The sequence below is a fragment of the Rhopilema esculentum genome, chromosome 18 (assembly GCF_057945365.1).
Source record: "Rhopilema esculentum isolate cy_ngs chromosome 18, ASM5794536v1, whole genome shotgun sequence".
Classification (NCBI taxonomy): domain Eukaryota; kingdom Metazoa; phylum Cnidaria; class Scyphozoa; order Rhizostomeae; family Rhizostomatidae; genus Rhopilema; species Rhopilema esculentum.
In genome coordinates, this window is record NC_142832.1 from 1 (window position 1) to 101,230 (window position 101,230).

The window sequence follows — 101,230 nt, forward strand, 5'->3', positions numbered from 1 at the left end:
GCCTGGTTTGGTAAGAGGGGATTAAGGGCGTTGGTGGCGGTTGTGGGATTTGGGTACTGGTGAAGTGGCTGCTGGTGCTGGGACTGATAGCTTGATGTGACGAATCATCTTGTCTAGAACAGGTTTGGCCATTATTTTGATTTTCATTCGTGGCTTCACTTCTTAAGCGTTGCTTTAGGGCATCGATAAAATCTTGAGGGGAGGACGAGGCTATGAGGACAAATTGTTATGTAAAGAATTTGATTAGCACAAGGCGCACTCTAAATAGCTAGTAACAATCTTTTCTGTTAAATAAAAGCAATGTAACCATGAAAAACGGATAAAGTACCTAATTGCATGGCTAAATGACTTTTAGCTGTTTGCTAAGCATTTAACAAATCACATATTACATGGAAATAATTAATGAGATTAAAATTAATGTTTATTTTGGTTTGATATTAAAAAAATCAAATTAAAGTAAGGAAGCTAAACTATAGATACCCTAAAGGGTTCTGCATACCTAATACCGTAGCTCCTAGGAGCCTGAAGGACAGGTCCAGAAAACTAAACTAAAAACACTTTAGAAAAAACAAATAGCTCCTGAAAACCAGGAAAATCCCGGCATCAACTGAAGCAATCGAAGGCTATCAACGCTTGGAAACTATGGCTCTGACACATACTTTAAAGATGACGACTCTTGGCACCCAACTAAGGCTTCAGAATATAAGGCTAATGGCTCCATGTTACTACACTGAGGTCTATATCTGCTACTGAATCCCTGAAGCCACTGGCACTCTCTGTAGACGAGCCAAAGATTAAGATGCTTTAGCTAGCCAAGCTAAATAACCACGTGGTTAAGATCGAAAAGTCTGCCAAGATACACTTAATAGACGGTACGAAGGAAATAAAACTCGAAAAAATACCAAAATGACACAGCGAAGTTTTTCGTGAACCTGACAAAGAACCGAACCCGATTCTACCGTCCTCAAGCTTTCTTTGAGAAAAGGTATAAAAACACCAACGAAAACAATTCTGACAGAACAATTCTGAATGAGCCAGCATCAGAAAACATTTATTGAACTCATTACGCTTGTACTCTTTATTCAATAGCTTAGGTCTTTTATCAAATTACACTCATATCAAATTCGTTCTAAGAATTAAAATTTATGTTCTTAGCGCCACTGTTAGCTCCTTACTTGACTTGGATAAGTAGTTATATCAAAGGAATGATTCAGTCTGCAATATGTGGCTGCTTTTCACGTTTCTTCATAGGTGAGGGTTATGCTTTAAACGAATTGCTTTATGTCACAATTATTTAAGGATGCCGCTAAGAATAAATAACTTACATTTTACGGCTAAATTATGAAAGTGGATGCGTGATTAAAGCGAAGCAAAAGGATGAGTTGGTGTCTCCAGAATGGCGCAGAAAAAGACGGCAGTGTGCGTGCATAATGGTGCATAAATGACTAATACGAACAGTGGCGTTGGTGACAACGGACTACTTTGACGTTTGTATACAATACCTTCCGCTTGCTCTTCGTCTAATTGTTTTTGAAGCATTTGAAACACTCGAGAAGGCACTTTGCTTTCAGAATTCAACCCTGAGTTTTCCTGGGAGACTCGGTCCTTCAAACTACTGATAACAGATTTTGAGCCTGGCGACACTAACAGAATAAGATAATTAGTAAGTTAGGTTGTCACATTTTAGAACACTTTGAATACAATGTAGAGGTGGAGGTAAATTTGAGCTTTGGAATGACGTTGCAACTAATGCAAAAACTGCATCAAAGCACGCCGCAGATAGGAGCTCTTAGAATGACTTTTACTTTAGAAGAAGTAGCAATAATGACTTAAATTAGAACAGGTTTAAGAAGTTGTTATACAATCACTGGGTGAACCATTTGATGGAATAAATTATTTGCTTCAATTTGTCAGAGTCGATGTAACATTTTTGGAAGTTTGCCAGGGTCTACAAAAACTTAATAAACTAAATAGACCTTAATTAAATAACTGAACAACTATTGGTGAAGTAAATAACTAAACTTTCCCCATCTATAGTTAGTGCATTTCTGTGTACAATTTACGGGTTTCAAATATATGAATGATTATATTGTCGTTTTGTAATACCTTCCTCGTGAATATCACGGCCACTGTAGACCATACGGAATGCACCAGGATCTGAGCCTTCTGCTTAGGAAGTAAAATTTGGGCTTGTTATATTAGATATAGTATATATATACAACAATGAAACTGCTGACCTTTTGGGAGCTACAACAAGGGCTGGAGACGGAATTTCGGCTTCTGATAGTCTTGGCCATGCGAAAATAAACCTAATGAACTGAGACTTAGTGACAAAGTTTCTAAACCCCTAAAGCAAAAACAATTTTTTGTTAAGCTAGACCTGTCTAACGCTTTAAACAATAAGACTGAAGGTTATGGTAAAAACACAAAATAATAACCAAACTAGACTACAGCTGAGGAATCTGAACTAATCTGATGAAAGACTTCAACAAAACGACATTTGTGCTTTTGGTGGCACATTGCAGAAAAATGTTTTTGAATCGAGCTATCTTACCTCTGTTGTAGTTTTCCATGCTAATTCTGAAAGATCCCACAAAGGGTTTTTCTAACGATGAAGTTAACAGATCACGTTTTCACAGAAATGTTTGCAGGACACAATAGCTGACCAGACCAACATGATATGGGTTGATGATTTCTCATCCATTATAGCTGCAGGCTTAACTACTCATAGCATTGTTGGTCAATACTGATTAAATGGCTTCACCAATGAGTCACTCACAAATACCCTAAGCGTGTCTAGGAGCCACACAATAACGAAAAAACATCCACAATACAAATCGAAGAGTCGGCCATCAAACATTCCTCGCATTAATTCTTTATCTGGCTTCAATAGCTTGGGCAAAGTAAAATCTTTGGGCCGAAATGTCGTTCGCATTCGTACCTTGGTTGTAAATTTGGAGGCTACAATCTTCCTTCACAGAACAAGGCCAAGCACTAAAGATTGCTTTGCCGACATTAGAAAGTCCTGACAAGAAGGAAGGCTTGCACCGAAAACCTCTCAAAATGATCCAAACCATAATTTGAAATTTCAGCAGAGTAAGCGGCATCATAAACAGATTCATCAGGACGATAATTTGATTGCTAAATTTTATTAGCCGCATCAAGCACAAGGATCTGTGCATACTTCACAAAAAATGAAATTTATACCAAAATAAAAAAAATAACTAAATTGTTATGCGAGTTATATGAGAGGTTAGGAGACTATTTTTATTCTGGACTGCTTATCAATTTAACATGCAAGCAAAAATTAAGGTGAAAGGATGCTCCAAACCTTCGGTTTGCGAGTGTGAGGTTGGGGATGGCGATTTGCTAATGGAGGTTGCGTTGATCATTTTGAGAATATCAGAATCTTCAGCAACAGTACTCTCCGCCTTTTTGCGCTGCTCCAGCTCCTCTTTCCTAAAATCAAGTGAAGTGTTTTGTGCATTAGATTTATATCAAGCTACAAGACAAGAAAATAATTAAGTGAACCATCTGTAGCCACATTTGACTGAAAAAGACCCAATTCAAGAAGGCTCTTGAAACTGGCTTATGGAGTTCATTTTCGTGTACCAACAAACTATTGCACCCTTGAAATCATTATTTCTATCTCACAGGGCTATACAGATGTATCCTAGTTCTCCATATATTATGAAGGATACTTGGAGATTTTCCTTTGCTTGCAAAATGATGCACCTCCTGGCAGGGTATTTGGCATGACAAAGAAAGTGGCAGAGAGCAAAGTGTGCTAAGTGGATTATAGCTCCTAGGTATTTGGCCATCATTTCTTTACTAAATGAGACGGCTAAAAAAGCAACATGAACCTGCACAAGACATGAACCACATTGGTGAACTTGCAGTAAAAAGATCAAGTTTATCACTTATCTAATTACAAGTCGATAGGTTTTAGTGTCAAATTCCACGTGACTCACGTGTCATTGCTAAGACTCTAGCAAGGGTAGCAAACACACCCAATTTTTATTACTATACAGTCGCTCGGGTCCATTTGGATTGATTTGCCAACACTTAAATTAATATTTACTAAATAATGGAAAAGGCTATATGCTTCTCTATTCGACTGATACTTTTTAGAGAAACAGTGCAGTGTTCTATTTATCTTGCAATAAGTGAATCTGCGGCAAAAGCTCCGCAAAGAAATCCCATGCACAACTATTCCCAACGTTGGCTGACAGGTTGATCTTAACTGTGAAGTGAAAATGACGATGAGCTGAAACTTGCTTACTTACAAGGTTTTAAAGGCGTTTAAAATTTTATTAATTCTGGAAGTTGCTTTCTCAACAGCTTGTAACTTTGACTTGTAACACGCAGACTCTAGAGAGAACGTCCCAATGCTTGAATTCATAAAAGTACATTTTCCGACGATTATACTAGTTGGAATGTCAGAAATCCAATGTGGAATGTCGGACGAAAATGCAATGTTTACACTTTTCTGTGCCATCTTCAAAATACAGTAACATATTCTTGGCCTTTAGCCTCCTTACAAATTGGATTTTAGTCTTAAATATTACTTAACCAATGCTGCAAATGAGGACATTGCCAGAAAAGGTGGATGCTTTCGTGATAGGTAGTATCTTGATGGCGTCACAACATGAAAACGAATTAACTTTGCTAGGTTTTAGATGTAGGATACATATGCAATTTATTCTTGCCTAAGTGAAACATTTGGTTATAATTATAGCAAAATCTTCAACCACATTTATCTATAAACAAAAGGACATGGATATAATCTATGAACATTTTATCCGAGTAACAAGATGGAAATAGAATTTGAAGTTGACAGCACTTCTATTTGACTCTACTTCTTAAAAACTTCTATAATCTGGACTATTGCAGTTGTACCATAAAACAAATACATCTTATTATTAATTTTAAGTTGACTATATGGATAGGTTTCCGGATAGTTTGACAAAAGTAACTTATTTCAATTGACCTTTCAAATCTATATGGCATAAGGGTGGTTTTTCATAAGGTTTCAACATTGACGTTAGGAGGCTTGAAGATTAGAAGGTGTTATGAAAGACTGTTTGGCATAAAGGTAAGCTTGAAAGAGGATAGGTCAAAGAGGATCATTCTTAACTAGTCTTTGTTGTCATTGAAAAATGAAATAATGATTGATTCAATGTTTTTAGCAGCTCTTTTCATTTAATGGGGTATAACCTTTTGTAAGGTGCAACTAACTCAAAATAATTCATTTGCAATTGCAAGCTGAAACATTGTCTGATAGTCCAAAAAATATACATTCAGAATATTGCAAGCTTTTTATGCTGTGACTGTGTTTAAATATTTTATACACTATTTGGGAAAATTTTCAAAACATGTTGTGCAGTTTAACACATGACTTTTTGCTTAAACTTAGAGAATGGACAACTTTTGATGAAATGTTTGAAATCTGCAGTATCCAATCAACAATTAGCATTATTTTCAAGCAAATATGGACCTCTTTATAGAAAGGTTACAGCTATTGATAGAAAGCCCTTCTCATCACTTGGTAAACTGGCTATGGCATATTCGGCTAAAATTGTTCACTTTTGTAATGGCTACAAAACAGAGATCATAGGAGATATATAAAGGCTGAAATTTTGCATGTGATGTCTCTCCTAAGTGGCTCTTTGTGGTAAAAAAATCTATAGGCTACAAATCTTAAATATATCTGATGATTTGATATGGAATGATTCTAAATTAGCTTTCCATTATAAATTCAATTAGCTTCCCTTGACATTTTGTCCATCCTAAATAACTTGCAATGAAGTAAATGCCACATGTGCAAAAAGAAATATAAAGCAAAACAAAGATAAAGATTAAAGACTGATAAAGACCTCCAAACAATAGCACTAAGACCAGTTTATAGAAACTTTGTGGGTACTCATAAGAAGAAGCTTTGCACTGAGAATTGAGTCAACTCAGTGAGAGTACCTGAAACCAGATAAAGTGATATCATAAAAAAGTTATTTTTGATAATTCCGCACAAGAATAGGTTACTTTCATTGCTTACAAAAGCTGTAGTTGAATAGCTTATTGCACATAAGCCCTGCTTCTACTTTATCAGAAATGGTTCAATCAAGTGACGGTAATTGACATAAAACTTCTTTTTAATGCTCATTAACATTACTAAAATAAAATTTTGATGACTTACTTTTTTCTTGCATAAGCCCCTGGATCAAACTTTGGCGCTTGAGCAGGAGGTGCTGGTGAAGACTTTTGGGGTGAAACTCCCTGGGTCACTGTTGGAGAGTTGGTACCAAAGTTGAATGGTTTGGGCTTAGGATTAAAGGTGTGATCAACACTGGCAGAGTGAATAACATTTGTCTCTGTTAAGACCTTTGGGCTTCCAGCTGAACCAAATGACATAGCATTTTGATCACCAACTGAAATTCCCTTGCCTTTCCTAAAAAGGCAAATAATCTGGTAAATATTTACAATCTTGATAAAACAGCTAATGAAACAAACTTTGAAACAATGGGGGATACCTAGGGGTGAGAAGGGGGTGGTTGCCCCCCCCAATACTTTAAAAGTGTTTTGTTCTAAAACAATGAGAAAATGTGATTTCATCTTTGTTAAAACAATAGGCTTACCCCCAACATATTTGACCAAGGGTCTGCCCCTGCTTCTAAATATATGCTTTGTGACATGCATTTTAATTCCGGCATCTACCCCCTTCCCCATTCAAATTGTTTGCATAGATAAACAATTAACTTGTAGAGGGTTGCAAAATCTCAACACTGTCTTGAATTATAGATCCCATATTTTGTTTGTTTGTTGATTTACATTACAAAAACATTTATCAAATACATCTTTTCTAGCTAACTATGAACAAAATATACAAAACAAACTAATCTAAATCAATGAAACTTAAAGAACACTAGGTCAATTTTTTGTTGTGAAAAGAATTTATTGAAATGAGATTTCTTAAAGTGTTTTCCTTAAAAGGTACCATGAAAGGTGCCACATCGCCCATTTCCTCGAAAGAATATGAATTAGGTCCTAAAAAGGCTTTCAAACAATAATGAAATGAAAAATAAATGTGATGAAATCATCCATTGTTTTTGCTCTCGTCTAATCAAAATATTTTGGAACTTAAACAAAGGTAGCATAGGTAAACAAAGGTGAATTGAGAACAGTTTTAAAATAAGCTAACAGTTTAAAGAAAACTAGCAATAGACATTGTTCTTTTCAACCCAAAATTGTTCTTTTCTTTTGAGAACATTACTGAACAAAGTGGTATGTGGTATGGTTCCTTTACAGGTCCATCCAATACTACATACCCTGGGCCAAAAAAAAACTTTTTGGATTAGGAGTGGAGGGGCAAAAAGTGACTATATAGCCAGGTATTATAGAGACAAATCTAGTACTTAAGAAAAAACTGTATGCTAACCATGATATATATGTAGATGAACCTTTATAAAACATTTCCCACTACCTTCCATGTTCAAGTATGTGTTTACAGCAATAAATACTAACATTTAATTCTATGTACAAGTTATGTCTATAATATCTTTAGAGAGAATTGTCAGAAATACAATAAACAAAGAATTATGAATGATATACAATCAAGTTGTTTACATCAATCCAAACTAAATGTTGACAAGCAAATAAGCCTGCCTTTATAAAATCCAATTGTTTTCAAATTTACATCTGGAATAAAACAAACTTATGATACCAAAAAGAACAATCTTACAAAAGAAAGAAAAACAATCACCTTATTTTCATATTAAGTGTTGATCCTGCATTTTTAATATGATTCTGTGCTTCCATGTGAGAAAGAGATTCCATGTTAAAGCCGTTTATTTCACAAATTATGTCACCAACCACCATTTGCTTCAAAGCTGCTTTGCTTCCAGGCGTAACCTGAACAGTAAGAAAATACCATTGCCAATATCAAAAATCTTTCTAAAGTGACAAGTTTTTAAAATCTACGCTTCAAGGTCATGATTAAACTTAAAATAAAATAAACAATGGCATTAAGAGATAAGTATCAATGTAAGTCTAATTTAGGCCGACTTACCCTTGAAACGTTTAAAGGGATACCGAAGTCTTTTCCACCCTGCAGACGAAATCCCCATGGACCTCCTCCATCTAGGACGATTTCAGAAACAATGTCGGCCATTTTCAAGTACACTGCTAGCAAGCTGCTACTTTTTCACAAAGTAATACAAAATTCCAATCGTCTGTTTCCTTGTCTCTTCTCTAATTTGCAGAGAAACGACTTCGCCCACAGGAAGTGAATACATGGGTGTATTCATCAATTGACTATTGTCATTTATTGTTCTCCGTTTGTCCATATTTAGTATTTCTATCAAAACTGGTTTCCCGGCGCATCAATGTGGGCAAATCTTTATCTCGAAAAATATTCCTGTGATCACTCCACAAAAACCGCAGTATGACCTCACCTTTCCCCCGACTTTTGTCACTTGAGTTTGTGGTTTTCAGTTTTCTGAGATTTCTTAAAATGAATACAGGATCGATGCTGCGGGCAAACCCTCAAATCCAGATTGTACTAAATTTACTGCTACATTCCGTGACAAAGCAATTTTTTCATTTTATCTTGAACATAGCCTTTTCGAAGGGACGGGGGAAAAACCTTTGTTTATATAACAATATTATATAACAATAGTCTTATTTTGAACAATTGCAGGTCATTGGGGCTGGAAGGCAACTGTCCCCTATTTCAAAGTGTGTAACTTCATACTTTTTGTTTCGGGGAGGGGACGGCTGCATATTTGCCCTGCAAAAAATAATTTCCATTAACAAAATTTGAAAAGGCCAAGGAGGAAAGTAAAACTACCGTAAATCCTCAAATAAGCCCCCACCTCGAATAAACCCCACCTGATAGATCATCATTGCAAATAACCCCCCCCCCCCAAGGTAACCTGTGTCCCAGACCCCTAACTTCAATGTTTCAAGTTAGGGGTATGGAGCAAAGGCTTATTCAAGAGAAGATTAATTGCAGAATAATGTCTTTTTTAAGAAAGCCCATACAGGACAATAGCTATTCAATTTACTTCATTGAGAAAATTATTTTGTTTTATGTCGACCTTTGAGGAAAATACTAAACTTTGAAGTAAGCCACCCCCCCCCCTCCCCCTCGAAAAAGCCCCACACCCTCGAATAAGCCCCTCCCAATAATTATTTCCGCAAATAGGCCCCCGGGGGCTTGTTCGACAATTTACGGTATATAGAGTTTGCACCTGTTTAATTGTTAAAGAATGAAGCATCATATTGTTATTATCCTAAGACGACACATTTTTGCTTTTGACCACATTTTGATAGTTTGCTTCCGAGCACTGTCAGGTTGTGGTTCTCCTGCGGAAAAAGTGCCATTATACCTTGATAATTAGCTTAGGCCTTAAAGCATAAGCGTATGAGCCTGGGGGCTGGGGGGCGGCAGCCCTCCCCCCTTGAACATTCGTGGATTCTTCAAATAACCCAAACACTGAAAGTTACGAGTCAATATCGTTGCATTATCAAATCGACCAAGAGTGCCTTAAAAATGATAAGATAGTTTTTGAAAATTACAAGAAGCAAAGCGCTTCTGAATCTTATGGTAATAATGCAGCGATGCTTGTCCAGAAGATGTTTCAAGAAGGTTTGCATCAAGTACTGCCATTCCCGTATGAAACAACATCATTGCTAGCAACGATTCCAACTACATCTTGCTCAGCTGAAAGATCATTCAGTGGCCTTCGACGGCTGAAAACATAACTTAGGGCCAAGAACAGCTGGGAAATGTTGCACTACTTAGCATCGAGAGGAAATTTTCAAACGAAGTTTTGAAAAGTGACATGAATGCGATGATTGATACATTTGGACATAGAAAGGGTCGACTCACATTTATTTTGATTGTAGCCGAATTCAAGGGTTAATAATAGTATTTTAAGTGATATTAAGTAAAATATTGGAAAATATTATACATAAGTACCCTTATTTATGAGAAACTTAGATCAAACTTTTAGACATTATAGAAGAATCTCTCAACTGACTATTTTTACTTTAGATATTTCAGTGAAAAAAAATCGTAATGTAAATATTCCTATGTCAAGTTCCTTATCATCAACAGGCTCATAAATATATGCATGCCTCTGTATTCGGGCAAATATCCTACCGCCCCCTTTATAAAAATTCCGCCGTAAGCTTATGCCTTAAAAGACAGCTTATTTTACAACAAACTTCGATGTGCACTTTGGCGTCACACTTAACGCGTGGTTGGTCACGTTAGATGTAAAATTACTATAAACTAACGCTCCTCAAGGTGCGGGTATCGAAGCTTAGCCTCAGTGCCATAAATATCATTATGGGGAAACCATCCTGCTGCAAAATACGATCCTCATCATAAACGGGGTATCGGATCAATAATACAAATCAGTGTCAAAGTGTCTTTATTTTACCCTTGAAAATACCACATGGCAATCGCATCATCCAAAGTCCTTAGAATCACTGGTAGATTATTGTGAAGAACAAAGAATTACAAAGTTAATGGTTGCAAATCCCTATTCTCGACATACAAGGGCACAATATTCCTGGAGGAAAAAGCTCTATTGCTTTGCAAAAAAGCGGGGGGGGGGGCATGGCTCCTCTTCTTCAGAAGCCATAATACTGATCATGCGTCCCCACATGCTCGAATTTCAAAGCTCAACATGTATACAACTCAACATGTATGTCTATACGTATGAAGTCAAAGATGTAAAACAGTATAATATTTCTGTTCTGACAAACGTCCCTTGCCTTTTGGCACACTACATTAATGACAAACTGGATTCCAGACCCCTCCCGGCACAAGGCTGTGTGGCGACGCCCGATTCGCATTATACCATCTTTTCCTAGTTTTTTAGGGGTAGGGGGTTAGATAAGAAGTTCTTTCCAAATTTTATTTATGCTCGAGCACCAAATGCAGCCCTATGAATTCATCGCTGGTATAATATTCTAACCTCTTATCAATCAGACTAGGGTATCTTTATATTTGTACTGAATTAAGGATCTTTCCGGACAGTCACATATTTTCAATAGCCTTACTACAAAAGTATTGTTCAACAACCTTTTCTTTACTGAACCTTTCAGGAAAGTTGATTAATTCATAACAAAATACAATAAAAACCCTTGTAACCATCTGGTCTTGTGTCTATGAGCAGGTATTTCAACTTGTGAGCTCTCTAGCAATGACTACGACCAATGGGATAAATGATAGATTTGCAGCGATTTCTACAGTTTCTTGAAAAAGTGATGTGAAAAATATTAGATTTCATTGAAAACCAATGTTCCCTTGTTCCTTAAAACAAATAACAATTTTCCCAAGTTTCCAATGGAAAAATAAAATTTTCACATGTTCCCGTGCCATATTTTCCAATGTTCCCTTGCTCCCATCCCTGGGGACCCCTTTTTCTGTTTTGATGCTTCCGAGCCAATGCCTCACTTCCAGTAAACTGAAACGAGGCTCATCTGTGTTGTTGTTGTCGTGCATTCAACCGATTTCCTCTCTTTCTCCAAGCACTCTGACAAAATGGTAACTACAATTTGAATCTAACGATATCTTGAAAACGGCAATTAGTTAACTCAATCGGAGCATAAATCTTCTATGAACAACAAATATGCTCAAGTTGTATCACTTCATTTTTCTACTTTGCTTTTCTTACTACGTGTCATTGAAAGTTTTGCACATTCACCTAATATGATAGAATAGGCTGTTGTGTTTGCCGTCTCATACAAACATTTCACCACTTTCTTATATAGCTTAATTTTGGTTATTGTTATAATTAGCTTTGTTTTTGAACTGCTGTATCTCAGTGCCCTCCCTTTAACAATACTGTGTCCGTCAACTAGGACTTGAACAACCGTATAATGTTTAAACTGTTTTCTATGAATACCTAACACGACCTAGACTTTAAAAAAGGGAGATCCTGGCAGGATGATATTGATTGATAATCCCCGTGAAATTTCAAAACTGAAAGGCTAGGTGTTTAATTTAATTTCAGTCTTAACCATTCTAAATGTCTGTGTTGGTATTAGTTTTGACTCGATTCGATCGGCCTACGTTTTTCATCGTCCTATTGAAAAAATTTAATGATGGTTTTATGTGCTACTTACAGGGTGACAGTACAGCCACAATCAGAACACGAAAGTATATGACCAACCGCTTGCTCCAGCGGAAACAAATGGTATGTTGGCTTAATTATACTTTAGTTTCTCCAATGGTGCGATAACTCATGTAAAATGATGTGCCTATGGAAAAAAATGAAAGGCAAACAAAAAATAACATTTAAGCATTTTTTACTATTCAGTATAAATTGGTGGAATTTTTAGCAGTCCGTAAAATTGAGATTTTTCAATTTTTAAGGTTTTTCAATATTTGAAAGTTTTTCAATATTTGAAAGTTTGATAGGTATAGCCTTGTGTAGATTCTTCTAACAAATGTAAAGTCAACTCAGATTAAAGTCACACCAAATATTGTTCAAAAAGCTGTGAAATTAAGCAGACTGTGACTGTAAACAGAGCTAAATTGAATATGGTTTGCATATTTAGGTCTAAATTTTATTTGACTAAAACCAGTAAGTGGAGTGACTATCGGTGGAATTGACTGTACTACACTAATTTTTTTATAAGAAACTGGCTATAAGAAACGAGTACTGGACAGTCAGAAAAAATTAAGAAATTCCAGTACTCAAAGCAAAAATTTAAGAAACTATTAAATTGTGATAGAACTGAGAACAAAGAAATTTTGTAAAATCCAAGAACAAGATTGCCCTGTTGGCCTGACACAAGGGATAAAAATATATTTCCCACATCTAAATACAGCATCAGAATGGAAGCAAATCTCTTGACGTGATAAAAAAGGTCACAAACATTTTATAACATCATTCATGACATCATAATTAAGAAACTCTTAAGAAACAATGAACATTGAAATTTCCAGAACATTAAGAAACTGGAGTACTCAACATCGACCTTTGTTGCTTATAAAAGGAAATGATTGTAATTTTAATAGACTGTTACACAAATTATATATAAAGTTTTTCTGTATTTTCTAGCCCTGTTTCCTTTTTTAGGTTGTTGATGTGCTCCATCCTGGTGCTGCAACTGTAAAAAAAACTGAAATAGCTGACAAGCTAGCTAAAATGTACAAAGCAACTGCAGATCGTGTTATGTGCTTTGGGTTTAAAACAGCATTTGGTGGTGGAAAAACAACTGGATTTGCTCTGATATATGACAGCATGGATGCTCTTAAGAAGTATGAACCAAAATTCAGATTAGTTAGACTTGGTATGGCAGAAAGGAAGGGAGCAACCAGAAAACAAAGAAAGGAAAGAAAGAATAGAATGAAGAAGGTTAGAGGAACAGCAAAGTCCAAAGTTGGAGCAGCAGGGAAGAAGGTATTTTGTGCCATTATTTTTGTCAGTGTTTCAATGAAGCTTAAAGGCAATCAACAGATACGAAAGGGGTTTACACCATCTTTCATTCAAAAAATTTACCCATCGATGAGCATGATTCCAGTCTAATATTGATTGACAGTAAACACTAAACTGTGCAAAAGATACAGGAAAGATTATTTTGAGGCAATAGTTTCTTCTTAGTCTCTTGCTGATGAAGATGAGACTTAATTCTCTCATGAATATACATGATATATATGTATGGCTGATGAATATACAACAGCCTGGATAACTTAATTTGATGTTTTCTAGAATAGAAACTACACTCTTTTCTTTTATAAGAACAAGAGCCTCAAAATTGATCAGAAGTTAAGAACAAATAAAGAACAAGCTGAGGCTGAGCTTCTGCAAAATGCAATTTTCAACAACGTTTTTTCTCATAATCGAAGATTTTTAGCGATGTGTGGGTGCTTTTTCAGTGAATATTTAAATTTGTTAGCAAATTAAGGCTGTACACTGTCTCTCGTCTCACTCACTTTGTTGGAAATGAGACCTTAAACCACCCTAGAGTGAAAAAGCTAGCACTCACACTGCTTACACCCTATTAGATTAAAAACAAATTAAGAACAATCCAGCCTCAGATTATCGAAAAAATTAATAACAGTCAGCCTGAACTTAAATTTACTGGTTCTTATAAAAAAGGAGTGTATCTAGCCTCAAATTCTGTTTGTTTTATTGATAACTTTTGTAGCGACTGTGTTTGAAAGTCGCCCAGTCAATATACAGTTGAGGCCCAGTCAACAATTAAGCAAGGTTTTTGTTTTTCATGCAATTATTTAATGGATTGGCTAAACACTTGATATTATCCAGTCTATTCAGCAATAGTTCATTGAATGCAGGGCAAGTGCGCATATAGTTACATCCTTTGTTTTCACAAAAGTTGTGTTGTTGTTTCCATTGCCAGAACTCTTATGAACTATTTTTTCCATTTCAGTGAGAAGCCAGCAATGATTCTGTACTGTAAAATTGTATGTTAAAATTGGTTGCAATGAAAACCTTTTGTTGCTAAAGGCTAAAATTCTTGTGTATTCTTCTATAGACAAATGAAATAATTGACTTCAAGTGTCAAATTTGAAAATGAAGCTGAATTTAGGATGGCAAAGTATTTGGGATTTAGAACATGGTAACCTTAATAGAATTTTTAAGAAAAATGTGTGTAAAGGCGATTCCAGATTACCTGAAAATTGGCTGTTACTCAGCATTCTTTGACAACTCTTCCTCGCCCTACCACTTTTTTGACATTTTCCTCTACGTTAAAAATTATTTTTTCAAAAATAAATACATTGACGGCCAGTGTCTTGCCACAAACCACTGGGTTGTTTAAAGTTATAAAGGTTTTTGTAAAATCCACCTGATACAGATTATCTGCATTTTCATCGAATTATCATCATCATCCAAGTATGCAATAATTCAAAGATTTGGTACTCTTAGGCATTTCATTTTGTTAAATCCTAACTTCTATGGCCCATAAATGTTAAGAAACAAATCACTGAGCACACTCCAGAATTGTCCATTCTGCCATCGGAAAACATTTTTTAGGTAACCCAAATTTTGCCAAAAGTCTTTAATGACAACATGTTTCAGATAATTGACAGTGCCTGATCACCTTTCCATCTAGAAGTTTTTGAATCGATCTACATACAAACAAAAGAACAGCTTTTGTATAGACAGAATGACTTTGTTTCTTCTAATGAGGCGTATAGTATTCTACTCACCTCATTGGTTTTTTTCTCTTGGAGTCCAGTGGTAATTTACATTTAGGCACACAGTTCTTATTGGACTTCTATACCATTCATTTCATTGCCTTTTTCTGAATTAAGCCTATTTCAATCAACAACTGGGTAAATATTTTCAGTCTTGTCCTTTCAGAACCTTATTCTGACCAGGGAAAGATTTTAGCAACAATGATTGGGGGGAAGTGTTAAATACTAATTGGATTGGTGGTACACCCTTCAGGTCATTGGAAAAGGATGGAACCACCCATTTTCAAAATTCAGTTTTTAACTTCAAGGTAAAGAAGATAAGAAGAAAAATAATGTAAAAGCTTGGTGTTATTTTGTTACTACTGACCAAAAATTTACAGGAGGCCACAAAAATATTGGGGGGGGGGGAGAGGGTTGTTCTATTTTTATGTTTATGTTGAAAGAATAGGCGTTTTCAGAATTCCTATTTTTTGAAGTTATCAGCCTGCCTGAAGTTACTCACCTTAACCTGACTCAAATTTGGCGGTTGCATAAAAGTGAACAATATTTTTGACAGCCATCTAAAATAACTTAATGAACAGATCCAAACATGTTTCAGTTTAACAATAATCTACTTTTATTTGATTCAGTGACAATACTACCCTAGCAAAGTTACAAAGCAAGTTATATTAACACAATATCTGCCAAAATGACTAGATCTTGTAGCATACAAAAATTTTCAATCTAGCTCCTCTCTGTTGAGCCTCGTCCTCTTTATCATAGTGAATAGAAAGGATAGTGAACATACATTAATTAAGACTAACTTAAGTAATATCAAGGATTGCATAAGACGGATCACTTACTGCAAAAAGACCAAAAACACTTGTTGTTAAGAAACAGGGAAGTCGGAGAGGGGGGCACAGGGGTCAACAGCCTCTGTTGCCTTTTGATAGAAGACGAAAGGGGGCTGAAGAAGTGCCCTTTTCATAGAAATGCCATTGACACTGTCCTTTTGAAAGAAATCAAATAGATTCATGAAATCCTGACTGTAGTACCTTATTTATAACAAATTTCTCAAAATTTATAAAGAAAATTTTTATGCAAAAAGTTAGCTAGTCTTTTAGATACCAACAGAAGGTAGAAACAAAATGACAGTTATGAAAGAATTGTTGGTAGCTGGGAATTATTTTTCAAACTTTTCACTAAAGCCTGTCTACCCTTGCCCTGTGGTTGTTCTGACATCCCTGTTAAGGAACCAAGTTTTAATTAAATTCTTGAATTGTGTAGTATTTTGGGCTGTCTTTATTTTGATTCTGGGAGTGAATTCCAGATTTCAGGCCCTTGGCATCTAAATGATCTGATACCTTTGTTTGTAGTACTGGGGTTTGGAAAGTCAAAAGAGCATTTTCTGAATTGAAGGTTGTGACCTGTCGTTTTAGGTTCAAAATGGTCTTTCATGAAAACAGGATTAAGGCTTTTAAGTGTTTAATAAACATCAAGTGCTAAAACTCTATCTGAATGGTGATTGGTAGTTTCTTCTGAGTTAACAAGTAATTCTTTGTATGAAGATGAATAGTCTGAATAGGCTAGTGATTATGCCATCTCATAATTTTCTCTAGCTTATCCTTGTATTATTTATCAAATTAGATTCTAAATCAAAAACCAACTCTGCTACTGCCACTTTGACAGTTACGCTTTGAGAAATAAATGAATAAAACTTAACTGTACACGAGAATAGGACAACTTCTTTGTAAATTGTTTAGGCTATACTTCAGATCAGAAACAACAACTAAAACAAGAATTTTCTGTTGGGCAGAATTAGCTAGAGAATCTATATTGTGCCAAAAGGTTTTGGCAACACATAACACAAGACATTCAACCCAAAATTGGTGGGCAACTTAACAGTGGTCAAACAATCCAACATTAGACAAAATCTCAAAACAAAAGAAACTCTTGGCATCATCAACCAACATTTTTTAATTCTGTCAAATTTCAACAAAAATCTTTATTTTCAATGTTGGGTGACCAAACATGGTGGTCAAATAATCTAACTCTTCACCAAACATGATGATAGGTGAAATGTTGGGACATTTGATCATGGCTTCTGGAGAGTGTCTCATGCAAAGCACAAGTATGTTTCAAAACTTTTGAACTTTCCAAAGCCATTGCTGATACCTGAAGATGGGTTAAAGATTTAGAAAATTACTGAAAATAAATAAGATCCTTGAACCTTTGATATTGAGAACAGAGTGACTTTGAGAAGGTTGTGATATGGGGTCAGGAACAAGGGAACAAATAAAGATACTTCAAATTATCTATCACTTTTATTCATCAATTTCAAAATTTTACAAACGACGTCCGCGTCTTCCACCCTTTCTTCTTGTGCTATCTGATGGAATAGGTGTCACATCCTCTACAATTGAAATCAAACAGGAATAAATATTTTAACAACACACAAGATCTACAGTCAAGGATCCTGACAATCGAGTCTAGGCTTTGGAAGGGAAAAACGTATGGCATAAGGAAGACTTGGTGTTGCATTTGAAAAATTTGCTCAAATGGCACTTAACTTGCCCTAATGGCTTGAGGACTGGTTTTGTGTATTGGGTTGAAGCTATTTGCCACAGCTGAATGACATGCAGAATTATTACAGGGTTTATTAACTTTATCGGTTAAAGCTGAAAATTCAGTAAAAATCATATTGAGCCTGAATCTTGCTTTTACAACTTTGCAGCATCACTAAAAGTGAAGTGGACAAAGTCTGAGAAAATTAATTCAACCAGTAGCAGAAATGTCAACAATTATAATAATTTGTTTCTTTTTTGTATTTTCTACTTAGCAACCCAAGGTAGTTTTAGGACACAAAGAAGATGTGCTTATTGAGCAGCGCCCTGGCCCTCCCTATTAATCTGACCACATCTTATGATTCCTACACCTGCCTAGAACATAGTTCCTGGCTGTGCAGGATCAAGAAATTTCTTGATACAAAGTTTGCTTTCACTTGATTCATGTTTTCACTTCTACGCCTGGAATGAATCTCTAATTCCCCTTTAACGGTGGCACCAAAATCTTTTAAAAATGCAGACCATATACATATATATATATATCTTAAAATGACAGACATATAAACAGCATACCTATTCTGCCAATCTTCATTCCTGACCTTGCAAGAGCTCTCAGTGCAGACTGAGCTCCAGGTCCAGGTGTCTTTGTTCTGCAAAATTCAATAAATCCTGGATCTAATTCAGCTTGACATTCATCCATATTTAATTTACGGAAAACAGATAGTAGCTGACAGATAACACTAATTTTAAACCACAAAAAGTGCGTGGAAGGAGAGGCACCCAATGCTATTGAGATAAGGAATGTGCATCTGGGTGGTGAAGAAATTGAAGTGGTACAGACATTCTGCTACCTTGGTGACACTATTGGAGCCAATGGAGGGGTGTTTTTTAGCCACTGTTACCATTTAGGAAGTAATTTTTAGAATGAAAACATGTTAATGGTCTACTACGCTTGTTCAGTAACAATTTGTGTTGGGATCAAAATAACAAAGTTCTTGTGCGTGTGTTGATAGCACTTAAAAGATAAAAGATATATAATACTTTTGCACCATTAAGTTTAAAAAATTGCACAGAAAACTTGTAGCATCAATAGAACTGATATAACTGCTTTTCCACATGATTTAAAACAGAAGTTATGAATCGCACACCTAGATGAAAAGTTTTGCTCTGAGGTGCACGATTTGCCGTGCACACACTAAAATCTCTACGAAGAGGCCTGATGCAATGGTGTATGGCAGTGAAAATTGGCCAGTTATAGTTGAACACCTATTATGCATGGAGCAAAATGACATGAGAATGATATTGTGGATGTGTAAGGTAAGCCTTAAGGATAGGCTGAGATCCATTCAACTCAGACAAAGATCAAAGCTGGTGAGTATTAGTGAGTTAATGCAGGAAAGGAGGCTTTCTTAGTTTGGTCATGTTGAGAGAAAGGATGATGATAATTGGGTGAAGAAATGCAGAATAATAAAAGAAGGAGATGTGAAAAAATTGGAGGAATTAAAATCAGATCTAAAGCAAAAACATCCAGAGAAAAAAGTGTCACAAAAGACTTGGCAAAAATAGACTGACCTGCAAGTCAATTTTAATGAACTGCCAAAATGTAAAACAGACATAAAAATGAACATGATAATGATGATTAAAGTAATAAATAGACCATTTGAAAAAATAATTTCAAGCTATGGAAAAAGGTTTTAAGGTGAAGTATCCTTATCAACCAGGCTTTCGTCGGAAAGGCATGCGATCGCACGCGCACACCCTGGCGCACGCCTACCGCTTTCAAGGAGTGCAAAACATTGCACGCCTTCTTTTATTATGGGAGCAAAATTCATAATTATTGGTTTTGTGGGTTTTTGAGATGAGATAATATATTTATCTATCCTTGGTACAATTATTTCATGCCACTTCAAAGAGGCTTAACACCTTATCAGGATTGCAGATAAAATAAAAAGATTTGAAATAACAATAGGACTAATCTACAGTGGAATCTCGATATTATGAGACCTGACCTGGTGACAAGTATAATTAATTTTCCGGCATGACAAGAGATATCTGTCCCCTTGAATTCTGCATCTGCACAACTTTTCTCGAAATATAACGAATCCCGTATATAACGAATTCTCGTATATTAATGACCCTAATTGTAGTCCCTTCATCATAATTTTCCTCAATATGACAAACTTTTCCAAAACTTTTCACCGTTATTCTGGTCTACTTATTCCCGGTGTATTTATCACTATACATACATACAAAACATAAATTGGCAAACATGCACTTTTAATGATGCAAAAAAGGTGAAGAGATTTGTGCGAACGTTTGCACCTTTTCAAGGCTTAATGGCATTTCATTGAACAAATTCAAACACAGAAGACTATAACAGACATTTTTGTCCCCAAATTTTTAGAGGAACATTTAGTGTTTTGAACAAGATTTTCATTTTTGATCACTATTTTAGCGAAAGCAGCCGATTATGCAATAAAAATTGGCAGATTTGCCAATGATGCGATAAAAAATAGCAGATTATTTGCGGATTTCACTACCCCCTACGGCCCCCTCTTTAGACATCCTTATGCTTTAAATCTAGATTTAGTGAAATTTGGTTTAATGAAAAATGGGTCATCATTATATTTTATGCATCTGGCCAGTGAGGTTCATAAAATAGCTGTTATGCTTGATAACAGAGGGCCCTCGGGGCACGGATTTACATGCAAAAATGGCCATTACAACCAGATGAACGCCACAGCATCAATGACTCTACAGGCCCGTCGGAACCGGGGGGCTGGGGGGTAGGACCCCCCAATAATTGTCAAATTGTGGTATGTTTCCTTTATAACAGTTTACTGAATGAGAAGGGAAACAATGGGCAGCCCCCTGATATCAATTTCGTTCCCACGGATGAAACCTGCTTACGACATGGCAAACATATTTCTGTACTTGTAGTGCCGTTTTTTGTTGATATATATATTGAATAAGCTCAGTTTGTACTTGTTTAGAAAATTGCTCAGTTGCTATAATGTAGGTAGTCATGGTAAGAATTCAGCCAAGTAAGTTTCATCAAATTATTGCTATCATCATTTTCGTGTTGGCAATTTCTCCGTAGAACTATCATAATTACCAAAAAGTTTTGTGAAGAAATGTCACACGCCTGGATGTTTTCAGGGGTGCGTTGGTTAGCAAGCCTGGTACATATTTTCCCCACAAAAGCCTGTCAACGCTGTCAAGATCTGTAATTTTTAACACAAAATGAAAATAATTATTACGGAAACTTGTATCATAATGTAGTTTTAATTCTGTTATGGATAATGACCTTATGGATAAATTTTAGTTCTGCTGTTTTTTTGCCTTTCCCTAACTGCAATTTATACATGTAACTAGTTGTATACTTTACTTCAGAGTGTCTGTTAGGGTTATTGAAATATTGTCAAATTCTAAAAATGAACATACTATTAGCCTTAAGTTGAACTAATAAGAACCACAACATGTGATACATCAGAAGCAGCTTGCCAATTTCTGCTACAAAAGCTAGACAAACACCCATAAAGGCCAGTATATGTATATACCTGTTACCACCAGTGGCTCTTAATTTGATGTGGAGGGCAGTAATGCCAATTTCTTGACATCTAGCAGCAACATCCTGAGCAGCCAACATTGCAGCATATGGTGATGACTCGTCTCTGTCTGCCTTGACTTTCATGCCACCAGTAACACGGGCAATAGTTTCCCTAACACCAAAAAGCGTGAAACTATCGTCTTTGTGCAGGAATAAGGGCAAATCCTTTAAACATGTATATATACCTTCTTAAAGAAAATATGCGCGAGTGACTGATCCAGCGCTAGACCTGAACTCAAGACAAGTGACCATGTAAGTTGTTGCCCTAAGAACTGAACAGGCTAACATTTCCCCTCAGTAAACTCTCAATTCATGACAGATTTTCACTAGAATCCAATTAATTATTCACTTAATTATATAGTTGATATTTTTATCTAGTCCAGAAACGTCAACATTTCACAATAAATTTAATGAGACAAGAAATAATCTCAAACAACTTGTTTATGCATGCCAAAAAATTCATTTAAAAATACACACCTGCCAGACAAGTCTGTTACATGCACAAATGTGTCATTGAAGGAGGCAAAAATGTGAGCAACTCCAAATATTTGTTCTCCAGCAGCAGCCTAAAAATATAAACAGCTCACCATTGCATCAAGCTTGTTTTTACATGGATTTTAATAAAAAATGAGTTTTATTAAACAAGATGTGGTGATTGTTCATGTTTCACATCATACTATGACTCTCAACCTTTGCTCCCAGATTATTGCCTTAAAGAATGTTTCCAAATCCTTCTAAAAAATGCTTATTATTTACAATTTGACCAAGAGGGTTGCAGCTTCCAAACCCAAAATCTTGATTATTATAATGATGTTTTTAAAAGATTGATCAATGATTCCTTTGCATTTTGTGACGTGAACATTCATTGATGGCTTTGGAATCTATTTGCAAACTAAGTTTGAACCTTATACACTCATTTCTTTTTATAAGAAACATAGGTCGATGTTGAGTACTCCAGTTTCTTAATGTTCTGGAAATTTCAATACTCTTGGTCTCTTAAGAGTTTCTTAATTATGATGTTGTGAATGATGTTATGAAATGTTTGTGACCTTTTTTATCACTTCAAGAGATTCGCTTCCTTTCTGATGCTGTATTTGGATGTGGGAAGTATATTTTTATCCCTTGTGTCTTAAGTTATAGGCCAATAGGGCAATCTTGTTCTTGGATTTTACAAAACTTCATTGTTCTCAGTTTTATCACGATTTAATTGTTTCTTAATTTTTTTGCTTCGAGTTCTGAAGTTTCTTAATTTTTTCTGACTGTCCAGTACTTGTTTCTTATAGCCAGTTTCTTATAAAAAAAATGAGTGTACTTGCAAATTAGGTTTAGATCCTACATATCTGATATTTAAGACAATAACTTATAAATTAAGGTATACACAGATATTTATGCAATACAATGTCTTCAGGTGAAAAAAAATACAAACCAAATTATATATATATGTGTAAATAATAGAGCTAACAAAATGAGATCTTATAAATTTCAAGCGCATAGACTTTAAGATATAATGTCAATATGAATAGCACAACATATTCATACCAGTATTTAGACTTTCTAACAATATATATATTAAAAACAAATCATATACTTTGCATAATAGACTTTGGCGGGGCAAACCGATCATCTCATAGCTTTGATTTTATTACGCTTTAACATTTTTTTACAAATCACATTTGTTTAGTCATTAGGAACAAAATTATCGAGATAGCAATATAGAGATTATCTTAACCGACCGGCCAATTAAACCTTGAAACTGATAAAGATACCAAATGACAAATGCTGGCACATCTACTTGAGATACTGTAATTACTTTGCTTTCTACCATTTACGTAGCATGATTCTATATTCTATTGAAAGTATACTAATATTACAAATAAACTGTAACAGAGAAGGCACTAACCTGGGGTCCAAGGCTTATAACCTGTTCTTCTTTCTCCTTCTTACCCTTGCGAGGAGCCATTCTGAGAAAATATAATGTTATTATAAAATGAAACAAGCTTCTCTACTATTATGAACGAATCTTTAAGGAAATCGTTTGAAGATGGATCTATAATTTGCAGATTTTCCCTCACTTTCTAATAGTTATATTGCGTCCACTGCTGTACCGCTCCAAAAAGGCCTAAGTCAGGGTCCTGGGTCGAGTTATCCTATTTGTTCCTCCGCATGGAACTTTTAGTAAAAGGTGAAAGATTAACTAGGCCAAAGTGAGGTAGTTTTATAAACTATGTTTTAAACTAACTTTAGAAACTATCCTTTTGGGGAGTTTTTATTGAAGCAAAAGTTTCGAAGTTTTGTTTTCAGTTGCAACACAGTAGATAACTAATACTAGTGAAATAATTTTACGCAATTTTGGCTGACCTCTGATATAGATTTTTTTGTTTTTTTCGATTCAAGATTTAGTTTAATTTAGGCCTTTTCCTCTCACTAATGACAAGCACACAAGCTTGTAGAGGTCCACTTTTGTCTCATGTTAGTCTTTTGTTTTAGCCCATATCTAGACGCGTTTTCAAGTGAAGATGCCCTCTACTCGCATATCTAACACCCAAATTGCCACAGCATGTGGAGAGATGTTACTTTTTGTTGTCGTTGGTTATTATGCCTTAAAGTTTATAGTCAATGCTTTGGACCCTACAAACAAGCAAAAGACAGAAGCCAAAAAGTTGGTAAGTGCCAGTTTTCATGATCCCTGTTGAAGCAACTAGCTTTTGCATGATAAGCTTGTGAATGTCAGCCAGCTTTGAAACAGCATTCTATGAACAGGAACAAGTGTTTGTAGCCTTAGTTGAAGAGGCCTGAATGCTGGTATTCCACTAATTGTAACAGGGAATGCTACTTTAGAGTAATTTACAAAGAACGAACACAAACAATGACTCATGTAGCAGTTAATTAATTATGATGTTCTGATTGCCAATTTATATGTTTAATATACAATTTGAGTATATTAGTACATTCTACCAAAGAGCTGTCATTGGTCAGTCTTGTTTTACAAGATGTGGTAACTGATTCTCTTAGCTTTAAATTGTTATGGCAACAGATCAGTGATCAGAATTGTATCTGCCTGAATTTAATATATGTATATATAGAATAATAATGATTATAAATGGCTTTGAAAAAAGCAAACATTTAGTAAACAAAAGCTTTTCGTCTGACACTCTTCAGAGTTTGAAATGTCAGAACATAAATCGAAAACTCTATGCTAAGAAATGTATATACCCAGTTGTTGATCGAAATAGGCCAATCAGAAACACGAGCACAATACTATATAGGTTGACCAATCAGTGCCGCTTGCCTATTAGAATGTTGCCAGTGGAGTCCTAAGGTGAAAACAAATTCCTTTTGTCTACACAGTAGCAGTTTTTTCGTGCTTATGTAGATAGATTCTAAAACTGCTAGGTGGAACGACGATCGGGCTTTACCAATAATCCAAAACATGTCGCCATTATAGTTTTTTGCACTATCTGGGTTTTCTAGTAAATGCTGCCCGATAGCAGAATCGCAGGTTTTAGTTGTAATTTTCGAATTTGCAAGAGGTGGCTGTTCTCTTTGGGGATGGGTTTTGTTTCTAATGGGTTCTGTGCGTAGAGTTTTTGATCTATGTTTTGACGTTTTAAACTCTGAAGAGTGTCTGACAAAAAGCTTTAGTTTACTAAATGTTTGCTTTTTTCAAAGCCATTTACAAGTTTTGTACCACCAAAAGATTGTTTGAATAATGATTATGTTTCAATGTTTTCTAGTGTTCTGTTTGTTTCAACTCGATAATTTGTATGTTTTAGGCTGAAAAACTAATGAAAAGTATTGGTGTTAAAGATATTGAGGTAAGTCCTTCACCTGGATAGTATCAGCATGTAATTATGTAGCAAAAGAAAGAACAATAATATCCAAATATTTGATCCCCAGACAGTGCTTGTGTGTGGCCTTTCTTAGATATTTATAGCACATTCTGGTGTCAAAATCTATGATCCAGGCCTTATATTTGATGTGAGGATTCACTTATAATCATGCAGCACTCATGCATATCCAACCATGAATGTTTGATCGCTTAATATGCAAAACAGTAAATTGGGAGGAATAAATTTTCTCTCAAGAAACACATCAAATTTTCCCATGTCATCTAAACAAGTGAAATAGATGGTACAAAACCAGTATATTGAAGCACCAGAAGCAGAAGTAAGTGGAATTAACTACATCTTGACAGAAAAGTGTAGCTGAATATAACTTCCACTGTGAATGTATGGATATTTTATAGGCACTTAGTATTTGAACTACACTAGTCCCAGGAACATCACAGGTATCGTGCAACAAATTATGATTATCCCACAATAATGCTCTATAAGGCCTTTCTTTATGTACACAAAAAAATTTTAAATGAAGGACATTTATGTTGCGCCTTAAACATTTCTTGTAGTGCATTAAAGATCAGGATAACAATTGTTTTCATTTGATGTAACCTTATACCAAAGTATGTTATAATAGGATTTTGCAGTTTTTATAAAAATCACAGATGCTTTTAGCCCCAATTTACATAAATTCCTCATATAGAGAGGGACTTTATGAATATCCGCTTTGACGTCCACCATCTTAGCGATCATACTTCAGGTTGCATTTACACAGTGCTGGATAACTTTTGATGCTGGATAACTTTTGATCTGAATCAAAAGTTATATCGATGGATTGCATTTACACTGTGCTGTACAACAGTTTATAGCACACAAGGTTTCTTTTAAAGCAATACCTTTCTGATAATAGGAATAACAAACAATAAAAATGCCAATAAAAAGTTGTTCCTATTGTACGCTATCACATGTGGAATTTAATCAAGATGTAGGAAATGCTGCATGCGGCCTACTTTCATGTTACAAAGACTGAGTATGATCAAAATAGAGCTTTTGTTGCAAGCCCTGAAAGTTAGTCAAAGTTTTTCCATGACAACTGACAATTTTATGAATGCTGATCAAATGAAGTTTTATCAGCGTTAATTTCACGAGGGTTGTTGTAGAATTTTGATTTTGCTAGGGATTCTTATCTTAGCTTATTTGTATTATTCTCATTTGGTTGTCAATTGTCATGCTTCAATTTGGTATTTAAGCCCTTATGTGCTTCTTTGATGCCATTGGGAATAATAGAGAAGAAGGAGTTCTGTAGTTTTGGCTTCTGCACGAAAGTGTGGGTCCCTTGACTCAGATGGGTGTATTTAATTGCTTTGGGTCGGGATTATTGTGCTTATTTTGTATGCTGTTTCCACGCTGTTCTCTTCTCCCGTCCCTTCCTCCCCCTTTTGATATCAAGCATAGTGTGTTTCTTCAAATCCCTATTTATTCTTTTCTATTAGGCTAGGGTCTGCTTACATCATGAGATTCATTTCAAAGTTCTTGTTATTTTTCACTAGGCTCTAAATACAGTAATGTTTTCTCTTCCCCTTTTATATCTTAGGTATCTAAGATAGGACTGGTGCATTGGCTCTATGGTGGGGGGGAAATGAATTGTTCTTGTCCAATCCCTGCCCAGAACTTTAACCTGTTTGTACTTGAGTCTATTAAGCTATATCAAAAGTTAGGATTTTGTATGGGTTAGGTGAAGCAACTTGTGCCAATGCACTACCTCCTGTGATGAGGGAATGTGGCCTCAAGACCTGATTTGATGGGGGATATGGCAACATCTTCTGAGGGAGCTTTTTATTCTAATTGATGGAATGCATTTATTTATGATATCTTTTCTCCGAGTAAGAAATTAACTGCAGTTAACACCAGTTAACACCAAAAAGTGTCTGGGCCAATCAGGGTAACATTAAAATTATGCTATTCTACTAACTGAGGTTGCCCAAAATTTAATACAATCAGAAGCCCTTATATGGAATCTACTTAAGACTCAACAATATGCATATACTCTAATTTGTCAGATTATTGAAACAGTTTTGAATTTGCAATCAAATTTTACTTTCATGTCTATAAAGCATTAACAAGTGTATATTTTCTAGCTTAATGATTATGAGATGGTAATTGCTGCCAACCTCATTGATCCCCTGTCAATGTCAGTTGCATGGGACTGCATTGGTGGACTCAGTGATGTTGTTAGGGAAATGAAGGTATGCAGATTTCTCTTATTAGCACTTAAGAATTGCTTTTGTAAGGTTTCATGACTTCATTTGCAAAAAGCAGGAGACAGTGCACGAGGCCATACACTGAATTCTATGATGCTAGTGGTGAAAAACTTACCCAATGATGTTATTAAACAATAGGCAGGAACAACACACAAAAAAGGAAGAACAATCCTATTTAAATAGACCCAATTTGAAAAGCAAGAGTTTAAAAGTTAAGTAGATGGTTAACTGATATAAGCCATATGAATCACTACTCTTGTTGGGCAGTATTCAGTGATTTTCATTCATTTTCAGTCCGAACCCTCTACAAAATTACTTTTTTCAAATTGAAAGTTTCAGCAGTCACAGTCTCAGGTACTTAGGACCACAGTTTTAGAACTACTTACCTCATTAGCTAAAGTCAGCTGACAGTCTAAGTAATTCTAAAAAAACAAATAATTCAAATGAGCTGTGTAGCATGCATCTGTAATCAATTTTTATTGTACTAGATAATACATAAACCATGAAGCAAGTTCTAGTGTTTGAATTCTCATGGGAAAAAAGTTTTTCAATTTTGTAGCTGTATGATGATCAATCCTATCTATTGGTTTTCATAAGTGTTCTGTGCAACTGCATATCATGGACTAGAAATCTTAGCTGACCAATTTAAAAGAAATCATGATGATAAATAATCAGTCACCAGATGCACTTCATTGTCACTATGCTCAATTAGTAATGGAAATATTGTAAAAGGCCTGCTGATGAACTTGGTCCTGTTGTTTTTTCCAGGATAATGTTGTTTTGCCATTCAAGAAAAAAGAAATGTTTTCAAAATCTGTGTTACTAAGTCCACCAAAAGGTAATGTTTTTCAAATAGAAAGTACTATATGAATAGTAACATGTTATATAAATATTAATCAAAATTGATTAGGGAATCCGGTAAAAAAGCAAATTGACAAGCAAATCCTTTTTAAAGTTTATATGCCGATATCATCAAACGTACATGTACAAAATGCATGTAGCTTTACAGACACTGCAAATCAAAATTGGTTTTCTGTTGTGAATTGGCTGTGTGTCATTAAAATTTTCTTCTCTATGAAAAATGGCTAACTGAACTTCTGGTTTTCATTTTTTCAAAAATCCAAATAAACAGGGCTTCTTTTTAAATCCAATAAATAAGCAAATAAATAAAGTTTTCTTTTTTGGAAGAAATTTCCGCTGAATGACATTATTGCATTGAATAGGGCTAAAAAATTGAAAGAATGTACTAATTATGAATTGTTGATTTGCAACTTTGTGTACTTGAAAATCTCAAGGGCATGTTATCTCCTACTATCATAACCTAAGAAAGACAGTATATTTTTAGCATATATTTTATGTTTTGAATATTTGTCTAGGCTCTAAGCCAACAAATAACTGTTGTATCAATCTCTTCTCAATCTCAATCAAAAGTGGACGATTAAGAAAACTTACAACACAATTATTTGTCCCTTTCCCTGTCTGAGCCCAATCTTAGATTATGCATGATTTTCCTCTTTTGGTAAAAGTTCAAACAAATTTATCTGCCAATTATGAATGTTTTCTGCGAACCTAGTGTCTAGGTTCTGAATGTTTTTACAGCTCTGATGTTGAAATCTTTGTAATAGAGTGTTGTAAAAAAGTCGCCAACCTCAGATTTAAATAAGAAATAATGATTTGGGGGTAGAAAGAAAATGGATGTCTATGCTTGGTAAGAGAAAACAAATATGGAATGAAAGAAGCATGCTTTTTCAGCTTGTTTTAAAGGTCTTTTTCAGTGTTCTTAAGACAAAATTGACCATTGTTGAAGCTTATGGTAATCGATAACTGGCTATTGTTGCCACTTCTGGTTAAGACTGTAGGAATAGGAGTGGTTTTGCAACCGCCTAAAGATATATCTTTGTATCAATGAGGCTTTTTTACGATCTCTGCAAATGTAAAAAAACAGTGTTCAGAATTGGTTTGCCTGCGTATTTACTCGGCTTCTTTACTGTTTAGTTGGATTGAAAAGGTTTTGCAATAGCCTGTTTAATTATCCTACCATACGGCGCTGCATTGGGAATTAGGCAATGCTTTCCATGAGATTCATCCTTGTTGCTTGAAAACATAGTCTGCCAAAGCTATGTTGCGTTGGATTCACGGGACAATCCTCGACCAATGACGAGCAGTCTTAATAGCAAAAGTAACATTCAATGTTTAAATTCAAGTTCACGGAAAAATTTAAATGACTGACAATTTTTAACTGTTTGTGTGCCCTTTTCGCGAATTTACTGTTTGTTTTTCTTTTGGATTCGAGGAATTCTTCTGTATGGCCCTCCTGGTTGTGGTAAAACATTGATTGCAAAGGCAACAGCCAAAGAAGCTGGTTTGTGTTTCACTTTATTGCTGGTTTTATTTCCTCAAGCCTGTACGAAGTTTTTCTTTTCCGAAAGAAGAGAACTTGGATCGATGAGAAGGACGGGTTTTTGCTGTAACTGGCCTCAAATCTTCTCATTTTATCTTTAGCAACCTATTTTTCACTTTTTATAACCATCGCAACGTGAAGTAGCAGGGTAAAATGCATGAATGTTTTTGCTTCATTAAAGGAAAGTTGAGACTGTATCTGTTGTGAGATTTATTACTGACACCATGTATCTTTTACAATTTTTTCTCAAATTCAGTTTTGAAGTATTTTTTTGTTATTTCTTCGATTATATGTAGCATCCTTTATCTTGCGCTTCCTTTCTCTTCTTGCACACAATTGACAACCGGTGCACCTAACATTTGATTAGAAAGCTTTTGACTCCTAGTTTTTCATTTCTGAAATTTTTCAAGATTGTAGATTTTTGAACTTGGATATTTCTTCCTTGACTGATAAGTGGTATGGAGAGTCTCAGAAGTTGGCAAACGCTGTTTTCTCTCTCGTAAGTCTGAATTTTGTATCGACCATACCTCTTTCTAACCCTTTTACCGCAGTTTTTTAAAACTCTCCAACGCCGTCTAAGATATAAGTCAAAGAGGCCAAACTTTCCTTTTCGTTATAACTAGTAAGTACAACGGAATATTCACAGTGGTAGATGTATATAAGACAACAACAAATAACGCAATTAACTGATTAGCAGCCTAAAATTTGTGGCTTTGATTGGTCAAAGTTAAAATATCCTAGTTGCCGAATATTTTCTTTTCATAGGCATACAAGATACAGCCGTGCATTATCTTCATTGATGAAATAGGTTTGTGGTTTCTGTTAGCTCTCTGTCTCTAGTTAAATATCTCGTAGTTCAGTCCAGCCCATGAAGTCTTGCAGAACCATCGGGATTAGACGTTTCAAGTAACACCTTATAAAGCGATTTGTTGTAGAACAGGGAAAATCCCAGACAAGTGTTCTCCAAGTGAAATGCCCCTGGATATATCTCTATAAGACCCCCTCTTTTAGCAAGGCATTTTGTCACTCAATTGCCCCTTTCTCAGTGAATACCATTCCAACTCTGAAGTTTCCCCACTTCCTCAATATTTAACGTTTCTCTTTGTCTTAGATTCCTTTCTTCGTTCACGCAGCTCATCTGACCACGAAGCTACTGCGATGATGAAGGCACAGTTCATGAGCTTATGGGACGGTGTGTAATTCTAGTTCTTGTTTCTACTCTTGTCCTGTCCACTTGACAACTCTTCGACAAAGCCCCTGAAACTTGCTTTGTTCCCAACAGCTCGCTAAATGTCACTTTTTGACGATTTCAATATTTGTTGTTTTCTTTTTATTTCGCTAGGATTGTCATCGAATCCCAAAAGTAACATCATCATTATGGGGGCCACCAACAGACCCAATGATGTGGACAGAGCTATTTTAAGAAGGATGCCGTGTCGATTTTACGTGGCAATGCCTGTAAGTTGCCGTTTTTTACACTATTACGATACCCTTTGTTATAAATTTAGATTAAAACTCATTGTCTGTTACCCACATACTGCTCAGAATTCTTGCAATTATTTTTCTAATGTATTTGCATCGGTAAAATTTGCCCTTCTCTTGAATCTTTTGCCATGTAGATGCTTATATACTTCACAATGTTTCCAGCTCAATTAGATGAAAAACCTTGCTAATTATAACATTATAGAGTTGACATGTAAGTGAAGACTGGACTTTTACAAAAGTTCTTTTTTACAAAAATGGCAGATTTTAATGCAAACACAGCTATAAAAGGCATCAAGCAAAAAGTGGTTGGTTAAATAATAAACAAAACAAGTCCAAGGCACGACCATGGCGGCATCCCACAAATATATTCTAACACAACGATGTCTCACTATGTTTTGGGTAAGACTGTTTTCTGTCGGACCATGAATCCTGCGATACCATATGTGGGTAACTTGGACAGGAGTGTGTTGTGATCGACTGTGTGAACTGCCTTTTTAGGTCTAGGAACCCGCTCATGTTTCTATTTTTCTTATCGGTGTTGCTAAACCATACTCTGATACAAGAAAACAGCTAGGGTAAAACCTATTTATAAAACTGGATCGAAAAAGGGTATGTCTTTTTTCAGACCTTTTTCAATACTCACAGGTTTTTCTAAGATATGAGAAAAAATTGTACATGACCAATTAATAGAGTTTATGCCAAAATGGATCCAGATCTTTGCAAAGCACGATATTGATGAGGGATTGCTTTCTTGTTTTCTTGCATAGCCAATATTTTATTACATTACGTCGGCAAAGCAAGCCCCCTGATTCTTCTTCATCTTTGTTAGAACAAAGAACAGCGGCTTGAAATACTCCGAATAATTTTGAATGGTGAGAAGGTGCGTTCTTTTCGTCGGACACATCGTTCCCGATGTTGTCATCTTTACCAACTGTGTCTTTATTGCCGTTATTATTATTGTTATTTTATTATTTTTATGGATTTAATGTGAAATTTATATGAAAATTGCATAGTGGTCTGCCACCGTATCAAATTACAGTGTGTCTTCCTTTGTTCGTTCACACTGTTATCTTGGCAAGCAGTGTTTTAGCTCCGGATCAAAGTGCTTTTCCTTACATTGCCGGATTAAGCTGTATTTTCATGGATATGTTAGGTTTAAACTTAATTGCAGAAAGCTGAAATTGTCTGTTTCAAGTATTTTGTTACAAGAATGTTATGTTGATGGGGTATTTCCTTGGAACTTAAATAGATTGGCAGGGAATTATAAAAATTGTTTTGTTTTTCTAAATTTCAAGGATACAGTTTATTAATGAAGAAGGAAAGCATTAATAAAGCTTTTTGAAAGTCAACTGAGAATATGCACTGATATCTTTCTTGAAATATCATCTACTATCGTAAAATGTCCTATCCTAGCCTTGTTATCGCCAATATTTGCCTTGAACCCAAATTAGCGAATGATAATATAAATTGTTCTTTGAAATAAATTTTCCCAGTACTGTATTGCTAAGCTGCTTCGTCCTAAAAATAGTCTGTTTCCCGTGCGTAGGTTGATGTCAATGTGGACTTTGAAGAGTTAGCAGAGATGACTAAAGGATGCTCTGGCAGTGACATAAACGAATTTTGTAAGTTTAGTACTGCTTATCTGCACCGAGTTTAATAGCGTTTCATCTGCACCGTCCGAATGCTGCTATCTGGCCATAAATACTACTGGAACCTTTCTCGCGTTGCACCTTATCGCCGCAATTAGTTATGACCGGAAAAGCAGGGACATATATTTTGCCTTGCATACTACTCAGTGATAGAGTAGATCCCGATCTTTTTTGTTTAAACAGTATTTTTCTTAAAGCTTTGTTTGTGGTTATCGTTCATTCATATCAGTTTGTTATTGTTTCATTCAGGCTATGTTAACAATTTTCCTTTCGCCATTCAAGGTAAAACACCTTTTTTTGCAGGCAGACTGGCTGCCCTTAATTGTATTCGTAGTGTCACCGAAAATACAAAACAAACTACATGGTATGTTTATGGCATTTTCTGTCCAGTCTTCAAATATCGTAGTCATACGTCTAATGTGATATTTTTGTTTTAAATATATCCTTTCGGTACATCTGATGAAGGATCTTGAGTGAAGATGAAATCTTGAAGATGAAATCTTGAAGATGAAATCTTGAAGATGACGAGGTGGCAAAAGTTGAGACTTCGCCATTTATTGTGCGAATTGTTCATGGAGTGATGTTGCATCAGTGCCTTTAGCCTCTGCTATTCACAAAATTATTTTGTGTCATTACCGGAGGCGGAGCCACAAAAATTTTTCAACTTGTAGATGGGCCACAAAAATAATTCCTTTTGAGAACTTTTCGTACAGGGTCATTTAGCTTTTGAGAAACAGTTTAGCCTGTATTCATGTCATTAGAACCTTAGATACGTCAACGAAACACTCTTAAACACTGCCAAAATCTCAATCCAAATATGAACTTGAATTTTCTAGTTCTTTACTTTCAGACAGTTCAGTCAAATTCTTTTATATTCAAGTCACCCAAACTCTATTCAGTCATTTTCCAAGGTGAATCCATAACAAGACAATGTAGTACCTGATCACATGTAACATATACTATGTGAGGTGAAACGGGGAATTCTCTCGGTTGTTTTTTGGATGTATGATTTAAAGAAAATATATTTATGAAGATAAATGAAGAAGAATTTTTACGATTGGATGCTCTGCTGAAGACTCAAGCAAACAAAGCAAGCGTAAAGAGGTATAAAGCCAGCACACATCATGGGGCTACATTAAACTGTGAGTGATCAGGAAAAATTCTTACCTATCCGCAGTGGATCATTGAAAGATTTGCTTTTTAATCAGGGCTTTCCAAAATATTTTGGAAACTTCAAATATCTCCCGCCGTCTATAGTAGATACTTCATGGCCTTTCTCTTCAACATCATAATTCAGGATACTCATGCTTACTACAGGTGTGATGCAACGGAGGAGCCTTCACTTGGTCCAATATCAATGAGTGACTTCTTGGAAAGTTTCGGAAGAATGCAAAATAGTCACGCTCAGCTTGCAGCGCATGGCTTGTTCGATTAAAGCTATAATTGTTAAATCGTTCAATGTTTTGTAATTTTTGATAGAGTAATTCTGTGTCAGTTTTGAGAGCGATTGTTGTTTAGAATTAGCCACAGTATATGGACGCGTTTGCTTTTCTGGAAAGATTCTAACATATTTCATCTGCCCCTAGAAACTGTTCAATGTGGTTTGATTTGTAAGATTAACCTTCTAGAGTTGTTACTGTTCTTCTCTTTAACTGAAATGTTTTAACTGTCTTCCTTTCAATTCACGTAAACCTAGGTTCAGAGGATGTAAGGCTTGCGCGGCCATTCTCATTTCCACATATATACGCAATTTTCCATCCTATTTTGGAACCGCGACTAGGGGTGAAATTCACGGGGTTGGCTGATTTTCAATTATTGAATAAATGATATTTTTCAAGCTCTTTCAGAGCAGCTGTAAATTGCTGTTGTGGATGGGAATTCACCTCCATGGCTGAGCTTCAGTATAACCTCCATTTTTATTTTGAAATTTTTTGTGCTGTTAAAATAAGCTCCCTCAATCAGTTAACCTGTACATCCCTTAATCATATAGAATACCTTATTCTGGATTCCGCCCTTACTATCTTACATAAATCAGTATGTTACATTAAATGGCTACAAGGTATTAAAAATCTAATATGGCGTGCCACAGGAGTAGGTTCTTGTTCCCATTCTAACAACAAGTTCAAGATTTGTATCTTTTTTCAGATGATGCCAGTATTTACTTTAAAAGTGTTATAAGTCAAGAAAATCACCAGGAAACTTAAATTTGTTAATTCTGGTTGAGTGCAAACATACTTAATAAAAGTAAAACTAATTTCATTACTTTTTTATTGTTTACTTCCTTGCTATGTCAATCTTTCCCGGTGTTGCAGTTGAAGTAGGCAAATATGCATTGTTAGAACTAATTGCGTCGAGCTGTCCAAGAAGCTAGTTAAAACTTGTGCATAGGATAGTATTTATTGCTAGATATAAGGTTATACTTTAGTCAAAAGAGCAGGTAAGATACAACACCATGCTACAGATTATGCTTACATCTATGTTCAGAATTTGTGTCTTGCAATTACTGATAACAATACAATTGAGAAATGCTGACACAAGTATATCTCCAGGGAGTGATCTGGAATCTGGCATTCTTAAGAAAGGTTTGCCCAGCGTACTTTCTTGGTTGTAGAATTTAGGAAAAAGTACATTTGGGTCGCGTTACTTTTCCAGGTGCTTTTTTGGAGTTTGAAATACTACAGAATACGAAAAGATAGAGAAAATATGACTTTGACACAACCAACAAAGATAGAAAACTGCTTAATTAAGCATTCACACGATAAACATGTTAACTTTTCTAATCATAGCTAACAATTCCAGTTCAGGCTGTGTAAGTTTTGAAAGGATAGTGTGTAAAACCTTATGATCGCATTAAGCGTGAAACTCAGGGAAGCAACTTAAAAACGTCCTGATCTATGCACCAAACGCGTACACAGCTCGGCATCGTATACTTTACGGCATGGTACACTTTATGACAGACTGGTAAACAAAACTTTTTATTAATGTTAGAAAACATTTTTGGGTCTATTTCTACTCCTAACATTGGCCCTTAGTTTTTATGATCTCCATTCTAAGGATCAGCATCCTCAGAGAGATCAAAGAAATTAGAGGAGCAATCATTGGGGGCCATAACATCAATTATGTGCTTTGTGCTGATTATACTGCTCTTATCGCTACATCAGAAGATAAGCTCCAATATTTGCTAGATACATTAGTAGAAAGCAGCAAGCAAAATGGTTTATCAATAAATTATAAGAAAACAGAATGTATGGCTAACAGCAAAGGAAAGTAATACCAAAATATTCAGCAAAATAGGAGAAAAGCCAAGTCAGAAAATTCAGCCATCTAGAAAGTATGAGAAGAAGAAGCAGGGGGAGGCAGAGGTTAAGCTATGTTGGTAATCTGAGTAGATAGATTGGGATATCAGAAATTGAAATGATAATAGCAAAAAGGGGTCGCTGTTGGAGGGCATCCAAGATCATTAATGTCCTTGCTGGATATGATACTTTAAGAAGAAGAAGATCCTGAGGACCCTTTTATATTAGTGATGGCAAGTTCAGCAATCACCTTCGTTCTGCAAAACGTCTGAACTGAGTTGGCAATTGCATGTTTCCATTAATTTGCTTTGGCTTTTGGTTACAAACCATTGGAGTAGTAGCCTTTTGTAAAATAGACTATTTTTCTGTATCCCTTCCATGGAGCCCGTGGTTTCATACTCTCTCCAATTTTGAACAAGGCCGTGTTAACAGACAATCTGAAAGTAGAAATCCCATATGATTTCCAATGCTAATCATTGCATGACCTCTATGACATCATGACATCAACTTCTTCAATCGAATCATATTGGTTTGCTGTGTACAAGCACAAAAATACCCACCACTGGAGTACTGTACTTGTTACAGCAAACATGTTTTGGTAGTCTTCATATATTACAAGCAATATAGCGTTAATTATCTTTTTAACCCCCCTCTCAATTAGGCCCCCCTCTCTTATTAGCCCCACATTTTCAGAAATAAAATTTAATTAGCCTCCTCTCTCAATTTAGCCCCCGCCCCTGCAAAAAATTTCACTGCTGCTGAAATAAGTAAACTTGACAAAAAACAGAAATTTTCATTTTATTCATTGGTCGTTCAATGCTTCGCATCAAATCAAAATTCACACCATGTCCCTTCCAGTCACGACAGATCCGAAGACAAAAATTTAATGTGCATTAAGCACGGGCCATGTGAAAACCTTTTATCAAAATTCAGGCCGTTGGTACTCCGAGGGATGATTTTACGGTAGACACATTAACCCACAGAAAAAGATTATATTTGTCACTAATCTATTTATAAAGTGTGGAGCTCAGCATCTCTCAGGTATATTTACACTTTTTAGGACGATTTCGATCACCAGGAAACTCGAGGCTAAAAGCAATTTAGTTTCCTATTTTGAAATAGTCCAAGAAGATATTAAGAAAGAATTGATCGAGGACAAAATGGAAAAAGAAAACTAGTGCATCAGCAGAATGAGCAAGTGAAATTTCCAATGTGCAGATAGAAAAAGAATCCTTGTTCTTGCCTTGTTGATAGCGTAGGATTAATGTATATTGAGTTTGTTTATACAGTTTTTTCATGCATTTAGTATATAGCTGGTCATCATTAAATTTGTATATTAATAAAAATATTGTGCACCTTGCCTCTTGAAATCATGCTGAATGGCAACATTCTTGGTCAATTGGTATATCCGTACTAATGGTATATTGCTAGAAAGCTAATGACAACTTGCGCCTCTCTTCTTCTAAACATTTTTTAACACTTTCAAATTTACAACCTCTTCGGTTAATTATTTTCTCAAATGACTTTAGTTTACTTTTGCCGCTTCTTGCTTTCAAGATGGTATGATAATTGAAATTTGATGATTCCGCTCTTTTTTCCCTTTGGAACCATTGTTTTCTCTTTCTCTGTCTGCATCTCGTGGTTGGCCTTCTGGTTTTGTAGAGCCTGCGTGTTCAAATCGAAGCCTGCCGATTTCTTTTATTCTTCTACTGATTTCTTTAAGGTTTTCTTTCTCTAAAGCCTCAATCTTCCTCTTGTTCAATTTGCCATTCTTCGCCCTAGCTTGTTCTTTGGGACTGTTCGTTTTTAAGTGATTGTCAGCATCGAAGCTTGATAAAACGTTTGTCTTTTTATTACTTTTTCTTTTATTTCTCCTTTTAATTTTAACATTGTTTCCATTGACATTCTCTTTTCCAACTTGCTGTTTGTTTCGTTTCTTCTTTTCGTAGTTTCCAGCAGCTTTGTTTTTCCGTGCGCTTATCTTATCAAGATAGATCAGGTGCTCCGGTCTTTTGATGGAGGGCAGTTTGTCAACCTTTTTTATCTCCAAGCAGCATCTAATGCCATTACCGCCTCCTTCCTCTTTTTGCCTTGTTTTGATAAGCTGATCTATGGCGTCGAGGCCGGGTATGTCTTCTTGGGTTTTCGTAACAATAGCTGGAAGGCGAAAATATTTACGGTCCATTATAACTGCAATTAGAACACTGACTTGCTAAGATGTAAAACTTTAGAAAGACTTTGTGCTACTTTCAAGTGGCATTGCTCAAGTTGAAAGTTAATGAAGGTTTCAATGTCATGGAAACTGAAAGCAATGTTTATGTCAGCATTGTTGCCTTGACTTTACATATATTGACATGAATACCTTCAATCGCTTTAATTTTTCGTTGTTTCAAACATGGTATCAAGTGTAGGCTCTTTTTGTATTTGTTGATATTATATCGTAGTGAATATCTCAGCATGGAAATTGCCAGCATGAAATTGCTAGCATGGAATGCCCCAGCATGGAATGTAACAGCGTGACCTGCTTTTCAATCGATACCCTTCTCCAGTCAATCAAAGTCAGTGTTGTCGGGTCAGGTAGCTATTCCTATTTTTCTTGACAACGTGGCTGCTTGATTTCAATCATTTTTCACAAACAACAAATAATCTGTGAATCTTGCAAATCGGTACTTCTGTTTTAAAAGAAACCGTCTTTAAGAGACCGAACCCTGTGCTGACCAAAAAATTGATACTTATATGTAAACATGATACTTATAACCCTCCTTAATCTTAAGAAACTGCTTGAAAACCTTTCTTTTGAAGAAGGGGTTTAGCACTTCTTTTTGGACGATTAGGGGCCAATCTTTTCGGACAAATAGATACTTCCTGTTGTACTCCACATGGCTTATACTTTAGGTCCTATGTTGTTTGAAACGATTGTATCTTGTTTAAGCATGTTTGTGATTCCTGCAGCGAACAGAAGTCGAATAATTGCTTTTATTTTCATTTACAATCGCCAGATTTTATATTGGATTAAGAAAGCAAAATTTTTATAAGCAAACCAATGCTAAGAACCTCAAACAATAAGCATAGTGCTAAGCATATTTCGAGCCCTAGAGAGAATCTTATCCTGAAAATTGCCCGTGATATGAAAAAAACTTACTTATACAGTTCGATCTTATATAAACAGGGAATTTTCGACAACAATCGAGCAAAGTGCCTAACCTTAGTTTTTTTACTTGATTGGGGTACTTGAAGCCTTGGTGAACATTTTGAGCCTTGGATACATTTTTGTAAAACAATAGAAAGCACGTGATCGATGACGTAATTTTCTCCTTGCATCAAAATTTTTACTTATTACTTCTGTAAAATCTTTCGCACCATCATGTTTGGCATTGTATTAGGGGCAAAAAGTTCTAAAGAATGAACTCTATCAGACTTGCAGATAACGAGATATTGGTATTTAAAGTTTGCATGACATCATCAAAATGGCGGATCTGCAGTTTTCAAGCACGTGAGATTTAAAGGCTGATGGTCGTAATTTAGCTTGCTTGAAATTGAAGTTTTCTTACACATGTGTTATTCAGCAACTCAAGAATGTCATTTGAGCTGATATGTTTCCACGCCTTGGAAAGTAAGTATTGAGCACAAATGCAAGCAAAAGGAAAACGTTCTAAAAACCATTAATCTTCAAAAGTCTGTACTGTTAAGGAGCTTCTGTTATATGTTTGGCAACGTTCTCCAACTTTCGCAATTTTAAGAGCTTTTCTGAAATATGATCAGGTAAGAAATTATGCCAGTGTTAGATAATATACAAGTATGTACGTGAAAGATGTTTTCATTTTAATGTATCTTGTGAAAGCAGCTGCTAGAGTGTGCAATGTTAAGCATCATTTACATGCCGAGCGTGAGTTGATACCTCTTGCACTCAATCATCACAATTACGGACGATGTTGCAATTGTGTGGTAAGGGAAGGGATCACTTAATCCAACTTTCAGAACACCTTTGAAAACTGATGAAAACGAAATCTAGTCTCTCGCGACTGTACGAAATTGTCCATTTTGTCAAAAATATTGCTGTCATCTTGAATGTCATCAACCTAAAGTTCTTTTTTATCATTCAGATTCGTTTCAAGGTCTTCGTCGTTATGGTCTATTAAGCCCCCTTCTCTATTAAGCCCCCTCTCTATTAAGCCCCCCTTTCTTTTAAGTCCTCCCTTATCAAGCAAAAACTCTAAAAAAGCCCCCCCCCTCTCTATCAAGCCCCCCTCTTTAGCCTTTGATGTCAAGCATAGAAAAAATGGGCATTTAGTGGGTCTCTTGATGGGTGTGATGATGATAAGATCGTGTGAATTAAATTGTAGCTATGTGAATAATTTTTTAAATTAGCTTCGATAATGCACAATTCAAATTATATATATTTTTTAGGCCATTTTACTCAACTCAACCTGGCCCTATTCGATGAGACACCGGATAGGATAAGAGTAAAAATCTGAATGACCTTATGCTATCACATCCGCCATAGCTTCAGTCTTTTCTCTTGAACTTCCCGCCAGGGCTTCAAGTAATAATGCGCAAATGCAAAGACCCCGAAGCGTATGCTAGTGCATGGTCTGGAGGACGGGCATGATTCGTCTCCCGTATAATTTCGTGGATTGAAATGTTGAATCGATTATAAATTAAGAATAGTATTAATCATAAAATGAGCCTGTAATAAAAAAGGTTAAGGATCAAGCGAAGCGAGCTGAAAAACTTTTGCGACCATGCCCTTTAGATGAGCTAAAAATACACTTCAGAATATTTTGGCAATCAATTTCGTGTTGGGAATCAAAGCTGCAAAGGAGTGTTTTACTTGAATTTTTGAAAACTAGGGGTGGGACATGAACCCACTTTGCCCCCTGGTTCTAGGTCTTTGAATTGAGATCGGGCCTTTATCTTTCTTGGATGCCATTAGCAGTCCGGGAATTACACATGTACTTGTTTTCTTGGAAGTCATTCAGTTTTCAGACTAAGTACCTTTACCAGTGCTTTTCCAAACGGTTCGATGCTTTGTAAAGATTTTGATGCTGACGATGTATGCTGAATGTAAATTGCTAAATCCATCGGTTTCTGGTAAGTTAATTTTCAAAGTTTCTAAACTCAACTGTGGTAGCTTCTCTTTAATGGAGATAAGACTATATGAACGACTAGGCCTGTTTCTCTCTGGCCTGTTTATCTTCGACTAGGCCTGTTTTATCTTGTGGAACACAAAACAGCAATTTGTCAGCATGAATTTTCCAGAGATCTGTCAGCATGAATTGGTAATTAGATAGCTCTTCAGTTTTCTTGTGTATGGTATCACAGAATAAGAATAATTATTGTTAATATGCAATGGTATGTTCAGCGTCTTTATAATACGTGTGCAAGAGGACGACGTCCGGTCTGCGTGTGTGCACGATCAGACATTCTGGCGTGCTGGTGCTGGGCACTGACCAATTTGCCTTCGTTTGGTTGCAGTTTGAGAACAACATTCAAGACTCGTTTGTAATTCTGTCAATCGTATCTTTTTTTAACTTCTTTTATAAACAAGGGCGGTGCGAAGTTTTTGAATTATTTGACTAACAAACCAACTTTTGAAAAACGCATTGAAAAAGTCTTCTCGATGTGTTATGCTCATGTTTTTTTAGTGTACTTGTGATGCTAGCGGTACATTGGAAGGGCCTGTAAAAGGTTGTCGGATGCCCTAGGTATATCTGAAAGAAGAGGTCCGAAAGATAATTTTTGCGACCACGCCCTTTAGTTTAGCTTAAAATAAATTTCAGAATTTTTCTTTGAGTCTTTTTCTCGCATTTGTTTAAAAAACTACTCTTTGTAAGGCATGCTTTTTTGCTACGTTTGATAAATGGAATCATTACTTTATGAGTCCCCATAGACCTTGGCCTATTACTTTGAGATTAAGTAAGACAAGGGATTTATTGCTCTATTTTTTCTTAAATTTCTTTTCCTTTATTTTTTTATATTTCTCTTAAAAACATTTTTTTTCCAAACCAGATGAGGGGGACTGAAGCCTCCTAGCCCCATAGGCAGGGCATTCCTCTCAACCATCGACCGCATTGCCTAACCTTTGTTTTCTCGGCTGATTATGGAACACTATGGTATAACGAATAGTTTAAGCCCTTACAACATTTTCAAAAATTCATCAAAGTCACGTTACCGATGACGTCAAAAAGGTTATGTTTCCTAGACTCAAAACCATTGTAACTTCTCAAGTATACGTCTGACTTCAATATAAATGCTAGATTCGGGCTCGCCTGAAGAAGAGCTTTCCAATGATATATACATATCAGTATTTTAACGATGTCAGCAATTTTCAGTGATGACGTCATCACTTTCAAAATGGCCGTCGACCAGCGAGCTGACTCTGATTTTCCTAGGCACAATTTGGCATTATCGCGATTTGACATTATGCATGATTTTGCTTGACACTTTCTTATAACGGAGAAGAAGCTCCTTCTTCGCCATCCACAGTTTTTCATTATTATTCTTTTAATTTTATTAATTAAACCTAAAATAATTGTTTCCGAAGACCGGACCTGAAGCCGTCCGTACGAAACTGAGCTTGCACAAAAGTCAAGGGCTTGTATCATTGGCATTGCCAGGAGGCAGGAGGGAATAGTTATTATATAGTTTATTACTTTGTTTAATACCCCTGACAGGGCTAGATAATTTGCCAATCACTCATAAGGTGCCTGTCTATCCAGTATGCAAGGAATATACCTTGATTCTTTCTTAGATATGATCTTGACATATTTAATATTTTTGTTCATGCGGATGAAATGGGGAAGGCAAAGATAAACCAAAATATGTGAACGAATGTTGACTTGTATAGCCAGGTCAAGGTGCTGATGGGTTGCTTTTATCAACTCATGGGTTCACCAACGTCTTTTCCAAAAAACACACACAGTCAATGCCCATAAGTTATGGCAGATTGATGCAAAAAACTGTTGATTCTTGAAAATCGTCAAAAAACTTAAAAGTGTCTTGAAATCGCTAGGCTGGACAATTTGTCTGCTTTGTTGAGCATGGTAGCAGCTTTGCAGAAAAGCAACACTAAGCTACTTTTGCAAGCAGTGCGAAATATGATTCTGCTTACATTTGCATTGAATCACATCAACTATGCCCACTACTGTGCATACCAGCATCTGCTTTTCCATTGCACTTCAATCATTACAGGGTGAGGGTGAGCAAACTACAGCATTCCAAGATTGGAATAAATAAGGATTTGGCGGAAATTTCAAAACAAATTATCTGCAATTCATTGCGATTTACATACAGAGCTGTTTAATAAAGAAGCTAAAGGGACTGCAGGTCCATACAGGTCTGGCTTCAGCAAACGTTAATGCGGTTAACACTTGGATTGCTACGTCCCACATTCATAGCAAGTTTAGAGGGGCTCTGAAGCAATACTTTTTCGTAAGGTCATCATCAATTCACAAGTACAGCATTCCAGGTGGGACAAAGCTCCTTCAGAAGCATAATGATAGCCTTAGAGAACTCTTCAAAGCTATGTAACCAATTGGCTTTCTGCTGCTCCTGCAAAATCGACTTTAACTGGTGAAGAATTAGATTAATAAAATTCTACTGACCTCCCTGCAGCGTCGATCATGGGAGAAGAGAATATGCATCGCTTCACAAATGATCGCCTGATTAATGGCAGCGTTAAATTCTTCACGCCGATCAATAAAAACAAAGCTGAAGACAGATCTGGAAAAGGTCAAGGAACACAAAACCGTGGTCAAGGAACACAAAAACAGGCCTTTAACTAGTCATTTTGAAGGCAGGAAGTCTGCTAGAGGCATTTACTCATCCCCTGACAACCGTTCCTCTTTCAATTACTATCGCTACAGCTGGTTTAACTTTGTGTCAGTCAGACAAAGTAACTTTGCAACGACTCTTGCTCGAAGAGTGGCAATGGATCAAAGACACGCCTCCGAAGTCTGCTGTTTGGATAGTAGACGGAGTGGCAGCAGTTCGCTCCATCAAACCGATGCCAACGTACCAAGCACGGATGCACAGCCTTATCAAATTTGTTGCTTCTGAAGCTGGGTATAAGTTGGTGAGCCTGGGCCAAGGGGTCATTTAGAAGTTTATTACCAAAACATGTTGCAAGGATTTAAATGCCACGATCTCCTGTATCGAAATTAGAAGCAAATTGATTTTATAAGACTGATTTCTGAAAGAAGACACATTGGGCTTTTGCTTTTCTCAATGTAAAACGCAAATGGTTCCCATTTCGGAAGGGATGTTTGCATTAATCTACAGGCTTTACATGCTTTATCTGGGTGTAATTCTAAATCCTATTTCCGCAACGTAGGAAAGGTAAGGTTGCTGAAGACAGTCATCAAGAGCCCGCGATACCTTGAACTGCTTGACAGCCTTGGAGAAGAAAAAGTGGTTAGTGATAGCGATATAGAAGATTTTCAGAAGTTTGTTCAAATGGTAATGTATTCTGGCAAGGTCAAGAGAAGCTATGTGGAAACAAGACTAAAAATGTACAACAAAATGAAACTAACATTAAACTACTTCCTGATTCACATTCCAAGAAGATAGCCTACTGCTGGTTGCGTTGCGTAGAACTATCCGTCAAGACTTTTTTTCTAAAGTTGTGGCTGGAAGGGTATTCTGAAGAGTCTTCCTTGAAATCTTTTTGCTTCACGTGCCCCCTGCTGCCTCTTTCTTTGAAGTCAAGACGGAAAAACAAGAGCCGATTTTCAGAAAGTGTTGGGGCAGATGTCGAAAGTGGCAATGAAAACCTCCCTGCTCTGAAGAAATGCAAGAGATGTACAGAGGTAACGAAATAGGGCCGTAGTGTCGACGAAATCAACGCTAGTAACGAATACAAGGTAACAACAGACCAGGTAGACTCTGACCTAAGTAGCACTGAACATTCTGATGAACTAGAGAATGAACGGGAAGTTTATGACTTTAGTTCGTCGGAGGATTCGGGCGGTAAATGGATATGAGGCGAATATATACCGTAAATCCTCGAATTAGTCCCCTGGGGGCTTATTCATTTCTTATATTTTTGGATGGGGGCTTATTCCAAAGAGGGGGGGGGGGTTATACGAGTGGGAGTTATAAAATTATTGTAGACATTAAGAAGACATTAGTAAACGATCCAGAAATGCGTTTGATTAGATCAGAGCTTTTGTCTTAAAATGTACTGTTCGACGGCCATTTTGAAAGTGATGACGTCATCATTGAAAATTGCTGACATCGTTAAAATACTGATATGTATATATCATTGGAAAGCTCTTCTTCAGGCGAGCCCGAATCTAGCATTTATATTGAAGTCAGACGTATACTTGAGAAGTTACAATGGTTTTGAGTCTAGGAAACATAACCTTTTTGACGTCATCGGTAACGTGACTTTGATGAATTTTTGAAAATGTTGTAAGGGCTTAAATTATTCGTTATACCATAGTGTTCCATAATCAGCCGAGAAAACAAAGGTTAGGCAATGTGGTCGATGGTTGAGAGGAATGCCCTGCCTACAACTTTGGTGCCACCCATGAAATTTTGATTTATGTTTCTCAACACTTCCTCTGACAGTTGGAGCAGAACAACCCTGTGGCTTTCCTTAATAATGACCTTTTGCAGATAATTGATAAAAAAATAATTTGGAGTTTAATCAACGAGGCATTGTCTGCTACATTGTTTTTCATAGTTTGCAAAAAATTGAAAGTTTTTTGAGAACATTGTTAGTGTTCCAAATGTTGGGAAAACCTAGCCTGCATGCAGATTTCACTTTTCATTGCAAAGGACGGTAGTGCCAGGGGGGAATTGCTGTGAGAGTTCAAATTTGCTTTGGAAGTTTGAATTTGCTGGAAGAAATTGAATTTGCAGAGAGAGTTTGAATTTGCTGTGAGAGCTTGAATTTGCTGGAAGAAATTGAATTTGCAGAGAGTGTTTGAATTTGCTGTGAGAGCTTGAATTTATTGTGAGAGTTTGAATTTGCTGTGAGACAGTGGTGGCGCTAGGTTTCCTCCGACAAAGGGGCTAGCACTTCCGACGGAGGGGCTAATTTTTTTAGAGAACGATAGGGCTAGGGGGCGACAAGGAATTGTAAGGGTACTGGAGACCGAAGGCGAGCGTTGCGAGCCGAAAATTCGGGGGGTCCGGGGGTACTCCCCCGGGAAAATTTTGGTGGCTACACCCATTAGATTGGCTAAAAATGCTATCAAAATGGTGTAATCGTGTTTTTTACTACGTTTTTTGACATATTACTAAGGGCACGTTTGCCCCCTCCCTTGCCCCTCCTAGCAAAGGGCAGGAGGGGCGCTTGCCCCCCCGCGCCCCCCTTCTCCGGCGTCCCTGGAAATTTTTTTTGAAAGCTGCCTCTAGATAAGCTTAAAACTACTCTAAATCTTTACAACTCATCAAACGTTGCCAATTCAAGTAGGGCCTATCTTTGGAAAGTATGAATTTAAATAAAAAGCAACCAACTGAACTTAAGGAAAACTGGAACACAACGTAACTTTATAGGAACAGACCTAAGCGGTGGAATACGCACTTCTACATATCGAAAATTCAAGTCCAAGAATCAAAATTGTTTCACAGAGCAATTCTACTCTTCGGGAACTTAGCCTTAAATCTGTCTACTACTGAGTCCAAGTCAAGAGCACTTCCACGGGCACGATGAATACCTAGCATCATCAGACTGTCTAGACGCTCGTCCTTCATAAGTGAGCGCAGATCACTCTTGATGAGGCGCATAGAGCTGAAGCTGCGTTCACATTCGGCTGAAGAGACTGGCAAAGTGCATGCGATGGATACAAGCCGGTGCAGCTCAAAGAAAGCTTCATTTAGCTTTTCCAAGTGTGCCTCTAGTTGCAGAAGTGTGCTTGGGCGGTGTTTTTCTTCTTTTCTTGAGAGCATATATTTAAATGTGGCAATTTCACTGCGTAGTGCACCAATTTCAGACTGAAAAAGCTCAGCAAAATTGACAAGAGTTGTTGGGTCCAAGTAGCTTTTCGACTTGGGGGCCAATGCAGTTATGCCTTTCATGATCTTTATGTTTTTTTCGTCAAACCGCTTGCAAAGTTCTGCAGTTGTTCTGTTTAGTATTTCTTTGACATTTTGTACGTAGCCATCAAACCCGCTTGCTACTTGAGGCTCTGAAGATGCTTCCACAACAAACTCTCGAAGAGAAGCAGGCGTTGCCCTCTTTCTTGGTGGTCTTTTTTCTTCCGGCAATTCCAAGCGATCCGCTGCTTCTTCGGCAGTATCCCAGAACTCTTGAATCTTATCCCTGCTTTGACAGTCATCCAGTTCATCTTTCAATGTTGCAATGAGATCAATGGCTTGACTCAAATCATTGGAGGGTTTCTGCAACATGTCAGACGCAAATTTGGCTTTGTTCAAGACGTGTCGGATGGCAAACAGGTATCTCACAAATTTCCTGTCAATCTGCAGAAGATAACCAGTAGCTTCTGTTCTGCGACCGGGGTTCGTATCTGTGTCAATCACATCCTGCAGGACTTCCACCAAGATATCCAACCGCTCCCAGAAAACATTGAATTGCTTCGCCTGGCAAGACCATCTCGTGTCAGAAACTTTTCCAATTTCCATCACATGAACCTTGTGATCCTCTTGGACCTTTACCCATCGTACATGAACGGTGCTGCTGCTCAGAAAAGAATGCAGGCTTCTGAATAGCGATATCATGTCTGCCACACAACTGATTGATTTCACAACATCGACGATCACAAGGTTCAATCGATGACAAAAGCAATGGACGTAGTAAGCCATTTCAGCACCGGTTTTCAGAGGAAGTTTCCTTTGAACGCCATTCAGGTGACCAGAAACAACAGAAGCTCCATCGTAGCCTTGCCCCACGCATGCTTTCATGTTGGCTTCGATGCGTTGCAATCGTTCAATTATTGTGTCTGAAAGACCATCTGCATCTAAACTTTGCGCCTCAGCAATGCCAATAAATTCCTCATGTATGGCATTCTCGTAGCAGTAACGGACTGCAACAACAAGCTGCTCTTTTTTGCTTCTATCTTTAGACTCATCTGAAAGGACGGTAAAATACTGAGCCTTATTGAGCTCACTTTTTATTTGCTCAAGAACCATGTCTTTCATAATGTCTAAGATGGCATTCTGTACGCTGTGGTGAGTATACTTTGCATTTTTCGGGCCAGTGCGGATTTTGTCAGCAACAACTGGGTCATGCCTTGCAAGAAGACCAAGTATCGCAAGAAAATTACCACAAGAAGGTCCATAGTCTAGAGCTTCTTTATTTATATCGGCAACACGAAATGAACCTCCAGTCTCACGTTGGGCAATCTTCCGCTGAGCAGTGAGAAGCAGGACTTCGCAAATCACTCGCATGTAATGCCTGTTGTCTTTAACCAGTTTCGAATAAGCGGCATCATGAAGTGTGGCAATGGTCTGAAAATTTCCAGACTTAACGTTTTCATAGTGCGCTTTAGCAGCTACACTTTGGGCATGAAGATGGCTGGTTTGATGTTGCAAGAGTTTGTTATCATTCACTTTGGTGCCATAGCATCTTTTCCAATTGCGCAAGCCTTGACTAACAAACGCTGGATCCTTCCGATTCTCTGAAAAATTACGACAGTGGAAACAGAAGATGGCATCCTCCATTTGCGAATACTCAATCCAGGGATACTTTTCATACAGCAAAGGTGTGAATGCGCGATGCTGATTGCCAATCAAATGTGTAGGGAAGGAAATATTACGAGGCTGCACAGGTCCGCCGTCTTTGGTTGAGGATATGTCCTTGGGGCCAGCGACGGATAGTGTAAGTTGCGGTCCTCTCGAATCTCCTTGAAGTGCTAAAACGAAAAAAATTATCCATCACACTTTGCAAACTTTTTTCCTGTTAAGTTCTTGGCAGTGCCCTATTTTATATCTGAGAAGTGCCTCTTTTCATTGTTTTAGACTTTTCTTTGAGCTTTAGTGCGAAAGAGGCTATGGGAGCCAAAGTGGCTGCTTATATGCAAAACTTTTCCGGGCGAGCATGCCCCCGTGCCCTTCTAGCAGGGTTTGCCTTCGTCTTAATTACATACCAAGGTGCCCTTTTTTCACGCGCCCTTCCACTTTTTAGTACCCCCCTACGCCGCTGGTTAATGGAGAGTTACGATTATATCTGATAGCTAGTTAGTATACCTTCGGCTGATAATCCTGCAGGATCAACTTCATCTTCCAACTCGAGTTCCAACTGTTCCAAATTTTCCTCGATATCCTCGTTGCTGTCGCTTTCATTTGCTGCTTCCACAATGTCCGACATCGACTGTTCGGCTTCCGAAATGGTGACGTAGTTGTCAGCATCTACATTCGTGACTTCGGGGTCCAAGCTAGAAGTTGTACCTGGAAGTTTAAACAAATGATTTACTACCCTGTTTTACATGTGTGAAAAAGATTATAATATCTCCTGGGAGATGGACAAAAAGGCATTTTTACTAATCAATCTTTTGTGACTCTTAATATCAAAATCATCCAAAAAATTATTTTTATTTGTAAATAAAACGAAGAAATTTATACGTCTAACAAGGTTTATTCCTCATCCAGTCATAGCCAGGTATATTTGTTTAAATATGTCGCAGTCGCAGTGAAATCCCATATTATATAGGTCCGAAAATAAGAAACTTTTAATTTCTGGAGAGCTAGGTTTCCTATAAAAATACACGTTTTTTTCTTAATAAGGAACTTGTTTATAAAAAAAACTAGAAGGATTTATCGTAAATAGTAATAGATGGTTTCCCTTAAAAATAGTAAAAAATAAGAAATTTGGAAACTATTAGTACTCTGGGCTTGAGTCAAGTTTCTTATAAATAAAAAAACGTGTACGTAGAAGCAAAACACTACAAATATGTATGGTTGGGATGGGGTAAAATGGCTTAGCTACTACGTAAATGAGTTTGATTGTTTTTATGGCTGAAGCCCTTTGCTAAGTGTTTTTCCTCGTATTAAAAGGACTTAAATATTAAAACGTATAACATACCACGTTCGATTTGCTCTTCGTCTTGAATTTTCGAAATTTCAACTTCTTGTTCTTCGGGGTCTTCTGTTGTTCTTTCAGTTTCAAAATCATTAACCTTTCGTTTCTTTGGAAAAGTACCGCCTTTTGATTGAAAAAATGTTTTTATTTTTCTCTGCTGCGAGTCCGTTTCAACTATTGCCGTCGTAGGAGCAGTCCTTCCCATTGCAGCCAAATCTTTGTGCTTGGACTTCGTGTGGCGGGCAGCGTAATCATTGTTAAATACGTCATTACATATACTACATCTAACACTGAAACGGGTAACATTTGTTGCCATATCGCTATCGCACAAAAATATTCCGATGTTGTAGGTTGGTTATAGCAAGCAAGATTTGAACGAACTGCACTATCCATAACATAAGATCAAATTTAACAGCATGCGGAAAACACCTGGTACTGAACATCTAAACAACCAATTCAAACTTCTTATAACAGATTATTATTTACCATGAAATTGATGTGTCGATGAGTTGTTTTGGGATGAGCTTCCTGAATTCTGATAACAGTCCTTTTAGAAATTTCTATTTCCGCCAAAACTTAAAAAATTCGCTCCGACAAAAAAAATTCAAGCATAATTTATCTTCCGACGGAGGGGCTAGCCTCCTCCGACGGGGGGGCTGTAGCCCCCCCTGCCCCCCCTCTGGCGCCACCACTGCTGTGAGAGTTTGCATGTGCTGGGAGAAATTGAATTTGCTTGGAGAAATTGAATTTGCTGGGAGAAATTGAATTTGCAGAGAGAGTTTGAATTTGCTGTGAGAGCTTGAATTTGTTGTGAGAGCTTGAATTTGCTGTAAGAGTTTGAATTTGTTGTGAGAGTTTGAATTTGTTGTGAGAGTTTGAATTTGCTGTGAGAGTTTGAATTTGTTGTGAGAGTTTGAATTTGCTGTGAGAGTTTGCATGTGCTGGGAGAAATTGAATTTCCTGGGAGAAATTGAATTTGCAGAGAGAGTTTGAATTTGCTGAGAGAGCTTGAATTTGCTGTGAGAGCTTGAATTTGTTGTGAGAGTTTGCATATGCTGGGAGAAATTGAATTTCCTGGGAGAAATTGAATTTGAAGAGAGAGTTTGAGTTTGCTGTGAGAGCTTGAATTGTGAGAGTTTGAATTTGCTGGGAGAAATTGAATTTGCTGTGAGAGCTTGAATTTGCAGAAAGAGTTTGAATTTAGCAATGAAAGCAGTGGCGGAAATTCATTTTTTAAGTGGGGGGCATTGCCCACAAAAGCAAGCAAATTTGCTGACAAATTAAATAATTTCTGGACAAAACCAACATTTTGGCAAAGCTTGGGGGCAGTTGCCCCTCCACACCCCCGCAATTTCTGCCACTGTTTGAAAGGTCAAATTTTTGGTGAGAATTTGAAATTTCTGGGAGAGCCTGAATTTCCTGTGAAAGTTTGAATCCACTGTGAGAACTTGAATTTGCATTTAGAGCTATGGGAAAACATATTTTTGACCTTTCTTTATTATTAAATTAGTGGTAGAAACTTAGCAGTTTAATTGCCTCATAACATGCAATGGTTATCCCCAATGCCCTATCAGGATATCAATACTCAAGGTGTTATCAACAATGGTGGTATGGGTCTACTCTTCTGCAAAATCACAAAATTTAATTTCAAGTTGCTAATTTTGTTGCAAATGATGCTAATTTTGTGTTCTAATTTATTGTTTACATGCTGTTAATAAATGCTATAAGAATTTAATCTTATGAAATTTGATGGAGTAATCATATTACCGTAAAAGCTCTATTAAGCCCCCTTCTCTATTAAGCCCCCTCTCTATTAAGCCCCCCTTTCTTTTAAGTCCTCCCTTATCAAGCAAAAACTCTAAAAAAGCCCCCCCCTCTCTATCAAGCCCCCCTCTTTAACCTTTGATGTCAAGCATAGAAAAAATGGGCATTTAGTGGGTCTCTTGATGGGTGTGATGATGATAAGATCGTGTGAATTAAATACGGCCTATGTAAAGACTAACTTGTGCAACTTAGTAGTCAGTCGAAAATTGTTTTGAAGATATCAAAGGGTGATCAATTCATCCTTATGATGATGTTGATGAGATGAAGACCTTATTATTGACTGATTAAACTTTCAAAGTAGTCAGCAAGTTTTTTGAGAACATTTGTGTGACATTTTCATAAAAAAATGGCCTAGGGCATTTTTAAAACTCTGTTTGCTTCAAATTTTTAATAAACCCCTCTCTTTATTAAGCCCCTCTCTCTTTTAAGCTCCCCTCTAGGACTGAAAAAAATAAATAAGCCGCCAGGGGCTTAATAGAACTTTTACGGTATATCAGACCAGTTGACTTTATAAGTTGAAATGTACCTAAAGGTTTTCATGTTCAAGAACTTTTTACTTACCCTATGTCTTTAAGGTATACATTAAAAATCTACTTATTTTCAGATGTCTTGGAAATTATTTGATGTTGAGGTTTCCCCAGAATTCTACCTATGTGTTTGATTAACATCAAGCTTTCGAAAGACATTCTTAAAGTACAAGGCATTCTCAAAGTACATCTTGATTGTACATGCGATTGGATACAAAGAGTATCCAATCGTAGCACAGGGAGAAGTATCAATAATTATAATATCAAGGGATTTGTTTTGCATTGCTCATTTTTTATTCTTTTTTCCAGTCTTCTCAACGCCATCAAGGTCATGAAGATAGAGAGAGAAGCATGGCAACTTCTGCTTTTACCAAATCTAAGGAAAAAATTGGTCGAGGCTGTCCCAAGAAAAGTGTTGACATGCTCAACCTTAAGAGGAGACCTCAGCAAGACAAACGGTTTTCATGTCAAGGTATTGTTTGCAAATTTTCGCAAGAAAAACTCTTTGGCTTTCTGAAGCAGATCGAAAATGGGCTTGAGAAAGAGAACAGTAGAGACAGCAAGCAAGATATATTTTTCCATTTTGATCGCATATCATCAGGTGGCCTGCTATTAAAAAGGAATGATGAAATTATGTATTCTTTGTGCAAGAAAAATAGCGACAAAGGCCCATCAGTTTTCCGAGGGGTTTTATCTAAAGTCGCACGGAGAAGCCCTTCTGAAATAGCTAAATATATACAGAAGGTGAAATCTGTTTTCTCTGACGAGGAAGCTCGATCAAATGCTGAATCAAGACTGACGTTCTTGACCAGCCCAGCAGCCTGGGAATGTGTGGCTGACGAAGCTGGCTTTGACAACGTCTTAGACTTGCTGCAGGTTGTTGTTTTATTGGATAAAAAAGCTCGGGACTTGGGTGCACATTTGAAGAGAGTTATCAATTCCATTGCTCATTCAAGCCTTTTGAATGGAGAAAACAGCCCTTTGAAACCCCTTTTGCTCAGCAGTGTCAGTGAGTGTGACCTTGAAACTTTGCAGAATTTCTTTGTGATTATGATAAAGTATGTGCCAGAAAAAACAAGAGCCGTTGTCCATTTAACTGAGCCATTCTCTAAAATGGCTCAAGGCTCAAGCATCTTGTACAAGCTTCTGCAGACAATCTCTGCACAGGTTGACGCCCCCATAACTGATATGGAATGGAAGGATATTCCACTTTTCCTAACTGACGAAGAACTTGCAGAGAAGAAAGGGAATCATTTCCTTCAGCTACAACCAATGATATGCAAAGGCAAGTACAATAGTGCTGATGAGTACGTAGAAATCCTATTCAGGCTGTTAAGAGAAGACTGTTTTAATTCTCTAAAAGAGGGAATACAGAAATTGCTCGACGGGTCTCTTGACAAAAGAGATATGGACGTTTATCATGGTGTGAGGGTAGTTGGTATTAATGCTAGCAGTCATAGTGGATTTTGTCTGGCTGTAAAACTGGGGTAAGGTCATTTCTTTTCTCAATTTGTGTTCCATCCCTTTCAGAAATCTACTCACGCTTTCCTTTAAGCTGAAATAGACACCTAGTTTAAATGTTTAAACTGACAGTCTTTTTTTCATGGTCTTTCAGTGTTAAGATTGTGAAGAGTGATTATCCCTAAGTTTTTTATATTGGACATCGACTCATAATGTTCTGTTAGGGCAGTAGCAATATCTGTAACTATATAGGCAATGGGCATGTTGAAAACAGGAGAAAAGATCATGTGTTAAACCATGGTATCAAAAATTAAGGAAGGCGCATTGAAGTAGAACAAGATTGTCAGAGGCACTTGACACCGACTCTGCATATCGGTCGCTGATATAAGATTCCGTCTGATCTATGTGTTATGCTTAAAATAAGTCAATTTTTCAGCAGTCACCCTTAAATTGATTTCGCATTTAATCAGGTAAATTGGAGTCATTAATAGCTACAACGTTTTCAACGATTGATTCAAGTTTGGTTTAAACCAAAAATCGAACACAACCAAAAAGACTTTTCAATAGACGAATTCGTTGAAATTGATCGTCGAGAATGATGATGACCATGTATACTGTTAAAATTTTAGGGAATGTTTCAATTTTATGTCTGCATACATTCCTTCAGTGAAGGGAAAACCCAGAAACTTCATTATTATGATTATCAATACGATCATACTCATCACACTAATGAATATTATTCATTCAACAGCCTATTCTCTATCTAAAAACGTATTTTTAGAGTATTTGTTTAGAAATACCTTGCCAAAAGACAAGTTTTTCTGTTTAACGAAGAAAGTTTTATTTCTTTTGAGGATACAAAGGAGGGTGTTGAAAATTGTAGTAATTGACGTAAATTTGTACTCATTATTTCTTTTAAGGAAATTAAGCAAGAAAATTGAATGGAAGAAGTCAAAAAAGCTGATGTATGGCAATCTTCTTTGTCTGTCCATGAACAACCGTTTTGATGACGTAGTATGGACAACTGTTGCTTCCAGGGAGCTTCTAGAATCGCAGCAAATTGTTTCCGTTCAGCTTTGCAGTGAATTGAATTGTTTCACAGATTCTGAAGTTGTCAAGATTTTGTCTTTATTTCAAGGAGAGGGTGTTGCTGTTGAGTCACCCACTTACTACAGGGCCTATGCTCCAGTTCTGAAGGCCCTACAAAAGCTGGAAACGGACCATATTTCCTTCAAAGATGAGCTTGTGTACTTAAAACAACAAGGAAAACCTGATTTTCTTAAAGATTCTGCAAAGTTTGACCCATGTTTGGTATTGTCTGAAATAGGTTATCAAGACGAGGGATTGCCTTTAGCACACCTTACTACGGGTATTCTTCGTGGCAAAACGATTTTTGATGACAGCCAAGAAAAGGCCATTGCCGCGAGTCTGCGTCACAGGATAGGTATTATTCAGGGACCACCTGGAACAGGAAAAACCTTTATTGGCGTCAAATTGACTTTGTTGCTTTCGTCTCTATCTTCAAAGCCTCGTGGCCCAATTTTGATGCTAACATACAAAAATCATGCTTTAGATGAATTTTTAAAAGCATTGATTAAAGAAGGATGCAAGAACGTCGTGAGAGTAGGGGGTGGATCAAAAGACCCTGAGCTCCATGACTATAATTTGGCTTCATTAGAAAAGGAAGAGCGGAAAAATGGTGCAGTAAGTGGGCAAATGATGCAGCTGGAAGACGAACTGCTTGATGCTGAAAAGGAGCTAAGGCGTGCTTTCTTAAAGCTGAAAGAAGCAAAGAAATTTACCGTCGATTCTTTTTTATCCTTTGTAAATGGAGAACAGTTGAAGAGATTTTTGCTCAATTACCCTCGTGCAACTGCTGGTGAGATTTTTGTGCAGCTTCCCGGTGAAGTGAAAGGTTTAACAGGCACACAGCTCAAATCTGCAGTGGAGTCAAGCGAAGATTTCAAGAAAGTTGTTAGAAAGGCTTTAGATGTATGGACCCCACCACAAGAGAGAGTGCTTCAGTTTGCAAGAAGCGTAGAGACTGTTTTGAACTGGATGTCGCATGACTCTGCTCTAGATACTGTTGAAGATTCTGGAGATGATTCTGGAGATGATTCTGAAGATCTGAATGAAAGTGGAGATGAAGAGGATGTCACATGTCTGCTTTCCGAACGACAAATGGACGACGGAGATGTAGCTCAAAAAAGTCAGTATTCGTATTTTGATACAGGTACAAAGGCTATCCAGCTATTTGATGGTGCGTCAGAGATACTAAAAAGCATACCAGAAGAGCTTTCTAACAAGATTGCTGATATGTGGAAAGTGAAGGAAGCAGACAGAATTAAACTCATTCAAATTATGATTGCAAGAAATTTTGAAAAATGTGGCAAAGAATTCAACGAAAAGCTGTTAGCTTATGAACAGAAATTCAAAGAATATAATGAACTGAAGAGCCAATATAGAGCTATGATTTTGGAGAAGAAATCGGTCGTTGCTATGACAATAACTGGTGCCAGTATCAATTCAACCCTTCTTGAGCAATTGAAGCCAAGCATAGTAATTGTTGAAGAAGCTGCAGAACTATTAGAGGCACAGCTCATTGCCGCACTTGGTAGCTGGACAGAGCAACTCATTTTGATTGGCGATCATAAGCAACTTCGACCGTCTGTTGAGACATATTCTTTGGAAAAAGACTATAACATGGGAATCTCTTTAATGGAAAGACTGATAATGAATGAATTCAGTTATGCAACACTCTTAAAGCAGAATCGGATGCGACCAGAATTTGCCGAAATGCTCAAGGATATCTACCCTAACCTTGAAAGCAATATAGATAGAGTTGGAAAGAACGAGCCAACGAAATGTCTTGCAAGCTCCATGTTTTTTTGGCACCACACGGACAAAGAAACTGACGCAAGAAGCTACTTCAATGAAAAAGAGGCTGACAGAGCAGTCAAACTTGCGATGTTTCTAGTACAGCAAGGTGTTTTACCGTCACGAATCACAATATTGTCGGCATATCAAGGGCAAACCAGTGTGATACGAAAGAAGTTGCAAGAACTACGCTCTAAACTGGACCTAGACAGAAATAAAGCCATTATTGCCCATACTATTGATAACTATCAAGGAGATGAAAATGACTTTGTCATTGTCTCGCTCGTTCGCTCAAATGATAAAGCGAGGATTGGTTTCCTAGGATTAATCAACAGGAGATGCGTTGCCCAATCAAGATCTCGCTGTGGTTTGTACTTCATTGGCAATTACAAAATGTTTGTGAAGTCATCCAACTGGTCCTTTTTATTGAAAATAATGCAAGAAAACGAACAAATTGGTTTAGCAGTGACTTTGGTGTGTCCCAAACACTCTCTATCAACAAAGAAAGCATTCACTGCAGATGATATAGATCTTGGCACATTCTGCTCCCTTCCATGCCACTCACCACTTGCCTGTGGACATCTGTGCACCAAATGTTGTCAGCCTCCTCACCAGCATGATACTTGCTTAAAAAACTGTCCACTAACCTGTGAGCGCTGTAATAAAATTTGCAAGCAGCACTGTCGACCGCTACATCACCATGTCAGTTGTGACAGTTTGATTTTGAAGACTCTGCTTTGTGGACATGAGGCGACCATGGCTTGCTCCGATGATGCGTCGATTGCTATTTGCACAATAGAAGTGAAATTCATCATGCGCCCTTGCAACCACAGTCAAGTGAGGATGTGTTTTGAGAAGGAGGAGAATATTAAATGTAGCTTTGCTTGCCCAAAACAAAGGGAATGTGGTCATCAATGTAGGAAAAAGTGTGGTGAGGATTGCAGTCAAGGCGAATGCTTTCAATGCAAACAGATACAGCTGACTAAAGCAAAGGTGGAAGAGGAGCGTCAACAGGCTGTTAGAAAGGAATTGATTGACGAGGAGAAGAAAAAAATAGATGACCTTTTGAAAAATTGGCAAAAGGAGCCTAATCGGACGGAAATAGTACCGTCAGGCGAGACTGCTGCTGAATACTTTATGGTAGAAGACAAAGTAAAAAAGTACATTCAGCCAGGTCATTCTTGGTTTCCAGTCGTAAAGAAAATAGAGAAAGTCAGCAATTACGAGCTCGAGAAACGATGGCGCAAAGCAAAGTGTGACATGCATGACTTCGAGTTTAAAACAGACCTAAAATTCCACGGTACAGATGAAAAAGCAATAGAGGGAATAATAAATCAAGGCTTTCGTCTGCCTCAAAAATGTGGAATGTATGGTAAAGGTATTTACTTTGCAACAGATTCCTCAAAGAGTGCGCAAAAGGTCTACACGAAGGGATCAAACATGCTTCTGCTATGTGATGTTTTGATCGGAAGAACACTAACTGTTGAGACGGCAAGCAGAGGCATGACGCTAAAACAGCTGAATCAACAGAAGTTCGACTCATTATTTGCCAAGCGGGATACCAGAAAACAGGGGGGCGTTCTTTACGACGAATTTGTAGTTTACAAAGCGGAGCAGGCTTTGCCAAAGTACGTTATACATTACGAACAGGAGTCTTTGATGAAGCAGATCAGTCTTCCTACAGCAGCAAGTGGTCAGACATTGATGAAACACCGTTTGAATATTTCGCGATCTGTTGACACAACTGACCCGCTTGAAATTCATTATCGCATTGCAGAGTCGCAGTTCTTCAGATTACTGCAAAGATCAGGATTGAGAAGAAGAATCTCTTCCATAGACTTCTTCACAAATCCAAAACTCGATGACAAGTTTAAAGCCAAACAAAAAGCGCTCAAGAGTAAAAATGATCCGAGTGATTACATCTTTGCATTTCATGGCACCAAAGAAGAAAATGTTGAAAAGATTATGAAAGACAACTTTCGAATGGACTTAATTGCAAAGAATACGGGAAACCCTGGGCAGTATGGTATCGGTATATACTTTTCAGAAGAACCAGATGTATGTTTTCATTATGGTGAAGCGCTGCTACTGTGCAAAGTTCTTCCTGGAAAGTGTTATGATGTAGCCACAGAAGATGTAAAAGGAAAACCGTTGAAGAAGGACTTTGATTCGCATGGAGCCCTTAAATGCCAGGACGGCTATTATAAGATCGTGGTAGTTGCTAATGAAGACCAAATTTTGCCTTGCTATTACATAAACAGTACAAAGGAAAAATGAGAAATCTGATTCAACACAACTAGAAAAACTAGAAACACTGTTATTCAAACCAATGATATAAATTGAACCTTGTCTTCAGTTTTTGACTTAAAATATGCAGAGAGTAATAAGTTTCAGCTTTGTCTAGAATAGCTATTTTTAGCTTTATCTGAAAACTTACATATTTCTTAATTTTTGTGGAATTGTACTTCTGAGCTTTGTAGAATTGTACATCTTTAATTTGGTCAGGCTTTGATACTTTTCAAAGTTGGAGTTAAATTCATCCAACAATTTCTTCGTAGGTTGTTCGACTTAAAAGCAGGGCGAAACAGCTCTTTATCAATTTCATCGTTGAGTTTGGTTAAAGTACGATTTTTTAGATATTAATGTTAACATTTTAGTGAAAGGCTTTTGAATTGTTGCTGTGATAATTGTTTGGATTATAGTTGCGTGTTTATTGTTATTTTTTGGTAGGTTATGCTTAACAGCTCACAAGATGCAGTTGTTACTGTAATTCAATATTAGATGATGGATTGCAAACAATTGTAACTGACTATCCAAAATCCACCCATATCATTCTAAAATTCACTCCTAAGATTTATCCAATGACGCATATTAAAACGTTGTTTGATAAAAAATCAGAAGCTAAAACAATTGCAGCTGATGATAGAATTATCCCCAAATATGGACGTTAAAGGAAATAGAAAAGCTGTCTCTCAGCTTTTGATGCAAGTGCCCACCATCATTATTTGTTTTTTATTTTTTTAGATCATAACGACCTCATATATTAGGCTTCTTTAGATAGGTTCTACATAATGTTAACCTGTTCAGAATGTTGCGTCTTTTTTGCTGAAAACCTGTCAAAAATTACCTAACTTTTGCCTTTATAATCTGAATCACATTTACGGATGCTTTCCATAGGGTATCATTTCTCAGATTTAGGGAAAAGGGGGCTCAGCCACGAGATGCTTGCCAATGCCATTGTTCTACAAATATGATATTATAAGGTATCTTTTAAGTGGTCCTGTTTCGTCGTCTGCAGCTGTATCTATACTTTTCATGGTAATGATTCAGTAATGAGAGTTTGAATGTAGGGATACTTGTGAAAGGGCGATGACAAATTTTCCCTTTTAGATTTGAAAGTAAATTTCTGACATTTATCGAGAAATGTAGATTGTAGATAGTATGTTTGCATTTCTAGAATATTACGCTAAAAATCATACATTTAAGGAACAGAGATGAACATACGATTTATGACCAAGCATGAAAACCACATAAAGAATATTTTTTTCAAAGCAGAATAGAAAACGGATATTCAATAGACGTACTTGACAAGAGACACATATTCCTTGCGGTTGGCTGGTCAATTGAGTTCGTTCGTGCATGCCGTCTTTTATGTAAGCTATATATTAAGTTGTTCATAAGGGCTTTGGGTGATTTCCAAAACAACGCGCTCAGTCCGACTTCAAATGTTGAATTTACATGGGTAAGTAAAAATTATTTGGTTTTATTAGCCGTTATATTTGACATAAACTCGCTTGCACGATAAATTTTAACCTTTGCCCATAATTGTTTGATACCAAAATATCAAATTAGTTGCTTTTGGAAAACAAGATAATTATTATTTTATGTACAGAGTTTGAGAAATCCCCTAAAATGTAAAATATAATGCTTGCTGATATATATTGTTTAGCAACAATATGGATGTGACCTTGATCATAGTACCAGTACCTAGCCAAGATACTTGCGGTGTAAAACCCAAGTCAGAAGGGGGGAATGGACTTGAAGAAATCGAGTGCTGAAATCGCTTTTCGTCCCGGTGCCAAAACACAAGTTCACAGTAAATTATTTGTAAATGTTTTGCAGATTCATGGGCGTCTTGGGTTCTCTTGGTTGCAGTTGCTGTGATTGGGTTGGACGCAGCCATGTTGGTCGGGTTCATGTTTTACACAGTCTTGAGATGGTATCGTTACAAAAAAACAAATAAAATCATCAAGGAAGAAGAATTCATAAACTATGATGACACCGTAGTAATCAAAACTGAAAAAGTTCCCGTCATATTTGAGTGTTCTTCGGAAATTGGTTTGACAGATTTCAAAATACCGAGTTCTGTTGCCACCATGCCGAAACCAACAGACTGCACACCGGAAGATGTTCAGATTTCGATGTACACACCAAGCGAGGATTGTTTGGATGTGGATATAAAGAAAAACGAGGTAAATCAGAAATACACTCATCCTTTTATAAGAAACAAAGGTCGATGTTGAGTACTCCAGTTTCTTAATATTCTGGAAATTTCGATACTCCTTGTTTCTTAAGAGTTTCTTAATTTTGATGTCATGAATGATGTTTCAGGGCCCGCGCCACGAATTTGAAAGTGGGTGGCCAAGGCTAGAGAAAGTGGATGGCCAAGACTTCGTACCCCTTTTACTGCGGCTTTGAAACTACTTGCTTCGCAAAAAAGTGGGGGTTATGGCCATCCCGGCCCCCACTGTGGCCACTTTTTTCACGTCAAGAGATTCACTTTCGTTCTAACAGGCACGTAAATAATAGGGGGGCGTGGGGAGCGTGACGCCCCCCAAAGGTTGGAAAATCCAATTGCAGTTGGAAAACTTAAAAGTTCACTTGGAATTTTTTCTAACTATTATGACCAAATATGTGAAATTTTATAGCTTAGGATTTTGGGATTTTAAATGTAAGAATCTTAGATCTTGTTAAAATTTAAACTCTGGAGCAGGCACATCTTCTAATCGTTTTTAATTGCAAAGATCTGTCTCCACTGGATCTCAAATTGCACCATTGCATCGTTTGTTTCATTTTTGACAGGGGTTAAGTTGAATTAACTTATTTTGAATAGGCAAGGTGAATTTCTGGATAAGAGGTTTAGATTTTACCATCATTATTGATTGAGCCTGAAGTTTTGAAAATCATTCCCTGTATTGATCAGAACAATTGAAAGTGGGACTTTTTAAAGAAACAATGAGTAAAGTGGGACTTTCAAAAATAAAGGACATTGAGACCTTTGAAAATTGCAAAAATTTCCTTCGATCAAGAACAAAAGATGAAATAGTCAATTCCTTGATGCTTCTATACTTTTAAAAAGATATTTTATATAAAACTGATCTGCAGCAAATAGCTTTAAGATGGGCAAAGCAGAAAATGAACAGAATTGCTGTTAATTGACTTGAAAGAATATTACTTTTTATCACTAAACATATCCAAGATCTAGACTGGTATGGCTTTGATGCTGCTTTATATCTTACGAAAAGATTAAATGTTTCTGTTACGTTAATCAAAATTTAGAGATTTCCTTTATCTTCTTTAGTGTTTTATGCTTAAGACTAATTATTATAAGTAAAATGTTGGTAATTATACAGAGCCTAAAAATCTGGAATAAGGTTGTCTCCAAATCAATTTAGTAGGTATAGAAGATTAACAAGTCGAAAGAAAAAATTCATCAGGTAAAGTTGCATATAAGTACCTTGAGGTAAATTTTCAACCTTCCACGACCCCCCAAAATTAGCCACTTTTTTACGTCCCTGCGTTCTAATGCTGTATTTAGATGTGGGAAGTATATTTTTATCCCATATCATGTTCTAGGGCAATCATGTTCTTGGATTTTAAAAAAAGTTCGTTGTTCTCAGTTTTATCACGATTTAATAGTTTCTTAATATTTTTGCTTCGAGTACTGAAGTTTCCTATTTTTTCTGACTGTCCAGTACTCGTTTCTTATAGCCAGTTTCTTATAAAAAATTGATGTAGTGCAGTACGTCGGAGTCACTAAAACAATAGACCTTTTCAACGTTCACCTTTTACGAACTTTCGCCAGCAACTTCTACCATACACCCCATCTTATAATGCTGGGGGAAAGGAAAAATGCCCAGGTCACCTCGTCAGGCAATTTCTTAACGTAGTTTAAGGTAACGTTATAAGAGAAAAGGGGCCATGAAGAAGAAATGATTCGATTTTCAGTCATCAACACAATATATTTTTTAAATGTCAGTTTTTTTCTTGACAAAGTAGTAAACCGTTCGATACACATTTTACATGTTCGCATAAGGCATGATTTTTTATCATGATACCTTATCAATATGTAGTTATATTGTTTAATTAGAAATCATTATAATTCATAGTTGCAAGTGAACAAATTGCTTAAAATTGCAGGAAAAGGCGAAACCGAAACTGTCATTCTCCTTACATTTCGATGCAGATTCTGAAGAATTGACCGTTTCTTTGATTCGTGCAAGATTCATTACTACACAGGGATCCAAATTCGAAGAATCAAACCAACACATCACTATAAGTGTTGTGATCGTGCCGGATGGAACAATTCACCACTCTTCACAAGGCATTGCTCCGAATCCTCTCTTCAAGAACAAATTCATTTTCAGCATCAAAGGAACAGAGCTGCAGCAATCTAAGCTAAAATTCAACGTCTGGATGATTGACAAGTACTCGAGAAAAATGCCTTTCGGTGAAAGTGTCGTTGAATTAGAGAGAATATTCAAAAGTCGACCGATAACAACACACGGTATTGAAGGTGTTTGGTGGGAAATAGAGTCCAAGGACGAGCTTGTAAGCTAGTTACCATTTGTGAATAACGTTGCACTTAATGGCTCATTGAGTCCATAAACCTGAAGGATAACAGGCTCTTCAAAAGTCTTCATTTTCTTCTAACGGTATGACTATAGAACAAATAAATTGAGAGGCTGGAAAAGTCGTACTGGGACGGGTCGAACAGGGCCCATGCCACGAATTTGAAAGTGGGGGTGGGGGTCAAAGGTAGCAAAGGTAGGGGCCAAGGCTTCTTTCCCCTTTTTTGCAGCTTTAAAACTACTTGCTTCGCAAAAAAGTGGGGGGTGGGGAATGGCCCCTCTGATTGCGTGGGCCCTGTGGAAAGTTCTCCAGAAACCAATAAGAGAGGGGGGGGGGGGCAAAATAAGAAGAGGTGGAGAGAGAGAATGTGTGTGTGTGGTTGAAAAAAGGGTTTCTATGCGAGAGAATCAGAAAGCTTTAGAAACCTTTCACGTCATGCGAGTGTGTCTAGAGAGTCATTAGATTACTTTTCCCTTTTTTAAATAGTTTTAAAAATGGTTTTCATTAACCCTGTTCTTGACACTTTCCGTGCGACGTAATATGCAGACTGTAAGTGCTTCAAGAGATTCAAGGCAGAAATTCGTTTAGTTTTTGTTCATAAGTTGTTTCATAGATTCTAGAAACTTTTGTTTATTGCTTTGGCAGTGGTGACCTTCCAGGGGAGATGCGCATGTCATGCTGGTTATAGGCTTCTCGTTTTATGCTGGATTCATGGTTCTTTATGTATGGCTTTGTTACGAAGAAATTGTTTCTTTATTTTGCATTCAAGTTCAGTTGGGTTTGGGAATTTCTTTTTTAACCAACCAATAATAAATAGAAATAACAAATAACTGGTTACACTACTATCAAAGCGACTATACTACACTGGTACGACGATACCATAAGGAGCACAAGGCTGTGTCAACATGCGGCAATGTAAAGGTTAGCAACAAGTAAATATGAAACAGAAAAACCAAACAATTGACGTAGCCACTCTGCAAAGATAACACTAAATTCCATCACTGGCTGCAGCAACTAACTTTGAATAGTATCATCAGGGCCGGTTTCTATAGGGGTGTGACAACCCCTCAAAAAAACATTCTGTTGCAAAAACGAGGAGTTTTTTGCCTTCTATGGGTGCTTAGTTGGCAAATCTTAAACTTGTCGGCAAATAAAGGATGGTTCATCCATTTGTCGCGAAAATGGGACCTGAAAACCCCCTTGGTCACCATAGCTAGAGACGAACCTGAGTTTCATTTTATTCAGAACGCATTATTGCTTATAGGTATCTTAAGGTCGCTTTAAACATTTCTGAATTTATATGATTCGACACGACAAATAAAATAGGGTGATGGCCATATTCCTTGAGATACCCAAAGATCTATCTAATCATTCTAGTCTATATTTATTCTACCTGAAAGCACGCAATAATTGTATTGGATGTCACTTCCTTTTTTGAATCGGGTAAGGGATGGTTGTTTTGGCAATGAGAGTGGAAATGCTTTTTTCGGTTTTTTAGGCGAATGAAACTGCACACGGTGAACTGTTAGTGTCTCTTCAGCATCTTCCTGGTGCAGAGAAAATCAACATTAACGTGATGAAGGGAAGAGATTTAAAGTTTGAAGAATTTGATAAAGGTGAGTTTCTAGTTTCCATAGTCTTCCTGCTATCATTTGAATGGTTTGAGGTAAATTACATCTTTATATTTTCTATAGACTTTTCGACTTCTGTTAACAAATTAGGTTTTATCAAATGCAATAGGTTATAAATAGCAAGAGCAGAGCAAATCGAGCAGATTATTTCAAAACTATAAGGATACCATACCTAGTCTGGTGGATAAGGTTTCTGATCGATATGATCAAGAAACCATCCATCATTTTGATAATTATCATTTTCCCTAGACATATACATCAAAGTCTCGGCATTGACGAATGGAAAGATATGCAAAAACAAAAAAACTTCGTCAGTGAAAAAAACAGCTAACCCAATTTTCAACGAGACGACGTCATTTTCCCTAAGTCCTAAGTCGCCCTTGACGGTAGACAATATGGTTGTCATATTGTCAGTGTATGCATACCGGTCACGCGGTCCGCACAAGCGTCTTCTTGGAAGGCTCTACGTTGGAGAATCGGAAAATGCGAGCAAATTGGGGAAGGATCATTGGCACAAAATGGTGGAAAATCCATCAAAAATGATTGCTGAATGGCAGCATTTGCATTGAATTTCTTCCAGACACAAGACTCTCGTGTGAAACTGCGTCATTTCAAAGTAAATTTTTGATTTCTCTTGTTATATTCGGGTAACGATAAATTTTTAATGAAAAGTCAGAAACCTATTTCTAAAGGTTGAATATAAATGGTGACGTTTGTGCAGAGGACCTGTAAGAAAACTCTTGTATATAAGTGCCAACCTATCACATCATGGTAGTGTCACTGTCCGACCCTGCCCTGCCTTGTCCTTTTTTCTGTCCTGTCCTGTCCTGTCCTTTCCTGTCCTGTCCTGTCCTTTTTTCTGTCCTGTCCTGTCATTTTTTCTGTCCTGTCCTTTTTCCTGTCCTGTCCATTCCTTTTTTTCTGTCCTGTCCTCCTTTTTTTCTGTCTTGTCATGTCTATTTTTCTTTCCTGTCTTGTCTTTTTTCTTTCCTGTCATGTCCTTTTTCTTTCCTGTCATGTCCTTTTTCTTTCCTGTCCTGTCCTGTCCTGTCCTGTCCTGTCCTGTCCTGTCCTGTCCTGTCCTGTCCTGTCCTGACCTGACCTGACCTGACCTGACCTGACCTGACCTGACCTGACTTCCATGAATCGCCCTGACCTGTCCTTCCATGAACTGTCCTTTTATGATCTGTCCATTCATGAGCTGTCCCGTTAAGACCTGTCCTTTAATGAATTTGGCCAGCCGCAAGCTTTAAGCAAAGGCTCGACCTTCATCTGAAGTTAGTCACTTGGGTACACGCAGATCATCTCCCTAGAACCACTATTCTCAATTTCATCGTTATTTACGTTACCAAATACGTATTTGGTACCAGGGCCTCTATGAAAAAGGGGGAAGCAAAACGGAGAAATCGATACGCCTCCACAGTTTTGCCTTTTACTCCCTGCGTCACAGCCTGCGTCAGTAGAGAGAGAGTTTTGAAGATGGCGTGTCATTTTTTCTAGATTTTAAATACTTAATCCGTTCTCATTTTTTGGTACTGTTTTTGATTATGGTTTTTATACCTTTCGATGCAATTGATATTACATTATTTCTACCTTGAATATAAAAACAAGTAGATTTATTTCAAGTAGTATTTCTTGCACTGGAACCTGGCAATAGCATGTACCATAAACGCTAGGAATTTAAAGAGAACGTTCTCCATTAAGCTGATTACCTGTTTGGTATTCGGCAATGGAATTGGGCAAAACTTGTAATGACCGAAACCTTACCCTAAAGCAGATCATCGAAAATAGACAGTCAACAAAAGCAAAAAAAATGAAGACATTAGATGACAATTAATAACAAATAATGAATGAAACTGGTAGCAAATTAACTGTGAAAATTAAAACTGCTCTCAAACTAAAATTACTAAATTCATACAAAAGCCGGTGAAAATGCATCATGCTATTTGTACCTGAGTCCCTCATAAGCACTTAAAACTTTTATCAAAAAATCCAAGGAATGAAGAATATGAATAAAGTTTTTTGTCTAACCCAAAGTTAAACGTGAAAATCTTCATCATATCATCGATCATTATTGAGGTAGCTTGCGTCATCCAAACCCTTAAAAAATGGATGATTCTTATCATGATTGTCTACTGATCTTTTTATCAAAAAGTTTCTAATTATCATTGCCTACTGAAGGCTAGGACGTCTTCTGGGTGAACTGCAAAAACACAAGATGAGCATCGTAATGACGACACCAATAAAGGATCCTCCTTAATTAAAATAGCAGCGTTGCTTCAGTTATATAAAAGTCCTTTGGATACTTAGTCAGAATATCTTCCAAGGAACCGTACAAAGCATTCATGAATTTTAACCACTGGTGAAAAGGCTGTCTTAAATAAGGTAGATCGTAAAGAAAAAGGTAGATCGACAAAATATTATTATGATCTGCGTAAAAAGGTTGGTACTCTATGTATACCGCCATAACATTAAGAGACGCTGCAGATAGAAGCTTCTCAGAAAATCAATCGGTGCCATTGTGCTACGGCAGTTCTGCTATAAGTGATCATCTCTTTCCAGTGCAGGATACCTTCCTCTGTTGTGTTGGGGCCTATTTTTGCTTCACCAAGAACAAATTCTTCATCGGTTAAAGTTCTTGCCTTTATACTTATATTAATTGAAACATTGTTTTTGGTCAAGTGTTTATTTGTCATCGATGGCCCGAAGGCCAACATTTCATTGAATGTAACATTGTCAGATTTTTCCACGCACTTTGTATTTTGCTGGCTGATTAGATTTGCGTTAGCGCAAAGTGAAACAGCTACAAAGAGTTCTGAAAGAGAAACAAAATTGGTCATTTCAGCGGTTTCAAAAAAATGAAAACAGAATGATAGCGAAAACAACGCAAAACAGTAAGCCGTAAACGATAAATAAAATAATAAATAAAAGCAGTAAGCGAAGAAGCGGTAAGCGAAGTAGCGGTAAACGGGGAAGCGGTAAGCGAAGAAGCGGTAAGCAGTTAAGCAATTATCGATCCTAAGGCGGGAAGCAGTAAGCGACAAAGCTGCGTGCCAGGAAGCAGTAAGCAAGTAAACAGTAAGCGATTAAGCAATGAAGCAGTAAGCGGGAAAACTGTAAGCGGTTACAGAAAAAGAGTAAGCGATTACAGGAAAACAGTAAGCGATTAAGCAATGAAGCAGTAAGTAGAAAAATAGTAAGAGTGATAACTAGCCCTAATTACCTGTGACATCATCTTCAGTTGTCAAATCTCTGCATTTCAAAACTGCAACTATAAACTTGTCATCTTCCGCAGTATAGGAAAGCGAAATTAATATTTCTCCATTGTTTCTTGATGGTAGATCCTAAAAGAACATATCCGTGATTTTAAACACTAAACGTCATTTTAACTATGCAATTAAAAGACTGTTTTTATATCATATCTTTTATATTATATGTTTGTGTTGTGTTGTGTTGTGTTGTGTTGTGTTGTGTTGTGTTTTGTTGTGTTGTGTTGTGTTGTGTTGTGTTGTGTTGTGTTGTGTTGTATTGTGTTGTGTTGTGTTGTGTTGATTTTACCAGCTTTTTGCAACGGAAGAGTAGTCTCTATTTGGTTAGCTGTATTCATTCTCAACATAAGGTCCTAGAGCATAAACCAGGGGATTGCAGACGGACGTCGAATGCTGGAGCAATAGGAAAATGGCACTTCTTTACTAAAATAATGCAGTTTAATTTGCCAAGCCGAACGCTCTGATCTTTCATATTAAAATAAATGCTTGTAAACTAAAGATGAAGGTAAAGGTAGAGTTAATTAAGGTAAAAGATTACAAGTGAGAATGCATATACCTTGTCTGGGTTAAGATTAATTTCCCTAGTCAGGGGTCCAGTACCACTAGGCCGTAGCAAGCTATCCACGAAGTTAACTAGAGGAACCCTTATGAAGCCGACCAAAGCTTTAAACATGTTTAGATCTGAGTCCCATATTGTGAAATGCAGCACAGCTACTCCAAGCGAATCTTCCTGCAATCTAAATGAAACTACTTCGTCGAATTCAGGGTTTGGTGTATCATCTGGTGATGACTGTCTCTCGTCTTCTATCGCATCGTTAATTCGCAGTTTTACGACTGGTAATCTCGCTAATTCACCACTTGGTAGTGTAATCTGACGGCCATTGATGAGATGTACATGAAGCAACTCAGTTTCCCTCACGTACTTTAGTGCGAAAGTTAGACGTCCCTGGCCTAACAGTACTGCGCTATCAGGACGTGGCTTTCGCCGGTATTGTTGCTTTTCGATTTCAGAAATGTGAAGGATTGGTAGTTTCGGTGACGTCGACTTGGCTTCGCCTTTTATTGATTTTTTAAATTTACCCAAAAATAGACGACTGCCGCTTGAACGTGTTTGAGCGTCAACCTCGCTACTTCTGCCGACGTCACTGTTATTATGCGTCACTGTCTCGGGGACTCGTCGCAGTCTTCTGAATCTTTCGTAGCAGTTGAAAATGTTGTACAAATAGCATGTGACTAGGGAAATGATCACCAAGCAGACGCTCAGGACAATCAGCAGGACTAAGAGAACGACTCCAAAGGTACCTACAACGAAATATCAAACAATGAGCAATCACAGCAATCAGAATTGATGCCACCAGACACAGAGGAGCTTCGCAGATCTGATCGCTGTTTACGATTCTATGTAATAAAAAATCCAGTATCCATCCTGTTCAATCGCTAATTCTATGTCTTTTATGTCGATGGAGTAGGTGGCGTTTGTGAAGAACTTCTGACCGGTTTTCGCAATCTCCAAGAAAATGAATAAAGAAAATTTGTCTCTCAGCCTTGCTTTCAGCTAATAAAAAAATGTGTTGCAAGTTGAAATGCGAGCCGAAGAGGGGCGAAATATTTGGCAGGGATAATTTGAGGTGGGCTACTAAGAAGACGGATCTGTCGCAGATTGACCGTACAAAATTGGATTCGGGCAAATTAAAGGGCGCGGTTTTAAGGACCCATTCTATTAAATGTTTGTTGGATTCCATTTGAAATAACGACTTTCTCTTTGCAGTTTAAAAAACAAGCATATGAAAATTTTGCAGATGACACGACACTGTTTACAGTTGACAAGCATTTGTTACTAGAATGTTACTAGGATCGAAAAGGTTGATCTGTGTATAGTTTGTTGTAATTCGCTAAAGTCTATCAACATATCAACAGCATAAAACAGAGAATACAAAAAACTTAATCCGAATCGTTTAGAAACAAGTGTACGGATAGAATAAATTTCATTTGCTTGCGCTTGGGAAAAACGCCGAAAAATCAAAGAAAGGAATGAAATGATTGCTCGTTGAGAAAGAAATAGTATGAAGTTGCTTGATTAAAAATAAAACAAAAAATTGAAGCATTAAAACCCGTATAGAGGCCATAGGTAAAGAAGCAAACCAAAAAGTCAACAAACAGAAAGCATAGAATCTAAAGATAAGCGAATGAGGGCAATAATAAAAGGCTGATGAGAATATTTGAAATTTTACGGTTTACCATCTATACATGAGTCTCGATGTTCCTTCATGCTATACAAATATTGAAATGAGTAATATTAATGAAAGGGCATTAGACATATATAAAAGACATCAGGGTTTACAGAAATACGAGAGAAGGACTTTTCTACTAGCATTCATGAAAGAAACTTAAATTCCTTACATTTGAATCTTTAAAAGGAATTTTATAAGGAAAATTAATTTAAACCATGGCTTCATTAAAAGTATTGCTTAGAAAACACCTCTAAATGATCAATGGAGAAACAAAGAAACCTTGAATTTGTCAATATTAAATAGGACAATAAATTGAATACAACAAGATACCAAAGAGGAAAACTTACGAAACTGCGACGACAAGGTTTACTGGACAAAGACTGTATGAACGACAAGTTACCTGACTTGATGACAATGAAAATCATTTCTAAGATTCAATAATAGCACAAAACAACCCAAAAATTGCGACTGCAGGCATAGGGATAACCGAGGACGGGATCCTTCAGTAGTTTCCTTGATTTAGAGTATCATAGTTATAATTAGAATTTTATCGTAATTAAAGCTAGAATTTTTATTGTAATTAATAAAATAGTTGGTCATAATTAGTAAATTACCAGGAAACTTTTAATGAAAATGATAATGACCAGTACCAGAAATTATAATTTTTATTACTATATAATTTACGTTGAAAACCAGCGCTAACCCAACTGATGAATTCTTACGCTACGGTTTACTTTGCTGGGATGTTTACTTTGTTGGGATATCACAATAATCCGGATTGCTACAGCTAAAAGCCAGCAGTTCTCTTAAGCAACCAGCCGCAGCCGACCAACCAGTGTTTCTGATTTCCAGTGAAATCTAATTTATGCACAACCTTCTGTGATGATCAATGATCAGCCTTCTGCGTCTTGCAGAAACGGGGCAGAAACACATCTGTGATGAACAAAGTTTCCTGAACACGTCTGTTTGTCTGGCATGTGTTCGTTTTGTTAATTCGAGAAGACAGAAATTAACGAGAACAAGGTCAATAGAACAACTTTTTGAGAAGTAGCACAACGGTGGTGAATTTTTCGAGTTTACTGTTTGAGTGATTCTCTCTGCCAATTTCTTCTCAAAAATATCATTTCGGCAAGGTATATTTTCAGAGACATTCATGATTCTTGATGTTCATGATTTTTTACTTTTACAGGCGAAATAGGCTCTGACACAAACTAGAAAGTGGGGAGGGGGCAAAGGCGAATTGAAGACTCTCTGCAAAAACTGCAAAAAATTCGAGGGGCTATGACCTCCTGACCCAGTGGTGTGGAGCTAGGGGGCTCAAGGGGCTGCACCGCCTTGTTGATGCTGTAAATGGGCAAATTTCTACTTTTGTTATTGTTTTTCGCAACATTATGTGCAAGAGCCCCCCTTATTATTTTGATAGCACTACATCGTTGGCCCGACCCCGTGGCCCCCATCTTTGGGGGCCGGAGTGGATATGATGCCAACAATAATAAAAACCACACGAATGTTATTACACGATGCACACTTCAACTAGTTAAAAACTTCTGTTATCAATGTGTCTCCTGTGCCCTATGCATCTGCTATTATACTGCAAATTACAAACAAAAATGAATAATAAAAATTGAAGAAAAAACCATAAGCTACAAAATCGAACAATAAACGTCTAAGTTAAGGATAAATATCGAACAAACTTCCTTGAGAATGATCTTTGATTTTCTCTTTGAATTCGCTGTAGCTTTCAATATTTTGAAATTCCAGCGGGGTATACCAACAAACAAACAAAAAACGATCTACAATCTCTTAGCTCTCAATGACAGGCGTAAGCCATTTGTTCCTGACTTCTTCTCAAATTTCAAAAACTTGAATATATTTTGTCATGGTAGAGGCCCAACGAATCAATGTCGCAATATCAAGGTCAGTTGAGGACAACATGCATTTGACATTCTTTGTTACATTGTAATTGTTACTATAAAGGCCCGGTTTCAAAAAAGTTTCACACAGTGTAAATAGAATAGAATAGAAATAGAATAGGTCTTGTTCTATACTTACCTTGATCTTGGAGCCTTGTCATTTTAGCAAACAAGAAACTGGATCAGCAGCGGCGTTTCGATGCTGGTTCCTTGTCTATTTAGGTAAGGGTACTCAATATCTTACCAGAAACCATAGCCAGAAGCCAAACTGTTGTCTGCACAACCTCGATTGTGTCATAACGCGGAAATCATTAGTTCCTCCAAAAGCCTTGCCTTCAACTTCTAGTTAAGTTAATGGGTCCTCACTTGAAATATCAATGTAATCGTCAATACTGCGGCGTAGCTATACTGATGTTATCATCCTGTCTGTTTCTGTTTGTTTTTAAATTATGTTACCCCGTTGTGTGTTCACGGAGGCGTCTTCAATTTCTTTTTGCTCCTCTCACGCGGTAAATTACCATAACAATAAGACGTCAATCTTTTCTTTTTTTCCCACCCACGAAAAGGAAGCTGCCCGTACTCTAACAAAAGCAGATATGACCAAGCCACATATAAAATTATAAGAATTTTGTTTCCGATGAGATTCTTTGAAAAGTAGATGCTAAATCATCGTTGTCATAGAAATAAATTATTCAAGTAATTGTCATCGAAATTGTAGGTGAAATTGTTGCTGAGCGTCGTATCTCATGCGAAACTCTGGGAAACAACTTCCGTTTCTGGATGGAAAACGAGGCTGATTGAATAAGCTCCCAGTTAGCAAATACGGAATGGTTTACAGAAGATCGAGTAAACAAAGGTAATTTCATTACATATTTAGATACTATTTTAGCGATGCATGACCTCTTTATCTTCCAGATGATTTTATTTTGCATTTTTATTTCAAAATTTCAAAGCTTCGCTGCAGTGTTGCGAAAGGTCATGGTACATAGATCATATCAGGGCAGTCGGGGGCCATCCCTGAATTGCGCTGTGTTTGAAGTTTTGACAAACTCAAAACTTTTTCTCAGCAATACAAAATTTTCTTAAATAGCACTAGTAATTACATTGCTATCTTACTAGCTTTGATTAATAAATTGATTATGATAGGACACCTGAGAAAACTAAAAGAGCTTTTGAGTCATGTGCCCTGTGACGTATTTTGATAATTTTTGTAAGATAACAGCTTTGAAATTATGTTGACGGGCGGGAAGTGGCTGACTGAATTAATTCACAGAACTGTTGCCTACTTCTCTTCACTTTCTCAAGCCCACCCCCCCCCCCCTTTGAAATTCCCATAAAATTGCCAAATTGCCCATAAAATTTTAAATTCTTTCTATTTATTGATAGACATTCAGCGTTTTATGCGAATGCTTAAATGTTAGATATTCAGATGCTATCGGCCTTCAAACATTGTTTGCTCTCTACCCAAAGCAGCACCATGGTTGCCTCTGGTCGGAAAATTTTCGAATTTGGATGCTTCCAGATTACTAGAAAACAAACTTTTTGAAGTAATTTGACTAATACAACCTTTTTCATAGATTAAATTCCACAGTTGGAAAGTTAGTGTTGGGGTCGTCAATTTCAGGGTACCAAAAACCTGACATGTTTCAGGCCTCAGGCTGTTTGTATTTTTGTAGGTGAGCTGTGAATTGCTCTCCTCATTTGCTGAGGTGAGCTAAATCAGTAACACATAGAAGGTACTTAATGACAGATGGCTTAAGCCCCTTTAGTATCTGTCAATTGCCTTTAAAAAGTCTTGAAGTCAAGGAGTATGCTCCTTTACTTCTTCCAATAATATTTGCTAAACTGTGACTCAGGCACCCCCTTTGCTTAACCGTGACTCAGGTTTTAAAAACAACGGACTCATTTAGTTTGGTGTAAAGCTTGCACAACAATTAAAATAACAATTCTCTTACCAAACAATCTTTTTGTTGTACAGAATTTGAAAATGGCTTGAAAAACATGTTTTGAAACAAACTTAAGCTTTTCGTCTGACACTCTTCAGAGTACAAAACGTCAGAACAAAGATAGAAAACTCTATGCTAGGAAATATATATACCCAGTTGTAGATCGAAAAAGGCCAATCAGAAAATGAGAGCACATGACTGTTGAGGTTGCCCCGTGCTCCTTTCCTATTGAAAATGTTACCAACGGAGTCCTAAGGTGAAAACAAACTCCTTCTGTCTACACAAAAGCGATTTGTCATGTTTGTCAGGTTTGTCATATAGTAGATAGATTCACAAACTGCTAGATGGAACGATGATCAGGCTTTGCCAATAATCCCAAGCATGTTGCCCTTATAGTTTTTCGCCCAATCTGGGTTTTGCATGCATGTTTTGGTTGTCTTTTTTTATCTGCAAGACTGAGTAATCTGTTCTCTTTGATGGAGAGTTTTGTTTCTAAAGTTTTGTTTGTTCCTGCTGTTTTATTATATCCCCCGATCTACAGTTCCTTCCAATTTCTTTGAATTTCCTACCAAGAATATACCTGTTTTCATAAGATTGAATGGTTCTAAACACTTTTGCTTCACTATCCTTTTCCAAATAGATTGAAGTTTGTGACTAAATATCATAACAAAAACCGGTGACAGGCAGAAATTAACTGCAAAAAAATGCAATGACGGGAGAAATCGTTGTTACCAAAATAAACCAATTAACCTTGTAAGGTTTTCAGGGTTCTCTGAATGCAAAAAGGGCAAACGAATGGAAATTTTAGGGGAGCAATTTTTTCTTCATCCAAGTTATTTATACAAAAGGGATAATGGAGAAGCACATAACAATTATCATGCAAATGATCAAGTGTCAATGCTTCCATGCAAGAAGTTCAACTGTCTTGCATTGAATGACAAAAGACAATTGAATCTAAGAAAAAGCAACAAGAAAAAGAACATTTTAATTTCTGTCTAGTTTTAGAAACAAAACTCATCCCCAAAGAGAACAGCTATGATATTTTCCATATTATGCTTTTCTAAGGCAACACCAAACAACATAGCTCCATGCCAACATCTTCAGGTGGGCACAGTTTTTAAAATGTATGAATGTATAGAAATCTCAAAGTGTTGTCAAATTTAGCGGAAGGACCCAGATTATACTTGACAAACACAGCAACATCCTAAACACTTCTTTATGATAAACTACACTTTAGTGATAAGATAGCAAAAAGACCAAAAAATTCTTTATGAATGTTAAGCGTTTTTTGTTATTTGAGAAAGCAAGCATACATCAAGAAATGTCTGGAAGCATCTGAAAGTTTTTGAATAGATACTTAAGAGAAGTGACTGATATGACATGTTTTGACACTCAAATTTGGCAGTAAAAGCTTACACAGCAATTGGCTATATAAAGAAACCAAAATACAACAAATCTTTAAGACCAGTGCAGTGATAACCAATTTATGTATAGGTAATTGGCAAAAGCATATTGATAATTCAAATTTTGCACAGTGATAAAGCTAAGATTAAGAGACTTTGTATTAATGAATAAAGAATAAAGAATGAACAACTATCAGTGGATGCCTTTATGAAGCTTATTGAAATTCATGACAATATTAAAAAGCAATGATACAATAAAAATGGTTATATTATATGGAATCTCTTGAAAATCATTCAATATCTAAAAGCTAGATTTTGGTTAATTTTTCCATTTCTTCTTTAAAATCTTTAAAACATGTTTAAACCAAAATACATTTTGCCAAAATTCCTTTTTTTATCTTTAATTTTCTTTAAAACATGCAATAAATCTCCAAGAAAGCATATGACCCTCAGCATTGAGCCACCATTGTTCGTTAGAGGTTTTCAAAATCTTTTGGTTTTTTCCACATCAGTTCTTTTATAATATGCATGTTTTTGCATGATAAATTATATTTAGTAAGAGATTTGTATTGTTTTCTTTTGTGAATATCTTACGTTTTCAGTGGTTTATAGATAATGCAAAATTTTTCACTATTTTTTAAATGTTTAGAGCAAACCAACAAAAAATGATGTATAATATGATGTCCTCTAGTTTGAAGGGGTTGAGCATCAAAACGTTTTAAAGGCAATGCCCCGATTTTTAAAATATTCAAAATACGTACAGCGATAAAATCAGTACAATAAACCCTTAAAGATACTGATCCTTGGTTATTTAACCAAAGGTCTGCCTTCTGTTTGCCGATCAAATATATCTCACTTTGTCTAGAGATATACTCAAAAGTTAAGTCCTCCAAATGTAATTAAAGGTGTTTGAGAGAAACGGTGGTTCTTGCATCTCCTTCATTTGTTATATGGTAAAGATGACACACAGTAAAGATGGATCTTGCATTTTAGATTTCACTGAAGCTGGCTTACTGAAACCCACACCTGTGGATCCAAGTGAGTGTTCTTTTGAGTTTTCATAGTAAACAACCTTTTATAGTTGGCTCTATTTTTTGGTCACCTAGATTGGCAACTTTTTAGGACAGAAGGCAAGAGGACACTCTTTGTTCAGCACATAATTATCTACTAGAGAATCATTTCATAAGGCTTTCTGGGTTACTAAAGACCTAGATTATAGAACTCACCCACCCCCCTCCCCCTATCAAACCTTTGATAACTACACATGTTGTAGTATATAAGTCAAGGTTCGAGACACATTTAACAAATTAGCAAGATAATTTGCAGTTTCGATTTACCATGACAGAAAGGCAGCTGCTGTCTTTAAGTTTGATGTGCTCACTCAAAAACAATATAGGGCAGCAGTTCTGACAAGGAGCCAATTGGAGTGCCTGTTTGAATTCAAAGAGCTCGAGCTAGTTGAAATAGTAGATCATTTTCATTGAAACTTGGTTCCAGTCTTGACAAAAATAATCAACTTCGTAAGGAACATGAATAACCATTAAACCATATTTCAGCTGCCGTATTTGTCCCTGAATTATGTGCCAATCAAGTGGCTTGAAAAAATTATCTTTAATTTGGAGAATTTCTACTGTAAAAAGGCTTCTTTTTTTAAAATCTGAAAACCATTCCTCTACCTGAACATTACGAATCACTTTCCGTTTGTTTGCATTTTCAAAGCAGCCTGTGAATTCACGAAAATAATCTTTTTAGTATTTAGTCTATTCTTATTTCGTTTACCACCTTGTGTTTGTTTGATTTTAAAAACAGTCAAGTTCGTTTTTGCGAGACTGTTGTCCCTTCCCGTTGTTGCAGACATACGTATAGAAACTCCAATGGTCTTAATTTATATGTATCATTCTAACCGCCCCATTATTCTACAAAGGTGTGAAACTTTTCATTTAATTGTTCAATTGGTGATTTTATGTGTAGAATGAATTTGATTTGAAATTTTCTGAGAAACTATGTCATCTTATCAGTTCGTGCCAGTGAGCCACTGAATGTCTTGGCGACAGCAGCATGTCGTTCCAGTGGGCCAACCCGTCCCCACTTGAGTACATGTATGGCCCGACCATTATTCTGCCAACAATCCTCTTACTCGACCCAGACCTCGGGTTTGCGCACACTGCCATGATGAAACTCACTTTATCCATGTATTCGTTCGGTATATCGAAAAGAAAAGACTCGTTGAAAACTGGGTTAGCAATGTCTCGTTTCCGAAACGCGGACGTCTTCTTTGTCTTTACTGACTTTCCGCCTGATATCATTGACACTTTCACATATACTCCTAGAAAGATGCACAATGTTAAAAAATTGGCTTTGAACTGTTGCAATAACTTTTTTTCTTTACGTTCTTTGAAGTTGGTAAACGTACGCTACTATCTAAGTTGAAACTAATTAAAACCAACTACATATATTAACAAGAACCGAATTTAACAACAGTAACAGTAATAAATGAATTACTGATAAAATACACCAATGTAAAGTAGGTACCCTGTCATTTTATGTAGCCCACTTGTCCTATAAATGGTTTACAAATGCGGCATGAGCAATTAATGCGTAGCTTCCCATTCAATTAATGCGTAGCATACCAATCAATTCGATTGGAAACCATCGGAATCAGAGCAATATCCGAGGACCTTACTAGTTCCAATAACATTTAACCTTGACCATTGAGAGATGTTGTTATGGCTGTCAGTCTCCGCCTGGGCAAAAACTACTGCAAATCTCATAAGTGAGGCAAATGCTTTTTCACCCTGTTGAAGGTAGTCTCGATTAATTTAGGAACGTGGAGAAGTTGAGAAAAGAAGTGAAAGTATCTTAATTACCAGAGTCCATTTCGTCGTGTACTCGCAAATCCTTGCACTTTAAGATCACCACGGTCAGTCGTCCTGCAGTCGGCAAGTGCATCAGCGAAATCAACATGCTCCCGTTAACATCCCCTGGCTGTTTGATAAAAAATCATTTCATAATCGGGAAGTCAGTAAATCTAGGTCATCAGAGATTTACTACTTTGTTTAATAGATGCTAACAATGCCTTTTAAAGAAGCTCAAGCTATTGGGACCGATCTCCCTCAAGCCATTGTACTCTGGGTAATATTACAAAGCAAGTTCGATGAATATCTTTGATACATTTGAGGCTTAGATACAAGTCAGAGCCTCGTTATAACACAGTTTTGTAATGATTCAAAGCATGAGAAGCAAAATGGTAAATCAAAATATTTATATTTACTATGAAATCATCTTTGGTTATTTCTCTCCATATTTCTTCTGTGCCTTGATCCAAAACGAGATCCTCCTTCGCCTCAATTATCGGAAAGACTATATATCCCATGATACTTTGCCTTGAAAATCTATCATATGTACAAACTGTCATCCTCAATGTTCGATTCAAGATGTCGTCTGGAGGAGCCGTGTAAACGAATTCTTCATTAAATTCTGGGTTGACATCTTTAACAACTCTTGTCTGCTGCTTTCGTTTTTTGTCGGGCATCAGAACAATTTTCGCAAATATCTGGGGGGTTGCATTCCTTTGATGCAGCTGGGCAATGCTGTTTATTTTAACGTGTAGCTTTTCTGCCGTTCTGTCATATTTCAGCTGAAAGCACATTCGTCCGAGGCCCAGGTAGGGCAGTGACCCCATCGATTCGCTTTTTTCTCTTGAATACATTTCAACGTCTAATGTGGCGGGATCAAAAGAGTGTGGATCATAGGAGTGTCTTCGCTGTATCCCAAAAGGAACAGTGGTGTCCACAAACTGTCTTTGTGCTAAAGGGCTCGACGGCAACGATTTCGGCGGGTACTGGGATCGCAAAGGCATTTGTTGAGCATGAAGGCCCGCCTCGTACCGAAACGCAACGGCACTTTTTAACTCTTGCTTTTCTGTTCGATTTGAATGGGCCTTTCTTTTTTTCAGACACCAACGGACCCATATCAGAATGAGAATGATGGTAAACACAAACGAAATGCAGAGAAGGAAGTAGAACAACCATTCCTCTGAAAACAAACAGTTTGTTTTTAATAAAACAAGTGTTATGTTAATAAAAATGGTACATGGTATGCGAATTTGAATCAAGATGTTCTCCATGGAGCAAGAATTGCGAAAGGTAAGACTACAGTAAAATTCCATTTTTCTAGTATCATTATTATCAAGGCTGCTGTTTCCATGCATTGGGGAACGGAACAAGTACTCCCCGACAATATTTTTGTTGGATTCGCCACACATCATATCAGTGCTACTTAGGCAGGATTTTTATCTATAAGGATTGATTTGAAATCAGTAAATGGATTTTCACCGTGAATGGAATGAGTGAATGCTGTTTTTCAATGACACAGCATTTTGTCAGATAAACAATATCTTCTTGACCAGCCACGCCCAAGTTGGACACCGTCTTTTGATACATTGAAGCCTCTATGAATTTATTATTTGTATGGTATATAGTTAACTGTTAACTGTTCGAGTGACATGACCAAGCAGATTTTAAACCCACGGCCAGCGGCCAGCGACACTATGCCTTTGGTTTACCAAATGAACTACCCAGTCAATCCTAGCCCAAACTCGTGTCCCTCAGCCCCCTTTTTATTGGAGCCATAACAACATCCATCTCAATATGCGCTAGATCTGCTATGAGGAAAGACGTCCCACACCAGGGGATGGGCTATCATAGCCACTACATCACGGTTGGGAGGAAATATAAGATCCTTTTGAAAAATCCTGTTCTATTATCCCAAGTCATGTTATGTTTATCATAATCGCCTGATGTATCTTCTTTCTTTCAACATTTGGACATCAATATTGAAACTCGTGGAAGATACTTGCACGTGGCCCTGTTGAATTTTACTTGTTTTGGACGGTGTGTGTTTGCTTTCTTCGCAACCCATCTCTCCAAGGCGGCACTGAAAACTCCTCCATAAGAGAATGCTGCATGAATTTTCGGCATTCAGCTATTTGAAATACTTTGGTTCGATGATAAAAATCCAAAGTACAAGTGATTAGAAAGGTGTATGTTATAACAAGAAAGCAAAAGTGTTCAATTTGTTTAAATATTTGTTTTAGATTTTGTTCCTTTTTTCACTTAGTAATCTTACCCTGAATCAAGGCCATAGCTTGCTTTGAACAGTCCAGCTGTATTTTCTTCAGTTTTTCTGTTCTTTTTCCATTCTTTCCTCAACCTGCAAGTAAACAGGTTTCCAGGCTTAATTTGACATAAATGATCATTGTTTTGTTGTTAAACCGGTGATCGGCAGAAAACACAAAGTGCTATTCTGCGGTGACAGACAAATCAATTCATCTCCTTTTCGATACCTTTCCGACAACCGAAATCTTTCCGGGTAAATTTTGGATCAGTCAAATTGCTTTAAAGAAATATTTCGCCTGAGACTTCTTTTCATCTAGCGGGATGAGTGGTTTGCACATAGCGTATTCAACATTTGAGTTTAAGTATCTTGATTGGCCAATCGATGTGTTGTACAGCCGGACATTTGAAAATGTTATAGTCATATGCAAAATCACATAATTATGTTAATAGTGTAGTAAATGATTGTTAGCAAATAGATTTAGCTATCTATCGAGCTAGTTAAAGCAAACTACTCATAATAAATATGAAAAATAATTATCATATATAGCTAGTATGTATACCAAAACGTCCTGTTCATCTAAAACAGCACTCAAAGTTATCTATAGATTTTGTTTTTCGTTGAGCATATCCAATGTTTATGACTCTTTGATTCTTCCAGTAACTTTTTCCATAATGTAGGTGCATATATCTAATTGTCTCAGTGCCATATGTTTTAGCACTAGGTAAACCAATGTTGTTATTAATTCAAAGTTTATATTGTATGACTTCGGATATTAGCAGTTTTGAATATCCCAATCCAGAGCAGCTATGAATTTCTCTGACAAAGGGACACTAAATAGGTTTCATAATCATCATAGTCATATCACTAAATAGCTGATAACTGGTTCAAGTTTGAATGTATTTTAATATTCAATTTTCTATCATGTAATATACTGACAATTGGGCAATAACTGATATAAGAAATTTTGAAGGAAGTCATTTTGAAAGCTAAATGCGTTGAATCCATCCATGACTGCAGAGGCCAACATCATGCGATTGAAAGCTTAACATTTTGCTTAGAAGTGCGCCAAGAAGCTAGCGTTTATTTTACTGTACTCATTTTCAAACCGTTAAAATAAATGCAATTGTTCCTGTCTGGATCAGATCCATGTGCGAAGAAAGTAGCATCATCTACATAATTACATAAATCACTATCTTTCACCAGACAAAAATGTCGTTGACGAAGATTTTGAATAGCAAGGGGACGTACTGAACCTTGTGGAACGCCAATGGAAGCATTTTTCCAAGAACTGAATCTGCTTTTATTTTCCTTCTTTGCCGCAGCTCATGCAATAATTGTGTATGAAGGGGTCTTTTACTGAATCCATATGCTATGAGGTTAGCTATCAAAAGCTCACGATTGAGGCAATCAAAAGCCTTGGAAAAGAAGCCTTGTTAGAGCCTACTGTGTAATGTAGCCTTCCCGAAAGGCACATGGATATTTGGATATGAGGAGATCAATTAAAAATCTAGTTTTTTCAAAAAAACAGCCCGAATATTGCCCTCTCTGAACTTAGCCGAAAATGCTTCTTTTTCGATACAATTGTTAGGATTTTTGTAGTATGTACAAGAAAATATCAGAATTCCCCATTAGACTCCTGTCAGGGATGTTATCAATCAGTTTGTCTTATTTTTTTAATCCTTGTAGTTTTTGCAAGGCTTTACCACTAGCTATCATTGGAAACCGAAAATCGGCAGATCGTTGTAGGTTTGTGAGTTATTTTATTTTCTAGATGCAGTGATTCCCAATGGGCCATTTGCGCAAGTCAGGCGACGCATTTGTGATCCTTTGTGTTTTTTAATATCGTTGAAAAGGAATTGATTTGTATATTGCTCGGACTATGTTTCCGTCTTAAAAACAAGCGAATCTCAAAGACTAATCGCATCTTCTTTTTTCGGATTGAACAATAAAAGTATACACTCTCGCAAGAAAGACTTTCTAAATGCTACAATTTTTAACTAGATCTTCTTGTACTATTTGTTTCTCTTCGTTCAGTTGACGAAACATGGTGGAATTAAGTCAATTGATGCATGTACAAATTACGGCTAGATCTACACCTATAAAGTTACAAAGACCAAGGCAGTAACTGTTTCATACCTTTTTCTTCAAAGAACAGAAAAATCAAATGCCAGGGCATCAAAGACACTCCATGCAAGCAAATGTGAAGCTTTCGACGCAAGGTTTAAATTTGAGTCCATCGGCAAATATTATTTTTGCATTTCATTCAATTTCTTCAACCACCTGCTAAATGGCTATCAGAGTTTAACTTTTTTTCATATAAAAATTTCACTTTGCAGTTTACGTTGCTTAGAAACTAGTATCCTTGGTATTATCTCCTTTGAAACAAAAATCAAGTTTTGTTTTGTTTATCGTTATCATTGCGCGAGATGTCTCTGAGACGAGATGTCATTGAGACTTTATGTACAGCCGTAAAGAGATTGAGACCCTGCTGATTCTACCATAATTTACCCTCACAAGAACAGTATCATTTCACAGGGAACTAAGAGTGTTGACCTTCGTTTTTTTGTTTACTTGTCTTTCTCATAGAGATGACATGAAACCAAGAATAAGAAATTGTTTTTTTTGGCTGCAGTAGCAACTTCAGTAGCGAAATATCACTTTTTTTAATCATAAGTTACCAATGTTAATTTAGCCATGATGATCAGCGTAATTTGAAAAGCTCTCACAGAGGCCGAGCTAAAGTTGATCTACAAGATGAGCTGACTGGTCACGTGTCCCAGTGGCTAAAGAGACATTGAAAGATGTAACAAAGTAGCAAAAAACCCAAAATTCGTGGCAAATTTGCTTTTTCGAGGAGGGGGGGGGGGGGGTGTATCCACTGTGCCCCTTATATGATCTTTCATTAAAACGGGCACGACCTTTACATCTTGTATACATGCTACGTTTCACCTGGAGTTATCATTTCACCTTACAAAATTAGGTATACAGCAGATTTTGTAACTGTAAGCATAGAAATTAGCAACAAACTGTATACTCTTGATAGATTCATTGTGTAATGGACTACAGGTAATACAGTCCTTTAATGCTTATTGATGATTGCTATTACGGCCAAGTCCCCACTGCTCAGTACTATATTTACAAGTTTTTCATACTCCAACTCGTTGAACATGACGGTTTGATATTTTAACTTTTTCATCAGTTATCTCTTTTCACCCCTTTGGCCCCTGCAGCTTACACTCCTTCCGGCTAGCACCCCCTTTTGGCTAACGCCTTTTCTTATTAACATCAAAATTTTTGCCACAGCTATCGATGTTTTTGTCATATCCCCAGTTAGTCTAGGAATCGCGGAAACGGGGGGAAAATTTCCAAAATGTACTCAAAACCATACAAAAATCGCCCAGCTCTTGGTTTTTTGTTTAACCCCCTCAAAAGGTTTTAGCTCTTTCAATCTCTGATATTCTCGGCGGTTCTTGAGTAACTGCCTTTTCTGCTTGTTGTTGCTTTTCTAGTATGTTTTTACATGCTTGTCTTAACACCTTAGTTCTCTGTTATTGCTGCTATTGCCGGCTGTTTCTCATTTGCTTATATTACAGCGATCGTAACGCAGTAAATCAGCCCTTAATTATCTTCATCTTCGACGCTTTTTCCTGCTTTCTTTCCTTCAGGCCTTTCATACACATCCTTAGATGTACATAGAAAACATGAAACATGACTTTGAATGAGTACTTAATGTATGAACGCACAGCATCCACTTACAATGTTGAACTGGTCTGGTTTCTTTAGTTCAAGGCATCATAAAACTATTTGTGTATTGATGCAATGTAGGTGCCATGTGCCTGTTTCCTCGGCCTGTTTCCTTCGAATGACTTCACGTGAACTATTGCTGCCTAGAGGCCAAAAAGCAACGTGTAGAAAATCAAAGAAGCTGTTCTAAGCTGTGTACACCTTTATTGTTTTGGTCAAACAGCCCACTGTATCAGCTGCTGTCTTCTTTTCCGCGGCTTGCACATATTTTCCTAACGACCCGTCGTTGATTCAATTTACAGGAAAAATAAAGCCGAAACCGTTCTGTTCTTCTTTATATTACTGGCGCTAATTTCAGATGTGACATAAACTGCTTTATTTTTCACCCGTTATTTATTTAAACAGTTTAGAAGTCCGAATGCACTCTAATCGGTACTCTTTGCAACTAGGAGAAAATGACATTTTCATTTCTATCGCTTTTCCTTATTGGCCTCATATGTGGGATTATGAGCAGGGAAATAAGTCAACACCCTTATGAATTTCTCTCGGTAGATTTGTGTTTCGATATAAAAAATGTAAAAGATTGCGTTCTTATCAAAGTGTAAGTATCTTACCCCAGTCGATTGACGTTTTTGCTTCACAACTTTTCCAGTCAGCATTGAATCAAGGCACAACAGCACCTTTTTCAACCAGCAAACATGACAGAGAGTCAGTGCTTATTTTGTTGCACGTTGTTTATTCAAAAAACTTGTAACGTTGAATATTTGAAATCGGAGGCTGGTCGACCACTCTGATTGGCTAATTGCGCAATTACATATCAGGACACGTTTTAACTGCCTACAAAAATCCATGTAATGGAAAATTTGGTAATTAAAGATCGTTGTTGCTGGAAATAGTTAGCAACAAAGTAAATTATATCAGTAGATTCATCTAGAAACTCATTTAAAAACAAATTAAGGGTTTCAAAAGGAAATGTGGTCTTCTGATTGATGCGAGAATTGTCATTCGCTCTCAGGCTGCCGAAACAATATAGGCTAAGTTCAAGGCTTAAAACGTGAAGAAAGACGCTTTAAACACTTTTGGTGAGATTACGCACGGGGCAGCCAGGTAAATTAGTGCTGTCCGGAGAAGGGATTATGTTAGCGCAAGCTATAATGATAACGAGTCACTTTCGCAATGACGTAAATCAAGATTGATAGCGAGGTCTGTACGCCAGAACGAGAAAAGTGATGTGTCTATCAGTATTAATGAATGATATCAATATCTTGGTGATATAGAAACGTCAAAGGCGCTAGATATCTAACTTGCTGTTTTCAGCTGAGGCAAAATACCCAAGCGGAAATACTGGCAAAAAGACGATCACGCATAAGGGATCAGTATCGGAAATTGCAAGGCAGACGAAGGAAAACAAATATTTTCGAAAATCGGCATAAATTTTAGATGTAAGCTATACTGTATCAGCTTGCCATATTCATTCAAAAGGTTTTAAGTTATAAATTGTTTTGGTAAACGGGGTTTTAAGATCTTTAAAAAATTTCACTGGCTGCGGCGCTCGTGAATGCACAGCAATGTTTATGTTGTCAATTTTTTTTTGGCTTATTCGCAAAGAATCGCAGACAAAGAAATCACGATACCAAAAATCATTTTACGAATATAAATTGAGCTATCATAGTACGTTGCTTTAACAGGTAGATTTTTTTGCTTGCTTCCTGTTTGTGCTCGTGCAGGGTCCAGCTCTTTCTTCTCAAAGTGAGAGCAGAAAAGGAGACGATGCCCTCACTGAGGGTCTCAGCCTAAAATTATTGACAATCATTTAGATGCATTGTAAGTTATAAAAACGACACTTGATGTTTGATTATCATCTTGAGGTGGAGGTTCATCATGTGCCCCTGACACCATTTTTAATTGTAGCACTCAGGGCCCAAGCAACGAATTTGAAATTGGGGGCCCAAGGCTAGCTAAAGCAGGGGGTCAAGGCTTCTTTCCTCTTTTACTGCAACTTTAGAGCTGCTTGCTTTGCAAAAAAATTGAGGGGCCGTGTCCGCCCGCCAATGGAAATGGGAAAAACCAACATTGATATAGTGTTGAGCCATCTTCAAGTTTAAAGCTATATATTATAAAGGATTCATATACACTGCAACAGCCCATGGACAAAGCTTTTGATAAAAGTCATGCATGGGAAGCATACAAAGACATTCTAGGAGTCTGCAGTTGGCTTTAAGACGTCATCGTCCTGTCCACATCTTTGGGCTTCATTGGTGGTAGCATATGGGAAATAAAGTGTCCCTACTCAAAATACACTTGCAGGCATTCTGAAATCAATAAAGACATGGTACTATTTTCAGGTTGGGGTAGTATTTTGTTGTCTTCTTTGGCAATAATAAACTCTGCATTCACAGAGACAATTTATTATGATGAATAATTTGTTCAAGCTGAAATATTTTTATTGTGTGGCTATTTTTTGCCAGAATTTTTAACCAAACGTGTAAAATGTGGTTTTGAATTAACTAAGCTGATGGCTGGGAAAACTATCCCAACTCAAAGTGAACTTAACTTAAGTTTCCATGTTTTGTGATGGTGATTATGATGCAAGACGTGTAATATTTTTTGCCTTACTCAGTTTGTTGTTCTTTGAAATGCTACCAAACAAAATTTAAACATCTGCATTAATTGTACAATATTAAAAGCACAGCTTTACAAAAAATAGCAAAGGAGAATATTGATTGCAGTAATTTTATATGAATCCTTTATTTCATCGAGTTTAGTAGAAACATTAGTAAGACATATATACATAAATTCAATGCAACTTTGTGAAGGTAATCGAGAAAACAACTACATCTACAGTTTTTTTACAAAGAAGGACTAGAGGAGCTGAGTGATAAGGAGGTTTTCGAGGTCTTCTTTCTTGAAAGTTTGAACAGAACTCCGAGGAGGATTCAAGGGCGGAACAGAGCCCAAATTCAAACGCCAGTGACTTGGATTTCCTCTTATGTCATTGTCACTGAAATGCTTCTCGCAAAGTCGAGTAAAAGTTCTTACTTTGAATCCATCCTTTCCATCAACTCTTTCTACCAAGTGGCACCAACCGAGCTTTTTCTGGTTTTTTTTGTGGGAGTGGAAAAAATATAGGCCGCTTTGGAGTACCATCAGTGTTGCATGCATACTCTCTTCCAAGAGATCGCTCTTTTTTCTTCCTACCATTCGCTAACAATCTCTTTTTCACACTACCCATTTTCGATTAAACTTTCGATTAAAATCAGTAAGCACTCATTTCAGCAGTCAGCACATCACTAATCAAAATTGGCGAGCCTCGGTTCTGATGAGGGTCAAGCAATTAGAAGCTCGATCCAGTCTTTTATAGTTTTGAATAATGCGCCTCGCTTTCATACAGTGCTGCCACACGTGAGGATTTCTACTTACAGTAGGGATTTTGAGGGTTTGTAGGTTGTAGGGAAAACCTACGGTATACATTTTGAAATGTAGGTATTTTTTCGAAATTTGTAGGTAGATTTTTTCAGAAAGTGCAGGTGAGCTGTAGGCCAGGGTAACTACAACTAGAAAATGTGCGAAAATTATGCGGAAGTGCAAAAGTTAGTTCTAAAAGTATTGTTTCTCTATTCTAGAGAATTTTTGCAACCAAAAATGGAAGAACCTCCATCTACCATGAATTTTTCGCTGGTTTGCCCTACCTGAGAGATTTAAAATACAGCTATAGAACAATAGGATTCAAATATAAAAATATAAAATTGATGGTTTATCTGTCTTTCTTATCATGCAATGCCCCAATCGCAAATATCTAGCAACAGCGTTGAAAAATAGACACTGCCGACTTCCTTCCGTAGGTAGAAAGTAGGTTTTTTTCAAAATTCGTAGGGAATTGTGGGTAGAAAATTGAGTTGCTGCGTAGGCTGTGCGTAGGTAGAGATTTGTAAGGAGGTAGGTGGAAATATTATATTGTGCGTGGCAGCACTGCTTTCATATGCTCATTTACGTCATTGCGAAAGTTCATACCGGATTTGTTGCCTATGAGATTACTGTTCATACCGGATAGGCATTGAGTGCGCACGACGAAGTGTAACCACCCTATTTTGAATTTGCTTCTTGCTATGCTGTGAAGAGGGTATTGTCGCCGTGCGAACAGAAGTTGAAGCTGAATCTGGTACCCTTTCGACAACTATGATATTTGTATCGTATTGGGTCAGTGAATCTTTTATGTATAATTTATTCAGTACTGGTTTTTTTTACAAAAATAAAAATATCAATAATGATATCCACTTGCTTTTAAAAAATCAGGTTTCCATCAGAGTTTTGAATTATGTAGTATTTTGTGTGAACTTGTAAGTGGGAACAGGGCCTAAAATCCGTCAGCATGATGAGTCATGGCTGAGTTCGGCAGATAAGGTTTTAGAAAAAAGAATTGTTTATCAAAATGTGTGACAGTGGCTGCTTATCTGAAAAATATTGTGTTTTGTAGAAAAACACACGTATTTGCTTTTCAATCTCCCCCCACCCCCCTTCCAAAAGGCCTTTTTTCTAATATCATAGATGACCAGCAAATGTTTTCTTTTAAAATTATATGAAAAAATAAGAAAGAACATCCAATGCTAATTTTGTGATGGCTCCTTTGGGAACATTTTCGAATCGGCTGGTTGTGAGAGATTTTGCTCTCATTTTTCTTCAAAATGTTTGCAGCAAAGGAAAAGGACACAGACTTGCTTTGGCGTGTTGGAGAGATATCTGGTATGTCAAGTTACAGAAAGTCGAACAGGAATTTCATCTCTGCGTGGTTTTCTTCTAGATCTTCAAACCGCTGTTTTCATTTTGGATATGTTTAAGAATGATACAACACGAATTTGAAAATGGGGGGGGGGGGGGCAAGGCTAGAAATGTAGAGGCCAGGGATTCTTACCCCTTATATTATAGCTTTAAAACTACTTGCTTCGAAAAAGAGTGGGGGCATGGCCCTGTTTAAGGGAGAGAATAAGCCTCCCTTGATGACTAGTTGCCTGGTCGCGGGGGCTCGGCTTGTTTGTTAACTAATTCTGTGAAACAACACTCTATGTAAAACAAAGAAAAACTTTTAAATTCCGATCTTGTTAGTTCTGTTTTATGAAAACCTTTTTTTAAAAAAAAGACCTGTCCAATTAATAATTTGCACCGTGTATATTTCTTTGGAATGCTAAGCTTAACAGCAAACTCTTTGTTAGGTTCGATATGTAACGGTAAGGTTGTATGCAGGGACCGCGCACCAGTCTAAATGTGGGAGGGCTGAAAAGGGCGTGACCGAAAATTTTTTGAGGTTTCGGAATTATGACGTTCAGTTTACTTTTCTAGAAGATCGTTCTTCAATACAGTGAATCAAATTTCGAACTACGAATTAGAACTTTCACTAATTCGAAATTATCAGTTTTGTTAATGGGTTGATAATGATAGTATTGACTATGTGTTTAATCTTATAAATAAATGTGAGTTGTAGACCCTGTTTGAAGAAAGCAAGTCAGCTTGATAGAATTGCTAATGATTGTTGCTCCCAAGGACTAAAGGTACCATGAATATCGATTGCCAGCATTGCCTAACATAACAATAGTAACAGTTCAAGTTTTTTGTTCTGCCACATGAAGAATGTTTTTGTTGGCCGTTTTTGCCACATGAAAAATTAATTTCCTTAAAGCTGGTTATATTTTACCTTGTTTTGTCCTATTAGACGAACAAATTGTTCTAGAATGGTTGAGATTGCACTGATGCAGACGACGTGTTGTTGGATTTGTGTAGCCAGTTAGCCTGAATAAATACTAGTGTCTGACTGGTTGAACAGGGCAGATAAATTTCTTTCCATGTAAAAAATGAAATGTTATCGGTAAGTTCAGGTCAGTGAAGCTGACTGAAACAATTTTACATAAGCTATGCAATATGAACGAAGCATTCATATAAGAATAGCCTTGAAATCATGGGACTAACACCATGATATAAGATGGTCATTTTGCATTGTATTTTTTGCCTAATTTCATTTCAATTTTCATCAGCTTGCTTTAATAGTACGTATCAACGGAACATTCAAAATGGAGTGAAGAAAATTACTGCTCTATCCTTGAAACATGGCTAACTTTATGTATCTAGTAAATACTTTGGCCCAGGAGGACGCAAAAAAAGAGCCCTACATAGCCTTTGAGCCATGCACTTTTTTAGAACTGACTTACAGTGGGATGGAAAAAGAATTTCAACGATATTCTCGAACGATCACTTTGCTTGTTTCAGCATGACACCTATCACTTAACAATTGATCTCGAACGATCACCTTGCTTGTTTCAGCACATCACTGATAACTTAAAAAATGATCTCGAACGATCACTTTGCTTGTTTCAGCACATCACTGAACACTTAGGAATTGATCTCGAACGATCACTTTACTTGTTTCAGCACATCACTGAACACTTAGGAATTGATCTCTAACGATCACTTTGCTTGTTTCAGCACATCACTGAACACTTAGGAATTGATCTCGAACGATCACTTTGCTTGTTTCAGCACATCACTGAACACTTAGGAATTGATCTCGAACGATCACTTTACTTGTTTCAGCACATCACTGAACACTTAGGAATTGATCTCGAACGATCACTTTACTTGTTTCAGCACATCACTGAACACTTAGGAATTGATCTCTAACGATCACTTTGCTTGTTTCAGCACATCACTGAACACTTAGGAATTGATCTCGAACGATCACTTTGCTTGTTTCAGCACATCACTGAACACTTAGGAATTGATCTCGAACGATCACTTTGCTTGTTTCAGCACATCACTGAACACTTAGGAATTGATCTCTAACGATCACTTTGCTTGTTTCAGCACATCACTGAACCCTTAGGAATTGATCTCTAACGATCACTTTGCTTGTTTCTGCACATCACTGATCGCTTAAAAATTGTTCTCGAATGATCACCTTGCTTGTTTTAGCAGGTCTGGAACGGTCAGTTTCCTTGTTTCCGCATATTATTCTTGCAAGTTTTTTAATTTCTTTATTATTCAATAGAGAGAAGGCGGAAGGCTCCATTTTAGTTGATCAAATTTTGATTTCTTTATGTGACAATAAATGAAGGCGTATCATAGTGCACAATGAGTAAGACTTTTTGTGGTGTGTGACGCTGCTGTTTTGCGAGAAAAACATTTTGGCACATTAACTAGTTCTTTTCAAAATTAAGTTCTTCAGAATGGGCGACATCAGAAGGATGGGCGAGTTTGAATAAGCATTTTGTTTCAGTGTGATTAGAAATTTCAAATGATTTAGGTATCTGTTGTTTGCCTATTGACGTTACGGACTAGTCCTTACCCTATACGCATATGCCTGTAACATTAAACTTTGAGCTTGAAATTTTGTTGAAAGCCATTGTTTCTATGAAATCGATCATGTTTGTGGTGTTACGTCACAATCAATCAAAACCACATATCTGGATCACTCTACTTGCAGTTCACAAAACACAGCAAGTGGCTGAACTGCCCACAAAGCCATAACGCTATTTTAATAGAATCCTTTCTGATCTGAGTAAATAAAACCCTGTTGATTAGATCAGATTATGAATAATACTGGTAGCATGATTCACGTTGCAAGCTTCTATTTCTACGAACTTCAGATCTTGATTTCATCTCTTGTTTTCATCTAAACTTAAGGTTTGACGTGCTTTTGAAATTATGTCAACTTTGCTGCGAAAGGTGAAATATCTCTTCTAGGGGACAATTTGCATACAAGCGTGCAGAAAAATTTATTTTATCAGGAGGTCAATTTCCTGGCAGCTAAGTAAGCTGAAGTGGATCCCTATTTGAGAAGTGCATTTAGCTCGATCTACTTACAGGTAAAGGTCTAGGTAAAGCTGAGTCCGTTTTCAGTCCTGTCGTTAAGGAAGTTCGGGCTAGAGAGGGTACTTGTCCTACGCCAACAGTATTCTGTCTGTGATTCTGTGACAGCATGATCAGGTAGGGTGGTTAGCTTCTCTCCTCCCAGCCTTCAGCGTTTTTTATTCATTATCAAACAGGAAAATATCATGACATCAAGTAACTGCGAGCTTCACCTTACTTGCGTTATTCAGTTTCGAAACCTTTGCAAATTTAAGCACTCTTTCCTGCCCTTGAAACCTTTCTGAACGTTGTCTTTTTTTGCAGAAGAGCATGCCTATGGAGAGAGCGACAGCAACTAGCCCGGTGATCAGCCGACGAGGTGATTTGTTTTTCATCAAATCAACTAGATATCATACAAGTGGCTGCTTTTAGAACTGAGCCAAAATAACCTTCTTATATTTTTAGCCCTTAAATTTTCTTGCTTTATAATGTTGTATTTGCTCTTTATTGGCATTAATCTTGGCACTAAACTTGAGCACTATGCTAATCGTTAAATAGGCAGTAAAAACTTGACTGACTGCCAGATCTGGAATAGTTCCGAGGCTAGAGGGAGGCTATTGCCAACCGAGCGGAAAATTCATCACATCAACTTTTTCTGATGTAGTTTTGGGCATGGATTACGAATTTGAGTGTTGATCAAGTGTTTGAGGGGGCGTTTCCGAGAAACAGGGTGTCAGCCCCAAAAATTAGGGTAATTCTCCTTTCAGCAATTGACTGCTTGTTGTAATTTTGATATCAGTTAAAACATAATATTGCTTATAATTAGCTCTATATCAGCGATATTTGTCATTATAAAACCGGTTCCTATTTTGGGGGGCCTATGAACTTTCAACATTTCATCTTGTCGGAAGAAAAACCTACAAAATTTGCATTTTTCAAACATTTTTCTAGGAAATGTGACTAGAATGTATTTTCAATAAATCTGCTAGCCTTAAAAGGTCTCCAAATGATATGTGGTTTCCCTGTAAAGACAGAACAAATAGGAGCTAAAAGATAAAATTCTTCATCATTTTCTTCATCAATGAAAATGATATCGCCATTTGTCTTGAACTTCCTTAGGCCTACACCGTATCGTAAAATGATCCATCTTTGAGCTGCATTCTTTTTTATAAGAACCAGTAAGTTTAAGTTCAGGCTGGCCATTTATTTCGAAGATATGCAGCTGGATTGTTCTTAATTTGCTCTTAAATTATTCAGATGTAAACCGTGCAATGTTGGAATAAATCGCTTCCATTTTTCTTCACAACGAATGAGCAGAATTATGCACGATATAGCTCGTGCTATTGCCGACAGTTGAAAAATCTTGACGCAACACATCCTGGAGTTAGGGAAGAGCCGCAAAAGAAATAGCTCTCCTTGTGTCGCAACCTTGTTAGCACTGGCAAATATGATGATGCTGGGAAAAAGTTTCATGCGATATAACATTTATAACATTTACGATTTTAATTGGATTCGACATGTCGTTATTAACCGCATAGAAAGCCCATAAGAATCTAAGCTAAGTGAAAGTATGAAAAACCTATATATAAATAAAATGATCACATCGCTTTCAGATGGAATCAAAGACTTCACACAACATAATTGCACTTACAAAAAGTGGGTCCTGAATATGGCATTTCAATGAAAAGTTGTGGATACGCTTCTTTCCCTTACCGATGTTGACAAAGTATCTAAAAGCCCACAGAAATGTCTTTGAGCTAGAGATATTATAAAACCGAAAGAAAGCGTTATGCAAGCTGCTAATTTTTAAAAGATCTTGCTTCAGGTAAACCATTATTTTATCTAGCCAGAATGGATTTGCAATTTGCTTGTATCAGCACTGCATCTTGCAAAGAGAATCGTCGAATTGATTTGGACAAAGCTATCTGTTTCCCTCTTTCCCCGATACCCCTTTGCACTGGCAACAGCTAATAGGATACCTAGTATTTCTCTTTGAACAGTTTGTTGGCAAAAAAGGCTTGAACACGCTATTAGCAGTTGCACTGCTTATACCATAACATTTAAGAACAAATTAAGAACAAACCAGCCACAAATTTTCGAAAAACTCTAGAACAGCCAGCCTGAACATCAATTTACTGGTTCTTATAGAAAAGAGTATAGCTCGAAGATGGATCATTTTACGATTAAGTATGCGCCTTCTTCTTCTTCTAGGGGTCTTGTTCCTCCAGGATGTTGGCGATCGTGGTTTTTCACCCGCCTCTATCTACATGTCCAAAGATTTGCAGTTGTCTTTACCTTATAACCTTCATCAGGCTTCTTTCTACTCCTGCTCTTCTTAAAACTTCTTCATTAAGAACTCTATCAGTAAAATTGGTATGTAAAGTTAAATCACATTTCAATTGATTTAAAACTTCTTCCATGCTTTCATTAATTGTCCAAGTTTTCACTAATTGTCCATAGAGTAAAACTGAGCATTCATCTTGTCGAAAACCTCCTTTGCAATCCCAACTCTTTTCTCGATTTAAGTTACACACTTTCCATCTAATGTTATCAAGCTGCCTACATAGGTAAACTTCAAAACCTTAGTTATTGCTACGTAAAGGAACATTTGTTTTTTCCGTTGATATAAACAAACATTCGGTGTTTTTTACATTAATTTGAAGACTTTTTTTCATTTTTTGATACAACCTTATTCAGGGCTGCTTCATTTTCCACAACTTGTACAGTGTCATTCGCATATCCAAAGTTGTTATTATTGACAGCATTAAGTTTCACACCTGGCATATTCTCTATCTCCCTCAGATTGACTTCACTGTATAGATTAAAAAGATGTGGGGATAACAAATATCCTTGTCTTACACCTCTCATAACTGATGTCAACTAATGGCTGCACCACTCTGTTCCCAATAAAGGTTCCACATCCGTTGTAGATCTTTTCCATTAATCTCTAATGCTTCGAAAACTCCAAACATTTCTTAATGGTTTACTTTATCAAATGCCCAGAAGCGTAGCCAGGGTTGCAAGATTTTGGGGAGGGGGCAAAGACGAGTTGCGCAAGGGAAAATTGGTGGTCAAACCCCTTTTGAATGCCAGAAAACGCCTTTTTAAAAGAGAATTTTTGTTTAAGATTTGGCCCCCTGTTTCTAGGAAACGCCCCCTTAAACACTTGATCAACATTTAAATTCGTAATCTACGCCTGTAACTACATCAGAAAAAGTTGGTGTGGTAAATTCTCGGGTGACAATAGCCCCCCCCCCCCCTCCAGCCTCTGGACTAGAATTGATGCATTGTGCCATTTGCTACCATTCTTGTTATGAAGCTAGGAACTTGGAGAACTGGAAGCTAAGCAAGTAAGAGAGTTTTTTCTGGCCATGCTATCTTGATGCTAGGGCCTTTATTATATTCTAACAGATAGAAATTGCCCACCCAGCACCAGTTGAACGTCTTCATTTTAAGCAATGGCCTCTTGCTTTTTTCTATAAGATGAAAAGCTAGATACATGGTTCCAAAATACGAGACACGAGTCGACATAACTACATGTCTCAAGTACCCTCTGGTTAGTTGTTTGGTTGGGTGATCTTGGGCAACGCACTTTTTACGTTAGGGGGCTCTTGGTGCACTAGAAGCAAAGCAGTTGGCCCAGGAAACCATTTTCAGGAATATTGATCTTAGAGGTTCTTTAAGGTGTAGTGACTGGACGGAAACTGGTGTTATTTACTGCAAGTCAATTCACAGAGCATATTTGACACAGTTTGTAAACGAAACTAAAGTCTTGTACAAGATTAAGACAGGTTTCTCACAGAAATCAGATAGGATGCCTGATTTCACTCATTCCTTTTTTAAACGCTGTCACATTTTGATTCGTAGACCCGGCGCCTTTCACCATACCCCAAAGTTACCATGATAGCCCCCTTATGCCACGACGACTAGAAACTGCGGCCCAGTGCCAGACAATGCCCGGAAACTTGCTGAAAAGTAAATCAAGATCACTTGAGGTTTTCGGAACAGTTATAAATAGAAAGGCGATTGGCTACGTATCTATTGAAGTTTGGTTTTCGCAAGAGGATGAGTTGGTTTTTGTTAGATTGCAAAACGTGGATCTGACGGCGAAGCCAACCCCGGCGGCAATAGGAACTACGTGGGACTTAGAATTAGAAGTGAAAGTTTGCTTGCTTAATCAGAAGCAGAGGCAGCGCGTGCTTAAACCACATTCTGCTGCCTACATCCCTGTTAAGAGAAGTTTAGTCAAAGAGCAGTGTTTGATGATAACATGTTACGATGCAAAAAGACAGAACGATCTAACTCCAATTGGCCACGTGTTTGTGCGATTGACTGATATCGATCTGTCCTGGAAATCTACTTTATATATCCGAGAAATAGTGCCAAATTCTAAGGTATTTTTTTAATATCTGCTTTTATTTGCCAATTCTGGTATCTCAATAAGATTTCATGTGATATATTTGTTTTTTCGATAAAATAGCTATGGTAATGTCTGACTACTTGTCTAGTATAAAGGGGGACGTGGCGTTCCACATCTGCCAGAATAACCCTCTTCCGTTCACTCACTTACCAGACAAACAACCCATACGAAAACTGTATACGGGAAATACCCACACCTCTGTGTACTGAAGCGGACATAAGTCAGTCTAAATCAGGACAGATGCGGGCGGGACACATTTAGTTCTGCAATTATTCATCAAATATTTTTGAAGATATCGCAATTGACACTTTAAGAAAGACTATGAAACTGTTATTTTCCCAGCTTGCCTGATTTGCGTAGAAAAAACTGCAACATTATGCAGCAATCCAATAGTCATTCGCATTTTATGCTCTGACGGTAGAAAGACGGTAGAAAGACGGTAGAAAGACGGTAGAAAGACGGTAGAAAGACGGCAGAAAGACGGTAGAAAGACGGTAGAAAGACGGTAGAATGACGGTAGAAAGACGGTAGAAAGACGGTAGAAAGACGGTAGAAAGACGGTAGAAAGACGGTAGAAAGACGGCAGAAAGACGGTAGAAAGACGGTAGAAAGACGGCAGAAAGACGGTAGAAAGACGGTAGAAAGACAGCAGAAAGACGGCAGAAAGACGGCAGAAAGACGGTAGAAAGACGGTATAAAGACGCCAGAAAGACGGTATAAAGACGGCAGAAAGACGGTAGAAAGACGGTATAAAGACGCCAGAAAGACGGTAGAAAGACGGTAGAAAGGCGGTATAAAGACGGCAGAAAGACGGTAGAAAGACGGCAGAAAGACGGTAGAAAGACGCCAGAAAGACGGTAGAAAGACGGTAGAAAGACGGTAGAAAGACGGCAGAAAGACGGTAGAAAGACGGTAGAAAGACGGTAGAATGACGGTAGAAAGACGGTAGAAAGACGGTAGAAAGACGGTAGAAAGACGGTAGAAAGACGGTAGAAAGACGGCAGAAAGACGGTAGAAAGACGGTAGAAAGACGGCAGAAAGACGGTAGAAAGACGGTAGAAAGACGGTAGAAAGACAGCAGAAAGACGGCAGAAAGACGGCAGAAAGACGGTAGAAAGACGGTATAAAGACGCCAGAAAGACGGTATAAAGACGGCAGAAAGACGGTAGAAAGACGGTAGAAAGACGGTATAAAGACGCCAGAAAGACGGTAGAAAGACGGTAGAAAGGCGGTATAAAGACGGCAGAAAGACGGTAGAAAGACGGTAGAAAGACGGCAGAAAGACGGTATAAAGACGCCAGAAAGACGGTAGAAAGGCGGTATAAAGACGGCAGAAAGACGGTAGAAAGACGGTAGAAAGACGGTATAAAGACGCCAGAAAGACGGTAGAAAGACGGTAGAAAGGCGGTATAAAGACGGCAGAAAGACGGTAGAAAGACGGTAGAAAGACGGCAGAAAGACGGTATAAAGACGCCAGAAAGACGGTAGAAAGACGGCAGAAAGACGGTAGAAAGACGGTATAAAGACGCCAGAAAGACGGTAGAAAGACGGCAGAAAGACGGTAGAAAGACCGCAGAAAGACGTTATAAAGACGCCAGAAAGACGGTAGAAAGACGGTAGAAAGACGGTAGAAAGACGGTATAAAGACGGTAAAAAGACGGTAAAAAGACGGTAGAATGACGGTAGAAAGACGGTAGAAAGACGGTAGAAAGACGGTAGAAAGACGGTAGAAAGACGGTAGAAGGACGGTAGAAAGACGGCAGAAGGACGGTAGAAAGACGGTAGAAAGCTTATTGTTCGTTCAGTTAACCTGGGGTACTTTTATGTAAGCTAACATTCATTTAACTAACATTAATCAAGCTCATTCACAAGGGGCGTGTTTCTCTGTTCTGAATCCTGTCCTTGTAGCCTACTGATATTGCAACTCTTTAAAATTCTTCATAATGATGATACTTTTCTTTGTTTCTCAGCTTGAAGGTTTTAGCACTGGCGAGATTGAAGTCAAACTTCACTGGGTGTCGGCTGCTGGGACACTGAATGTGAAAATTGGATGTGTACGTAGGCTGAAGAGCCCTCGTGGCACCTTGAAAAGACCCTTCTACATCAAAGTCTTTCTGTTTATCGGTGGCTGTGAAAAGAAGCGGTGGAAATCATCAGCTAAGTTGGCGGAGCCAAATTTATTATTTGACGAGGGCTTTTCCGCAGATTTAGATTCAGCTCAAATCACCGAAGCAATTATTCTCATTCAGGTTTTCGCTAAACCAAAAGAAATCTTTAGCTTCCATCCAGAACTGATAGGAGGAGTGATAATTGGCCCATACATGCCAAAGTTGTCTGACACGTTTACCCATTGGGAAAATATGGTGGCCAAACCGTTCGAAGAAATTTCTGAGATTCACGATCTACATTTATGAGCACCAAAGATGTCATCAAGGTAGAGAATATTCTGTAGAGATGCAGGTCCAAAGGAGTCAAAGAATTTGGGTAGGCCTTAAGATGACAAGAAAATCTGAGTGAACTTTGAACAGCAATTAGTGAGCAGCCCATTGGGAAATGTTCTCTCTCTCTCTCGCCACAGGACGACTTCACTAGAGGTCAGGCTTTCTGTTGTTTATCGGTTGTTAAAGGAATATCGTCTTTCATGAGATCAAAATTCAATTGACTTTACTGGAAATATCTTTACTCGATTTCTTATAACATGTCAAAAAAAATAATTTTCTTGTAAATATTATTTTGTATCGAACGTAATTTTAACCATTGCCTTAGTATAACATTTTTTTATGCTCTTAGCTTTCATGAAGCACATGCGATATTTTTACGCTGTAATTAAGTTATACTGCCATACACATAGCTTTTTCAAGTATCCTTTTTAATCGTGTTGTCGTCACACGACTTAAATTATGCTTTTTTATTTATTCATAGCTTTGTTTAAAATACCGTTTCTTAGTATATGCATTCACAGTTCAAGCTGAAATTTCGATTAAATTTTTCAAACAATGACCTCTTGCATTTTTTTTACATTGTCCTGTTTGGTGTGAAGAGAGGCATCATGGTATTCTTTGTATTTCACATGAATCCTTACGGGGTTCTTGAATGAATATTGGAGAAATATGCGCCAAGCTAATGTAGCTGTCTTTCGTGCTGCATGCCTCCTCATTTACCTGCACTACTCGACCACCCCAGTCCTATCAATCCATATTATTCCCCTAATTCTACCACTCCCATTCTGCCATTTTTTTTCTACCACCCCACTTCTAACTCACCTATTCTACGTCTCCAATTGTACCACTCCAATTCTACCATCCCCTTGTTCGAAAAGGCAACAATTTGTTCTTTAGGCGCCGAGTTCGACAAAAAAAGATGTACAAAATTTGAAAGAACAAAAAACTTTGGTTATTAAAAATCTATATACAAGTTCGATTTCGATAAATCCGTTCAAAACTTGTTACAATTCTTTCCGGTCAATTACGATTAAATTGGCACTCTTCTAAATTGGTACTAAAAATTCCAAAATATGTGCTCTCAGAGCACTACAAAAAACAGGATTTAACTCTTCAACCCCTTTCGGCGACTATTGCGCAAAATTCTAAAATAAGTAAATGTGATTAACTGCATACAATAGGGAGGAAAATCTTTTCTTCTCCAGAAGCGCTAACAATTTGAATATAAGTGCAAGGGCAAAAGGCTAATATTTGAGTGCATTATAAACTTTGGTTATCATACATAAACAGCTGATTAGATGAAATATACGTTTAAAAATCCTATTGTTCTAAAAAATCTCTTACCCCTCGGGCAAATTGCTTTGATTGAAGAGAGAAAAACAAGCATATTCATAATACCCCAAAGAAAAATTAACTGTATTATTTGATTCCAACTTGCCGTGATCGGACTTTTTTGTGCACTTGAAAAAAGTGAGAACTCTCTTGATATCCTAAAAA

At 37.2% G+C, this 101,230-nt stretch overlaps 11 protein-coding genes across 24 annotated transcripts; 5 read left to right on the forward strand and 6 right to left on the reverse strand.

Annotated features, from left to right (window-relative positions):
- Positions 1 to 216: 216 nt before the first annotated feature.
- On the reverse strand, positions 217 to 3,284 carry LOC148958038 (uncharacterized). Of its 2 annotated transcripts, none has more exons than XM_089113734.1 (3): positions 2,555 to 3,284; positions 2,107 to 2,166; positions 217 to 1,643 (listed from the first exon to the last, which is right to left on the reverse strand). In XM_089113734.1, exons 1-3 carry the CDS (start codon positions 2,571 to 2,573, stop codon positions 1,360 to 1,362), a joined length of 363 nt encoding a protein of 120 aa, XP_088969860.1. In that variant the 5' UTR covers positions 2,574 to 3,284; the 3' UTR covers positions 217 to 1,359. The 2 variants fall into 2 exon arrangements, with proteins under 2 accessions (XP_088969860.1, XP_088969859.1); XM_089113733.1 differs by having other exon boundaries at positions 2,107 to 2,169.
- A 47-nt stretch (positions 3,285 to 3,331) lies between these two features.
- On the reverse strand, positions 3,332 to 8,343 carry LOC135681025 (PDZ and LIM domain protein 7; the record flags this gene model as incomplete). The annotated part of the gene is given in 4 exon segments (XM_089113720.1): positions 3,332 to 3,459; positions 6,194 to 6,445; positions 7,757 to 7,905; positions 8,063 to 8,343. Coding segments are annotated over 4 exon segments (631 nt in total), but the record flags the coding sequence as incomplete, so codon positions are not given.
- A 3,126-nt stretch (positions 8,344 to 11,469) lies between these two features.
- On the forward strand, positions 11,470 to 14,485 carry LOC135681028 (small ribosomal subunit protein eS24). The gene is made up of 4 exons (XM_065195288.2): positions 11,470 to 11,554; positions 12,138 to 12,206; positions 13,095 to 13,418; positions 14,410 to 14,485. The coding sequence occupies exons 1-4, from the start codon at positions 11,552 to 11,554 to the stop codon at positions 14,410 to 14,412; spliced, it is 399 nt and encodes a 132-aa protein (XP_065051360.2). The 5' UTR covers positions 11,470 to 11,551; the 3' UTR covers positions 14,413 to 14,485.
- Positions 14,486 to 17,468: 2,983 nt separating this feature from the next.
- Positions 17,469 to 23,497, reverse strand: LOC135681029 (small ribosomal subunit protein uS11). The gene is made up of 6 exons (XM_065195289.2): positions 23,404 to 23,497; positions 23,232 to 23,292; positions 21,809 to 21,897; positions 21,282 to 21,443; positions 18,295 to 18,371; positions 17,469 to 17,570 (listed from the first exon to the last, which is right to left on the reverse strand). The coding sequence occupies exons 2-6, from the start codon at positions 23,289 to 23,291 to the stop codon at positions 17,503 to 17,505; spliced, it is 456 nt and encodes a 151-aa protein (XP_065051361.1). The 5' UTR covers position 23,292; positions 23,404 to 23,497; the 3' UTR covers positions 17,469 to 17,502.
- LOC135681027 (outer mitochondrial transmembrane helix translocase) lies at positions 23,455 to 34,501 on the forward strand. 2 transcript variants are annotated; one of them, XM_065195286.2, is made up of 14 exons: positions 23,455 to 23,540; positions 23,819 to 23,994; positions 25,105 to 25,146; positions 27,306 to 27,413; positions 28,197 to 28,266; positions 29,722 to 29,790; positions 30,240 to 30,328; positions 30,595 to 30,637; positions 30,941 to 31,021; positions 31,172 to 31,287; positions 32,144 to 32,194; positions 32,861 to 32,936; positions 33,267 to 33,327; positions 34,281 to 34,501. In XM_065195286.2, exons 2-14 carry the CDS (start codon positions 23,848 to 23,850, stop codon positions 34,396 to 34,398), a joined length of 1,071 nt encoding a protein of 356 aa, XP_065051358.1. In that variant the 5' UTR covers positions 23,455 to 23,540; positions 23,819 to 23,847; the 3' UTR covers positions 34,399 to 34,501. The 2 variants fall into 2 exon arrangements, with proteins under 2 accessions (XP_065051358.1, XP_065051359.1); XM_065195287.2 differs by lacking the exon at positions 34,281 to 34,501 and adding an exon at positions 33,814 to 34,274.
- A 6,021-nt stretch (positions 34,502 to 40,522) lies between these two features.
- LOC135680942 (NFX1-type zinc finger-containing protein 1) lies at positions 40,523 to 60,021 on the forward strand. 2 transcript variants are annotated; one of them, XM_065195197.2, is made up of 3 exons: positions 40,523 to 41,350; positions 52,904 to 54,081; positions 54,976 to 60,021. In XM_065195197.2, exons 2-3 carry the CDS (start codon positions 52,946 to 52,948, stop codon positions 59,207 to 59,209), a joined length of 5,370 nt encoding a protein of 1,789 aa, XP_065051269.2. In that variant the 5' UTR covers positions 40,523 to 41,350; positions 52,904 to 52,945; the 3' UTR covers positions 59,210 to 60,021. The 2 variants fall into 2 exon arrangements, with proteins under 2 accessions (XP_065051269.2, XP_065051268.2); XM_065195196.2 differs by lacking the exon at positions 40,523 to 41,350 and adding an exon at positions 41,357 to 41,538.
- On the reverse strand, positions 46,240 to 51,070 carry LOC135691469 (zinc finger MYM-type protein 1-like). The gene is made up of 3 exons (XM_089113719.1): positions 50,247 to 51,070; positions 49,412 to 49,612; positions 46,240 to 49,077 (listed from the first exon to the last, which is right to left on the reverse strand). Exons 1-3 carry the CDS (start codon positions 50,557 to 50,559, stop codon positions 46,832 to 46,834), a joined length of 2,760 nt encoding a protein of 919 aa, XP_088969845.1. The 5' UTR covers positions 50,560 to 51,070; the 3' UTR covers positions 46,240 to 46,831.
- Positions 60,022 to 60,166: 145 nt separating the features above from the next.
- Positions 60,167 to 67,034, forward strand: LOC135680945 (synaptotagmin-9). The gene is made up of 5 exons (XM_065195199.2): positions 60,167 to 60,674; positions 61,055 to 61,404; positions 63,353 to 63,763; positions 65,283 to 65,400; positions 65,665 to 67,034. The coding sequence occupies exons 1-5, from the start codon at positions 60,671 to 60,673 to the stop codon at positions 65,982 to 65,984; spliced, it is 1,203 nt and encodes a 400-aa protein (XP_065051271.2). The 5' UTR covers positions 60,167 to 60,670; the 3' UTR covers positions 65,985 to 67,034.
- On the reverse strand, positions 66,233 to 73,278 carry LOC135680944 (synaptotagmin-15). 2 transcript variants are annotated; one of them, XR_016144867.1, is made up of 5 exons: positions 72,968 to 73,278; positions 69,241 to 69,986; positions 68,639 to 68,759; positions 66,518 to 68,230; positions 66,233 to 66,482 (listed from the first exon to the last, which is right to left on the reverse strand). XR_016144867.1 is itself a non-coding variant. In XM_065195198.2 (4 exons), the coding sequence occupies exons 1-4, from the start codon at positions 72,987 to 72,989 to the stop codon at positions 67,914 to 67,916; spliced, it is 1,206 nt and encodes a 401-aa protein (XP_065051270.1). In that variant the 5' UTR covers positions 72,990 to 73,278; the 3' UTR covers positions 66,233 to 67,913. The 2 variants fall into 2 exon arrangements, 1 of the variants encoding a protein (XP_065051270.1); XM_065195198.2 differs by having other exon boundaries at positions 66,233 to 68,230.
- Positions 73,279 to 78,057: 4,779 nt separating this feature from the next.
- Positions 78,058 to 85,801, reverse strand: LOC135681000 (synaptotagmin-6). Of its 4 annotated transcripts, none has more exons than XM_089113723.1 (5): positions 85,654 to 85,801; positions 81,305 to 81,388; positions 79,449 to 80,212; positions 79,045 to 79,162; positions 78,058 to 78,503 (listed from the first exon to the last, which is right to left on the reverse strand). In XM_089113723.1, the coding sequence occupies exons 2-5, from the start codon at positions 81,318 to 81,320 to the stop codon at positions 78,184 to 78,186; spliced, it is 1,218 nt and encodes a 405-aa protein (XP_088969849.1). In that variant the 5' UTR covers positions 81,321 to 81,388; positions 85,654 to 85,801; the 3' UTR covers positions 78,058 to 78,183. The 4 variants fall into 4 exon arrangements, with proteins under 4 accessions (XP_088969849.1, XP_088969848.1, XP_088969847.1 ...); XM_089113722.1 differs by lacking the exon at positions 85,654 to 85,801 and adding an exon at positions 85,052 to 85,207; XM_089113721.1 differs by lacking the exon at positions 85,654 to 85,801 and adding an exon at positions 83,432 to 84,042.
- LOC148958039 (synaptotagmin-7-like) lies at positions 80,182 to 100,292 on the forward strand. 7 transcript variants are annotated; one of them, XM_089113731.1, is made up of 5 exons: positions 80,182 to 80,322; positions 93,197 to 93,251; positions 95,084 to 95,245; positions 96,740 to 97,266; positions 99,263 to 100,292. In XM_089113731.1, exons 4-5 carry the CDS (start codon positions 96,787 to 96,789, stop codon positions 99,704 to 99,706), a joined length of 924 nt encoding a protein of 307 aa, XP_088969857.1. In that variant the 5' UTR covers positions 80,182 to 80,322; positions 93,197 to 93,251; positions 95,084 to 95,245; positions 96,740 to 96,786; the 3' UTR covers positions 99,707 to 100,292. The 7 variants fall into 7 exon arrangements, with proteins under 7 accessions (XP_088969857.1, XP_088969852.1, XP_088969853.1 ...); XM_089113732.1 differs by lacking the exon at positions 80,182 to 80,322 and adding an exon at positions 89,790 to 90,896; XM_089113726.1 differs by lacking the exon at positions 95,084 to 95,245.
- The last annotated feature ends 938 nt before the right edge of the window (positions 100,293 to 101,230 follow it).

Coding starts and splice junctions, on each gene's coding strand:
- LOC148958038 (XM_089113733.1), bottom strand. Junction 1,644..2,106: donor CCGTGATATTCACGAGGAAG/GTATTACAAAAC, acceptor TTATTCTGTTAG/TGTCGCCAGGCTCAAAATCT.
- LOC135681028 (XM_065195288.2), top strand. Junction 12,207..13,094: donor TGCTCCAGCGGAAACAAATG/GTATGTTGGCTT, acceptor TTCCTTTTTTAG/GTTGTTGATGTGCTCCATCC.
- LOC135681029 (XM_065195289.2), bottom strand. CDS start 23,291: ATGGCTCCTCGCAAGGGTAAGAAGGAGAAAGAAGAACAGGTTATAAGC. Junction 21,898..23,231: donor TTATAAGCCTTGGACCCCAG/GTTAGTGCCTTC, acceptor TTATATTTTTAG/GCTGCTGCTGGAGAACAAAT. Junction 18,372..21,281: donor AGAGCCACTGGTGGTAACAG/GTATATACATAT, acceptor TGAATTTTGCAG/AACAAAGACACCTGGACCTG.
- LOC135681027 (XM_065195286.2), top strand. CDS start 23,848: ATGCCCTCTACTCGCATATCTAACACCCAAATTGCCACAGCATGTGGA. Junction 29,791..30,239: donor GGCAACAGCCAAAGAAGCTG/GTTTGTGTTTCA, acceptor AAATTTTTCAAG/ATTGTAGATTTTTGAACTTG. Junction 31,022..31,171: donor GTTCATGAGCTTATGGGACG/GTGTGTAATTCT, acceptor TTATTTCGCTAG/GATTGTCATCGAATCCCAAA.
- LOC135680942 (XM_065195196.2), top strand. CDS start 41,506: ATGAATTTTCCAGAGATCTGTCAGCATGAATTG. Junction 41,539..52,903: donor AGATCTGTCAGCATGAATTG/GTAATTAGATAG, acceptor TCTTTTTTCCAG/TCTTCTCAACGCCATCAAGG. Junction 54,082..54,975: donor TGTCTGGCTGTAAAACTGGG/GTAAGGTCATTT, acceptor ATTTCTTTTAAG/GAAATTAAGCAAGAAAATTG.
- LOC135691469 (XM_089113719.1), bottom strand. CDS start 50,559: ATGGCAACAAATGTTACCCGTTTCAGTGTTAGATGTAGTATATGTAAT. Junction 49,613..50,246: donor CGAAGAGCAAATCGAACGTG/GTATGTTATACG, acceptor TTAAACTTCCAG/GTACAACTTCTAGCTTGGAC. Junction 49,078..49,411: donor TGCAGGATTATCAGCCGAAG/GTATACTAACTA, acceptor TTTTCGTTTTAG/CACTTCAAGGAGATTCGAGA.
- LOC135680945 (XM_065195199.2), top strand. Junction 61,405..63,352: donor TGGATATAAAGAAAAACGAG/GTAAATCAGAAA, acceptor TTAAAATTGCAG/GAAAAGGCGAAACCGAAACT. Junction 63,764..65,282: donor TAGAGTCCAAGGACGAGCTT/GTAAGCTAGTTA, acceptor TCGGTTTTTTAG/GCGAATGAAACTGCACACGG.
- LOC135680944 (XM_065195198.2), bottom strand. CDS start 72,989: ATGACAAGGCTCCAAGATCAAG. Junction 69,987..72,967: donor GACAAGGCTCCAAGATCAAG/GTAAGTATAGAA, acceptor ATTTCGTTGTAG/GTACCTTTGGAGTCGTTCTC. Junction 68,760..69,240: donor TTAATCTTAACCCAGACAAG/GTATATGCATTC, acceptor ATGTTCTTTTAG/GATCTACCATCAAGAAACAA.
- LOC148958039 (XM_089113726.1), top strand. CDS start 80,293: ATGTTCTCCATGGAGCAAGAATTGCGAAAG. Junction 80,323..93,196: donor TGGAGCAAGAATTGCGAAAG/GTAAGACTACAG, acceptor CTTTTTTTGCAG/AAGAGCATGCCTATGGAGAG. Junction 93,252..96,739: donor CCCGGTGATCAGCCGACGAG/GTGATTTGTTTT, acceptor TTTGATTCGTAG/ACCCGGCGCCTTTCACCATA.
- LOC135681000 (XM_065195252.2), bottom strand. CDS start 80,303: ATGGAGAACATCTTGATTCAAATTCGCATACCATGTACCATTTTTATT. Junction 79,163..79,448: donor TAACCAAAGATGATTTCATA/GTAAATATAAAT, acceptor TTTATCAAACAG/CCAGGGGATGTTAACGGGAG. Junction 78,504..79,044: donor ACACGACGAAATGGACTCTG/GTAATTAAGATA, acceptor GCATCTTTCTAG/GAGTATATGTGAAAGTGTCA.